Source organism: Argopecten irradians, chromosome 12, assembly GCF_041381155.1.
Source record: "Argopecten irradians isolate NY chromosome 12, Ai_NY, whole genome shotgun sequence".
Classification (NCBI taxonomy): domain Eukaryota; kingdom Metazoa; phylum Mollusca; class Bivalvia; order Pectinida; family Pectinidae; genus Argopecten; species Argopecten irradians.
Window position 1 is genome coordinate 15,143,735 of NC_091145.1, and position 126,158 is coordinate 15,269,892.

Below are 126,158 nucleotides of genomic sequence, written 5' to 3' on the forward strand. Positions count from 1 at the left end.
ATGATTTACAATATGAATTAGAATAATCAAACAGTGTTTCTATATTATTGAAAACTTTTTAATACTAATACAAAAAACATTTTACCAGGAGCTTGCCCAGCTTGCTTGCAATGACATCATGAACAAGATTAATGAGCAGGACCCTGGATCAACACCTACAAGGATACTGGAGTTAGGATGTGGCAGTGGTGCAATATCTGTTTATCTGCTGAACAAATTACATCAGGTACAAAACATCAGAATACTGTATTTGACCCAAAAAGCACCCCATCCCAATAAGCACCCCTTCCTCTTTTTGAGCTTCAATTTCACTTACTTCGAATTAAATCCAGACTGAAAATATGAAGAGCTGTGTTAGTTTTCTTACTGATTTCTTTTGCAAATTGATTTATGGCTTACTTTGTAGAACAATTTTATGAAAAGTCCAAAATTTATTTCTATTAGTTGCCCCCTGATTTGCCTCAAATTTTTGAGAGCCCTTGGCGCTAATTGGGTCGAATACGGTAATTGGCAAAGGTGATGAGTTTTCTCTGGTCAGATATTAATTACTACACAGATGAAGTAAATCATAAGTTGCATTTTAATATATCTTAAACTACTACCACAAATCCATCATGTTCAAAATTTAAGGCCATTGTGCTATGAATTAAGCAGACTATTCATAGTAAAGGTAGAATAACTGAAGCGTAAATAAGATTTTTCCAAATATTCTTTTTTTGCTGATGTCTTTTGAACCCACTGTAGTGATAAAACTTATTTTTAGATTTTAGATGACATAATATAAACAGTCACCAATGATGTATCATAGTTTAGGAGAGAAGACAGTTCTATAGGCCATTTTATTCCCTATAGAAAATCTGTCCAATGTAACATGTAGCTTATTACATCTGTATGTATACACATGATCAGCATGAGATATGAGATCCCTTGTTTCAGACTGAAGTGGTAGCTGTAGATAGGAGTAAGGAAGCCTGTGAGTTAACTAAAGAGAATGCTGTAAATACTGGTGTACACACAAGACTCACCACACTCAACATGGACTACTCTCAACCGGGTAAGGTAGCTTGGTTTCATAGGATTGAACGATTTAGGGTTTTTCTAAGTGCTCGGTCAGATTTGGAGAGCAAATAACACTTTAATTTCGTTAAGTCTAGATACCATATTTGAACTAAAAAGGGCACCTCTCCTAATAAAGGATAAATAATACTATATAATTCTTTTATTTACAGATGGCTAAATTTCACATATTTGCCTGATTAATACATGTGAATTTTGCAGTGCAATGGACAGATTGACAAATATATATGCAATTGTACGTTGTACAGTATGTGTATTTTATATTTTTAGGTTATCTGACCCGAAGGGTTTGAATGACCTATAGTCATCATGCTTAGTCTGTCGTCATGCGCCATCCACTATGCATAAACTTTTCACATTTTGAACTTCTTCAGTTCTACCAATGCTGAAACTTGCATGAAATGATCCTGACATGGTCCAGATAAATGAGTTGTTATCTTTTGGCTTGATTTCGAAATCCAAGATTAGCTGCAACAGCCGCCATCTTGGAAAACACATTTTGAACTTCTTCTCAAGTTCTACCGGTGTGATTTGGCTGAAACTTGCTTGAAATAATCCTGATATGATCTTGACCAAAATGTTGTAATATCTCTGGTTGATCCCAGATCGAAGATGGCTACCATGACACCATATCTTATTAATTTCCTTTACGGCTATTGCCAAGGTATTCAGATGACCATTAAGGCCCTTGGGCCGCTTGTTCAACAAGGAGAGGGCTTTTTTAGCTGTTGTCTTATCATCAAACAGTAAAATATTCTGAAATGGAAAATGTTCCCATGTGTGATATTGCTATGTATGAATCTGTACTTCAAAATTCTTACAAATATACCAGTACTACTGGTGCTGTGCTAAGCTGTATTTTGTGTTTTAGACTCCTTGTCAACGTTGAAGTCACATGGTCTGTATAACCTTGTCATCGCCAATCCTCCATATGTACGCACTGAGGATATAAACAACATGGAAATCGAGTTGACTCGGTAAGTTTGCACAGATCAGGTTGGGAAAAACAAATCCATACTTCAATTTGGCTATGATAGGCTAGTTTGCATATAATATGCAAGTTGGTGGTTTTCCCCGACCTGTAGATACTTTAAAAGACAGACAGAACAAGTTCAAACCATGTATCACATTGAACATCTTTTTCAATTTCATATTTCTTGTATAAGTAATCTTATTGTAGCATTAAATTGCACTAAAAATTTTGCACAAAAATATAATTGTGCTAACGACATTTTCCGCAAGTATTTAATTAAAACATTGTTGTGCTAATTTGTTAAAAATCTTTGTTATTTGACACAAAAATTTGGTTGTGCCAAATTAAGTAACGGCAGTTAATTGAGAGTACATGTATGTAGTGTTATAACATCAAGTTAGATTTTACTATTTTTTGTGTTTTTGCTTTTTTTTCTAAGATATGAAGATCCACATGCCTTTGATGGTGGCAAAGATGGACTAGATTATGTTAGAATAATACTATCCATGTCAACACAATTACTTAAACCCAAAGGGTAAGTGTAGATGTACAAAGTACTGTAATTATTAATATAAACTTATTGCATTAAGTTTTAATCAACCAACTTGTATAGAATGTAGGATCTTTAAACTTATTGTTATGAAAGTTATCAATTAAGCATTAAAAAACTAATTTTTGTAGAGTTTGTTTCTGTTAAACATTTCTGAAATTAATTACCCTTTTATCATTGTCAGATCAAAAAGGTCATATTTTAAAATTCAATGAAAAACATACTGGGTAATATTCAAATTAAAAGTGATTCTTACAATTTATGGTCATACTATTAGATGAGCAAGTACAATCAAATTAAAGCCTTCAGTTTAATGCTAACTTTGTTTTAGTTCCCTGTGGCTGGAGGTAGGACTAGGTCATTGTGATATGATCAAGTCAGAGGTCAAAGGTCAATTACCGGGACTCCGTTTCTGTTCCGCAACTTTCAAGACTTCACAAACAGGTAGCAACAATATATTTGTTAGCACAACCTTCCAGATTTAACATTAGGTTCACAACCTTCCAGATTTAACATTATGTTCACAACCTTCCAGATTTAACATTAGATTCACAACCTTCCAGATTTATCAATAGGTTCACAACCTTCCAGATTTATCAATAGGTTCACAACCTTCCAGATTTATCATTAGATTCACAACCTTTCAGATTTATTAGCCCACTATCATCAGATGGTGGGCTATTCAAATCGCTCTGCATCCGTGGTCCGTCGTCCGCCATCCGGCGTCCGTCCGTAAACAATGCTTGTTATCACTATTTCTTAAAAACTGCTGCAGGGATTTTGTTCAAACTTCACATGGAGGGTCCCCTTGGTCCATATTTGTGCCATACAGATTTTGAGGCTGATAGGAAAAACAAGATGGCCGCCAGGCGACACATCATCTTGGATTTTGATAGTTTAAGGTTTGATATCCCTATTTATCAAAAAGTGCTGAAGGGATCTTTCTCAAATTTAATATGTAAGTTCCCCTAGGGCCCTTGTTGTGCATATTGCATTTTTGACCAATCGGTGAACAAGATGGCCGCCAGGCCGCCATCTTGGATTTTGATAGTTAAAGTTTGTTATGGCTATTTCTCAGATAGTACTGAAGGGATCTGTCTCAAATTTCATATGTAGGTTCCCCTAGGGACCTAGTTGTGCACATTGCATTTTGGGACCGATCGGTCAACAAGATGGCTGCCAGGCAGCCATCTTGGATTTTGTTATTCAAAGTTTGTTATGGCTATTTCTCAGATAGTACTGAAGGGATCTGTCTCAAAATTCATATGTAGGTTCCCCTAGGGCGCTAGTTGTGCATATTGTAATTTGGGACCGATCGGTCAACAAGATTGCTGCCAGGCAGCCATCTTGGATTTTTATATTCAAAGTTTGTTATCGCTATTTCTCAGAAAGTATTGAATGGATCTTTCTCAAATTTCACATGTAGGTTCCCCTAGGGCCCTAGTTGTGCATATTGTGATTTGGGACCGATTGATCAATAAGATGGCCGCCAAGGAGTCATCTTGGATTTTTAGGTCATCTGACCCGAAGGGTCAGGATGACCTATAGTCGTCATGTTTCGTCCGTCGTCGTCCACCGTGCGCCGTCGTCCGCCATGCGCCGTGCGTTAACTTTTCACATTTTGAACTTCTTCTCAAGTTCTACTGGTGCGATTAGGCTGAAACTTGCATGAAATGATCCTGACATGGTCCCGACAAAGTGTTGTTATTTTTCGGGTCGATCCGAAATCCAAGATGGCCGCCACAGCCGCCATCTTGAAAACACATTTTGAACTTCTTCTCAAGTTCTACCGGTGCGATTTGGCTGAAACTTGCATGAAATGATCCTGACATGGTCCCGACAAAGTGTTGTTATTTTTCGGGTCGATCCGAAATCCAAGATGGCCGCCACAGCCGCCATCTTGAAAACACATTTTGAACTTCTTCTCAAGTTCTACCAGTGAGATTTGGCTGAAACTTGCATGAAATGATCCTGACATGGTCCCGACAAAGTGTTAATATTTTTCGGGTCGATCCATAATCCAAGATGGCCGCCACAGCCGCCATCTTGAAAACACATTTTGAGTTTCTTCTCAAGTTCTACCGGTGCGATTTGGCTGAAACTTGCATGAAATGATCCTGACATGAACCCGACAAAGTGTTGTTATTTTTCGGGTCGATCTGAAATCCAATATGGCCGCCACACCAGCCGCCATCTTGAAAACCCATTTTGAACTTCTTCTCAAGTTCAACGGTGCGATTTGGCTGAAACTTGATGAAATGATCCTGACATGACCGACAAAGGTTGTTATTTTCGGTCGATCCGAAATCCAAGAATCTTGAAAACACATTTTGATTTCTGCTAAGTTCTACGTGCGATTTGGCTCTGCATGAAATGATCTGACATGAACCCACAAAGTGTTGTTATTTTTCGGTCTCGAAATCCAAGATGGCCGCCACAGCCGCCATCTTGAAAACACATTTTGAGTTTCTGCTCAAGTTCTACCGGTGCGATTTGGCTGAAACTTGCATGAAATGATCCTGACATGAACCCGACAAAGTGTTGTTATTTTTCGGGTCGATCTGAAATCCAATATGGCCGCACCAGCCGCCATCTTGAAAACCCATTTTGAACTTCTTCTCAAGTTCTACCTGTTGGATTTGGCTGAAACTTGTATGAAATGATCATGACATGATCCTGACAAAATGTTGTTATTTTTCGGGTCCATCAGAAATCCAAGATGACCGCCACAGGCGCCATCTTGAAAAACCATTTTGAACTTCTTCTTAAGTTCAACCAGTGCGATTTGGCTGAAACTTGCATGAAATAATCCTGACATGGTCCCGACAAAGTGTTGTTATTGTTCGGATCGATCCGAAATCCAAGATGGCCTTCCGAAATCCAAGATGGCTGCCACACCGCCATCTTAAAAACACATTTTGATCTTCTTCTCAAGTTCTACCAGTGCGATTTGGCTGAAACTTGCATGAAATGATCCTGACATGGTCCCGACAAAGTGTTGTTACATCTCTGGTTGATCCAAAATCGAAGATGGCTACCATGACACTATATCTAATTAATTTCCTACATGTAAAGGCCCTTTGTCCTCTTGTTTGAAATAAAATTTGTTGAAAGAAATTGAAAATGATCCTGACATGGTCCTGACAAAGTGACACCATATGAAAATTATTTTACTATTGCCAAGGTAGTCAGATGACCGTTAAGGCCCTTTGGGCCTCTTGTGATAATTGAAGTTTGTTACCGCTATTTCTCAAAAGGTACTGAAGCGATCTGTCTCAAATTTTATATGTACCGTAGTATGTTTGAAAAAGTTTAAAAAGTAGAGAAAAGATCCATCTTTCCTTTGTCAGATATAGATCATTCTTTGGTGGGCGCCAAGATCCCTCTGGGATCTCTTGTCATTAGGTTCACGACCTTCCAAATTTACCATTGGGTTCACAACCTTCCAGATTTATCAATAGGTTCACAACCTTCCTGATTTATCAATAGGTTCACAACCTTCCAGATTTATCAATAGGTTCACAACCTTCCAGATTTATCAATAGGTTCACAACCTTCCAGATTTATCAATAGGTTCACAACCTTCCAGATTTATCAATGGGTTCACAACCTTCCAGATTTATCAATAGGTTCACAACCTTCCAAATTTATCCAGATTCACAACTTTCCAGATTTATCAAATGTTCACAACCTTCCAGATTCATCAATAGGTTCTGAGTTCTGTCCCCTAGCCGAGACACACCAAAGTCTATAAAAGTGGTAGTTTCTGCTCCTGCTTTGTGCCCAGAAACGACTACGTTGCGGCACGCAAAACTCTTCAATTCAATTCTCCTGCTAAGCGCTCAGCATAACGGGACTGAAACCAACTGGTTCGCCCGTTGTCAGTATAATGTGGCCGGGTGGGTTGTATTGCTTGGTGTCTTCAGCAATAAGCTTCAGTGATACAGCACTATAAAAAGGGCAACAGTTCCACTATACAAGAAGACACGACATGAATATACCTGGTACCGAAGTCTCCCAAAACACGCACTTCCCACACATACACACAACACACTGCATACATAGGAGGCCGTCCTTACATGACCTTGGCTGTTAATAGGACGTTAATTAATCAAACAAACAAACAACCTTCCAGATTTATCCAGATTTATCTTATGTTCACAATCTTCCAGATTTTTTCATTTGTTACCAAATTATAGCCATGACAAAAGACAATCTGGTAAAAAATTTTACTTTGTTTTACCAAATTTTAACTTTCTTTTACCAAATTTTAACTGTTTTACCAGTACATGTAATAATGTATTGCAATACTTTATACCAATTAACTCTTTCTTGTTTAATAATAATTGCATTGCGCAACACAAATATTGTAGGAGTAACTAATACATGTCCATACACTTTTTAGGGGTAATCAACAAATTTTAATGAGTGTTTTACCTGTAAACACATCTTAACTGTAGCACTGTTTCGTGTTATTTCAGAGATCGCTTTTGTGTGCTGAGAACTTGACTTGCACAAAAGAACAGAACCTGATATGAAACCCTCCAGAGAACCATCAATGATGCGTCTATGTCACCATTACTCTGGTATTATGATGTCACTTCCTGGATCACAAAAATACCTCGGAGTCGAAAGTTCTGAGCAAGATCAGAAGAAAGTGTCAAGGTTTGGGCTTGTACAAGCCATTGTTGGTGCATATCTTCACAAGTCGATATTGTGAAGTGGAACCTCTCTGATTCTAGACTGATAAGTGTTGACTGTAGATAGGGAGTATAAATCTGAAATATGATGGAATGAACAGACGACATCTGCTTCTTCTGCATTTCCATTTTGGAACAAATACAAGCAGAACATGGCAGACAGTGACCATATTAAATTGACAATTGAAGCGTTTCTGCTAAGCAACTTGTACATTCAATATTTGAAAGGGAGAGGGAAAAGATGAGAAAATCAGAAAAAAGTTTTCTTTTTCCATTGTCAGACATAACGGTAGATCATTTTTTGGTCATGTTTGGTGGGTGTCAAGATCTCTGGGATCTCTTGTTGATGTACTGTAATATTGAGATTCTTCAGAATGTAGGTTGTTGTAGTAATGTGATAAAAAGTATTTTGAAATATGAAATTTTATTAAACTTGTCTTGAAGTTGTAATTTTGGCTCATCCAGACTCACAAAACTGAAAACTTTTCAAGACTCATTTCATAAAATCTCTTATAAAATGAACACTGATTAACATCCTATATATTTTCTCTCAATTATTGGCATCCCAAGTGGCATAAAAGTGTAATTCAAACATTTCAACAACTATGGCACTAATTAAAACAATACAACCTGTATCCTATTAACATTTTATTTTCTTTTGATCAATACAAAAGAGTTTCACTCACAGAATTTTCAATTAGAATATGAACGTGCAGTGCTGAATATTCAAGTGATGTATGTTGACCTTGAGAACTTTGTGTGTTATCAACAATATTTTACTCCAGCAACTCATTTTCTGGAGAACCTAGTGATGTAATAATGAACTACTCTAGCTTATTTAAAATTGAAGAAATTCACTTTCGTCTATAAATGTTAATGAGTTAGCCCTTTCTATGGTTGTTGCTGGCAATAAATAGTTTCTCCTCAGTTCTCATTTGTCAAAGTATTGAAACATTCGAATGTAGTAAAACTGTTACAGAACCTTTAGTTCCTACAGTAGAAACTAGTGTTCAGTATATAACAATAGCAAAGTCATGTTTCTCAAAACAGAAATGATGAAGTGTCGATGGACAGATGATGAGAAGTAGCACTATGATATGTAACACAGGAAGAGATCAGATATCTTTGATGACATCTTCAAGTTCCTCCTTGGTAAACATGTGGAATTTCTTCTGTGGCGTTATTGTTCCCATCTGCAAAATTAATGTAAAATATCTTAATCTTGTCCCCAGGATGGTTACAGGAGTAAATCAACCTATTGTTACAGCGACTATAATCACATTTTTATGTCTAACAAGCATATCAATGTGATTTAATTTTGCGATCTAGAGTCACATGATTGTAGCTTACCTGTGCTTAAAACATTTTTGTGGCAATTTGCAATTTCTTACGAAATACATGAAACTTAATGGTACACCAATTTAAGTTGGTTTACAGTTATACAATCAAACAGTTCATTTTAAAAGAAATCCTTACTGAGCTTTAATTTTCACACCAAAATGTGACATCTTCGAAAATCAGAACTACCAAGTACAAAGGACTATGTATGGTTGGGCCCCTTTTGGCTCCCAAATCCATGAAGTTTTCAAAACTGTTATCTAGCGATTCATTTGTAGTATTTCAAATATTTAGTTCATCCCTTATTCAACTATAATGACTGTTTTCTTATTTTGCAGATATAGTTGCCATGGTAACCATCCAAAATATGCATAAATTATGAAAATGTGGAAATTTGGACAATTTTGGCCATTTTTTTAAAAGTTTTTGTCTATGAAACTAGGCATTTAGAGTACATCCTTGAACAAACATAATAATTACTGAGAATATGTATGTATGTAATATATCTTTAAGAGAAGTTTGTTTAATGATGCGCTCTACGGTTTCTAAAACAAAACTTTCACAAAAAAGGACAAAATTGTCAAAATTTTCACATTTTCATAATTTATGCATATTCCCAGTGGTTACCATGGCAACTGAAGCTGCAAAATTAGAAAAAGATCATTACAGTTCATTTAGGGATGTACTAAATAACTCAAATCCAACAATTTAAATACTAAATATTTGTTTAGAAAATTTGACGGAATTGGGGGCCATTAAGGGCCCAAAGTCGTTTTGACAGCAAATAAGTAAAGTTTCATATAGAGACAATAGTGTCAGATCGAAAACAGTTCAAAGAAGAGACAATAGTGTCAGATCGAAAACAGTTCAAAGAAGATTAAATTGCAAACATGCAAAAACTCAAAGTTATCTAATTTATATTTCAATACAAAAAAATATGTCTATCGGTATTTATCAATCTAGATTGACCATCTTACTACGATGTTTCTTGTAGTTTGCTCTATGGTACTGACCTCAACATTGGAGGAGTTTAGTTTCTCCTCCATCACCTGTTTAAGAATGGTCAAGGCATTTTTACAAGCCTCCTTTAGAGTCATCGACTGAAACAAAAACACAAACTTTAGAGTTTAACTGAGAGGTGTAGCATTGTCGAAATACGTGTACTTCAAAAAGAATTCTGTATATCCAAAACAAGAGGCCCCCTAGGCCTTAACGGTCACCTGAGTTATGAAACAAAAGAAACACTAAGCTCATTGCATAAAAAAGGTAATAAAAATAATAATGGTTCTGTAATCCTCAGCAAAGGGACAGATATTTTGGCATGCCAGCAGACGAAAAGCTTCATGCAGACTAGCCAAAACCTTTCATTTAGGTCGAGTTATTCCTATCTCTTTGAAAGACACTGATATTAAGATTCTATCCATCTTTCATGAAACTGTTCTATAGACAGTAATATCAAAATCTCTGTTAAGTATGTAAGATTGATAAGTCCAATGTTATCACCAACATCTGTCGTGTTTTACCTTGTGGTATACATCCTGAAGAGCTTGCTGTGCTCCCTCAGACCCAGACCCTATGGCCTTGGCATCGTACTGGATAAACGTCCCGGATGGATCTATGTGGTATCTATAAGAAAGAATAAAATGTGAACATGCATTCATTAGATTTTCTTTAAGCGTGATGTGTATAAAATAACCTCGAATCTAGATTACAGTTACACACTGCCATGGAACTTGAAACCAGATACAACAAAGCATATTGTTATACAAAATTTCTGGGGACAAAATTTACTTTATAGCCACAGTTCGTTATATATGTACATTTAAGGTAATAGAAACCTAGACGAGGAATGAACAAAAATATATGTTACATGTGTAAATATCTTTTACTGTAGCTTCATCAGCAGAGTAGTACTCCTGAAGGGCTCAAGTTTCAATAATTTACTGAACTAAATTCATAAATATCACTCATTTAGGATTTTTTTTTTTAATATATATTGTTTTTGATATTACAAGTTCTTTATAAAATAAAAGTTGCAGATCAAAAGTGGATTAGAAATCTTACAGTTGTGGTCCTTTATGGTCGATTCCAGCAAACATTAAGGCAACTCCAAATGGTCGACTCTGCAATAGGAAGCACACAAACGAATAATAGCTATTATCATAGTAAGGCCAAAATAAATAATATGTCTGTTTAGGGTTACCCGATCGACCCTAATTTTTTACCCCCGGCCCTAATTTTTTCTCTCTCCACTTTTCAACAATTTTTTTTTTAAAAGTCGGGATTTCGATTTCGGACTCGGTTCCGGCCATTATTTTAGAGTGAAAGACACTAATAGAAACAAAAATCCTCCCGACCTACTGACCCTATTTTTTTTTGCCAATGTAACCCTCAACAGACATATTATTTTTTTTGGTCTAATAAGGAATTTATTACTACTATGGACTGACCATATTTTATCACCAGCATATATTTTTTTCATGTACTAGTATACACTGTATATGAAATACTATGGCACCACTGTTTTATAAATATACATGGTGAATTGTCAATACACGGCGTATATATACGGCGTATATATATTACTTGGCATGTTAAGTAAAGGGTCACAAATTTTGAGAGCTGTGCAATCTTAACCAAACCATTTGAGCATGATTTTTATAATGATTCATTATCAACAGTATCCCATTCATTGATACAAAATGATTCCTGACCAGAAAATGGGACATTTATCAAACTACAGACATGCAACAAGGCATACCCCTAATTTCAAAGTGAAAGCATGTATGGTGCTGAAAAGTCGATTTCATTTAAAAGTGATCATTTAATTATCAGAACAAGGACAAATAATGGTCGAATGGACATTTAAAAACTTAAATGGTATATATATACTATCTATATTTTCGCTTCATATATTTCTTTTTTTTCTTATGCCTCAAAGAAGTGACCTTTACTTATTTGGCTGTGTAGATATACCAGTATATGCAATACATGATAGAATGAAAATATCATGGTAATGATATCTTTAATACAATAAGCATTGTTATAATAAAGTATTTTATTTGCAAAATAAAGAGTGAAGGTATTCCATCTTCACATAATACAGAGTGAAGGTATTCCATCTTTGCATGATGTAACATCATGACGTAATAATTAATATATGTTTGTAAGAACAGATAAATCTGTCATATGCAATGTAGGAATAGTTACAGAATTACTAACCATGGCTCCAGGATCAGCGTCATCATCCCCAAACTGTAGGGCAAGATTGCTCACAGCTTGGGTGACACTTTCCACTGACATCTTCTCATTGTAGGTAAACCAGTGGTTCTGACAACGTAAAATGTAAATCATTATCAACTGCTGCTCAAAATTAGTAACATGGACAGTTGTTATCAGTAATTAGTTAACATAAACTAAAGGTTTAATTGAGGTTTCCATGTCTGCAATTTAATATTAAAAAAAACTTCAACAGACTATCAGTAGTTTAAACTCAGACATAAGTTTACAGCAAGATAGATCTTAAATCAGAAACAACAGATTAATATGTATTTCTGGCACATCTCTTCCACTTCAATCAAATTTCAATTAAAATTTGCTATAAGTATTTTAGGAAGTTATTATCTTGTAAAATCATAACAAAAAGTTCTGCCATGTTACCTGAGCTTCAACTCTGGCTTTATCAATCAATGTCCGAGAGTCTGCAATTAGTCCGCTCATAGCACAACCTTCAAACAGATTATCATATCTGCGATAAACACTTATAAATATAAACTTTATTTTACATTGATTGAGAAACAAGTTATACAACTTATGTAAATCACTCTCAATGGCCCAGATGTAAGCATGCAAGGGGTCTTAGTGTGGGAGGAAACCGGAGTGCCCGGAGAAAACCCACGTGATCAGGTAGGTAACCCATAACCTTTTCAAGTCCGTCCCAGGGATCGAACCCCAGCCGGCTAGGTAAAGCGAGCAGCTTAACCACTACACCACCCGCTAATTAACACTTGCTCTGGCATGAAACATCCTCTGTAAAGTCTATGTCCATTTCATCATGCTTTCTTTGTAAAATCAAACCCTTCCTTTATCATGTTCATAATATATGCCAGAGCTTTACAGACAATCTTCATAATGCGCACATTATGAGATGATTGTCTACAAAGCTCTGACATCTATATATAGATCATAGATTCCATAAGAAGATAGTTTAATGCTTATAATTATTAAGTCATGTTGGGGGCTTTTAACCAATGATGATATATTCCACAAGATCCATGGTTGTGATCAGTTGACATAACCATGTAGTGATGTCATAATGGAAATAATTCACGTACCACCTGATACCCGATAATGTTTGTGTGGGAGTATTGTTTCTATTGGTGATGGAATGACGTCAAGCGATGACTTCCCGTGCTAACGTAATTTCAACGGGAAGATCACAAATAGTTTCGTTCAATCACCACTGGAGATACTGGTCCTGCATAAACAATATCGGGTATCACTTGGTACATGAAATTGTCCCATTAGTCATTTTTGGGTGTCATTTATATCCACATAGACTTTATTTTGATGTGGTTAGTTTATATAATAGAAATGACCATTGAATGTAAATATAAAAGAATTCACATACCTATGTGATCATCTACTTCCATTACTTTTTCTATACTCGATGTTTCAATTAAAGGGGAGGTAACTCTTTTCTCAACTGCCAATACAACACCTTCGCTTGTTTGAATACCAATAGCAGTGGATCCCAACTGCAAATGAAAATCATTATTAATTATCAAAATTAATAAAATCCACATTATATTTTAAAAAATCTGTTTTAAAGTGAGTTGAATCATTCAAAACATTGCATATGTCTTCAAAAATTATTTAATTACTGTTTCAAGAAAAAAAAGACCTGCAATAGTGTCCTCATTTTTGCAAATTTATTCTCTCAAATAAACAATTAAAATGATTTCATTAAAACTTGTCAAAACATAGATACATTTCATTTGCAATACAGATTTTATAACAAAGACGCATACAGTAGTCATATTTTTGAGAACTTCAAATAGTACTTACTTATAATTACCAGCCGTATTTGACATATTAATTGTCCCATATATACCTTTTCGAGGTCTCAATTTCACTAACCTTGAATTACAGTGTAAAATATTAATGCAGACTGGAAATAATAAAACTATGTAGGTTTTTTTATTTAATTTTTCTGCAAATAATTTATTGCTTAATACATGTACTTTGTACAATAATGTGAAAGGATATAGTCGAGATTTGGTCCTTTTTAGTGTTTCCTTTTCTATAGATAAGTACCCTGGGCACTACCCCGAGATACTCTGGCCCTGAGCCCAAGGTACTCTGGCCCTGACACCAGACTTAGACATTATGACAGATAGATGTCTGGTGTAGCGGAAGGTACTCTGACCCTGACACCAGACTAAGACATAATGACAGATAGATGTCTGGTGCACGGCATGACTGGTCCAATACCAAACGGTGTCGATGAATTCCAGCTTTTGATATGGTAGTGCACTCTGGCCCTACACCAGACATCTATCTGTCATAATGTCAAAGTCTGGTTTCAGGGTCAGTGCACTCTGGACCTACACCCTAAACCAGACATCTATCTGTCATAATGTCAAAGTCTGGTTTCAGGGTCAGTGCACTCTGGACCTACACCCTAAACCAGACATCTATCTGTCATAATGTCAAAGTCTGGTTTCAGGGTCAGTGTACTCTGGACCTACACCCTACACCAGACATCTGTCTTTCATAATGTCAAAGTCTGGTTTCAGGGTCAGTGCACGCTGGACCTACACCAGACATCTAGCGTCTAAGCCTGGTGTCAGGTCCAGAGTATCTCGGGCTACACCAAACATCTAGTGTCTAAGTCTGGTGTCGGATCCAGAGTATCTCAAGCTATACCAGATATCTAGTGTCTAAGCCTGGTGTCAGGGTCATTGCACTCTTGCCCTTCACCAGACATCTAGTGTCGAAGTCTGTGTCAGGGTCATTGCACTCTTGCCCTTCACCAGACATCTAGTGTCTAAGTCTGGTGTCAGGGTCATTGCACTCTTGCCCTTCACCAGACATCTAGTGTCTAAGTTTGGTGTCAGGGTCAGTGCATTCTGGCCCTACACCAGACATTTAGTGTCTAAGTCTTGTGTCCGTGTCAGTGCATTCTGGCCCTACACCAGACATCTAGTGTCTAAGTCTTGTGTCCGTGTCAGTGCATTCTGGCCCTACACCAGATATCTAGTGTCTAAGTCTTTTTTCAGGGTCATTGCACTCTGGCCCTATACCAGACATCTAGTGTCTAAGTCTGGTGTCAGGGCCAGAGTATCTCGTGCTACCTGGGCACCAATTTGGTCATACCATATATACAGAAATCCTTATTTAGAAAAAGCATGTCTTAAATATTACAGTCTTATGCCTATGGTTTACCTTGATAGCTTCTATAGCATATTCAACCTGGAAGAGTCGTCCTTCTGGGGAAAAGGTGTTGACTCCCCTGTCATACTCGGAACGGGTCAGAAACATTTTGAATTCTGAAAAGTAAAAAGAATGGTTAAAATTTAATACTACTTTTGTATATTAAAAAATAAATACTTTTTTTCGTATTAAGCATTAATGTCACTTTTCAATATGGTACAGGTATGAAAAAATATAGTGAACCAGTTAGTGCAAAAGTTTACAAACAAATTTGCTTTGATGACCCTTGAGCAGGTGGCCATGGTGGAGAAGTCCAGGTTTGTCTATTAAAGAGTACCTGGAGAAATCACATCAGATCCAATGTAAGTAAAGATAACAAGACATTAGGCTTGTTACGTCGCAACATGTCATCTTGCTCCAAACAAGTAAAAGTACAAACATACTGTACCCTTGTAAGACCTATTATCGAGTATGCCTCTTCATGTTGGGACCCACACTCTACATTATGCTAGATATTATGCTGCTAGAGTAGAGTCTGTTCAATGATGGGCTCCTTAACAACTACAGGTCTAGGAGCCTGGCTGTGTAACATGTATTATTCAATCTCTGAACTGGGAGCCACTTTCACAACATAGTGCCAAAGCCAGGCTCACCATGTTATACAAAATTGTAAACAAACAGCTAGCAATTGACATGGTCAAGATGCACTGACATATTACCACATGCCCTCCACCCCTGGGTCGCGAGTTCCAATCCCATGTGGGGCAGTTGCCAGGTACTGACCACTGGTCGGTGGTTTTTATCCAGGTACTCCGGCTTTCCTCCACCAACAAACCTGGCCCGTCCTTAAATGACCCTGGCTGTTAAACTAATAAAGCTAGCAATTTGCAATAACACCAACAGAGTACCTTACTATGGCCGACGGGAGAACCAGGGGAGCACACAGGTTCCAACAAATCAATGCTGTTACGTCAGAATATAAACACTCCTTCTTTCCTCAAACTTTACATGGAATCTGTTACCTTCTGACACTGCTTGTTCCCACGATTTAAATGCATTTAAATTTAAAATCAGCTGTCTCAAGCTTCAACCCCTATCTCTACTGAACCCTCTTTTCATTCATTGTACTTTAACAATTTTATCATCTTACATCCAGGATAAATAAATAAACACTACCACCTCCACAAACATTTGAACCCTCTCCAACACAATGTCAATTGTATCCTACCTTTAGAGCTCTGAAACTTCAACAGAAGTATAGACGTACAGATAAGGCTAAAATAGCTAGCTCATAAGGCTAAAATTCTTAAAAATAGTAGCCATAATATAATGCTATAATGTATAATAGCAGCTGTATAAGGCTATAAGAGCTACAGTTATATAAATAGAAGCATTCCAAATTTAATTTTAGCAGAAAAGGTTTCTGTGTCTTGTGATGGACATGCAACAAACAGGTCCTTCTTCGAATTCTCTTCCTTGGTTTACGTGCGTGAGCGCCTTCAAAAATGACGATTACGCCACAGCAAGGACATATATGAGAAGGATAAGTTGAACTGGGTTTTGGGGAAGTACAAGACAGGAGCTTTTGTGTTTGTGCACTGACCGTGATGTTTGGCGACGACTGATTTTCCTTTGATAATCGGCGGCCGACACAGCCTTTAATGTATACGTACGCTTGTGGGTGCGAGGGGTTACTGTCTTACTTTCTGAAGCGAGCCATCATTTCATGAGCTGTCGTATTTTTTAAACAAAAATTTAAGATATAATCTCTAAATCTTCCGTCCTTAAAGCAAGTAATTAACGTTGTGAAATTTAATAAACTTTACATTGGTGTTTCGTTTGACTCGATAAGACAAGTATTTGTTGAGAAAAACAGTTTTTATTCCTGGTTCATAGGCGTCTCGCGTGGTGTTTAGTAATGTAAAGAGACAGTCACGAATCCTTCTCACTCATAAATCCTTTGTCACGGTGATCTGTAGGGGTGCAAGCGTGTGAAGGAATTAATTTGTGTTTTTTTTTTAATTTTTTTTTTCGGTCCGGTAGCACCACTTAATCAGATTTGGCTAAATAGTGCTACCGGACCTGACAAAGACATGGAGCATGTAAATATTCATTCATAACTCTCGCTTTTTGTCATAAACCTTTTCTGCTAAAATGATGTGAAACGCTACTGTTTATATAGCTATATCTAGCTCGTATATACTTAAACGTCTATAATATTTGTTTATTATATTAACAGCCAAATTTAGAATTATCCCGACCTGTTTAGATGAAACAAACTATCGTACTAACGTTACGCTTGCAACTACTTGTTCAAAGTCTAATTGTTAAGGGGTTTAAATAGAGACATTTTTGCTGAAGATGGAATATTCGATTATCAACTTTTCATATATGCGCATTGTGCCAAAGACCATATTCGAAAACTTTCAATAAAGCATCAAATCGAGCACAAACCTTACCTAAAACCTCCAAATAGTCACAAACATGCCAGTCACCGGCTACTCTGTTTCTTTTTGACGCTTGGAGTTACCCCACAAACTACCACTCACGTTAAGCGTTGGTAGTCCTAAATTATACGACACAATAATGTTAAAACCAACATATATAATTCCGGAAATAAATTGAAGTTGATTTCTTTACAGACAACCACAACATCAGAAATTTAAGATATTTCCGAAGATTGCAGGAAATTTTGAGTTAGGAATATTACAACAAGGATTACGTCCTTGATTACAGTTAGTAAATAATTCGAAATTATTTTTCCCGATCGCATGCAAATGAGGGTTCAGTAAAGCAGAAACACTGTAAGCTTATATGTTTCTGGGTACAGTACAGTACAAGTTGAACGAAATAATATTGATAACGAAATTTTTTCTCTGACTGCAGTCGAGTCTCTGCGAAGACTAAGCCCTTATTTGTACTGGGTCGAACTACTAAAAATCTAAACGTAACTAATACATGTTATATAATTCTGAAGGGAGAGGGCTTCATACAAGTGGGAAAGCTTAAAGATGCTCCACCGCCTGCCAAATGGTATTTTTTCACTATCACAAACAGGAGCAGACGATTTAGTATTTTTCTTCATTGACAAAAGTTACTTAATTGAAAAGTTTGAGCATCTAATTTTACTTCAAGTAAAAAATATGAAATATATGATTAATTGCATTCCGAAAAAATTACATTGCACTAGTCTACATCCTATAATATGGAATGAAGTACTAATTGCGCATGCATGCACCAATGGCAAAATAGATTATTTTATATTATTTTTTGTGCCAATTAGACATACATTTACACGATTAAACACCAATTATTGTTCAAATGATGAATATCATTTATGCCCTGTCGGCGATGGTCATCTTTAAGTGTTGGTTTGGAATGTTTTTAATATTCTCTTCCTTGGATTCGGTGACTGGGAATAACGTCATCCAAAATTGATACCAATACACGCAGATTTCTCTTATATGACATTAGTTGCTTTGTGTGCTTCACTTTTTTCTGTTTTGTTTTGAAAAAGAGCATACAAACTTTATTTTTAAGCTTTATTTTGTTATTACCGTGTTTTTTACTGTTGGAACGATTAATAACATGTGTCGAAATTTCTAGTTTTGTCACATGATGTGTAAAAATTGTAAAAGTGTTTTCACAACAGTGGTCTACGCTAATTGAGTACCTCCGTCAGACCACGTAATGACTTGTGTGATATTTAATTGATTTAAATTCAGTTTTCTGTAGCATTCACCTAAGCCTATATTGTTCCAATGTGGTGTATATGTCATAAGACCACAATCAATTATTTTTAATGATTGTAAAAAAATCAATGTATCAATCAAGTTACAAGATACTTGAATCTAGTAACAGTTTTAGTAAAAATCAAGATGTAAATAACGCTATACAAAAAGCAATTTGCACGTAATTAATTTTAAAAAAACCCACTGTTATAATACAAATAGTAATTGTCGCACGGCCACATTTCTAGGGATTGACACATTTCAGACAGAGTTATCGATTTCAAAGTTATGTTTCAGAGAAAATAACAGGAATAGTTGCGTAAATCTAAACGTAATTATCAATAAATGTTGCATCTTTGGTATCACCACTGAGAAATGAGGTAAACTTTATCAAAACAAATATTTTAGGTATCTTCTCAATTAGGGTATCAATTTGGATACAGTATGAATTTGGGTACAATGACAATGATGAAAAAGAAAGAAATTATGGCATCCAAACGCAATATCATTGCATGCGAACAAAATAATACACGTGTAATAGTGCGCGTGAACGCAATAAAATAACATATCAGATATTATTTTGTTTGCACGCCATATTATTTCGCTTACATCACGCACATTGGCATTGCGTTTTCGCACGCAATATTCGTTTTCTATGCAGCCATCGTGTAAAAACGTACCACGGCCAGATATATGCCTCTAGGGACTATTAGCCAATCGTAAAAACATATCGATAAAAATGAAGTAGGAAAAATTAAATGTTACGAAGAATTTGAAAATATCTATAATATTTATTTCTCTGTATAAAGATTGCTTATAAAATAAGTGTTGCGGTAAAAATGAGATACGCATACTCGTATATACAGCTCTATAACAAAATGTATAGCATGATATAATATTCAAATATTGATTTGTTGATAATAACCATATATATATATATATATACGGTAACAATCTATGTGTTTATCATTTAAAAACAGGTAACACAGAATGAAATGTTAATTGATTTGGAATTTTACATTTGGTCAATAAAGAGTTTCGCTGTTCAAATCGACTGTATATTTAGGATTGTAAATTCATGTAATCTGTAAGTTCTTTGGTAATCTTTGGAAGTTTCTTGATTCCGGATGGCAGCAGATCATTTTGATGGAGGATTTTTCTGATGGTAAACCTGGCTAAATGCTTGAGCATAGATGGGTCCTTGTAGCAGTTGTCAGGCATATATGAACACGCCTCTCTCTTCAAGAAATAGATATCCTTATCTTTTCTTCGCAGATCTGCCACCGTCTCGCCATCAAAACTGACATTTAGTCTTGGAATTGCCCTCAGACAATATTGCAAACATTCCTGTATAATATTTATGGGTGCAGATATCTTTAGAGGCCCTCCAAGAGCTCCGACTACTAGCTGGTGACTTCCAAGAATTTCTAGTAGTTTGTCCAGTGGTGGTCCCATTGGAGTCGCGCCATGTTGGAGCAGAACGAGTACCACTTTTGGTTTCAGATTTTCACAAGCCTGGTACATGCATGTCTGTCCTACAAAATTCTCAGGAGGGGGGTTGGCTGACATTGACATCGTAGGATGGCCCGTTGGAAGATCAAAATAGTGTACAGTATTTTTTCGTAGCAGCTCCTTGTAAACTACCCGCGATGGCCCTAAGAATATTTTATCGCCAAGATTTTCTCTTGTCAAGGTCACCTTGAACCCCGCACAATGACCTACAACATACATCGACTTGGCAATCGCTTCATTTTGCAGTGTTGGGTCTTCGTAATGCAATAGATCTCTCATAAAGAGACCCAAGTCTATTCCATGGCTAAATTTTAACATCTCCGTTAAGATGCTGCGGATTTGTACCCTATCCATCGACTGATACTGGTAACATAAGCCAAGGGCAAGATGAAGACCCAGCCATGATAATTGAATTTGGTCAGGTTTGTTGTTGTACTTCCGAGAATATGCAATGATATCTCGAATGGCCTTCTTCAGTGTAATCTCTTTTTTGTCGATCCTATCACAATACTTGTATCCAATCAGCTCACATCTTCCTTCGCTTGTGCTGAATCCTCCTTGAGTCTTTTCCAGCAACTCATCAAACGTGTTCTTCTCAGGCTTTAAACACGGACAGAAACTCATCGCTACAATTTTGAATGTTACTTGAACCCCGAAAGTAAAAAAGCTCCTCCCATAGATGCTACCCTCTGGGGCGAAAAGCGGAAGTTGACGACGTTGCTACACAACGAAATGTGTGACGTCACAAATGAATGACGTCGCAACAATTACATGTAGGGTGATTGTAGCATACATATTTACATAGTCTGTCGAAAGGTATCAATTAGCTAAATAGGTCACTGTACATGGATCTGTAAATTAGTTAGTTTATATATCTCGGTTGGTCTTTTAAACATCGGCATCGGCTCGCCAAAGTGTTTATTGCGTTCATCTTTATATAATCCCTTTTTCTTAGTCTTCTTGTTAAATTATTTATTATGCAACTGTGTGTCTCAAAAAAGGCCTTGAAAATTAATTCGACAAGATATTTTGTCTATATTAGTATTAAAACAAAACTGTCTATAAGAACACCCAATGGACCAAAAAGAAATGGCCTTTGTATTCAAGTGCTCTTTATACACATGGCAAATTGTGTTGACCATTTGGAACCACGAGTAATTGAATCTGACATTGTACACATTATACAAGTATCAGTTAGAAATTAATTATGCCTACCCAAACCGTTTATTATCCCCGGAACCCGGTTCACAATTGCAAGTTATCTTGAGTGTATATACTGCGCCATAGTCCAATAATCATAACTGTTGAAGACGCCTGATGGAGACAGAAACCTCGACTACCTACAGGTAATCCACAGGGGCATCCACAGGGGGCCATCCTCAGTACCTTAGGCCACCTAGCTAGGTTTTCTTAATTTGTACACGTACATTGTATCTTCAGGCGTTCTAATGGTGAGTTATGGCCAAGAACTTAAAGTGAGATCTACGTCCTGGGTCATGGTAAAGGCAAAGACTTAGATAAAATCATCGGTGACCAGGTAGCTCAGTCGGTAGAGCACTCAGCTAGTGTTCGGAGGGTCCCGGGTTCGAATCCCGGTCTGGCCTCTACATTTTCTCCTCTACTGTTATAGTATTGGCGCCCAACTAAATAATCCACGATGACTAAATAATTCACGATGATGGAACCCACGATGGTGGTGTTTGGAAGTGTCTCGCATGTCCTCGAGGGCGAAGACTTCGAGAAAGGAGAGAGGAGTGTAGCGGGATTGGTCTTAATCGATCATCGGTGACCAGGTAAGCTCAGTCGGTCGGTAGAGCACTCGGCTAGTGTTCGGAGGGTCCCGGGTTCGAATCCCGGTCTGGCCGCTACATTTTCTCCTGTCCTGCTACATAATATATATACATTATATCTAAGTCTGTGGTAAAGGTAATCATGCACCATCATAAAATGTATATTGTAAGTAGCAGAGATTTAAATAGTAAATCTCTGTAAGTAGTAAATTGTAAATTGTGAGACGGAGCTGACGGGATCTGATCATATGAAATACTATAAGACTAATATTGATCAAACATTGAAATTCGTTTTATTTCTCTTTTTCATAATATATGCATAGAGAAAACATGTTTACAATATTGGACGTCCAATGTTTATTGACGTTGGTCTGTCAACATGCAAGGATTATAAATCCTTGTCTGTCTCAAATTATAAATTTCCATTATGATACATGTATTATAGAGCTTTAGACAATTTAATCTGATATTATTGATAGAATGAATGAATGAGATTGAGTATTTATCATTGAATAATTATCCAACATTGCAGCAATAGGGGATGATACACTATCGTCCAGTTTCCCTGACCAGTTTAACTAGCACATCATGCACAGTAATGTAATGGCACATCTAGACAAGAGTAACATTCTCACAAATCTCCAACATGGCTTTCGACAAAAATTCTCCAATGAAACCCAACTCATTCTCACTATTGACGACCTCGCCAAAAACCTTGACAATAATAAACAAACTGATATCGCACTTCTAGATTTTTGTTAAACCTTCGATAAAGTTCCACACATTCGACTACTCTCTAAATTGAAATACTAAGGAATGAATGCATCAACTGTCAGCTGGTTTTCCTCCTTCCTACACAACAGGCATCAAAAAGTCCATGTTAGTGGTACCTGCTCTGACAGTGCCCCAGTCCTCTCTTGAGTCCCCAAGGGGACAGTGGTTGGCCCCTCCTGTTCTTTATAATATATTAACGACATTGTAAACTCTGTATCATGCAACATAAAACTCTTTGCTGATGACTGCCTACTGTACAATGATATAACATCCATAGATGATTGTCACAAGCTTCAAAATGACTTAAACCCACTCGAGTCGTGGGAGGAGAGATGGCAAATGAGATTCAATGTAAAAAAAAAGTTCAATTATAAACATCTCCAAGAAGAGAAACGCTAAACGTCAATACTCTATACATTACCAAGTCCTTGACAACTTAGATTCCAGTAATTACGTAGGGGTTACCTTCACATCAGATCTTAACTGGAACAATCACATACATGTACAAGCAATCACCAACAAAGCAAACAAAACACTAGATTTATAATGACCACAGATCAAGAGACCCTGCCTATGTCACAAACATTATATACAATCATTAGAATATAATGGGAGCCCCTAGTCCAAAGAAGAAAAATAGCCAGACTGGTAACATTCCATAAGATCATAAATAAAATTGTTGCCATAACTCCATCTCAACTTTTATCACAAGAAGACAGTCAACCCTTTGAGTCTGACTCTAAGTCATTTACGTCCTTTCTTCACGCGTATCGAACGCGAGCGGGAGATGTGTCCCGATCGGGAGCTCACGAATGACTGACCCTTGATCTCATACCGAAAACGAGGCTTCAAGCTGGAAACGTGTGGAAATTCCCTAATTTTCCCGTGTGTACAGTCAGGAAGATTTGTTTACAGTGTAGAAAATATACAGTTATTATAGTTTCAGCAAAAGAAAAGAACAGGCGGTACATCGTAACTTGTAAGTATAATTAGAACTCGTCGGTAAAGGTGTGTTTTATTATTCTTCATTCCTATATATTGATGTATGGCTTGATAAAGCTGCCGCATGGCGACGAGACAACGCGACAGGTCTAATATTAGGGTCACAAATCGTTACGGGTTTTATTTTGGTATTGTGCAGTAATCAGTAGGTCTACTTAGATATCAACAAAAGATACTTAAGATAGTGATTGAAAAATAGTGTTGGCATATCACCTAACATCACATTGTTTTCTGCAACGGGTTGCTGAAGTTGTAGTAGACTAACCGTTACAGTAGGCCTACCTACTGTCAGTAGGCCTATTCGTAACTTCATAACGTTATATTACACGTATACGTAGTCCACATTGAGTTGGATTTGTAGTGGAGATTGCCCTAAGTACTGTAACACTTAAAGAGATTGTTACAGATTGTTACGCAATCAATCAGAGTACACCCCCAATAGTCCATGAGGGTCCAGGTATTCCTCTGGCTCTTATCGGACTTAGGATGTTACCCCTGATATCCCCCTCTTCATATATATATATATATATATACGATATTATACAAATATTTCATGGGTTACTGTGCTCTAGTTCATAATATTTAACCCGAGGTGATGGTAATCAACAAATGTTATATTGCAGAGTGCGATATAACATTTGTTGATTACCATCACCGAGGGGTAAATATTATGAACTAGAGCACAGTAACCATGGAATATTTGTTTTATTACATAATCACCAGTTTTTCAGTTGAGTATTTTTTCATTAAACAAATACGACAATCACTTAACAAAATTATCAACACCGTACCGAAAAAAAACTTAATATCCTATTGAAGATTGACGTATAGCACTCGTACGTAACTCCGGTTTGGATGTCTTATTGTCCGTTTTCACATTATTAGACCTGCTTGCAGCCTTTTGATCTAATACATTCATCGTGTTCGTTTGCGTTGTTGATTCGTTTTGGCTTTCCGTTCTTTACTCGGTACAGTAAACGTCTACACGTGTTCTGGACAATGTTAGTAAACATACACAATATTCATTTAAAAAAAAATCATTTTGTAATCTAGACATTAATTACATTTGATTCGTGTGACGTGCTGTAACACCCGCGGGGTCGAATAATAAAGTGGACTGAAGGATTACAGACAGACAGTTTGAACTCACGCCACAGAGACTGACAAACGTACTTGACTGGGTCATAATATATATTATTAAAACTCACTGGTGCATACATTATAAAAACAATTATATCCGATCTCATCACTGTTAGGCATTGAATCACATTATTTTCTAGTGGTACACACTATTCTAATAATATAATAACAAAATTAATAAGATCTCAACCAATACAAACGAATACCTTTTTTTTTACATATTTTATGTGAAATTAAGAATGTGATATCAAAATCATAATGATTTATATATATATATAATTGTCCAACACGAACTACAGGTTTGATACATGTACATTCAACTGTATCTCTTTATCACGTATTCGCCATTGATATTTGATATATTTTATTGGTATGTTGAATGTAACAAAACACACGAGGAATAAAACACCATAGAGCTGGTTTTCTGTAATGACTAGAATAACACAACATTGTTGTTTTTGTGGTATGCTTTGGTACATGTACATGCACGGTGTCACGTACGCGTATTTATACATCGTAGTCTAAATAAACATGTGAGGGGCCGTGCGCGTCTGAGGCGAAATCAGTGAGCCATTGTTCATGGGTGACTGCACTTGACCACAAGTTGACCAAAATATGGGTGTGAATACAAGTATAAATGACAGCAGGTAAATCGAGAAGGGGAGTGGGGATGGAGAGGGGTAGAGTGTTGTGAACATGTGTCTTGTCTGGTTGAATTATAAACAAATTTATATAAGACCTCCAAATCGGGTAAATGCTACAGGTGAGTGTCCACATTGATATCTATATAACGGGTACGGGGACCTCCTCTGGAGTCATATATATTGTACATGTAATATATAACTACCTAACCGCTAGACCTAGGGTTTATACTTGCAGTAGTCAAAACGTACATGTTCACAATACCTACACTAAAATAAGAAGTTCTTCTGAAGTGTTTTCTTTTCTGAAAAACTGATAATTTCTATAAAAACAGTACTAGTAAGCGTTTGAAACAAATTTGTGACAAATTCAGAGCAGACTTAATCATTACTAGAATTGATTGAAGACTATTTGTACACATGCATGTTTATATAATTATTTTTAAAATCTCGCGTCTTATAAGTTTAAAAATAAAATGTATTACATGCTTGGATATAAATACTAATCACATACTTATTGGGAATATATCTTATAACAATTGCATATTTTTCTAAGACAAGCTATATGCTCTAATTTTTCATAATGATAAATCGTAACTAAATCAAAAAAGTTGCGAACAAAAATAGACATCGCTATTTCATGAGGTGGGGGGGGGGGGTAAGGGCGTTTCAGTTGGAGTGATCCGAACCACTAAGAAACCTGTGATACCCGATTGATCATTTATGATTGCATTCTGGTCCTTCCGGTCACGCTAGGGGGTCACTTCGATTACGTTTTTTTTTTCGTTTGCGTTTTGTCGTTTTAGGTGCGAATAGTATTAGCGCTTGACTAAACCCGAAACGCGTGTTTTCCAAATTTTACGCTATGTCGTTCTTTCGTTTGCGTTTTTCGTTTTTCACCCAGGTTATTGCGTTTTCTTTCGTTTTCGTTTATAATTTCGTTGTTTGCGTTTTCGCGTTTCGCGGCTTGTTTCGAGGGAATGTTAGACGGATTAAGTACTGTAACCAACATTGGACATGACTATTCACGCTTATCTTAGCTTAAAATTTCTAATCAAATTTAACAAATCAGTTTCTACAGCCTATCCGTAAACACAATGGTACAAACTGCCGAGTTCAGAAATTTGATGAAGATTTTCCTATATAAACTAAAGTGAAACTTGACCCCCTTATCCCAGAGGGGAATTCCTCGTACAGACCACAAAAAGGTCATATAATTCAATGTTATAAGAAATACCTAAACTAACCTGAGCGCAAATCGTGGTATAACCATTTCATTGATTAAAACTGCAATACCATTGTATACCGCAAGGTTTACCCACCGTATATTTTTGAAGTTCAATCCTGCGAGCCTATTTGACCTGGTATTTGAGTCCTGTTTCACCTTGAATCGTTCAGGGGTCCTCAAAGTCGGTACAATATGAAACATTAAAATGCTATCTCTGTACACGTAACAATTCTAAGTTGCCCAATTTGACTCATTTGTGCAGGCAAGTGAAAGTACATTAACTCCTGATAAGCAAAGCAATTATAAAAAAATGCGCAACATTAGAAATAGCATTTCTTCCCTACTCCCTATATAAACTATCGTGAAACTTGAATGTACCCCCCTCACACGATGCAGAGGAAGCAAATCCTGTCCCAGGGTTCAAAAAATATAAATTACACAATTGCATATAGTTGAATAAAACAAACATAGGATGATGCCTTATTTTATGGTATACCGATTTAATTGTTATGATGCATATACCATTTTCCATAACGCAAAAAGAAATATTTTTGAACTGCTTCAGCGCCCTCTACATTGCCTATCCCTTTACAAACTCCCCTGGTTTGGATGACTTCACCCTAGATGGTCAAGTCTTAGGGGGTCGGCATGTGAATCACCAGTAATGGATCGTTGTATTAAAAAAATATCTCAGTGCATAATGAGCTGCCTTTTTTAACCAAGTTTTTGTACAATTTCGTTCTTCAAATGAAAATTGAGATAATGAATTATGCAGTCAATAGACTCCAACTGCCTTATCGCACATGTTATGAAAATCATATTTGAGTCGAAATCGTTAATATTCAGTTAAACTATGAGGTACCCTAAAATTTTGATGTACGAAAATGAGTACTTGAATCAGTTTTCATTTTAGCATAATATCAAAAGTCGGCAATTTTGAAAGACCATTCTAGATGATAGGAAAATATCTTATATAATTACTCTAATCCCCCTATTTGGACAATGACCACCCACACCAAAAGACCATTTACAATCCATGGTTTCTGAGAGTACAGATTTTGGTGAACATATAAATCTAACGATTACTGTCAAAGCAAAAAGAAATATTCCCCCAATTGTCTTATCCTGCAATTGTCTGTATTTTCACGAATCCAAAATGGATACCTTGATCATTAAAAACTCGAATGTCTCTAAGGCGATCGAATTTTATAGCAAAAAAATTTTCAATTAAAAATGGGCCCCACCTCATTCTGTAGAGGCCCCAACAATTTATCGTTTACAATGCATCACCTGGTTCCCATTCCAAAGAATCATACATGTAATGTACGCAAATGGGTTAAATACAATGTCGACAATGTCAGTGAATTGCTCAACGTAATTAGACGAAATGAGGATTAACTCTAATCCCCTAGGCAATGAAAACCCCTAACTGCCCCCTGGGGGGATAAGGAGCCAAAATATTTATAAAGTGTTTTTGTCTGTACCCTTAGAACCAACTGCCCAATGTTCATATGGATTAAGGTCTAGGTTGCAATTACAATTCCTGTATGGCAAAACTACACAAATTAAAGCCAGGTGATTGGAATTAATCTATTTCCTCTATTGAACATCCTTCCAACCGTACATGTTGCCCCTTCTTGCCATTTTCTGGCTAGGGATAACAATTTTGAGGCCAAAAATTTATCACAGTTCAAATGTGACTTCTTCCACAAAGGATGTTTGTAATGTAAATCTGGCCAAATTTGTTAAATATAATATGTAGACACTTATGGACTTAGTAGCAATATTTAAAATCCATTAAAATGGTGTGTCTATGGTACTTAGTAAATGACCATCGGGTAACATGATTAGTGGCCGACCCCTGTCCTGTGGACTTATTCAAACCATAACATTTATACAATGGTACTATTTAAAATAGGACTTGTGTTGTTCCAGAGGGCTCTGTATCGTGAGCGAATATCAAGTTTGCTTTGGAAACCAATCTTTGAAAAACATGATCATTAGTTTCATTTTCTATGAACGGACTTAATAAAATAGTTATCATTCAACAAACCCCAGATGTTGGGCCCCACCCCTTTTTAGGAGACAGGGTGGGGGACAGAAGCCAATAATGTATACAGAGGTCATACGCTTAAGATGATTATCTGTGGCAGACACTGTAATTTGGAATGAACTGTCAGCTTTCTTTGCAGAACGTTTCTAGGACAAAGTAAGCTTTGAGGTTACGCAATTAAAGGATACCTCTATGTTAAGACAACTTTTGGGAGGGGTTTGGGGATTTCACATGATAGGTCGGAAGTGGGTTAGAGCCGACAGAATTTATATTGGAACGTTCTGTTCCCCAGTATTCCAAGGATGCATGACAATGTGGCGTTAAAATTACTCACACGGTTAAGGAATCCATGCATGAAACGTTATGGGAAGTATACAAAATAATTATGAGGAAAAGTGGATGGGTGATATGATTGCTTTACCGCCTTTAATTTGTCCCCACCCCTCCTGCGCCCATTTTTTCCGCTTTCAGATGCCAAAGAGATTTATATAAGGTCTTATAAAACATTTCCTGCTTCTACCATTGGTTGTTTTGTGAAATCCGAAAATTTTGGGTTACATATCCAATTTTCAAATATAACTCGTCAATATGTCACCAGGTATCCGATTTAAAGGGCAAAAATTGTTGTTGAATATCGTCTTTACCGTAAGAAGGCATGGAAATTAGACTGAACTCTGTAGACATATGTTATAGTATTACCGGTCCTTCATTCAAGGTCATCGAGTCAAAAAATTAATCTACCCATGGAAATACTGTTGTCCATAACCTAAGAAGGAACTATACCAGGAAATAAGTCCTGTAATTATCTACATGTACCTACCAGGTGGGGAAGACTGTAATCGATGTCATGATATGGTAGTCATATGTGTTTTCAAATAATAATAAACGAGTTATATGTAATATACCTAGGGGGTTATTGAATCTGTTATATTTTGTGTATTTGCTAGCATGAAGGACCTGGATTCAAAATTGTTCAAATGACTATTGAAACCTCAAGTCTGTGGATGTCAGAAGTGGAAATATTTGGAAACAAGTTTGCACCGTAGGTTTGACCCCTTGAATATTACCAGGACATAGGAGAGTAAACTATGTCATTATAGTCATAGTAGCAATTTGGGTCCTAGGGCAAATGTTGTTTAAGTACTATGTACATATACTACCCAGTTCATATGATAAATAACTATTTAAAATACATGTCTAAATTACACAAATAAGACTAATTGTTATTTATAGATGCCAAGAGGTTATTAGAAAACAAATTGTTAGCATACCTAAAGTATTTTAGTTAAATGCTACCAATACCCTACCATTATATGGGGTATAATGATGACATATTAGTGGCAAATAACCACAAGGCCACAGGGTGGTAAAGTAAACATACTTTTTTCTTTGAATAGTATTTAAAACGTACCGTTAACATCTGTCAGTATTGAATGAAGATTTCAGAACTAAATACGCAATTTTACTAACACTTTAATAAATAGGTGTACCTCACATCGCCAATAAACTACTTCGAAATAGTGGGACCATGTACACATTCCCATAATTTGTATTACCCGTATCTTATAAAGTTTTAGTAAAAGAAAATGGATTTCAGACACCAAGTGATTACTTCCACATATTGAATGAGCTCGTAGATATGCGTGCAACCGTCAATCGAATTGTCTAAGGCTACATGTTACCTCCCAAAATGTGTTTTCGCAGTCATTCCACATCGGATGAAGTCATTTTCATTACAAGGTTAGCAATTTTTAGACATTGACGTCACTTTGAGAAATCGCTGAATTTGGGGTCATGGACGGGGCTGTAAGAATGGAAGTCATAGTTTTAATCGAATGTTGATTATTATATCAAAATTTAATAGTAGATTCTTAAAGTAAGAAATATAAGGTTTAGTTAACATATTATAATTTTCGTAAAAGATAAATATTATACGTTTTAGTATTAATGATAATATCGTACTTATCAAAATTTCGGAAATAAACCCGACAACGTAAAAGTGAACCCCTGATTGAAAGGTTTCGAAATGAATCTTAGTGGTCATATTTTGAGTGAAAAGACGAAATCAGTATGTCCGATTAATTATACCGATTGAGCGGAGTGTTTTATGATTGTCAAGGAAATCTGGCTCGCACAATATATTATCCGTCACAAATAACTTCGTCATGAAATCAGTATTATTGAGATTCTTGGTATATGTATTACGCACAACTGGTCGATAATCAATAAAATTCGCAACCTTCGACCTTTTGGGCGAATCTGAAAAACTTACAATAATGCTTTGATACATTCTTTCATCAGACTATCAAGGAATATTCAAAAGAGACGATTAAGGTGGACAAAATTAATCACATTAAATCACATGTAATTTCGTTTCAGGCAGCCACCGTTTATAAATACATCAGTGTTAAATACTATGCAAGAATAGAAATTCATTGGATTAACTATGAAAATCTCAAAACTGTATTCCTCAGTGATATTCGTTGTCACAACATTTTCAAAATGTTTGAACATCGAACAATGACCACCAGCCCTTGATAAGATTGACAAGATTATTTTAATCGATTGCTAAAGTCCATAGTGATTTAGATTATGCTTTGGTTGATCTTTTGTGCGTTAGTTCAGTACCTTTACAATATAGCTTGTCCATCAGATTATTGAAAGGTTGCACTTTGCTTTCGAATAATATATTGTCTGTTCCAAATACAATTTCATTGATCTGATTCATGCTAGTATATCAACTGTGGATGGTCGTATTTTTTGCAACAATTATGAGAAAACCATGATGGAACCTTTAAATTTGCTAAAAATGTTCAGTACGAAATTGGCACTCATAAATCTGTCAAATCTATGCAATGCAGTAGTAACAACGGACAATAGCCATACCGAGGATAATGTCCCAGTGACAATATCTTTTGACAGGCATATAAATGAACTAATTCCAATACATAAGAATATCTTTATTTGGTAAAAATAACAACCTATGTTCAATGAATGATGCAAGATTTAGACATCTTTAATTTAGACATGACAAAAGTCTCACTGCCTGTTTATGACCTTCAACCAGGATGAGCTTTAAAAAACAGTTAATATCTTATATACATTATTCAAAGCAGTGGTAGAATTCAATTGGAACTCCGTTTTCACACCTTAATTCCACATCGTAATTGTAAAAGTTTCTAATCCAGTAAATCGTTGATCAATAAGATTTATGGTAGTTGACTATTATTTACATGAAGGTTGCTATTTTGTCCAATTAGTATCTTATCCATCGACATTCTACCTCTCCTTCACGGTAAGTTCAACATGTTGTATCAATTTTAAAATTGTGTTCTTCTTTGGTTCCGAATACATTAATTGTATAGTTTGACTTTGCAGTATTAAAAGAGTTTCACACTTGTACAAAGACGTAAACCTGCATTAAGTCTACAGTAAACTATTTTTGGCCTGGAAATGATATCATACCTTCAAATTGTGGTGACGGATGCTAGTTAGACCAGTATAGTAATGTGGAATATTACTCACATGACAATAGTGAATATACGCTATTTAAAGGGTTATATAAATTTGCCACTTCAAATTGATAAAGTATCTGTCCCCTTAATGAGAGATCACTTTAGGATTATGTGTCAAACGATGTTACATGAAGGGTAATCATTTTTCCAGGGATATCTTCCAACTGGTGTTAGTTCTGAAACATACCATTTAGCCTTTGTGTTCTAACTGCATTTTTGTAATACTTCGGGTATGATGCTTTAAATAACTCATGTTCCTGCACTTGTACAGCTGCACAAAGAAGCACTTGTCTTTACTGGGTAAAATGATTGTGAAATTCGTATTAATTGCAGACTTTGAAAGTGCTACCGCCTACAATGGACTATCACAGTATATGGAAATAGTCTTTGTCCTTTAATACCTTCTGAGCACCTGTATCCTCTCAAATCCATTGACTGTGCATAAGTAGTCATTTTCAGGGTTCATACAGCCAAATAAATGGTAAACGATGATCAGCATGTTTAACCTATAGTTGACAATCACAGAAAATTGTGTTTGTAAAACCCTTATTTCTATTGACTTGTGCAAATCACATTTGTTTCATTAGCTTAGCAATGAAAATTTGCTTCAACGCCTTTCTATAGTGAGGAACAAACGTGTCTTATGTTTTTGTTGGCACATTTTACTTCTACAAAATTATGCAAAATTTTTTATGTTGATTCAAAGCTTATCTATATCATAATTTCCATTGAAACAGATCATCCTCATTTGCATATCGTTCTTTGCATTCACCTGATGTTTTCTTTTCCAATTTGACAACAGCAATTTGTGGTTCATCGGCACAATGTCAACAACTGCCATGCCAAGACCTCTGTGATCCTAAAACAAATGATAATCATTTAAAAATGGAACCAAATTTATTTAAGCAAAGATATCATAACAAAATAGTTAATGGTGTTCCACTACTTAGAGGTTTGTTGCCGTTTGGATTGGATATATGGTGTTTGTTTCACTCTATAAAAAAAAAAATAGTTAGTTACTTGTCAAATTTACATACAAATGATGCGCGTTAAAATGAACCTTACAAATGTTAATATTTCCTGGACACAAAGTTCTCTAGCATCAAGGCACGTTTATAATGTCATGTTTAAACCATATAGGCAATGGATCAGGCACAATAGTTTTGTTCCTAAAATAAGGTAAATACATAATAAATATAATTAACGAATTCGCATGCATCGTGACCATGTAAGTATTACAATTATGCTTACGCCTAGGATATTCATAAGATGTTCTAAATTTGACAGCTAACCATAATTGATTGATCCCATAAAAGTGATACACGTCTAATGTTAACAAGCTTGGTTATAAGCGTATATTCATTGAACATATCGTTCATTCTCCCTAATTTGCAAGTTTTCAGAAATGAAAACATAAAATATGAAAATTGAAAACAAAGTACTATGTATTTTGTCATTTGTTAGGCAAATATCCTCAACTTTTTTAATCCAAAAGGGCTGGCTCCTTATCATTTACTTCATAGAAAAGTTATTAATTGTCACAGTTCAACATCAAAATTTGGTAAAGAAACAGATTACGTGAACTTGTTAAAAATGAACTAAATTGATGTTTTGTCCATTTAGAAATGCCACAAAAATAATACACTCTAACTTATTTTTTTGCCTTTGGTTGTGGGACATTTCTTTCCATTCAAAGCATTTGTGTCCGTCTCGAAAGCAACTTGTCTTTTATCAATTGCAGTTATGAAAAGTATCAATTGGTGAATATTGAGTTTTGTAAGAATCATAAGTTGTGTTCGAATAGTTTCATATAAAAAATAGGTAACAAAATAGTTTGTTTTTTACATATATTTTTTCCTTATTATCAAACTGTAACTTAAATCTGCATAAGTTTACATGTCAGTAATTTTTTATTTGTATACATCACAAATTACTGTATGGAGGACAATAAAATCCTTCTTTAGAAAAGTAACGTATATTTTACAACATACTTAATATTTGGACTGATAGAAATTCCAGACCAGGATTTAATTATGTTTTTTCTGTTTCATAAATTCGTCAAAATGCATCAAAGAAAAATGTACTTTATTCAGCGTTTTCACTTCCCTGCAATACTTTAGAATGATATTTGCACTTAAATAGCAGCTGGTAACGTATCTTGTTTCTCTTGGTAAGAAATGTCTTTATGAATAATTAGAAAATCAACGAATTTCAATAACACGAATCAGCCTTCAAAACTTTCTTGTTTTCAAACACTACAACATCGAAATTATCAAAACTTAGATCATAGACTATTGTAAGACGTCGTTGATGAAGGTGCATGGAATTAAGTTTGTATTACCATATTGGTAAACATAATCAGAGTCTACACTGATTCCCATTTACCTGCGGATGGTTTCCCGGCGTTCATTGACATTATAACTTGGAAAAAAACTACCCGCAACGGCTGACAGGTAGATGTGATTTAACTCAGGATAAAAACAGTTCGTCTGATATTAATATGGCCAACGAAAACCTCACTATGTCATTTGTTGATGTTTTTTGACATGAAGAAAAGGAATAATTCATTCTCAGTGTCCCGCGCCTTTCCTTCACCTGGAGAACGTATCAGGGTCTCCGTCATACCTTGATTGCCACAAACAACCCTTAACTTACATTTTCTGACCATATCTAGTCTGAAACAAATTGCTACAAATGAAACCAAGTTCACTCAAATTGGAGTTTGGACGTACAAAAGTACAGATACAGTTTACCAAATATGACAGGTACGGTACCTAATAAACATATACGTTTATCTTCATGTTTATATATCACATTAACTCGTATCACTAGTATAATAAACATTCTAACAATATCTGGCTATAAAATGTATTTGAATTAGTCGATGTATCACTAGTTTTATTAGTTTTACACTAAAAAAAAAAAAAAAACAAAATATTAGAGTTAACGGTACATCTTTCATCAAAACAGATACGTGATCTTTTTATACCAGATCCGATACTATTTTGATAATGTGATTTTAGACATTTAACCCATTAATTATATACCTAATAGCATAATCAATCCAGTTAAATAGTGTTTGACATCACGGTGATTATTAACAGACTATATATATATATATATAGTATTTTATCTATGTACTTGTATTATAATAAAGGAAAGTTAAAGGTTTTTCTTATTTCAAGTTTCCCAACACTGTCAATACTACTAACGACTTTCCTCCCGCTTGAAAGCTATTGACCAACTCTCGGACACGTTGGTGGTTAAGGCTGAATTACGAATGTTATATTACAAGACTTGAGAATATTCTGTTAGATATGGGACTTTTTCCCTAACGTATCTGTCGGTAAAGCGGTACCTGACCGACACTCTAAACCCTTATCCTCTTTTTAAATGACACCTAGAGTGTACTAGTCAGACCAATCCACAAACATTGTAACACTTAGGTATTCTAGTACTATTCAAACCTTAGTGATAGTGACTTTTATCTCTGTGAGAAAGTTGGTGCATCTTATGTAATCAAGTACATAGTAGTAACGTATCTGTTGAGTTGTCGTTGCGTAACAAGTATATTTTCAAGATTAGATCGCACCTGTTCATTTTAAATTTGTTATATGAATGTGGTCCACGTCTTAAAGGTAAAAGTTAGTATACATATTAAAGTTCATTATCACGAAAAAGAAAAACGTGGACGTTTGATAATATATCAACTGTGTTACCACGATTGTTATTTGTTGGTAACGTATCTGCCAGCATAGTTTGTGACAATGTATAAAATGAGTTAGATCGATAGTAAAAAAAAATCTAACGTCATGTACCAAATTGATACTGTACCCAAAATTGATACCCTAATGAAAAAATACCTAAAAAAATTTGTGTTGTTAACGTTTATCCTCATTTCTCCGTGGCTGATAACCAAAGATGCAATGCATTTATTTGATAATTATACTTAGTTTTATGTCACTATTTCCGTTATTTTACTCTGTAAAGATAACTTTGAAAATGATAACTCTGTCTGAAAACGTGTTAATCCTAGAAATGTGGCCGTGCGACGAATTACTATTTGTACTATAATAGTGTTTTTTTTTTCTAAGCGTGTAAGCCCTCCTCAAAGAAAATTTTTCTCAAATAATGAAATTTAAGATATAAACACTTAACAGTAAATAGAATTCAAATATAGTTGCCACTACAATATTTTTTATTATTGTCACGTGCAAATTGCTCTTTGTAAAAGCGTTATTTCTCCATCCTAATTTTTACTAAAACTGTTTACTAGATTCACAATATTTTGTAACTTTGATTGATTCATAAATTATGTTTGTAGTTTTTTTACATTGAAATTTTTTACAATCATTAAAAATAGTTAATAGTGGTCTTTTGACATATACACCACTTTGGGACTGATATAAGCCTAAGGTGCATGCACAGAGAAACTGATTTTAAATCATTTGAATATCACACAAGTCATTACGTGGTTGTTACGGGATAAGGTACAAATTAGCAACAGGTACCTGTTGTGAAAACACTTGTACAAATTTTACAGTAAAATGTTATAAACGTAGTATTCAGTATAACTCTTGTTATATAATAAACGCAACTACATCCCCTTTATAAAGTAAAATAAAAAAAGTATATATAAATTGATTTTTCTTAATTTTATACATTTTTTCTTGCTTGGGTAATCAATTTGGGTACACATCATGTGACAAAACTAGAAATCGGCCCGTTCGGAGACATGTATATTAATCGTTCTAACAATAAAAATAAGCATATGTTAATAAGAAAAAACAAAGGCATCAAGAATAAAGTTTGTATGCTCTTTTTGAAAACAAAACAGAAAAAAAAGGTTGAAGCATACCAAACAACAAATGTCATATAAGAGAAATCTCGTGTAAATTTAAGCATTTTGTGTGCCAATACTTGTCTATTCTCATTGCGTATGCTAATATATATGATATGATAGAAAAAAATGTAACATTTACCCATTTACTAAGTCAGAGATGATTTATGAAATACATTATAGCTTAGGAGGACAGTCGAAATTTGTCACGAGAGCCATATTTAATGTGATGGTGAGAAAAATCTTAATTGGTCCGAGGAACCACACTTGATTATTTTCGAAGATCAATCAACACATTTCACGTGTGAAACAAACATGATATACAAACATGATTTTTAAGTCCCGATATTGATAGAGGACACTTAATAATGGAATTTGTACATTTAGTGGAGAATGAACGAACAATAAGTTCGACATTCCTATGTACATAGTAGGCCTAACTTACCTCAATACTACACCAGACCGTCTGTATATTGAAAGCATCACAAACAAGAGTGACACAAACATCCATATAAACATTTTAAGCACAATCTCCTTGATCATCTGTGCATTCTTGCTGAGATAATCACTGAAAAGTTATGCCGATAAATTGGTTGTAGAGTGAGAATTGGTCTGTGGGTCCGAACACCTCCATTTGTTTATAATCACAGTCTAGAAAACGCTTGAATTGCTACGTTTGACTTTCGCCGCGTCATCAACTTTCAAACTGGCGTAGGGGAAGCAACTCGTATTTAAAAAAAATGAAGTATTAAAACGATTAAAATTATTTTTACACAAAAATTAACAAGTAATATATAGTTTTACGGTAATGAAGTGGTATATTTAGTTGTAGAGAATGTGCTTAAATTTTGAAGCGAGGGCGACAGCCGCCATATTGCACCATAGTAAAATTTATAGACTGGTTCCCGCCTCAGTTACCTCCCTTGCGTACGCTTCACTGAGGACCGGTAGCGAGTAGCCATCTTGAGTGAGAATTCCAACTCTAGAGTAGTGCACATCATTTCTGCGCATGATATGTCATCATGGAGACGGGTCCTTCCGTTAAGAGAAAATAACGTCATTAACGTCGTTCCTAAGAACACACTAAACTCTGTTAGCACGAAATGATTTCAAAACTTAAGATCTTATTTAATTTTGTTTATATATCGTTCAAATAAATTATTTATTCTTTACGTTAAGATCCGTCGCTTCGTGCGTAAAGGGGTTTCCCACGTCTAAAAAAATGATACCAGCGAACCGGATATGTGGATTGACTAATAAAAAAAATCATCATGGTTACCCGCTACCGGTCCCTAGTGAGCGGAGCGCAGCCTGGCGGAGAGTAGAGAACTAAGGGGAGGGAACCAGTCTATAAAATTTACTGACCCCCTATAAAGTGTTAGGGGGGTCACCACGTGACGACTCTCCGCCAATCATTTGGGGACATTTCTGTCCGAGGTGCGATAAATAGGAATATCAGGGTCTTTTAGATAAGCATTTAACAAACAGCTTTTGACAAATTGTTGTATTTTATAATTAATCTGTGAAGGAACCTTCGCGGCGTGTGTTTGGCAAGTATTCTAAAGAGAGATTTATGAGCTTTCTTTTTCATGTTTGTAGAATTTTGAAAGATATCCAAAGGCTAGCTATACAAATATCGTCATGGTTTCAGGTGGAAATTGTGATTTATCAACTCGAGGCAGTGAATTCGCACGAGACCGAAGAGTTGATAAACCACATTATCCACATTGAAAGTGGTTGATTATGAAATCTGTTTTATCATATGGTATTTACATGATGTACATTGTAAACCACTCGACATTCAAATTATCTGAGAAGGACGATGTTTTCTTAGAATCGACGATAATTATGAAAACTGGACCACAAACGACAGTACTTAATCGTGGTCACAACAAGCCATGCGAAACCAGATTTACATATACCTGTAAATACTCTTAGCCAGGAGTGTGCTTTATAATTTGTATTCGTTGCGACAGGTATGATTACAGTTCTAACTAGGGGAAGATAACTTTTTAAGATGAACTTGGTTTAACGTACCAGTGCTGTTGTCGGAAAGTACGTACATGGGCCCCGTGCTCTGTAGGGCTCCTACAAAGTCCTTACAGCCTAGGGAGTCCACCAGGTCATAGATGTCCCACTGAGCTCCCTGGGCACTCGGCCCCAGGACCAGGAAGATGACCAATAAGGGCAGCATTACATGGGAGAGCGAGGATAGCAACATACGGACCAAACAGAAGGCAGAGTCACTGGGGTCAGAGGTTACTCGGGGTAAAGGCACGATAAGACATGTGCCAGATAATGGTCACATTGATCTGGGGAGTTAATATTATAGTCTATGTGTACCGGGATTACATTGTTTACAAATTTATTTAGAAATCATTATAAATATTCTTTGATATAGCTTAACTTTAACTACATCTACAAATACTAACAATATCGGGATTGAATATAACTTGAATTTTTCTTGCTAGTTACGTATAGTGTGACTTAAAATTAAATAAATGAAATAAAATTTTAATTTTCATAACGCGGGTCGTCTTATGTTTCCCGCCGTAGTCCTATTTATGCGCGTTAGTTGACTAGCCAAATTAATCTTCAATTTCAAACATGGGTTATGCAGGGAAACTTGCATTTGTTTGGTGTTGTAATCCAATCTTAGGCCATCGATATCAATTTTATTGTTTTAAGAAACTTTAATTTTTTGTTTCGGAAAGTTAGTCGGTCTTTTGTAAACTACTCCTACACAAAGACAATGCTATTATGTAACCTTATAACACATTGGTTTGTAAATACCTTTGAATGCTTGAAAACATGACTCTATGCACTTTTGAGCTATGATCTACAGGTCAAAAGCAAATTTACAAATGACCATCAGATGTCATGAAGTTTTGTTTTATTTCTCGGTGCATGCTTAATTTTAAAAATCGGTAAAAATCCTATTCTATAATGTACTTTACGTGTATAGTACAATGTAGAATAGGATTTTTACCGATATTTTTTCGCCAATCTTCATCAGATGGTGGTCTTTCGTCCGTGGTCCGTGGTCCGTCGAAAAGTGTTCTATGGTCTCTGGAAGTGTCATGCTGATTTTGAGACTGATGGGAAAAACAATATGGCCGCCAGGCAGCCATCTTGAATTTTTGCAGTTGATGTTTGTTATCGCTATTTCTCAAGAAGTACTACACGAGTATAATTCTCAGCCTTTACATGCATGGTTTCCTTGGTTCCTAGGGTTCAGTGGCTCCAAGTATTTGCTGCTAAGTCATAGGCTGTTCCATCGACTGATATTTTTCTCTATGCAGACGTAGTAGTTTTATTTTCATGTTTTAGTTTTTTATTTGTTTTCTTTTTTAAATGACTACTTTAAATGTAAATATAAGCATTGGTTGTCACATTTTTGATATGCATTGGTCTGTAACATTGGGTGATCTAGCATACAAATGTATCTGTTATGGTGCGCTAACGCGCACCACTGGATAAGCTAGAACACCCAATGTATGATAATTACACACCATTGAATGTCAAAAATATGACAACCAAGGCTTAATTGGAGACTAATCGGGAAAACAATATGGCCACCAGGCAGCCATCTTGGATTTTGGTAGTTGAAGTTTGTTACCACTATTTCTCAGAAAGTGCTGAAGGGATTTGTCTCAAATTTTATTTGTAGGGTGGCCCTAGTTGTGCATATTTTATTTTGGGACCGATCTGCCAACAAGATGGCCGCCAAGGCGATGTTTAAATGATGAGTATCGTTATGATGCTCTGTCTGCGATGGACTATCTTTAAACTTATTAAACGGAGAGTAGAGGAGTTTTTAGGCACTGAGTTTTCGAGCTATTGCGGTCTTGTATTAGAAGTTATGAGTTCTAAATAAAAAAAAAATGCACGTGTTACGAATCTGATTTTAAAATACATATTATCATTAATACACTTTATATACCAATATAATTACTACATACATAACGTAGTGTATTAATTCATAATGGTGATTTGTATTTTAATTTTAGATTGCACGTGTTTCATGATGCAGATTTTGGTTATGAAAGCACATAACAAAATCAAAATTTGCAATTTTCACTTTACATGCATTCCTTGCTGTGCATGTACATGTAGCTGCTGGTCATCACGTGTACGTGCTCCGTCACTTTTACAATAATGTAAAATTATTTGTGAAATAATGTGTGAATTATTGTCAATGTGCTCTATGCACACATATATATGTATGTGTATACCACATCAGACATATTACATTAAAATATGTAAGTGTGTACAGTACATGTATATATATACACACGTATATATGTACATGTATATGTAAATGTATGGAAGGTCAAGATGTGGAATGGCGAGATACCAGTCACATGATATTATTTATGATTTTGAAAAATAAAGACAATATAATGATGATCAAAATCAGAGATAAATTCCCGTGTATCAATATTTCCCGTTCCAGTTTTCGTGTTGTATTTCTTTATCTAAAAACACTCTAGTTTGGAAATTTACTATCACAGTCTATTAATAACTCCATGTCATTTACCTTAAATAGGCCCCACCATCAGATTAATTATTCACCTAAAAACCTGAAGTGAAAACATTAATAACTCTGAAAAAAAATGTTTACATATAAACTACTAAAGACATAAAAAAAACATTAAAAGACGTAATAACGTATAAAAAATATTATAAATCTGTATACACCCCGTCAGGAACCTCATTGGTTTTTCCAGTTTACGAGTTACTTCCCTTATATCGTTAAAACGTAGTATGACAAGATCATGGCGACAAAAACAATGACAACTCATCAAATGGGAAGATATTGAGAGACAAGATGATGGACCGTACCTACGGGGTGGAGGGAATGAAGGAGACGGACAGTCATGTGTACTGTACCCAGGATCTACTGGGGAGGGGTGCCACGGGAGATGTATATAAAGGAATCAACAAGGTATAATATTAGAGGAAGTTCTACTTTCGTTTTGATCATTTAATTCATTGATGAACACAGAAACATATATACATAGAGATTGGCAACTCCTCCAATTTTACTATCGACAGATGTACCTCTGTATGTGCTTAGGGTTTTTTAGATAAACTCTTTAATAGTTGAATCTAAAAGAATAACTTTGATATGTTGTAAAAGTTGAGTAATTTGCAAATGGTTTGAGTTCGATTTTTGCAAGGATTTATAAGTGAGAAGGATTCGTGACTGTCTCTTTACAAGTTCTAAACACCACACGAGACGCCTATGAACCGGGAATAAAAACCGGTTTTCTCAACAAATACTCGTCTTATCAAGTCAAACGAAACACCAATGTAAAGTTTATTAAATTTTACAACGTTTATTACTTGCATTAAGGACGGAAGATTTAGAAAATATATCTTAAATTTTCGTTAAAAAGTACGACAGCTCATGAAATGACGGCACCGCTTCAGAAAGTAAGACGGTAACCCTCGCACCCGCAAGCTACATCAAAGGCTGCGCCGGCAGATATCAAAGGAAAACGGTCGTCGCCCAACGTCACGGTCAGTGCACAAACACAAAAGCTCCTATGTTGTACTCCCCCAAAACCCAGTGTGTCTTATCCTTCTCATACAGTGCACAAACACAAAAGCTCCTATGTTGTACTCCCCCAAAACCCAGTGTGTCTTATCCTTCTCATATACGTCCTTGGATTTTTGATAGAAAAAAATAACATTTTAACTTATTTATTTATAAAACAAAACGCACTTCCGGTTTTGAATGCCTGTTTTTCGAAAAACCAGGTAAAATTGCTTATTTTCGTGCTTTAAAAAATCATATTAAATAACATCAATCTGGAAAACTGATCACATCAAACCATGATATAATGTTTAAACTTTGTTTCGATCCAAAAATATTATGTTTAAAAGAATACAATTAAAAGTAGTTAACCAAGGCAAAATGCCTATAAACCGGGAGGTCCCTCTGCCTGTCAACAAAGACAAAGAAGGAGTTTCCAATCTCTATGTATATATGTTTCTGATGAACACAATGGTATATACCTTCTTGATAAATTAGTCTTGACAAAATCAAGGATTTATAAGTGAGAAGGATTCGTGTCTGTCTCTTTACACTACTAAACACCACGCAAGACGTTTATGAACCGGGAACAAAAACCGTTTTTCTCAACAAATACTTGTCTTATCGAGTCAAACGAAACACCAATGTAAAGTAAATTAAATTTCACAACGTTTATAACTTGCTTTAAAGACGGAAGATTTAGAAGAAATGTCTTAAACTATCGTTAGAAAAATACGACCGCTCATGAAATGGCAGCACGCTTCAGAAAGTAAAACGGTAACCCTCGCACCCCCATGCTACATCAAAGGCTGCGGCGGCGGATATCAAAGGAAATCAGTCGTCGCCCAACGTCACGGTCAGTGCACAAACACAAAAGCGCACAAAACTCAGTGTGACTTATCCTTCTCATATACGTCCTTGACAAAATATTAAATTATCAATTGATATAATCAAATTAGAAGTATATAGTACTATTAGATACTAAAATGTACTTTCTGTTTTATCATATTATTGAAATATATTGATATATAGGTGCTACAATTTTACAGAGTTTTATGGAATCATATTTTATAAAAAATGCTTATATCCTGTTCGTATAAATTTAGACCGACAAATATTTAATTCTTTGCCATATAGGTACAATGTATTTATATGATAGTGTCAGGTGATGTATGATTACATGTATATTGAAATCCTCATAATTCAGGGAAATTAGCTAGGAATACATAGTATGAAGCCGACATACAATATAATTATCCATACATTTAGAAATTATTACATGATTATTTTAAGTGATATTACACTAATAATGTATGCACCGTATCAGCTGCAGGGTATAGATATCAGCCAGAGGGATGAAGACCCGAGGGCTGATTAGGGGACGTGTGATATCAATATGGTCATTGTCATAAACTTTTTATTATATGTTTTTTGTCTGAAAGAAATGAATTTACATCATTATATTGTCAATGTAACACATTTAGATAAAATCATAACAAGTCATATCTCATTGACTACATGATATTCATAAAATGTTACTATAATTTTTTTAGAAAACCATACATTTATAAACTACAAAAATGTAATGTAGAGACATTATACAGAAAGGTCTAAAACAGAAAGAGAGAAAAAAATGATCTAAATTGATTTTTATATAGAGTTTTGAAGATTTTCTCACTTTTAAGAAGAAATAAATTGTCAGGGTTTCACAGTACAGAATGAATAAAGATAATAAATTCAACAAAACAAAACAAAACAAAATTGCTGTGGATAATATGACATTTGAAATGTTAATTTATCACAATTTTAATTGTCACTCCTATTACTGTTGTTTTTTGTACAGGCTAAACAGCATTACTGTTATCTAACCAATTTATAAAATTCAACTACATGAACTGTAAAATGTCTGTACTGGGGTAGTAGGGTGAGGTGATACTCAGACTAATGGTAGGTCGGGATCACCAGGTACTGGCACTCAAATATTAATTGTCATTTTTTTTGCTGATTTTGGAATGGTAAGGTGGTCTATATGATATGCTTGTGTTTTAGAATTGAAAATATTCGATGATTTTAAAATGAATGTAAATGTCTTTGTATTGTTTTAGCACACAGGTGAAGTGGTGGCATTGAAGATGTTTGAGACAAAGTTCACATCACATGTCCAGAGAGAGGTTGAGGCCCTTGTGAAACTCCAACACCCAAACATTGTCAGATTCATGCACTGTGAAAAAGATGTAAGTATTAGCAGAAGATAAGTTTTTAAAAAAAAATCTCTGCAGACTGAACTTTTAGGGTGATAAAGCATATAATATTGTGTTTTTCTGATAAACAATATCTGTTATATAAAGCTTATAATATTGTGTTTTCTGATAAAAAATATCTGTTATATTTAGCTAAATAATCATCCACAATATAACATTTTATATTTGTACAAATAATAGATGTTGCAGCTTGCCATGTACATATAAAAGTTGTGCATGTGCACAATATGAATTAAATTTAACAAAAATTCTGATATACCTGTCAATACCTATTTTATTTTCACCTGTGCTTCAGTGCATGACAAGACGCAATGTATTGGTGATGGAACTCTGTGAGAAGGGAAGTCTACTAGACCTTCTTAAAGAACCTGAGAATGGATTTGGAATGGAGGAAGATGAATTTCTCAGAGTCTTTACACATTTAGGTAAATCTACATCCTAAAACAATTAAAACTGTTTATAGAATCAAGAAAATATGTCATTGCTTTAAGTTCATTTTAGATGATAATTAAATAACATTCATTTTACACTGACAACTTGTGTAATTGCACAAATTTTCTGTGCTAAAATAACATTTGTAGTTGCAGTTGCATATGACATTGATATAGACAGTTTTAAAATTGTACTTACAAAAATGTATGTTTGATTCTTAAATATTTCTCTTAATGTAATACTGAACTGAGTTAAGCCATGGATTTTTAAATAAGTTTGATATATGATAAATGTTTTTGAAAAAAAACCATGTTTTTATTTCAGTAAATGGTACAAAACATTTGAGATGTCAAGGATTTTCACACCGAGATATCAAGCCTGGTAATGTGTTAATCTTCACAGACGATGACGGCAGGTAAATCTTACATTATCACATATTACATAATTTTAGATATGCTCTGATTTTTCACTAGCTAATACATGGTCAAGTAACATTCAATATATATATATAGCATATTGACTCGGTGATTCCATTTTTAGAAACTTTGAGTCAATATTCCTTTGCAAACTTCATTGCCAAAAATGCAGCGTTCTTCAGGGTGGCATTCTTGGACCAATGCTTTTCTTGTAATTGATAAACACATTAGAGATTGTTTTTGACATTTGTTAGAGAAACAGCCATCTAATATAAAAATTAAGAACCTTTGTTTCGGTCCATATGGTGTTATATCGCCCGTGTAGAATTTAAAATAATGACCTTGGGCTTTATATGCATTTGTTTTACGAATAAGTTGAAAATAACAAAGATGCGAAATATTGGTTACACAAAATTGAATTGTTAACAGTAAAGTAGTGTAAGAAGTGAAGACATATATTAAAGAAATACTCTAACCTTTTATAGATGTAAAATGCTCTTAAAATAGTAACTACCATATTCGACCCAATAAGTGCTCAGGGCGTTTTAAAAAAATGAAAAAATGAAAAGGGGCATTAAGACGAAATTATTGCAAACCCATACAGTTTTGATAGTTTTGGTCTTATGTCTGTGCATTGAAATGAGGCCTCAGTCAGGGGAGGGGCGCTTACAGGGACATGGGGGCTTATTGGGTCGAATACGGTAATATTGATTTAAATACATGTATTGATAAATATAACGAGGTTATCATAATCAATTAAAGAATATCAATCACAACAGCTTTAGAGTATGTTAGTGTAATTTATTATAAATGTAATAACCTAGGTTAACGTTATTCTTAGATACATGTTTGTGTATTATTACTTACCAGCAATGTGTACAAGCTGTCAGACTTTGGTACAGCTAAGCCCCTAGGGGACCAAGACTGTTTCATGTCCCTGGTCGGCACGGAGGAATATCTGGTGAGTCATCACTTATATATGACTACTTCACAGAAACTTAACACTCTAAATTAGGATCCATATTTATCTGTATTGTTGAATTTCTGTTTATTAGTTTCTCCCGTCTCGCTATCCTCTTTACTGTTACACTATGGAACTCAGTCTGTAATCCCAATACTTATGAGCATATCCTCGCATCCCTCTCACAGCCTGTTTACAAAGCCTTACTCAGTACTTTTACTTTCTCTCTTTCTCTACCGTCCATGTTTCATGTCGCAGTCAAAAATAAGCTGATATTAAATTGTTTCTGAGTGCAAAAAAAATAAAATGATTGTATTCTATGCCATTTAGGTTGTTGTTAATGTGACCTTACAACTTACCCTACATCTCTAGGTAGCGAAACCTACCTGGGACAGTTGCCAGGTACCAACCGAAGGTTGGTGGTCTTTCTCTAAGTACTTTGGACCTCATCTAAACCAGACATTTCTTTTTATAAATCTATCTGTAAATAGGACATTTAATGGAATCAAGCTGAGCTGTGATATAAGTACTGTTTAAGTGTAACTTAGTATCATCAGTTTTCCTAACCCCTCTTATTTCAAAATTATCAATTAATAATCTTTTTGAAATTATTTCATTTTCAGCATCCAGACATCTATAAGGCGGCATTCATAGACAACCGTAACTGCCAGGGATTTGACATCTCAGCAGACATGTGGAGTCTAGGGGTGACACTTTTCCATGCTGCTACGGGAAACGTTCCATTCCATGCTTATGGTGGACGCTTTGATAAAGCAAAAATGTGAGTGTCAGTTATCGATTACTTTCCACAAATACATCATACAGTTACCTGTTACCTTTCATCATTTAGCTTCTAGATCTGTGTCCACTCATTTCACTAGTGTGAATTTGATGTCATACCATTTTCAGAAATTATTTAGTCAACTTGTGAGATTCTGACCTGTAGTTTTGGTAGAGTTAGTTCCCCTATGTTGATAAAAATCACTACTTTCTATGCACTACCTGTAACCCATGTTATTTGATTAACTTAAAACTTTAGGTACACATTATAAAAATCAGGTTTAATTTCAGGTACGAGATTTTGTCAAACAAAGCCAGAGGTGTGATATCTGGCCAGCAACTCGTTAGTGGGGGCCCCATACAGTGGAGCAGTGAGTTACCCACTACCTGTAAGCTCTCCAGGTAAGCTTTAGTCAACATTACCTGACATGTTTATCAGGTAAAAACACCTTTGAACTGTCCATGTATAAGTCAACTTCTTTGAAAAAAAAGGGGCGCTAGTGGCTGTGTTGATAAGATGTCTCGACATATGACCACAAGCCAGTTACCTGTGGGTCGCGAGTTCAAATCCCATGTTGGGCAGTTGCCAGGTACTGACCAATGGTTAGTGTTTTTGCTCCGGGTACTCCGGCTTTCCTCCACCAACAAAACCTGGCACGTCCATACAAGACCCTGACTTTTAGTTGGACGTTAAACTAATAAAACCCAAACCCACTCTTTGAAACACATGTAGGTATGATACATTTAAAACTCTCCAAGCATCAATACGTCAACTTGATCAATATATACCTGTTTATTAGTAAAAAGTACTTGTTAATTAGTAATAAATACCTGTTAATTAGTAATAAATACCTGTTAATTAGTAATAAATCCTTTTTAATTATAGTAAATACCTTTCAATTAGCTCATCTAGTCTATATTAGTTTACTTATACAATCAATAAGATATCTACATATCTATATTTATTTGGTTGGGCAAAACCTACCTTTAAGATTAAAAAAAAATCTTCAAACCTTTTATTACGATATGTTTATTTGGCCTTTGTTTATTGATAACATAATAATTTTTCATAAATCATCGGTTCATAATGTTATAATGCATCTCTGTCAATGGCAATATATGAAATTACAACACTAGACAAATGTAAGGTTCCCTGTATAAATCTTATGTTAAAATAGAAGGTTCGTTTCTCTGTTATGCAGCATGAAATAGTGATAGTAATTAGGATGATGCCACAAAATACAAGACAACCCACGTGATGGAAATAAATTTATTATACCGCAGTCTCCCAAAACATGCACGTCGCACAACATACACGCAACACACCGCATACATGGGAGGCCGTCCTTACATGACCATAGCTGTTAATAGGACGTTAATTAATCAAACAAATAAAAAAAAAAAAGATCATTTATATTTTTTGAAGTATTATTAGTTAGCTTTTAATGCTCTACAAAAATATTTTTTGTTTTTTCACATTTTGAAAATTAAAAGCCATTTAGGCATGTACCTAGCTAGCTGTAACAAAAATCTGATGATAACACACTGATGATTTCTCTGTTTAAGGCCTTTAAGAGACCGTGTTAGGGACATCCTTACCCGAATGTTCGACAGTGCAAAGGATACATCCTGGGGATTTGATCAATTCTTTGACTGTGCTGATGCACTGGTTGACGCCAGTATTCAACAGCTGCATGTTTTCTCCACTCTCAACGGCCAGCACTATCTCATGTTTCTGAACAAGGACTCAAGGTAATCATTTAAGGATTGCAGACAAATAAAGCATAACCTCGCTAACGCACGTTATTCAATTTGTCAGGAATCCTGGGATAATTATAGGACAATAAATCCATCAAGAAGGCAGTTTATTTTTGTTTCATTTTATCTTAATTTTCTAACCAATCTGTAATGCACACTGTAACCAAATCAACATACAATGTGTGAATATGGATGCATATATATGATGATTGAGATCCATAAAAGCACCGAAAAACTTTCGGGTAATATCGTAAATGTAGAGCACTTTAAATGTTTTTTTCTATGACAAAAGATAGCAAGTCATAGACCATACAACTTTAACAGTAATTGCTTTAACATTATAAAATCATATGAATTATTCGTTTTTTTTTGTAAAATCAGATACAAAGCCATATCAGAGGAGGTTAAACAACTTCAGAAACTGGCTACAGATGACCAGGTGATGCTTTGTGAGAATGGGGACATACTTGGCACAGTAACACAGAACACACCTATCTCTCGCTACCCACACACCTCCAGGGCAGATCCTCTAGTCCTCATGCCTGCTAAGGCTGATGAGAGCATCTCACATGTGTTTAAACTGGAAGGTTTTGGGAAGGTCATTGAGAGTAAGTCTATTTTTAACATACCATGGAACTTTTAACTTCTGTAGTTTTCTCTTTGTGGCATTGTTTACTAACTTATAATTGATTTCAAAATACCTGAAGCATTTTAACATATGATAAACTATCATTTAGGTTTGATGCAGTGTAAATATGCTGAAATTAAAATATATGTTTATCATTTGATTATTTAAGTATAAAATAACTGCTTTCGAATTACTCTTTATACGTTACCTGAGACAAAGTCATTCACCGTTCGTAAACCTTTCATTCAAATGACTTCTTCTCAATAACAGAAAGGCCCAGGGTAATCATATTGGCAATGTAACATGGTTGGATGAAGTGTTACCCAGTTTGGTCAATGAATGACCTTGGCCTTCATTCAAGGTCACAGTGGGTACAAAAGGATATTGAAATAACATCATGTGTTTAATTAAGAGCCCTAGAAAATTCATATTAAAGCTGTATCATGCTGGGATAAAGAACTATTATCTTTCTTCAAATGACATTAACCTTCAATTAAAGATACAGGCTAAAATCCTTAAACAATTTCTTGTCTAGTAAGTAACAGTCCTAAAGACCTGATATTGGGTCTGTATCAAACTGGGATGAAATGCATTAGTTTGTTGAAATAATTGACATTGAGTATCATTCAAGGTCAGTGGGGTGAAATAGACTAAAATCTTTAAACAACTTCTTGTCAATGACTCAGAGCCTATATTGGGCCTGTAGAATGTTGAGATAATACCACGTTTGTTCAAATGAATGACCTTGACCTGCATTCAAGAGATTCACTATGTTTTTTATGGTAATAAGCTATGATTTTTTCTAGTGTGTATTAATTAAGGTTCACATACTTTGTATTTACTGTCAGCTCCCTGCCCTGCCTTCCCGCTCACTGTTAACACAGACCAAGACTACAGACTGGCCAAAAGGATGTGTGAGGTCATCCATCTGTCCAGGAAGATGGTTCATTCAGCCGTCCTCTCACAGAAACTTTTCACTCGCACCATCGTGAGACATGGGTAAGTTTATTCAAATGAGGCATACTTCAAAACCATGACTCAGCTGTCATCCCTCAGAAAGCTATCTCCTACACATTATTGGATACGAGTATGCTGTTTCAAAGAATAATTCTTCAAATCTACGACTCAGCCATCATCTCTCAAGGTGTTCTTCTACATATCGCATGACAGTGGTCAGTTTGTTCAACTGAAGCATTCTTCTCTCCTGAAACTTTAAACTTTCACGTGTATCTTGGTCAGACATGAGATACTGAAATGGTTTGCTCAACTGAAACTTTCTTCAAAACCATTTATCCAAGCATTCATTCCCAAAAACATTGCCACCCACAATATTGCTAGCTATATGTAAGTTCTTTCAAGGGAAGCATTCTTCAAAACCATCACTGGCGAAATAATCATTACTCGACACGGGTTATTGCACTTACCTGAGTAATGTTGTAGAGTCATGGTGCCACTCTTTATTACACCCAATCCTCTTGATTTCAGTTCAATGTTTGACGAGAAGCTTCGCCAGCACAGCAGAGATTTTGACTTCATCTGGGAGAGATTTGATGACGTATCCAGTTTCACTACAGATGAGATGAAGAAGCATGCACAAGGATTTGCATGTGTATCAAAAGATGGAGAGGTTATTGATGACAATTTTGACAATGTGAGTGTAATTTATTTGTTGTTTTAAACACTGTTACACATCTACTAGTGTTTTCCACTTGTTTTGACACATTCAAAAGACCTGCCATAGATATTAATTTGAAAAAGTACCTTGTCTTTACCTCAACTTACTTGCATTCTTTCTGACTACATTAAATATCTACATTCTCTCTGATTAAATTTTATTGTTTGCCCTGACTTTAATTACCGAACTTCCTCATTTCAGATTCGTGATAAACTCCAGACATGTGGAAAGCGTCTGAAGAACGTCCATGATGAATATGAGGCTGCTAAGGAGGCATGGAGTATATCTGATAGTACTGTCATACAGAACCAGCGATGGTAAGTACTCTTCTCATACTTTATAATCTAATTTATCTACAACAGTAATTATCATAAACAAAACATATGTCCTATATAGCGATGTCAGATGTGGACACAAATAAGAATGAACCAGATACAGACTGACTAAAATTCCCTGCATGACAGATAATATCCATGAAACTTATTGAGAGTAGCAGTCAAATAAAACCAATGATAAACGTATTTATCATTGGCCTTCGTCGAATGAAACTGATGAAAAACATATTCAGTTTTGTTCTCTGTCAACATAAATAGAACAAACGCCAGAGTTAAGAAAAGATTGATCGAGAGTTTTTTTTTATGAAAACTTATGAAAGATTGGTATATAAACATACGTAGACGATTGTTGATGAAATTTCTAGAGTTCAATGTTTATTGAGATGTGTTGCTTGTCTTCTAATACAAATAAAAGGTGGATTCAGAGTTGAGGAAGGGTTTATCAAAAGTTACTGTATAAAATATTACTTGATGCTTATAGAAGAGGTATTTGAGGTGGCTTAGAGACTGGTGACTAACCAACGAAAGTTTTTCATTGGTAATATTAAATATATATTGAAAGATGTGACCTTTAATCTAAAATGGAGAAAGTGTGGTTGCAGGGATGGCAATGATTAAATGAATATTATTCCGTGAGAGTTTGGAATTGGAGAATGAAGGCCAACCAATGAAGACATATGTAATAGTTGTTGCTTTACAAATGAAGCCCATGGAATATGTAGAACAATGTGTGCCCGGTGGTATTCAACTGAAAAAGAGTGCTTGTACAGATATGATTGGTTGAATGTCGTTGCCTTACGACTGAAAAGAGCTATGAAAGAGCTATTTGAGAAGTTGTTCCTGGTGACTTGAGAGGTATAAGCCTGTCAAAGAAACCCAGTTAAGGGATATTTAGAATTGAGTATTGCAGAGTTGATCGAGAGCTTTCGCCTGTTTTAGATTTGAGAAGGGTGGCGGGAAAGTATATATTGATACTTGATAACTAAAACCCTTGAAAATTCAGAGTTATTACTTCAACAACACTAAACAAGACTGTTTCAAAGTTGAGATGAATATTGAGTGTAGTTGTTTGATGGCTAGAGCCACTAGAGCTATTTGAGATGGCTTATTGACTTAAACTGATGAACAGATTATTACGATTTGCAGTTTGTCGATCGAAACCAATAAACGGTAGTCTATAGAATTGAAAAGTTGTTTTAGAGAGTTCACGTATAGCAACTTGTACCCATGAAATCGATGTTTGCAACTTCTGGCTTAGAGAAATGAAAGACTTGTTGCGTAGCGACGTAAACTCCACTGGAGCCTGGTTTAAATATCTGGCCGATTGAGTGTTGTTCCTTGTTGACCATTATAACCATTGAAAGGCTTATTGGTATTAATGAAGGACTGTATGAGAGTTAACATGGGCTGTGGTCTATAAGCTCATCTGGCCCAAAGTATAAATCTTAACTCTGATAGTCCTGGGCTAGGAGGGTCGGGGTCCAAATAGAGTTAAATCATTTAAATAGCTATTAGTCATAGAGTTTTGTATTAGATTGTAACCAAATTTGGACAGAAACGTCTTTGGACAAAGGGGATAGGGTTTGTATCAATTGACTCTAGCACCCATGGGGCAATAGAGTCGGGGCTTACAGGGAATTTAAAAAGGAATTTTTAAAGGAATCTTTGCCATGTAAGTAATACAGGTCCGCTGGGCCTCTTGTTGATTTGTGAGAGCTAGAAGATTTACAAGGTCTGGATATCAATGCTGCTAAAACCATTAAAGCTTTTTTTAGATTTGAGGTTCAGAGAGACTGAAGCTCAACCAATGAAGAGCTGTGTGAAAGTTCTTGTCGAATATTTGGGTCCCATTAAATCAGTTTAAAGAGTTGTGACCTATCTATTTAAAATAGCTTGTTCAAAAGTGTTGAAAGTTATTGGCGACCCCAAGCTGTGAGAGAGTTATGGGCTATCGACTAAACCCAACGCTAAGAGAACCCGAGTTATAGTTTAGAAGGGTTAATAACATGTTTTGAATTTAAAATCAATAAATATCTATTATAAGAGTTGTTACGTGGTAACAATCAATGAATAAAAGTGTTGTTACGTCGCGACTGAAATCAAAGACATGCTGATGGAGAGATCTATAAAGACTGATTAATATTTGTTGCTCTCAAATAAACTCATATATTGCTATTTGTGAGTTGGATGTATTTGTGTCGCTATGTGAAAATGTAATTAAATGGTGTAAATTTAAGCTTAACAGTGCTTAACTAAATTACTTGATTATACAGTCCTATCCAGTAACCGTATAACATTTTCTATCAGGGAGGGAAAATCAGACAGAATAGTTGATCTGAGCATTGCACGTCTTCAGAAGTTCAGAGACTACAGAAGTAAACACCGTCTAACGTATCACGAACAGAAAATGTTCGCATTTGACAGGTAAGATGCTCGGGTTTCATCAATGAGAACATTTTCACATGACAGATCAAATTTGAGCCTTTTTTTATTTAAATAAAATAATAAGAGATAAGTGCTACATGTAAACATGTAATGAAATAAATGGTACCAGTTAAGCTCTGTTTGATAGAACTGTTAATGTTGGCTATATATCTAGTATTGACTGTTGCAATGATAAATCAATTGACCTTCATATTTGTCCTTGGGTTTTAGAAAGGCAATGGAAGATCTCCACAAGAAAGCACTGAATGGCTTTGAGGACAGCCGGAGAAGTTTGGAAGAAACACACCTCAAGTTCATCGTATGGCACAGGTTGTGATTTTAATCTTGCTGAATCTCAAGTAATTTCCAAAGAAATTCAAGCAAGCTTGAACCTTTGATAATTTCAGTCTATCATCTTGAAATAGTTGGTGTTCATTTTATTACGTGGCTGTCCTTCCATCCATAAACAAGTCTGGTGAAATACTGAAAGGATCTTTCCCGAATTCCATATTTAAGTTTCTATTGGTCCCTAACTGAACATTGTGATTGTGTACCCACTAGAGAAGAACGATGACATAGCAATTTATGTTGCTACGCCACTAATCAATGTGCACATGTGATTATATATATATAAGTAGCTTACTTGTACCGAATGCAGTTTTCAGACTGGAAAATAACATGTCTTACAGTCATGATCAATTTTGACCATTGCGTTTGTTTTTGCCATTTCTTAAATTTAACAAATTATTGACTCTCACCATAAGCTTGTTAGCGATGGTTCACATTGTATTTCTTGGCTAATCATCACTTTATAATACTTGAATTAATTTTTCAAAATATTCTAGCTTCAAATAAGCAAATAAACCTTTGATAATTCATTTTGCAGACATTACACAGGATTTTCACAGAGCATCAAGGGACTTAGCGCACAGCTAGAAGACCTGCGCTCATCCATTGGAGATCTTGTGAAAATTCTCAAGGTATTGTAACTGAAAATAATTTGTGGAATAAAAAATACCAGTGATCAGAATTGACAAATCCATTGATAATATTTTAAAAAACACTTTATTGTTTGATTATTGATTCGTTGTCATGTTGTACAGGGCGTGCCCGAGACTCTGCCCCCACCGCAGAAGCCTATATCAATGATCAGGAAAACATTGGCACATGACATGAAAACTGGGTGAGTGGGAGTTAAACATTATATCTAAATTGTTCTTAAATTTATTCCTGCTAGTTTTTATAGCAGTTTGACATACTTTTTGGATGTTATCCAAAGTGTGTTAAACATTGGCGTACTTCATGCTGCAGTGTCCATATGCCATTTACAGTTGGAAAGTAATTGAAGAACCCTAGTATAAATAAAAGGATTGAATTTTAAAAATGTGCACTGACAAAATATTAGTCTGGTGAGAATACCATTGAGGATTAAAGATAAAATTTGAAAAACGCACACTTGATGTTTTCGTGATTTTTATTACAGAAAGTTTGTTTTGTTTTGTAGTGTTGATGGTTTTGGAAAAGAATTGACTGAGAACCAATCTTTGGTAGAGGAAACCCGTGAACAAATAAAAAGGTAAACCTAATTCATGTTTCTCTATTTGAATGTAAAGTTGACATATGATTGTTACCTTGGAAAGTAAACTGTATGGTATAGGTTGACTTTTGCGTGTTACGTTTGTGTCGTTGTAGTATGAATCGTTATCGCCTCAACGATTGTCGTCAATTCAAAAGAATTTTCAAATTTATCAAGTAAAGTTGGTTTCATATCTGTAATCGAAACTAAGACGCTGCGAAAACACGTGTATTTACAGTATAAACATTTAATACTGTTTAGAAGTTGTAATTGATATATGGAATTTATCAGTTTTTGAAAAGATCGAGATATTAGTAGCGTAAAACTGAAAGCAAACGATTTGGTCGTATTCAACAAAATGGCTGGATTGTGACTCTTAGTGATAAGTAAACACCAGTACAAAAGTTGTTCAAAATTGTTTTATCTTATTCGTTTAATTAGCCAAAATAAGATCAGTTTCTTTACTTTATATTAAGATTATGCATGTTAATAAGGTGTTTTGGAAATTGTTTAGAATTAACAATTGTGTTTATCCTTAACCCTCCATTTTGTTCAGCTCATTTGCCGAATTGTCGTTTTTGACTCCAAATATAGTTTAACAGCTTTGATGTGAAAATGTTCAAAACCACGACGCCATTTTAACTGTTAAACATGATATCACGTTTCTAACGTTTTGTTGAACTGTTTCAGTATGTCCGATCTTCTAAAGAACATGAATGATGAACTACCAGCTGTGATCGACCCCGGCCTGACTAACACGTGATTGATCATGACATTAACTGTTCAAAGTGAGGCACAACCAGAGGAATAATACAAGGCAAACGGAAACTCCACAAAACTTCTCAGGAGAACTAAAAACAAACAATATTGATGCGTGAAAAATAAGGCTTTAGCCAATCAAACAAGGATGTGTTTCGTATTGTAAACATTACAAGGGCCTGTGTTTAGTTGTTATTCAGGAAATGGTATATTTCCTTTACTAGCTCTACTTTCTTACATATCAAATAATATACGGATCTAAATGGTAATCACTGAATCGTTACCTTGCTTTCCTACTATCATTCCATACTATTTGTCAAATTATATCTATGAAATTGTTGTAATGATTAATTCATTAACTACTAGTACTGTATAGTTACTTTTATTTGTGCTAGGTTAAATTTCATTATTTTCTCGACCAAGTCATTTTCCTCGAACATATAAGATGCAAATGATGACAAGTATATTAAGTTTAAAATACATCAAAGAGAAGTCTGCGAACCCGCAGAATTCAATTTCAATAACTGTGTCTAATGCTCGTCAAAACTGATGATATAACAATTAGTTTTAACTTGCATCAGACTGCCTTGATGATATGGTTTTGTTAGCAGCACCTTTGTGCGTGCTTTGTACCCTGGCATAAAATGTCATTTATTTGTATATGTAGTAGCTAGAACACACAACATAGTTTATAAATAGTTTAAGTATATTATCTCTTACAAGTATTGTAAGTGGGAAACAAAAGAAATACAAATAAAAAAAGAAAATATGAATGTGTATAAAATGTTACCGGAATGCCTATTTTGTTGAATAAAGTAGTTAATTAGACATGTCAACAGCGTATGAACGCACATACGTAAACGTAAAAAGCTTGTGAATAGTGTTAGTGAATTATGTTAATAAGAGGAGTTGATAATGTTAACGTGAATAGTCGGGCAAAGAAAACCAGACTAAATGCGTTCATTGGCCTTCCAAACGTCTTTACATACCAAAACGACGGTCAGGTCCTGCTTTTACCATTAGAATTATGGAAAAGCCCCCTGTCTAAAAGCACAGTTCTAAAAATAAATTCGTTCAACTCTTTGAAAACGAGGTTGTGTGGAGTTGTCATCATGTACATAGGACGTTTTAGGATTCCTGTAATATGAAAAAAAATCGCATGTAAAGCGAAATTGATGGGAAATGTTATTTTTTCTATTTCATAAGAAATTATACCGGATATCTTAACATCGTCTTACCGACTTTAGCCTTCCTTTGCCCGACTATTCACTGTAAACGTATTATATACAATGTATTGATAAGTTTTCTGTTTTCCCAAATTTTGTTGTTTAACATAATAATAACAAGCGTGAACATAAAATCTGCTGTAAAGAATCTAATAGGACTAAATCAATAAGCATGATAGACAATTTCAGTTGCCATAGCAACAACCACTGGAATAAAAGAACAACAATGTGTATGTTTACAACATTTGGACATGAATATACTTTACGGAAGGTATCGATTAATGATACATATGTATACAGTCCAAATGTTTCTTATTAATGTAATGCCCAGTTTTTGCGGCGATGTGTGTCATTATTATGGGTATGTTTCCATACTTTGATTATCTTTTATGAAGTATTGTAAACGTAGATTTTTAAAATTATGAAACTATTGCTGAAGAAAATTAATTACATCTGATATTTGTGATTAAGCCATTTTATTGTCTCGTTTGGGACCACATTATTGCAATGTCCGTTATGATTTTGTGACTTTTATTGTTAAATAAATAAATTACTACTACTAATATTTTCGTGTTATTACCAGATCCTGTGTTATAATGGATTGAAAACAATGAATCCCTTCTAAATAACCGAACCCAAATAAGCTTCACACTTTTTTTCTCTGCATTACATGAATACATGAATTATATTGACGTCAATTATCAATAAGAGAATGTTTCACAATAGGTTTTGACTCCATGCAACCTGAAATTGACATTTTATGCAATCATCGTCATTCTCAGTCTGAATAATTTCACTCGTTCTATATTACTAGACTATTTACCAGAATCTGTATATATATCAAAACTTTTAATGCGCATGCGTGCAAGCATTAAAGACACCTGCTATCCCTATACCTTGGCATGTATTAATATATATATCACTAGTGCTATTGCTGATTCACTAGGAATATTCGATACCAGAGGCATCACCATGGGCCTAGTGGAACATATACACCCGTATCTAGCAGAGGTTGACTATAAAGACCCTACCAATAAGATGTTATGTATTGGAATATCCATAGTTATCTTCTGTATCTTATATATATTATCTGCTGTCGCTTTCTGGCTCTTGTCGCGGACTTACCGATGTCTTTCACCGATGAAAAAAGTACACTGGAACATGTATATTGTTCGGTCATTCTTTGGATTTCATTGTACTGTGTTCGGAGCTTGGGCATTGTTCGGTGACCACGACCTTTGGAAATTTCTGGCGATTTCCACCAACCCAACCAGTTCGTATGCTATATTAACCGGAACGGGATTTTTCTTCTTTGAATGTGGATCATTGGTAGTGTCTGGAATGTACAAGAACATTGATGTCATGCTTAATGTGCATCATTGGTATGCCCTGTTCGGTTTTTGTCTACTGGCAGCTTACGATGTGGTACATTATATTGGCTTACTCTTTCTTCTTCTGGAGATGAGCGCGCCATTTTCTGGAATTTGTTGGATCCTCATGAAAGCCGGTAAAGGGCACACGTTACTTTGGAAAGCAAACCAGTATCTGTTGGTGCACGTTTTCCATATCAGGTCCATGATCGACTATTATATATTTTACTTGGTGTGCTTTAGAGCTGAAGAAATTCTGTCTGCTGTGTCTGTCTTTACATTTAGTGTGTTAGTAGTGGGGACAATACTCTTTACATTTGTAATGACACCCTATTGGGTATACAAACGAACGCAGCAACTGACCACCGTAGCCGACTGGAGTTTCACCGAGGTATCTAATAAACAAACGGAAATGAACGGAAATCGTGAAAAAAAATCATAACGCCATTTTTTCCATTGTTGAGTCGAACGTCAAAAAAACTTAAAAGAAAGAAACAAAAATGTGTTAAGAGTATTCGTTAAGGAGTCCTTACTAAAACAATGTTCTCCTCCGTCGACTTTTATTTTAAAAACAAAGTCACATACACAAGGCGATTGCCCTATTCAGCAATATTATGTAAATTTTATATAAGCAGTGAGTTTAGAAGGGTGTTCTGCGACACTGTTCAACATGAACTATTCGTGGTTAGCGGAGGATGAATGAACTATTCGTGGATACTTTTTTCGTGGTTAGCGGAGGATGAATGAACTATTCGTGGATACTTTTTTAATGGTTAGCGGAGGATGAATGAACTATTCGTGGATACTTTTTTTTCTTGGTTAGCGGATGATTAATGAACTCTTCATGGATACTATTTTTTCGTTGTTAGCTGATGATTAATGAACTATTCATGGATACTTTTTTCGTTGTTAGCGGATGATTAATGAACTATTCATGGATACCTTTTTTCGTGGTTATTTCGTGTTATACAGTATTATTCCAATGCAAAATGTAAACAGATTGGTTACTTTGTTTTAATTAACAATTGGGAATGGTGTGTCTAAAACGACTGATTTACGATTCTCTATCAGAACATGTATCACTACAGACTCAATGTACATATCACTTGGAAGGGAAAAGGGTATTAACGAACATTGATGGAAAACTCTCTAACTATCATGCATATTCAAGCATAGAAGGACCTGGCATGGGTGGCTTAGGTTTCCGCCCCAGTCACTCCTTGACCTCCGCTGGGTGCATGTCATCCTCGATACTCCAGGGGTTCCGATCACTTACGATCAGTACACCCCTGGATTATCTCATAGTAAAACTGGAGGCAGAAGAGGTAATTTAGTCGTTTGATGTACATCAAAAGAGCCGTATAACGGTACACTGTGGTTGACTGTATGGCTTTGAAGTTGGGCGTCGCTCTCTCCGTAGTCTTCAAAGGAAATATTTGCTGGTCTGTGTTTGGTCAAATGTTTTCCGCTGAGCTGCCTACAATTTTACTATGAGGGGTGTTTTACCAGGGGTGTATAGATCATAAGTGATCGAAACCCCTGGAGAATCGAGGATGGGTGCATGTACACCGGCACCACTTTACAGGGCTCAGTTTGCATAAATTTTCATATAACAATAAAATCATTTTACAATTTCGATACAATTCTTTATGAATCTTTAAATTATCTCCGTAATAGATATCAGCAGGTACTAATTATGTTCGAGATAAAAATATCACTTTGAATTGCTAATACATTCTCATTTATGATTAATTGTCTCGAGACATCTGTTCATACATTGTAATTACCGTTCTAAATACGGGATGAGGCGGGAATGGAACGTCATAGCTGTCTCGTATGGTTTAAATATACTATATGGATGTGTGTTTTCATTGTATTATATGGTTTTTAGCTCACCTGGCCCTAAGGGCCGGTGATCTTATGTCATGGCGCGGCGTCCGTCCTTCCGTCCGTCCGCCCGTCCATTTCCTTTAAATCGCTTCTAGTCATAGAGTTCTTGGATTGTAACCAAATTTGGCCACAAACATTCTTGGGTGAAGGGGAACAGAACTTGTATAAATTTTGGCTCTGACCCCCCGGGGGCAGGAGGGGCGGGGCCCAATAGGGGAAATAGAGGTAAATCCTATAAATCGCTACTTGTCCTAGAGTTCTGCATGGATTGTGACCAAATTTGGCCACAAACATCCTTGGGAGAAGGGGAACAGAACTTGTATAAATTTTGGCTCTGACCCCCGGGGGCAGGAGGGGCGGGGCCCAATAGGGGAAATAGAGGTAAATCCTATAAATCGCTACTTGTCCTAGAGTTCTGCATGGGCTGTGACCAAATTTGGCCACAAATATCCTTGGGAGAAGGGGAACAGAATTTGTATAAATTTTGGCTCTGATCCCCTTGGGTAGGAGGGGCGGGGCCCAACTTGGGAATTTGAGGTAAATCCCATATATCGCTACTTATCCTAGAGATCTGCATGGGTTGTGACCAAATTTAGCCACAAAAATCCTTGGGAGAAGGGAAACAGAACTTGCGTAAATTTTGGCTCTGAACACCCCACTCCACCTCCCACCCACCCTCTGGGGGGCAGGAGGGGCGGGGCCCAATAGGGAATTAGAGGTAAATATTCAAATTCCTTCAGAAAAGAAACAATGAAGCTGTATTCAGAACATTTCTTGGCATTACAGACCAGGTGAGCGATACAGGCCCTCTAGGCCTCTTGTTCATTAATTGATTGGATCTTATCAATATTTGGTATCATATATCATTTACTTCTATTTTTATTTATTTTCATTTGTCATCATATCAATCGATTTTATCATTATTTGATTAGGTGATACATTGTATATATTTTAATTACATCTATCATTGCTCTATTTGGAGTTTTCATTATATCATTTCTATTTATCGTTATATTATTTTATTTCATATGATTATATCGTTATTTTATTTCCTTTTACCAATATATGATTCTACTTCACAAGCGTCATAATTTTATTGTAAAGATACTTTATAATATTATGGTAGTACTTTTCTATATATTATGATTGTATGATATAGTTGTACTGTTCCACTGTATGCATGAGTGATGTAAGCGTCTCTGCGACTCCGATTTTTTTCAGGGGTTATTTGCTGTCGGTTTCAATGCAAGTTACACGAGAGAAAATCATCAAACCTGCATGGGTAGCCATGTAATACAGCTTCGGGTGATTTGATTGTATTGTCCAATACCAGACAGTGTTATTTCTTTTCGTTCAGTCATGTGTTTTCTATATTTGTTCGAGTAATTATTCATAAAATTTCTGTTGTAATTATCTGAAGAAGTCGGTGCAGAGATTGAGTTTCCATATAATGTATTATAGATTAGTTCTGCAATGCGATCATACATTATCTAGACCAAGCATGCGTATTACCCAAGCCCAGCTAAAGGGCGTGTCTGTTAGATATCTATTAGGGAGGCTCGTCACATCTATGTATATCCCTCCATCCGGTGACGAGACGGTATAGGGCACTTGTTGTTCGTAACCCAGTAAGAACATGAACGCCTGTGACGTGTCTTTGACCACTGGGGAGCCAAGGTATAGACGGGTGACGTTTTTAATCAGAGACATCGGGACTATGGCGTAGACAGCAGTCGTGGTACTGATAGTAAGTGTAGTATACCTGTAGGTAAAAAGTTCTGGTCAGCTGGTAACAAGGCATCCTGGATACTCCAGGGGTTACTATCACTGACGTTATATCCACCCCTGGACTATCTCATAGTGAAACTGAAATCAGTTTAGGAGAACATTATGAGCAATCACAGGCCTGCAAAAGTTTCCTTTGAGGACTACAGAGAGAGCGACGCCCAACTACAAAGTCACAGTCAACCATAGTGTACGTTATACGATTCATTTGATGTACATCAAAGGACTAAATTATACCAGTCCAAAGCTGAATATAACGCCAGTGTTAGTAACCCCTGGAGTATCGAGGATGGTAACAAGGGAGATCAGCATCATCATAATACCAGAGATTTGATTCAAGAAAAATACAGGTGAGATCACCAACTTGGCATACACAATTCGAAGTTTGAAATAGACCTGCGTTCTATGAATCAAGTCAAATGTCAGAGTTTTACTAATCATATTACACGGCACATTAGTGTGAAATCAAAGTTATCCATTACAGTGTTTTTTGTGAATCCTCGTCCTGACAACAATTTAAAAATCATACAATACAACATCCGAGTGCATATTTAAATAATTAAGAATTGATGTCTCTTTTTTATTTGACAGGGTATGAAAATACAAAATAAAAAACAACTTAAGAACCGCGGTTTTTTTTAAAAGTGACGCCATTATGAGGGTGGAATATATGATGTTAACCGTCATAAGAAGAAAATCACGCAATGACATAAGATTTAAAGCAATAATACGGTTCCTACATCATACACTTTTTGGTGTGATAACACTATATATAAACTTCTGAATGAGAAGGTGTTCACTCCTATCTATAACTTTATCGAAGAAACGTCATTAGCACCCTGATTTATAATTATTCAAAATTTGATGTTGAAACCTACCAGACGCCGGCTGTTGTTGAATCGTTTTGGTAACGCCAAGGTTTGGATCCATATATACTCTCAGAGTTCACTTTCATCCACAACCCCATCTGGCGAAGTCGCTCCTCGAATATGGGAGGGATGATTCCGTCCTGTGTAGGACCGATATTTACAAGCAGGTTCCCACCACAACTGTCAACAAGTAATGAAACAAGTTATAAACTAGAGTCAGTGGCCATAATACAGTACATTAGTGAAAATTTTGCTATTTTTTATTAGTAATTTGAAATATTTTAAATGTTGTTCCTAACATCATTTTGCATTCAATCATAAAAAGACTTAATGTGCTGTCAACAAACTATTTTCAGATTGTACCAAATAAATTATCTCAAATATTTTTCGTACTATTTATCGAGAAATCTATCTTAATTGTAAACATACATGTATGAATTTTGGTGACGCCATTTTACAAAGAAGGAAATTGTGACGTCATCAATCGTTGTTTGGATATCATCGTTGCAACTGATTGCAGGGGAGATGTTTTTAAAAAATGTAAAATAACTTAGAATATATAGTTAAAAATCATTTGCGTACTATATTCTGCTGACTGTATATCTATTCATTTCCTCCATTTTGCAATGGTTAAAACTGGTAGGAGATCAGAGGTGACAGGTTTACATGATGACACGGTGATGATTGCAATGACGATGTTTTTCATTGCTCAAATAAAAAACTTGTGTCAGTAGGATCTTGCCCGTTGTTCATTACGACATATTTAACGCTATTTCTGATGGCAGTCATACCTTACTGTTTCGGCTAGTGTTGCTATGAGCTCCTGTATGGTAACGATATCCGACAGTTCCATATTTCGTCTGTATCCCCAGGATTTTCGGTCGAGTGACATAGCGTTCTCCCATTTATATTTCTGTAGAGTTCCTGCGTACAATAGGTAAACAATATAATACTACATATCTATTTGATATAATCTAATCTATGTTACGTCTTAACACTTAACTGTATCAATGTACTTATGGCAACAACGGATGCTTATGATTGGTCAAAAAGTATTGTTAAATAAGCTGAAAATTGCTATAAGGTCTTTTAAATTATTTCAAATACAATGGTTATTGTTTTCAAGACATCATATGTCATTTTGTTGCCACGGTTAAAAATCCGAACATCAAACTGAACATTAATAAAATTTCTGTATGGAACCAAGGATTTATAAGTGAGACTTATAAATCCTTGATGGAACATTGATGAACATATTTTTTTCTTTTAACTTCTGAAATGCTTTCCTATCAATAATTTTACGTAAAGAAGTTATGAGATGTTGGCGGAACTGAGTCCAAAAATATTAAATTCAACTACTGTTCAGAGGACGTGATTGCTTACTTACCTGGATTATATCGATCAGAACAGGTAAAATATCCGCCATGATGACACAAGTCTCCCGATCCCCATCGGTCATTGGTTATAACGGTTTCCTTCACAGGGCTAAACAACAATTAAAAAGTAATAAAATACTTACTTAATATATCATTTCATGAAATTAATTGTAAAAGGAATGTAAAAGCAATACTCAACCAGAATATCCTATTTAAACACCTTGTTTTATCATTCTATTTTTATCAACAGTTATCCTTCTACAGTTGTTTCATAGAACTATCAGTCAGCATCACCGACCTCCCTATTTAATACCTATGATCTGTAGTATCGGTGTTGTCTGATCTATCGCAATTCTGGCTTTATTCGCCGCCAATGTTTAATAACACGAATAATACTAGTAACCCATGTTATAATTTCTGTTTTAAGGCCCGCTACGTTTTTAAAGCAAAAGTTGATCTATCAAAATTGTAACGTCAGTATATCTATATTGATAGCTAAAGATGAAGTTGAAACCCCCAATAAAAATAAGATATGTTCCTTGTGTAAATGTTTGTTAAGGTTCATGTCGCTGTTTTGCCATGTAACGTATTGACAGTCAACTACTGCGCGTTATTTAGAATGACGACGGGAAGATAAAACGACCCACGTTATAAAATTTAACATTTAGACTAATATATCTGTTTATTAAAACTCTACAAGCTTTTAAGTTAAAAACTTTCTTCCGTTTTGGAAACGTATTGGGATTTTTACAATACTTACGGCGAGACATAGTTGTTACCGCTAATACACATGCAGCAAATCATAGTTACAAGGATGTATAGTAGAACTTATCTTTGTACACCTAACCGCGGTGGGGAATTAAGAAAAAGGGGTTGTAGGGATCAATCAACTAAATAAAAAAAGACCTTCGAAATGGCCCCTGTGTATACAAGATTGAGCCCAGGATAGAATTTTAACCCGGCCGCTGATTGGCTGGCTAATTATGAATTTCAAAAGTAAAAATGTTTTCTGACAGGTAATTATTCCTAGATAACCATAATATCAATTTGGAAATTCATATTGAGATTTAGGTTCAAAATATCAATTTTGATAATGAATAGGTAAAAACATTAGAATTTCCGGATATTTTAGTGCAAAATGCGCCTGATTTCAATAAAGCTACCCTGGTTGGAGTTTGAGCAGAAGGACCCAAACTTTTTTTTCTATCTAGTGTTATATGAGAACCTAGACTTAATTATAGAACACAATACCTAACTAATATTTCTTTGTTTTAATAATACAGTACAAATCTTTAACAAAGTTTAACACTGTGGTCTATGTAAAATCATTTAGTTGGTTGCTCTCTTGTAAGACAGTGTGGCATGTTCTGTTGTAGTTCTGAGGATGAGCAATAGAGCCTGTCGTTTTACAAGCAGTCCAAAAATCGGATAGAGAGAGAGAGAGAGAGAGAGAGAGAGAGTGTGTGTGTGTGTGTGTGTGTGAGAGAGAGAGAGAGTGTGTGTGTGTGTGTGTGTGTGTTAGGATATGACATGCTGCAGTGTAATACCTATCATTGTATAGCCAGGCCAGGAATTCGGTAGAGTTCCAGTAATGGTCGTGGGCCTCCCAATCTCCATCAGACCAGATTAGGTCGGGTTGGTATTTGTTCACAATCTCATAAAGTTCGGGAAGGGTTTTCTCCTGATAAAGATTACGATAAACCAACATTAAAACAATGATTTACATGAAATAATGAGTTAAAGTGATAAATAGAGGTTCCCCAACGCGTGACTGTTGTTTATCATGTTTATCTAAACTCTCGTTAGTTAATTTTCAAATTTTGAAAAGACACGAGCTTTAGCGATAAACAACAGTCACGCGTCGGGGAACTTATTTATCCCATAACTTTAGCTCTGTAGTTAAAATGTATACCGTGGTGACCATTTTCTCGTCTTCATTCAGGGAAACTTACCACCATACATTGTGTAGTGATATCTTTCTATAAAATATAGTGCCGAAATAGAGAGCCAATATTCTATTGTTTTATACTTTGAATAAGCAACTTCCTGCTAAACAGTAAATACAAAGCTATTTAGAGGCGCCGTAGGTGTTTACACACTGGGGTGTGTAAACATAAACGATAATCAACTGCTATGAAATTTATCACATCGGTTTCCCATTGTGAAACATGCATAGTAATGGGATAATTGAAAATAACAAATGCCTATATACCAATTATAGTAAAATCCTTATAATAACGAACCGAAATTATTTGAACACTTATGCAAAGGAGTAGTATTTTAATGCAGTCCTATTTGTGACACTAATGCGTAATACCAATTTAGGTAAAATCCAGTACAAATCGCAAATAAAAACAATCTGATGGTGGAAACAAAACAGAAGAAATACTGGTATGCATTTGACAAACAAAAAATGCTATTGTGCTGGAGTGTTTCCATGTGCTCTCAAACACGAACATATTAACCTTGGTTTTTTTTTTTTTTTTTTTTTTTTTTTGACATTTGATGATATCTAGCGTTATTAGATATTCTTAAGACATTATACATGATATATCTTTCTAAGATATAACAATTTAAATGTGTAAAATCGCACAAATCTGATTGGTAATTATTGTCTTGCGGCAAAGGTTACCCTGACAAAATCCTGGGTACTGAAGTTGTTGGCCTTATCAGCGAGGTACAAGGGATTGAACCATTCGAACAGGGAGTGGTACAGTCCCAAACTCATAAAGCTATATGTCTTGTTGTTTCGTATGGCATCGACAAATTCACCTAGAAAATAAAAAACAAAACCTCATCATGTAACCATAGCAGTGCCTTTGTCTGAACGTCAAAATAAATTTCATAAGATATTTCACATTTTGTTACCTGCTTATAAATGGAATTATCACTTTTGTGATCTCCTTTCTTTTCAACTAAATATAACCTGTAACATTGTAACCTGATATCCACCTAAGGCAAGAATTAAAAAAAAGCTTTGCCTGTTATTTAATCCTTTTGAGTGCAACATCATGTCAATTTTATTGAAAAGAAAAATGAAGGTAAAGAAGAATAAATAGTGTCATAACATCAAACTCTTCTATGAGTACGTGACGAGAGTCCATAAAATAGCACGCTAATGCTGTTGACAACATTATACATTTTAGTTAATGTTTGCGATTTTCACCTCGACAACATACAATATCTTTTGTGTCATAACATTTTCCTTTCCCCCCCTTTTTCGGACATGAAAAAGTAAACCAAACTTGCCGACAATATCCCGATGTGGTCCAACGTCCATGGAATTCCAGTTCCAGGACCGCTTCGATGGCCACATGGTGTAGCCCTCGTGATGTTTACTTGTCAGGACCACGTACCTATTGAAATTAGACTATTTTATTACTAACAGAAAATTGATCTATTCTGGATCATAGTAAAGATGTCTTACTGTAAACTAACTTTCTTTCGCGGACATTTAATTTCGCGATTTCAACAATACAAGTTGGTGGATATCAACTGTTAACATTCGTGGATCTGGTTTAATGGAAACGATTGACATAAGTAATGTTTATACTAGTTATTGGAGATAAACATTCTTGCATCGCGAAATTCGCAGGAGTAAATCGCACGAGAAACAAAATTAGTTAAGATTTAATTCTATTTTTGTAGTATAAATGTATATTCTGATGCCCCCTTTGAGGTTATTGTTTGTTGAACTGTTTACATTTATTTCTAGTTTTTTTAATATAAATGTATATTCTGGTGCCCCCATTGAAGTTAGTGTTTGTTGAATCGCTTACATTGATTTCAATTTTTGTAATATAAATGTTTACTCTGATGCCCCCATAAAGGTTATTGTTTGTTGAATTGATAACATTGATTTCTATTTTTGTAATATAAATGTATATTCTGGTGCCCCCATTGAAGTTATTGTTTGTTGAATTGTCTACATTGATTTCTATTTTTGCAATATAAATGTATATTCTGATGCCCCCATTGAGTTAAGTGCTTGTTGAATTGTTAACATTGATTTCTCTTTTTTGTAATATAAATGTATATGCTGATGCCCTCGTTGAGGTTAGTGATTGTTGAATTATGTATCCCTCCTTGCACAGAAGGCTTTATGTTCTGCCAAAGTCGAGATAAAAATATTTATGCCTTGGTGATGATAGTAGGAATATCATCCTCGAATAGACATTAACATAGTTTATTATAGCATCTGCTTCTGAGTTTAACATCACCTTGTCAATAAACCCAGCAGTGATAAAAAACTGCTTAACAGATTTCAGCATATCAATCCTTAAACTAGAGATATATTGTATACCTTTATTATCACGTATTACTGACAACTGTCAGTTGCATGACAGTTTCAAAACGGACTTGATGTCTATGATTTTGTAAAGTCGAATCCAGTCGAACAAACCCTCCTTGTATCGGCTATAGACACAAGTAACATAATGGCATGGTTATAACAATTTACGAGTGAACAGTGATACCAAATGGTAGCCCCTATCTACACTTAGTTAAATCCAATCACACAAAAAAGTTAAATGTAGTTATGCAAAATACTAATAACAGGGTCTAATACCTTAACCTTGCTTTTAAATACTAGCCATGTTCTTGTTCTTAATCCTGCTCTAGAACTCTGAACTCTAACCCTGCTCCTAAGAACAAACCCTACTACTGAACACTACGCCTTCTTTCGAACACTGACCCTACTCTTCCAACACAAAACCTGTTCTTGAACACTAACCTTGCTCTTGAACACTACGCCTTCTCTTTAATACTTATACTACTCTTGAACACAAAACCTGCTCTTGAACACTAACCTTGCTCTTGAACACTACGCCTTCCTTTGAACACTAACCCTGCTTTTGAACACTAACCCTGCTCCTGAATAACCGATAACCTCCATCCATTTATTGGCGTCAAACTGTGATGCTGTGAATCTTGGTCCGAAGTCTGGGTAAGTAAAACCTGGAGGGTAGTTTGTCTTCATAAACTCGATACAGTCATTGTACTTAGCGCCTTGCCAATCCCACCAAAACCATTCGGACCGGAACGCCGGTACGGAAAATACCCCCCAATGGATAAACACTCCGAGTTTGAGTCGGTCGAACCATTCTGGTAAGGGCCGTGTTTCTAGGGATGCCCAGTCTGGAGTGTAACGCATCCCATCTCCACCTCCAATAAACAGCAAAACCACCAGTATGTATTTAACGGCATTAGCCATTAAGAATGTTGGCATTTAATTTTGTATGTCAGAAGACTTACATTACAGGCGTAAACATAAAGGAAGATAAGGAGCAGTAATATGTCTGGGTTAATGTCAAGGTTGTGTGGTCGTCAAGATAAGATTTAAGACAATGCACTCAAAATATCTAATTAATATCAGTAACCATGTTTTGTATGGTTTTTGATGTTTTGCAACACTATGCATAGTTTGGAAAGTAATCTGCAACATAGGACTTGAATGGCCATTAAGGTCTTTCATTTGTATAATTTGTTCCTACAGATGTTCCACGACAAATATGTTTGTAACCCATTCAAGGATCCAGGAGGAGTCAGATTTTAAAGTCAATTACCAGCAAAGTTCCATTGGTCGTACCAAGGTCCTTTAGATAAAATATATTTGTCCTCCCCAATTCATATCTTACAACGTAGTTTTAAATAGAATGAAACAAATATGGTTGCGTTATAATGGTCAATTTATTTACGAATATTGCTCATAATATCACAAAATGATACATTCATGACTATACGTATGACAAAGCATTCGAAAGGGAGACAACTGTACTGAACGACATGACATTCAATTCGCAAAGAAGTCATGTTTGCCAAGTTACAAAAAGATTTTTTTAAATAAAAACACCATATTTAATTATTGAGTGATGTTGCCCTTTCTACAGGACAAAGAATATATTCTGGTAGATGAATCATTTCCCTTTTGAATGATACCTAATGATTTAAAATGATTGACGGTATCTTAAAAGTTTTAGCTACATGGATTCATAAACTATAAACAAAATCAGTATGAAGCAAACGACAATATAAGGAAGAACAATTCGGAAGAATATGCAAATTACAAGTTTAAAACTTGAACTGCAACAGTATGCATACTTTGGAAAGTAATCTGCAACATACGGACTCAAATAGCATCACTTTAACTAAAACGTTAGACACTTTCGATAACAATATAAATTGTAAAAATGCACTTTGATAACAATATGAATAGTAAAATATGGTATTTGATAAGATAAACAATTTTATTCGATATCACAGCCGGCAGCTTTTTTCGCTTATCATATTAGATTATTCATATAGAATGCATAAATTTTCATAAATCACATTACAGGAAACTAGTTTGACCTTCTCACAACATTACATGATAAAGACTTTATAAATAAATAGTGTACATTAAGTATATTGATTCAAATAACAATACCAGATTACATCAATAAAATAAGAAATACTGATTTGCCAGTCAAATGGTGAAATAGCCTTGCCAGCACTCACGAAGAAGAATAAATTCACAATAACAATACGATTTGATATATGACAATATCACACATATATATAATCCTGCCATAGTGAACACATCTAGTCTGGCCACCAGTCTCTAGAATACTGAAAACAATCACTAAAGTTTGGCTTGATTATTTTGTCTCTACTACATGTCTGATTCTAAGTTACAAACTAAGAGGAGATAATCTAGTAAAGAACTCTTATCAACAACGTAGGGTCTGGTGGCCAGTCTAACAAAACCTGTGTAAAGACTGTCCACTTAATTTAAGACCATTTCATTAGGGCCCTAAATGACCACACAATATGACCTGTGTACAACGACCACCTGGCTTTAAAGACTAATTTTCCCTTTGTCCCGTGGGTGGTCTTTATAGACAGGTTTAATTATATTTCCCTTTGTCCCGTGGGTGGTCTTTATAGTTACAGGTTTAATTATATTTCCCTTTGTCCCGTGGGTGGTCTTTATAGACAGGTTTAATTATATTTTCCCTTTGTCCCGTGGGTGGTCTTTATAGACAGGTTTAATTATATTTTCCCTTTGTCCCGTGGGTGGTCTTTATAGACAGGTTTAATTATATTTTCCCTTGTCCCGTGGGTGGTCTTTATAGACAGGTTTAATTATATTTTCCCTTTGTCCCGTGGGTGGTCTTTATAGACAGGTTTAATTATATTTTCCCCTTTGTCCCGTGGGTGGTCTTTATAGACAGGTTTAATTATATTTTTCCCTCTGTCCCGTGGGTGGTCTTTATAGACAGGTTTAATTATAATTTTCCCTTTGTCCCGTGGGTGGTCTTTATAGACAGGTTTAATTATATGTTTCCCTCTGTCCCGTGGGTGGTCTTTATAGACAGGTTAAATTACATTATGTATGTAAAATATGAAAACATTACTTATACATACAGATGCCAAGATGAAGGAAATTGTATTGCTTGGAATGTTCAAGAAATAATATAGAAATATCTAAATAAATAAAATAGTTTTAAAGGATGTGACTAGAAATGAATTACAAAATAGTTTTCTTATGAACTAAAATGAAATGCGTAAACGTGCATACAAACAAGAGAGGCATGCCTTCCTCAATAACTTCACAGACTTGGTCAGATTACAATAAATCACTTTCAATTTGGAATATCTTTGTGATACATTTACAAATCTATATTATCAAAAAATTAATAGTAACAGCCGGATGTAAACATCGATCCGGATCACCGTCAAATATTTGTCCACCAGTATTTTACATAACAACACAAGCATGGTATGATACAAGAGCAGCCCCCTATACATACTCCGTCATAGAATAATACAGCTCTTTGATTTTTTTTCTGGTTCATTCCATTTTTCAGCTATTTTTGCATATTTATCTATTAATTCAACAATTTTTGTGTAGCCGTTTTCCTCTGCGATGTCCCTGGCTGTCTTTCCATCCTGTAATATGAAAGGTTTGTAGAGTGTAAACATTTAAACACAATGACGAGTTTTGCAACAAGATAAGATGGATGGTATCAGCTGACTCTCATTAAAATTACCAAATACTTTATGAACTAATTAAAATAAAGAAAATGGATGGGAAAACAAACACAGACGAAATGCCTATGGTCCGTCATCCTCGGTATTCCAGGTGGTCCGATCACTTCCGGTCTCTACACCCCTGGACTATCTCATAGTGAAACTGGAGGCAACATAACAGAACAGGTAATTTAGTCCCTTGATGTACATCAAAAGAGCGGTACACTGTGATTGACTATGTTGCTTTGAAGTAGGGCGTTGCTCTCTCTGTAGTCTTCAAAGAATTTTTGGAGGCCTATGATTGGTTCAGATTAGTTACCCTGAGCTGCCTTCAGTTTAACAATGAGATAGTCCAGGGGTGTAGAGATCGTAAGTGATCGGAACCCCTGGAGTATCAAGGATGGTGTTCCGTGAGCTTCAATTCATTATACCACGGCAAAGCAATAAAATAGACATTAATGTCCTTCTATAGTAATATAAACAATTTCTCTCTGAGATACAGAAAACGAATTTGACTTACGTTGTCTTCCTTTTGGTACTCGGGTTTATAGGACAGAATCTGTTTGACGGTCACTAGATGATTCCTCCAAGCGGCGATGTGCAGGGGTGTGTTTCCTCCCTATCAGAGACACAATATTAAATGTGTTAAGAAAATCAACTTGTATGACTCAATGATCCAGTCTGTACCACGTGTATTGTAAAATATCTATACTTCTGCTTGGGCCGTTTTGGTCACTTAGTGACAAACAAAATATTTTGTGTGAATGAACATAACGGCAAGCTGCATATTGTATGATATTCATAACATCCGAATTTTGTTCAAGCAATTTCAGAGGTCAAAGAGTAAAAATTGACATTTTCTTCTTTTCTTGAATTCCAAAGTATAGTAGGAATTATGTTTTTGGCAGCTTTTGCCTACAAATCATAGGTTTGCAGTTCCATTTTAGAGCACAGAAGAAAAAATAGAAGAAAACATTTGTTCTATTTCAGCATTAGAAAACTTTTATAATTTTGTGTAAACTTTCATCATTAAAGGCGACTATTATTGTTTTAAAATTCAACAACATATCACTGAGTTAAGGTAATCACATTAGATATAAATGAGTTTGGTATGACTCCAGGTGGACAGAGAGGCGGGCCTCAAATCCTATTCCTCCTTAAGCGCGCTTCAATCATATGACATAAAAGTATATAGCATTTCTATTGTTCTTTAAATAAAATTGGTCATGTACTCATAAATAATTGTAATGACGTTGCTTAGGACATAATAAAAAAAAACAAAAAAATAACCAAAAAACTGCTACATGAAAAACACATTAAACATTGAAAAATAATCTTTATCTTATACTGTTCATGTTTTGTGTTTATAATTTTCTAGAACAAACTTTTTCATATCTTAGTTATATAGTATTTGGTGTTTAGGACATACATAGAGTATCTGGGTTTATTTTGAACATAAATCAAACACATCAAAAATTGACACGGTGTTGTTACCATGGAAACCAGACAATATGGGGTGCGTCATCACTTTTCAAAACGTGTGTACACAGCAATTACATAGCATTAATATATCCATCACAAACTTGTCATTTTGACAAGCTATTGTCATGAAGTGTAGTTGCAATAGGAGATTTCAGAAAAGATGGCGATGACGTCACACAAAGGTACATCCGGGCGCTCAAAGGTACAACTCCGTATAACCACACATAAACATAGAGGGAAAACAGCCGCTTGCGATGATTGTTTACATTTTATTGTAATAAATAGTACGACAATCCGAGAACTATTGCGTTATTTTAATTATAAAAAGGGTAAATAAATATATTTAACAATAATATTTAGATATAAACATCTGGTATTTATATATTTTACTCCGTTTATACTCCATTTTCTACCGCCACGAGAAAAAAACACGGTCGCCATTAGACCTACGTATAAACATTGACAGAAGTTACAAAATTGACAACTGCAAATTAAATTCCAAGTTTCCCCAAATATTATACTGATATTTCAATAAGCAATTACTGTTTTCTAAGTCTTACTTGGTAAAACACCTTACGATGTGTGATTATGACCAAATTAAAATTTGCCTTCGTAGATACCCCAAGCGCACTGCAGCCATTACATACAGTACTGCCGAGATCCCGAATTTCGTCATTTTTCATAGTCACAAAATTATGTATTCTGGTTAACTTTTTCGTAAGAAATTTTGGAATTTAGTTTATAACATTCAAATGAGTCATTTTATAGTTACTTTTTATCATATTTTTAAACAAAACTTCGAGTATTTTAGGATTCTCGAAGCCGTGCGCAATGTGTCCTGGTCGGCATTTATAGTAATTACGATCTACATTGTAGCTATATTCATAAATCTAAATGTAGTCTATCTAACATGTATTCAAATTATTTAAAAGTAATATCACCTCAATTTGGGACTTCACATAACGGTACATGGAATAAAAGTGATTAAAAATAAAAAAAAAAAAATAAACTCATGAAATTGAACGATTTCACTATTTTATTTTTCGAGATATCGGCAGCCATACTGTACGTCTACGTACACATACATGTATATCTTCATTTATGTGTAACGGTGGTTTATACCATTCAATTAAAATAATATATACATGGGAAATAACGAAATATATATATTTTACAAGTACTTATTGAGATATGTGTTGGTAATTACGTATAAATATTATTAATTTCCCAACTATCGGCTGTTGCCCGAGGTGATCTACCAGCGAAGCCATGCACGAGCGGCCGTGGTCTGGCCAGGTGGTTCACATTTCGTTATATTTATATTAAATAGTGTTATGAACAGATTTTTCGTGTATAACAAAAATATGATACATTGAAATCATTTATCTATTCATAACTTTTTCACAACATGGATTTCTACGTGTGAACAAAAAGCGGGTACGTGTGACGGCCCGGCACCGCTTCGCAAGCTAGCTTCAACACTAAATCTAAACAAATATATTTAGCAATAAACAATTGTAAATATAAATGTCTGTAACATCTGAAACAATAAGAAACTATTTTGAAATCAAAATTTGCAAGTATGAAAGTGTATACTTTTGTCAAAGTATCGATTGTGTAGCAGGGATGTACGTATCTGTTATTGTTTTTGTTAGTCGCCATACCGTGTTTGTACCTTTGAGGACCCGGATGTAAACTTTCTGTGACGTCACGCCATCTTTTCTGAAATCTCCTATAATGCTGCATTTGTTTCATACAATGTACTTACAATTTTGTGAATATATATCAGATATTGTACTCTCGCTCTGTATATCTTTTTTACATGGTAATTTTGCATTCCCAGTTTTAGTTTTAACACTTAATTTGATGGCTACAGCAGATTATCATCATGTTGGTGATTTCATGTCTTTAAAAGTCTATTGTCTAAAAATTTTTTCTGTAATTGGATATTACAGAGTCACCTGTCCTTTTGGGTACATATTTAGGTATTAATTATGATATCATGTATTTGCGAGCATAACGTCATTTTTTAAGGGAAAATGACGTTAATTGCGCCCACTAAAGATACCTACCGGCTAGGAAACTAACTCTCTAATATGCAAAGACGGAATAAATGTACTTGAACATACAACAATCGATGAATAAGTTAAAACAACGACACATCTGTGTACAAACGTTTGCAGTGTTGTTTACTACAGAGACATGAAACAATGGTGTGACGTCACGTCAGAGTGTAACTCCACCTCATTCAACCCACCATGTCTGAAAGCGTCTTCAACGTTAACTACATCAAAGACTTGAATTTCATATCAATATTCAGACTCTGGTTTGGATGGGATAGAAACATGTGATCCATGCTTACCCAAAATGGCCGTTTGTAAAATGGGTGTGACTCAGGGATAGGCGAGGCGATATCCTGGCAATATGGTCAAGTGGGTATAGATTATACCATCAATGGTCAACGTATACTGTATAGCCGGCAGTGTACGCAGGTGAAAATTATTATAAGCTCTTTTTAACGTTATTAAAAACCAGAAAATAGAATTTTTGCTGCTTAATCGTTTCGCTATATGACTCTAAAAGTATAATATGACTCAACAACATGTAATTCATCATCAGTCATTTTTCCTTGTAACGGGCATTGGCTTAAAAAATACTTTATCTTATCAGCCCATCAATGGAAATGACGTCGTCGTTTGTGACATCGCTTCTGATTGGTTGACACAACAACGTAATGATTTCAGGGGAAGAAAAGAGTCTCTGAAGAGACTATCTGTCTCTGAAGAGACTATCTGAAGTAAATTGAATTAAAAAGATCAAATTTGATTTAAGTTATGGATTAAAATAAAACACAAAGTTCACAATAAATATATTCTTATTATAAACCACTGCTTCGTGCTTTATTTAGAGTATACTCAGATTTTTTTTTATAACTCCATACCACAAACAAAAATCCGTTCAAATCAATCCTTCATTATTTCGAGGATCAAATTTTCGTGACCATATGAATTAATCGCGACAATATCATCCCCGGGAAAATAGTCGGCTACGCAGTAAACCAGTTCGTGTGGATACTAACCTTAATATATGTTAAACATCTTAAATATCCTATCAAAATTAAAATTAAAAATGTAATATCAAAACATACGTCTAAAAGCATTAGTTTATTACATATGTGATATTAGCATTTAATGTAACTTCATATCAAAGTATCAAAAGACAAAATAAATTAAGATTTTAATAATAACAATAACAGACGTGATTATAGATTACAGATACAGAATGTATATAAATTAATATATCTATTTCTAATGGTATATGATTAATTTAAAATATAATGGTAAATGTGTTATGTATGTTAAATATTTCAATCAAGCAGGTGAAAATAGAAGTTGGCTTTTGAGAAAGGTAGTTAATTTGAACGACACAAGATAGTGCTAGTACCAACCAGCCATGCATACAGGCGATAATCGACAGGAAACAGACAAGATAGTGCTAGTACCATGCATGTATACAAGGTTCCATGCATACAAGCGATAATTGACAGGGAAAATACACCATCCATGGGGATGGGGGATCACCATCACTCGTACAATAACTACATATACATTATATAAGATAGAAAGCTATGTATGTACTTCAAAATTATTAGTGTGTATTAGTGTTGTTATGATTATCTTGTCAAGCAAAGATATGATAAGGCATTCATAAATAAAGTCTTGAACCTTGAGTTAATTTGAATTAGATAAAGTTACATAAAATATGCTTAAATGATAACAAACATGCTTAACGATTCTTGAATGACATAGATTGTACTGCAGCGCAGCGTGTTTGCTAATGAATCATGAAAACAAGACAAAAAATTTGGTATTTATATATTTCTAAGAGTACTGTGTTATCAGATATCAGAAAAAGTACCAGCAAAAATTTCATTTTATACAGTAACTTTACTAATCTTCGTTCAAATTACAAGTGCAACTGTGAATTTATAAAATCATAATTTAAATAAAGAAGCCACATATGAATAGTCCTGCTTTGAGATCATGAAGCGGAAGAGTGAAGATTTGGTGGTGGAAATGGTCGTCACTTCATAAACCTCAACAATAATTGGCTCGTTAGGGTAAAATGTAATTGTAATATTCCAATTACCAAAGATGCACACCAAAGTCTATTACGGGGGAGGGACGACTGGTTCGCCCGTTTTTAGTATAATGTGAACGGGTGGGGTGTATTGCTTGGTGTCTTCGGCGGCATGCTTCAGTGATATAGCACTATAAAAAGGGCAACGGTTCCACTATACAAGAAGACACAACATGAATATACCGCAGTCTCCCAAAACACGCATCCCGCACTACATACACGCAACACACCGCTTACATGGGAGGCCGTCCTTACATGACCATAGCTGTTAATAGGACGTTAATTAATTAATCAAATAAAATCAAACCAAAGGTGCATTAATAGCTAACGGAATTGTTATTACAACAAGAAGACTATTGAGAAGACATTGAATGAATAAAGACAATTTAATAAAGACAGATGAATAAAGACAGATAAAATAAGCATCACATTAGTGTATAATAGGTATTGTTTACCTGGTCGTGTTCATCATCCTGAATAATGGTTTAATGGTCATTAGCGATCATATACAATTTCAAAACCTACATAATAAATGATTATAATACAATATCATACCAATCTAAAAGATATATGGAAGCAAACACCAATACACTTAACATACATAAATTCCATGCCGTCTTTCATAAGGTAGAATTCCATGCCGTCTTTTATAAGGTATACATCGATAATTAAATTCCATGCTGCCTTTTATAAGGTACATTTGTATACACCAATCATTAAATTCCATGTCATCTTTTATAAGGTATATATCAATCATTACATTCCATGCAGTCTTTTATAAGGTATACGTCAATCATTACATTCCATGCAGTCTTTTATAAGGTATACATCAATCATTAAATCCATTCCATCTTTTCTAACATATACAGGGTGTCCTATAATTCATGTTAAACTTTCAGAATGTTATATTGTTTGACATACGTGAGTAACAATTTTTTTATTGTATATAGATAAATAAATAAATGAATAAATGAAGTTATAAATAAAGTTTTGTTGTATGAATAATATACTTTTATTCTGCTAAAAAGTATTGAGGTCATAATGACGTCACCACTTTTAAGACATTGGCACATCAAGTGTACATTATACGAGTATTGGGAAATGTTCCTTACTTTGTAAGCTATAGTGATTTTGGTTCTCTAATGCCTCATTTCTCAACAAATCAAATCATTTCTGTTCGACTATTACCAGAATCACAGAAAGTAAACACCAACACCAGAAAACGTTGTCCAATTCATCAACTAGGCAAATAAGAATAAATCTTCGATAGCAGTGTTCTCAAGTTACTCAAATGTCAGGGATAACGTCGTTTTTACCGCATTTTTCAAAAACGTGTCATTTAACACAATTATTGCTAAGATTACAAATTTATTTTGTTAAACTCATTTATTTATAAAGAAAACAAAATTGATGATTGCATGCTTTTTGCAAATGGAATCTTGGTGCTTTACGTCATGTATTTAACAGATTATTATTTAACTTTGAAAGTGTAACATAATTTAGGGGACACTCTGTATGTGCTGTGCTAAATAGAAGCGAACATCTGCGTGGAACATGCACGGTCGGGCACGTGATTCCAGTAAAGTTTTCAATGATATGTTGTATACGTACCTCCTCGGCCTGAACGTTAATGTCTGCTCCTTTATCCATAAGAAGTTTAATTATGGTCTTCCTCTTATTGGCGTCCGAGTTCATTACCGCCAAGTGAATTGGGTACAAACCAATCTATAAATAAATTGCCAAATCCCTTTACATTATTTTAAATATATAAAAAAAGAGGCCAAGAGGGCCTGTATTGCTCACTGGTTTGCAATGTCAAATTATGTTCTGAATACAGGTCCACTGTTTCTTTTCTAAAGGAATTTAATAAGATGGTCTGTGGTACCCATTTGACTAGCATATGGTCGGGGAATCAAAATAATTTGGTTGATTGGCACTCGACAAGATTTGTGCTGAGCACTGACCACGAAAACACTTATATTCGGGCTTTGATATTCCTCTCAAAGACATAAAGCAATGTAAAAATTAATATTCTTTCCTTACCTAGAGGGTATGACAACGAAATCACAACCCGAGGGGTAATTCTTAAACGTCCAACCCAAGGCTTGTCGAGGGTTGAACATTCAGGAATTCTATCGAGGGTTGTAGTTTTGTTGTCACATCCTTATTTGTAGGGAATGATTCTTTTTCTCCCAAATGCAAAAGAAAAGATGATATAATAGCCTAAAAAGAAGCATTTTCACCGCGACATGTACATGGTTCCGTCGTCTGCACGTCGATATTGAAGACATGATAATCAATGCACGCCACGTTTACACCGCATGAAACATGATATCACGTAATTGTCTTCAGGTTCAAAAGGTTAGCGCGCGCAGAAAACTCCAACGGTTAAAACTGGTGACAAATCAGTGAATGGTGGGAGAAATCACTCTTCCTTGATAAGCAAATGACATTATGTATTTCTTACTTCGTTGGGTTTGTTGACGTCAGCGTTTGGATCATTGAGGATAGCCATAAACTCGTCATCCCCTTCTGCTAACTCCTCCAATGCGTCCTCGTCAAGTGACTACAAAAGGTCAAGGTCATTTATAAAAAAAATGTTCTTTTCAATGATGAAGAAGTTTATATTTTTGAAACCAAACATTGGCGATGACGTCATTACTACTTGACTATTTTATGTCATCATCGCAAAAACTAATGATGATAATAGAATAATTAATGTAATAAATAGTACATTTTCTTAATAGCAAATAACTTGGCATGATAAAATGGCGGAATTAAACATACACCATTCCTTATAAGGCAATCTTCTGTAAACGTTAATTGGTTATACAAGTTTTAATTTTCAATGTAGTTGACAGGTCAGAAAAGGTTTTGTCTTGTGAATCAAATTGATCTTTATATTTGAAATATCTCTCTAAACGAAATTGCTAGTAATAATCCTAAAATATTCTTTAAAGTTTAGAAACGGTGTACAGCAAACAAAACAGACAAAATCTTTACAGTGATTTCCAGGCAATACTTACCTTGTATAATAAGTAATTTTTATCATAGTTATATCAAACATTCCATGTATAGACAGTTTTAGTACAGCTGTTTCAATTTATTGAGTTAATTACATGCATTTAGCTTTTATTGTTTACATGTACAAATGTTTCATCTCCTTTTTTATTATTTTATTTCATTCATATAACGCAGTATTCAACATCAGTTAGTCAACGTTGCTAAAAGTAAATTATAAGAAACAATATTTTGTTTAAATGTGATTGAATCGGAAGACAAATGCATTGTTTTACATAAATAAGATTCTGTCTCCAGCTACATCATGTAGACCCATCTAACCTGATTTTTTTTCAAGTCACACTACACTACATTTCTCAAAACACACAACACACTTAGATGTGAATAGAGGGGGAAACAAAGCCACTGGGCATGGTGTAGGTTTTATAAAATTAACTACATGTCGTACTGAATGTGCTAAAATACTCTTCGAACAAAAAAGAAAGAGATATTGGTTATAATATCAGGTTTGTCAAAATGAAATTAAAATTCTTACTTTAAGATATTTAAGTTACAATATCCAAAATATCTTTAGTATGGGTCAGAACATTAGGGACGTGATAGCTAGGGTTTGAAGGTGAAGGAAAAACCGGAGACTCCAAAGAAAATCCTTATAAATGGCAAATCCTTGGCATCTGTCCTTCCATAGACTCCAAAGAAAATCCTTACTTGAGGATTATATTTTGAATGTTAAACAGGAAATGGCTTTTCGACCACATTGACCCCAAAAGGATTGATGAATGAAATTACCCCTTTAATAATATCAGTTTTAGCTTGTAAATAGTCGTGCTTGCATAACTTATTTTGGTATGTGTGAATTGTCGCGTGATCCGTAGCCTGTATCGTCACGTGTTTCAATTTACCAGTAACCATGGCATCAATCTACCACAACCGTCATACAATCATTTTGACTTGAGAAAACCATAACCAAATTACCTCATCATCCTCGAAAAAATTCTGAACGAAGAAGCAATGTACATTATTTCATTAATGTGTAAATGTAATCCACTTCGCATCGTTTTCTGTGTTAAAAACAACAAATGTTTCCTGCTTTAGACAATATCGGATAAAGACTTGGAGATTCGACAATAAATAAGAGAACACGAATGGAATTTCCATACAGTTGTAAACAACACAGTGCATGCGATTATTTCAATTGACAAACTGACGATTTCATATTATTTAGAGGAGGATCTTACTTCTATTTCATCCATCTGTAATAAAATATTGTCAAAAATTACAATTTTTATGAAATATTTTCTCGTTATATATATGATTCCTTCCTTTAAATTAGTTAGTAACCATGATGTTTATATCATTACATCAATGTTAAATGTGTATTTTGGCGTATAATGTAATTATATTTAAAACATCTGAAATATAAATAAAGCTTTTTATTCAAAACAAAAACAAGAACCTGGTATTAGTTATTTTTCCTTTTCTGAATTCGAAAAAAGAGATTTAAATGAAATGTATATTTATGATGTAAGAAAATGAAAGCACACTGGCTCTGTGTGCGTGTCTCCTTTGTATAGAAAATATATAATATGCTTTACTTTTTCAGGTCATTCCAGCATTAGAAAGAGAACTATAAAATAAATTTATGATATATATTGGAATGACCATCTTTACCATTTTTTTTATAATTATGCACAGAGAAGTTTTTATTGTTTCCCTGATCAATTACTCTAACACTTATTGATATCAGCAAATGTTACAGCTGAACAGGTTAACTGATAATTCACTCAGGCTAATTCTTTTACATAACCAAGAAGCAAAATATGGCATAAATGTATTGTTCTACATTTCTTATGAAACATATCACATAAAAAAATTGACAAATTCCACGTCATTGTTTATCATTTTAATTAATATCGTTGAAATATCAAATCGTTGATCAATACGATTAAGCAGGTACAATATGGACGCTGTAGCCATACCCGAGCCAATTTAGGCAAGACAATTAACCTAATTAGGTAAACACACTACTGTCAGAGCGATTTGAGCAGTTCTAGACAAAAGTTGCATTACTCTACGAGCAAGGGACAGGGTTCGGCTTACAAGAAGTTCGACCACAATGTGTAATGGCGGACAGCGAGCGAGTTTGAACATCTACACACATGTCACCACCATGGGCTTTTCAGGCATATCACATTAAAACCGACTGATCTAATTTCCATTAGAACTGGTTTTTATCGATATAAGTACAAATTTTAATGTTCTCTTAGACTGAATTGTCCCTTTAATGTTATACTGATAATATAAAATAAAAACCACCTGACCAACAGTTTTAGAATTATTGAAGAAGAAAAAAGAACTATTGTACATAATTAAATACCAGCTGAAAATGAAAATAATAGAATACAGTGATTTCAATGTTAGTAAAAGTCCCGTCACCATAGCAATGCTTCATTATTGTAAGCGCAATATCAAATACTGTGCATGTATTTCAGTTCCAACAAACGTTCATATTTTATATCTAATACGTGAACAACAACATAAGAACAAATTGAACCAGGGCGATACTTTTATCAATATGTTTTGTAATGCAAAATGTGGTTTAATCAAAGTTGTTTCAATATTTATGATATCAACATGACATAGTTGCTATCAGCAAATTATATCATAATATGTGCAAAAACTCAACAGTGGACGGTGAAACACACACCCCTACACCGTTAATTACCTGGTCATCATCCTGTAAAACAAACATATCTCCATAGTAAGCATATTGAAACAAATCGCCTTTGGTATAATGTTGAAAACATTAACAAGCACATGCACATACTAAATCCACATAATTGAAGTTTTTTCATAGAGAGTTATCTGCTCTTTAAACAGGTATTGGTCATTACGTCATTAGTTTTGCGCGAAGAAAATATTTAAGAAATATATCATAATTTCCGCAAAGTCTAATACTAGTACATGTAGTATATCTACTCTATTATATATATATTATATTATCTTACTGATATATATCTTACTAATATATATCTTTCAAGTATATATCTTATTAGTAAGATATATTAGTAAGATGTATTCCTATAGTATATATCTTACTAGTATTTATCTTACTATTTATCTTAGTATAGTATACTATCTTACATTATATATCTTACTATTATTTATATTACAAGCTAACCGATACTTACATTATATATATCATTGGCTTCTTATGTAAAATATATGTTTTCGTTAAATATCACATACAGTGTATATAACAATAATGACAATAAAAAAGCTAACCTAGTTTTATAATTTCCGTGCCCCTGTGTTTTGGCTGAGGTTACCAAGATTGCATTTTACGGTCTCGGAATAGCAGTTCAGCAGTTCAGACTGCTTGTTTTACACGTGTTCATAGAAATTTAAACTGTTGAAAACAGATAAATCTAGATTTAATATCCCATGAAAAGTTACATAAGACCACGATCGAGAGCATCGTGGGTAGCGATAGGCCAAGGACATCTCCTTGCAGGCGATGTATGGGATTTGCAAATTATTTAGTCTAGATGAAATAAATGTTTATTCTAATTACTGGTTTATGTAAATAATGAATGTTCTTGCAATATTTCCATCGCTGGACATTTTTATTTTGCTATAATTAATATCGATGCTGCTTTCGTTTATGCGAGGACATGAAATGAAGAGGTTTTGCCGAGTCATCTCGGTTTTCCCTGTCGACACCAAAATAAAACTTGTACTGTAAGATAATGACCGTGTATTCTGTTTATCCTGCAACTTTTTCATTATATATACAGAAGATGGTATTCAAAACGAAAGCAAATTGCCTGTTATTTACACGATTTCACTCAAAGCGAAACGCTTCTTTGATGATCAAGAAAAGATGCATTCACTAAATAGAATGAGTGTGTACTCCTTTTGACTAAAGTGGGGAAATATGTAATCGACGTCATTCCTGTGATTGTGACGTCACTGTTTGGCGAGACTGACTGCCGTTTCATTCACTCCTACTAAAAGTGACGTCACTGGAATGTTCGGGATCAAGTCATCAAATTAGAAATTTAATCAAACGAAAAAAATTAAACATTTATTTTCTGACATCGTAATATTTTCCTATTGCAACTATTACAGGAAATTCTTATTATCCGGTGTCGAGTTCTGTGCCCGACTAATGTCGATATAAGTGCTGAAAATGCATTGTTTCTTGATATTGTTCCGCTTCTTTTAATGAACTTAACCCGCGAAGAACGTCAGAACGCTTGTTTTCAACGGGAATAAACACCGTAGTAATAAAGACCTTCCAAGTATGGCAAAAGTGAATATCTGCATCAGGGAAATAGGGACACAAAAAGTCAATTTTCTCCAAAAGTAAGTAAGTTACACTACATTAATTTTGCTGGAACACTTAAAAAATCGTTCTGATTTCAGAACAATTGGAATTATGAAGAAACCTCTTACAGTATTTTTATTATTATTATTATATATAATGTAAGTTTATATAACTAGTATATATTTAATTCTTACCACGTCATGACGTAATACCATACCCACTTATAAGAGCAAGAAAACTCAATATATAGATAGGACGAAATAAAAAGCAGAAGCAATACATTTTAGATAAAGGAAAGGCATGCAATATTTCCATATTTATAACATGTGCTATAAAGATCTTCTCATATATTTTATCGAGGTTATCTCGAACTATCATTAAGTCTAGTTAAGATATTTGATAAATGTTCTAATATTACAAAGAAGCAGATATATTAATTATGTTATAAAGTTAGTATTGTTGGTTGACAGACAGACACATACGCGTGCGCAGTAACGTATTTAGAGTGAAGTGAAAAGACATTATTGTACTAACATTAAGAAGTTCCGTTCGATATGGTGAGTATATAGAATAAAGTAATACATGTAGGGTGAGATTTCAATACCTCCTCAGGTGGTGGGTTCGGTGGTGGGTTTGGTGGTGGGTGATAAACGACTTCCGGTTCCTCTTCCTGTTCGGGTTCCTATGGTGACCATATTCAATGTTTGTTTATCATACATTGTGTTAACAGCTCAATGAACTACACTAATGACGTTAGTACGTTGGTGCATTGGTAATACATGTATAACAATGTGTGTTTAATGATATTTGTAAACGATGTACCCTGGTTGATTCAATTTAACACATAAAATATCTTAATAAACACATATAACGAACATTACTGATACATCATGAAAATCAAACAGTGCAATGAGAAAAAATACCACTACAGGCAATCATGATAAGTTCCTGGTACGATTCATTTTATTGTATTACATGAGTGGTTAGGTGTAACGAGAATGGGATGTTTAATTAAGGTCGGTAATGGGGCACACACATAAATAGGTGAAACACGCCATACACTAAGGTGATGTAGTTATGGAATGTGTTAGCCATCGTGGAAAGGTAACGGTATATGAGGCATAAAGTCATCGTTATAACAACACATAAGGAGGGTGGCCACACTGTAAATGAATAAAGATTTAAGAGTGTGATCAGTAAAATGAAAATGCAGTTAATGAGATGTTGTTTAATTCTGTATTTGCATATTACAGAGTTATCTGCCCTTGCGGGTAGGTATTGATCGTAACGTGATGTGTTTGCGAGCGTAACGTCATATCTTTCGGCAAAAAACGACGTGAATTGCGATCAGAAAATAATGTCGTAACAATTGATACCTACCCCCAACCGAGCTAACTCTATAATATGCAAAAACGGAATAGGAGATTATGAATCAGATATTGTTCGGCATGCTGTGTTGTTCACTGAAAAAGTGAAAAGTATGTGATAGTAAAATCACAGAACGATGTCCAGTTCGGTTATGACTATGATCATGAGCAGCATGCAGTCTCGATTGATAACACAATACCTCAAATTCCTCTGGTGTTGGTGATAGCGGTGTTGGTGTAACCGTCTTTTGCTTCTCCAAGTCGTTCTCCGCAGATTGTTCCTAAATAATTATTTGTAGCATACAGTTTTATCAAGACAGATCAGGATCAGCGGATTATGATAGAACACGAAATACTGATGTCCAAGAAAATTTGAAGCAATAGTTAAATCACATATGTTACTTATAAGAGTACATATGTAGATACATGCGATAAGAGACGAAACATAAAACACCTATACACGCTTATTCTGAATGTATCTGTGATCAGAGGCTGTCAAGAAATCAAACAAGGGATGCACACTCCAAGAAATGGCTCATACAGAATTAAGAACACATGCAAAATCTAGATGAGAGAACACCTATAGCTGAGTTTGAAAAATAGAGGCAGATGATTTTAGAAATAACAGAAAAAAACATCCAAAGGAAATGGTCCAAGAAGAAAGACTTCATGCAAAAGATTGTTTTAGAGGTGAGCATGGTGAAGAGATATTAATGAAGACTGTGTGAAGGAGAATATTTCTGTGTCGTTATTTTGGGTAACGTCGTATGAACAACAGTTGCTCCTCGCAGACAGGAAGGCCGTCACCAATCTACCAAGGGCATGGCATGCATAGAGTAGACTTTTAATACCTCCATAGGTATCGTGTCTATTTGTAACACCGCTGTCTCTGAATCTTTGATTACTTCTGATTCGGAGTCATTGTTTTCTGATCCCTTTTCCACTGGCCAGTCAATATCTGGATCGTTGTTTTCATTCTGTGATTCGGACATTGCTACCGTCCCGCTATCCCTTAACGTCTTTGTGGATGGGGAACGAGCAGAACCGACATCAACTTTCGATTCTTCCTCCGATGTTTGTGTCTGTGAGGACACAGATTTGAACAGCGGTTTTGAAACTTCCATATCTTCTTTCTGTATGTACATTGGTGAAACAAAAGTTTATACGGTTTATCATTCGCCAATCATCTAACAATGATACATGATAAGTATGGAAAAAAGAATAATGAGAATGATGCAAATAAAGACAACGTAAAAAACAAATTACGAAAGTGTATTGGGTAATCGTTGAACAACTATATGTAGAACAATATGACAAGGCAATCCAAATATATGTGAAGCGGTTTATGAAGAAAGTACACTTAGGTTTGTGTAATATCTCCATTACAAAAAACATCTATTCAAACTATTCCTTATAATTCAATTTAATCAAGATAATCTATTAGTAATTTTGAATTCAATTTCGGACCCTTTTTATATGAAATCACTACGCTATTATATCAGCAAGTCAGAAGCGACGTTACAAACGGTAACGACACCTTTTCCTTTATGGACAGATCAAGTACATTTTTAAGCCAATGAAAATGCTTTTTACAAGCAAAATTGAATTACACTCATATAAATTCCAATACTTTATAGTACTGTAAACCAACTTATTTTCCCGTGTAATAAAATTTCTTGGGTTGATAAGAAAATTTTCGTTAAAATAAATTTTAACGAAAATGTTTCAAATACATCTAAAGTAGAGCTAAAGAAATCTCGAGCGCAAATTAGATAGGATGGAAAAATTCGCTTAATTATAAAAATGCTTAAATAAAATGACGCCCGAATTCAAAAGCAAAAGATATAACAAAAGATAATAAAAATTCTACACAACATATATGAAAAAATAAAAGTAGTAGTGTTATAATAAAAAAAAACATACGGAGTAAAAATAATTACTTTTTTTTTAATAACTTCTAGGATAGAGAGAATAGGTACATACTCATGCATTTAACGCGTGGATTATTCTTTAGAAAATAAATGATAAAAATAAATGCAAATATATTCCGGCAACTGAAAAAAAAAATGTTAGAAAAATTACTAACACTACTGTGCCTTATCTTACCAAAGGGCCATTGTCACTATCGAAAACATCCGCTTCCTTGCCATCCTCCTCCTAAAACACCCGAGTACATAAAGTTCGGGCTAGTAAAGACCTTTATAAATCCAGGTTCACGAGAAGAGAAATTAGCTTGAATTCTGTTAATTGCTTTATGTACGACTCTCATGAAAGGTACATGTAGCAATTTCCCAGGAAACATTTGTTTCATTCGTGTTTCAATACCCCACATGGACACACAGCGTGGCCAATGCGCAACATGTAGTAATCTGAATTACTAGTAACTAGAGACTTGCCGAGAAAACAATTCGACTAACGCCGGCATATGTCTGTATATGCCAATATGTCTATGTAGGACTAGCTCTATTGTAAAGGAAATCTAAATATGTATGCCTATAAATCTAAACGGATGTGATTTAAGCTAAAACCTAGCTAGAAAAAAGGAAATATCCATACTGATAGAAAGTCCGTACCCACTGCAATATAAGTCAATGTTAAGGATGATAGTCATTTATCAATAACTTCTGAATCAGTCTATGTTTGCAGTTCGCGCGCAGAACACAACACCTCTCAAAAAACTCCATGATATTAGTCATACAACATCACCAATGTAGACAAACAACATATACTCATTGGTATATAACGAAATACATAATGAACACAGACGAAATTGATCAAACGACATAGGTTAAGTTTTGACAACTTGACATTATGACATGAACACACGGGCTTGTTAAGTGTGGTAAATTATTGGTGTTACAAAGTCATGGCAAAGGTCACGGCAAAGGTCACGGCAAAGGTCACAGGTTCCTCGCCTCACCTCGAACGCCAGACTAACACTCGAGGCACCATCGTCCTCCTCATCCTCGTGGTCCATCAACCCTGCTTGCAGCTTATCTTTTTCCTCCATCTCTTCCATGTCCTTTAGTGAAAACTTTCTTATGTAATTCTAATTCAATGGACACCTTCACATGGTGTTTGTTTACGTCAACCGTCGTTACTATTCATTGATGTGTATCTCAATGTTCTCACTGAAAACTGTCTTGTGTAGTGAGAGGTATCTAGTTTTAAGTCAACGAAAACCTTTAGAAGAAATTCTGATGCCAACCGCATCACACGAATCACATTCTTACACGTTTATCGTCCTAAGTTTCGTATGTAATCAGATGAAGTTACCCAGATCTAACTCACAACAGAGAGCTTGTCTTTCGTCAACTGTCATTGCCAAATTATTACACGTTATGTACTGTTCGTACGAGTGAGGTGTACCTTGTTCGACGTCAACATCCTTCATAGATTCTGTCTCACGTCAACGATAATTTTCATAGATTCTGTCACATGTTAATCAACAAAATCAACATTTTTTGTTGACCTGAAGCTGAATTCTATACTACAGATTTATCCAGTATAAAAGTGCTCACGAGCGCATTATATAGTCAATCAGTCATTCAATCAATTTACCCAGGTAGGAATTTTGATAGCAGTTCACTTCAATATCCGCTGACCAACGCTATAGTACGACTCTCTAATAATCTTATCTATATGTTAAAATGTCGATGTTATATACAATATATTAGGGGGTACAGTGTATGTTCGACTCTTCCCGAAAATCAAAACGAATTTAAACATCAAAATCAAAGAAACAGAATTTTTGAAAAACATTATTTAGTAACTGTTGGACCATAGGGAGGAGCCGGTGTTGTTGACTTTAGATCATAAATAAGAAATGATGTAATTTACCAATATATGTTGCGCCCTGTCCTTTTTGAGAAGTCTCACGATGTCGTTGTAGTTGCGATCTGTTGCCAGAGCGAGGGCGTCCTTTCCATCCTGGCCAGAACATCAAACATTATAAATGCTATGATACCAAACAATAAACTACTGGTTGGTTTTTCAAATTTTTTCTTTGAATTTCATAGACTTACAGATTTTGTCACTAGAAGTATTTTTAACATAAATTGAAAATATGTAACCAGAAAAAAATGCAATGGTTTGAATTTATTGATTCAAAGTGCATCAACAATCATTTCATGAGAATTTACTGGACAGCCGATGTATCATTTCGGCTTGTTTCTCTTTGATATTGAGCCCAATATCCAATGAAGGCGGACGGAAATGCGATAATGTCAATACTTATAGGACTAACCAAGATAAACCCTCAATATGTACTTGCAGTTTAAGCATTAATCATTCATCAGTGAAACCAGGACTCCAAGCCTAATAAAAAGTAGTTTAGCGAATTACAATTATCATTTCAGTAACATTTTGACCTAGTTTTAAATATGGCGGCATGGTTAAGGTTGTATAAACAGAACAAACGTTTTAATGACGATGCAATTCGTTTTGTTAACCAGATTGCAATATTTGTTTTAAATGCATTTCAAGGCTAATTTTTTATGTTTTATTATTGGTACATTTGTATTAATAATTAAAGCTATGAAGACTGTACTAACCAGATCCTTGTATGTTGATAGAGCCCCCCATCTGATGAGAGCCGCCACCATGTTGTTCATTTGGCCACTCAGCCTCATCGGCCTGCTCTTTATACACAGGTTTAAGGCAGTGTCGCCCTCCTGGTTATAAGGAATAATAGAAATTTAACACAGCTGTTGATTACATGAAGACAAAGTAGTACTTTACGTAACGAAAACACATAATTGCTGTTAAACATTTTCATTTATATGTATCTCGTATGTTATCAGCTAGCAAGGTAGCTGCGATATTGTAGCTCAAAAGACTTTTTGACAGAAAATGGCATCGTCTTTAGAGCTACAATTGGTGCCTATTACTGCTAATGGAGCAAAGTAATGATTATGCAAACCATTATAAAACGTTTGTTTGCATTTTTATCGTACTTGTTTGATATCGCTTACCTACTAGGCAATAAAATTGAACCACATAAAATATCAAATTCTCATCGAGGCATTATTTTTTTACATAATACATATGAAGTTCTTTCTGAAAGGAATTTATACGGCAAGTCCACAAATTGTGAATTTGACGTCTTGTGAGCGGTACGGTAGATATTAAGAATGGTAGTTATGTTTGTTTTGGACAAAAATAATATGTAAATGCATGTATACGCATAAAATAATTGGAAACTTACAAAAAAGTATAGAAAACTATGCCCGAGTGATTTTCGGAGGCAGTGCTCCATTACGACACATAGGGACCAATTCGTACCCGGCCGAAAGGTATAGTAGGCCGGGTACGTATATTCGTTCTACTAGCAAGGGAGCTTGTCAATTTAGAAATTATATCTCATGAATACTTCGCCTTTTTTGATAAAATCGAAAAACAAACAAGCGAACAAAAACAAATACTGCATGATGCATAATTAGAAAAAATATGGAATTGGCTTTGTATCAAAATCATAATTTTAAACACAAGTTGTTATTGAACATTTTACTTACATTATCCGTGATGTTGAGGTCGGCGTTCATTTCGTGCATGGCGGTCACTAGCGGCATGGGAGGATGTTCATACACCGTAAACACATAATGGATAGCGGCACAGCCATGCTGGAACAATATAGTACAACACATTCAAGGTACATTTCCAAAAAAAAATGCGATTTGACTAAGCAAAGCAATCTACCTGATCAAACAAATCATTTTGTTCTAATAGATTTTGTTGCTGATTCACAACTTCCATTTTTGTGTTGAAAAACATCAATAGATGGAATTACTGCTTCAATCACGCACCAATATATGCCCCTGAAGGTGACTATATCCCAGGGTATTTATCTGTATATACTTACATCATTCAGTATGTTACAATTAGCTCCTTTTCTCACACTAAGAATGGCATCATCTTCGTCGTTGTTCATAATCGCTTTCATTAATCGTTTCTGCAAAGGTAATGTTTTATCTATAGAGGCTGTATACTACTTTTTGGACCATAATTGAATTTATTAATGCTTTAACTCGCAATTATGATAGAGTATGAGAAATGAGTAAGAACTAGTTTTCACGTTGCCTGATGTTAAGAAGTTAAGTTTAAATGATATCATATTGATTACAATTACATGTACATGTCATTTATTTGTACTGGTAAAATAGCATTTCCACTTTGCTAAACATGCTGATGGCCACGAAAAACATCAATCCGTACTTACTCCGTAAATGACTCCCACCGACTTTTCGTACAGTGCGCGTGCGTCGGCTGGCATCATAGTACCGTCTACGCATGTTGCAATATCGAAATATTCCCTCGCCACGGCAATGTCATAGGCTGTTCGCAAGTGCTGCAGGATAAAAGTTTGTCAACTTAAGGTCTTTTCCTCCACAGAAAAACGGTAACAAACTAGATATTTTCCTTAACTTTTGTAGCTGTTATACTACTCTCTTATGGGAAAAGTTAAGGCATTTTCTTAAATGTGAAGTAATGTTTGTGAAACTGAGTCCACGTCTTTTTAGCTTGTGATAATGCACCTTGTGAACTTTTGATCAGATCTGTTCTATTGAAGTTGTAATAAGGGCTCATTGTACATGTGGCAAAGTTTTATAGTCAATATTTCAACAATTATTGATCTGACTATTCTTTTTTTATTCATTTGTAATTTTGGGCACATAAATAAGATTTTCCATCGCCATTATATCTAATGTCAATTTCCTGAACTGCTAGTGATATTACAATATGATTAACTGACAGATTTTGTTCTTGTTTGTGTTTTCGATTCACAAAGTTCTTCCAAAGTTTCCCTTCCTGGCCAAGATACGCCATAGTCTATAAAATGGTTTCAAAAGTGGATTAAATTGTCTTGTTCAGTTGTTGTCCTCTTTAGTACAGTGAGAGTAATAATGTTGTTGTCCTCTTTAGTACAGTGAGAGTAATAATGTCCTTCTCTATGTTTCGAACACAGCCTTGGAGCCAAGAACTCCAGTGATCACATATAGATAGTCGCCTATGCCATTCCACAGCTGCCACCAATATTATTTAGGCCTCTTTATTAAAAAGTCCTTAGAACTGAGGAAAGCTAGCTTGATAAATGTCTAAGCAGTTGTTTTAGTGCTATATGAATTTGGGGCGTGTTCGATTCCTACCTTGTTTCATCTGTGGACGTTGGTGTGTTCGATACCTACCCTGTTTCTCCTGTGGACGTCGGCGTGTTCGATATCTACCCTGTTTCTCCTGTGGACGTCGACGTGTTCGATACCTACCCTGTTTCTCCAATAAATGTCGGCGTGTTCGATACGTACCTACCCTGTTTCTCCAGTGGACGTTGGCGAGTTCGATACCTACCCTGTTTCTCCACCCTGTTTCTCCTGTGGACGTCGGCGTGTTCGATACCTACCCTGTTTTTCCAGTGGACGTCGGCGTGTTCGATACCTACTCTGTTTCTCCTGTGGATGTCGGCGTGTTCGATACCTACCCTGTTTCTCCAGTTGACGTCGGCGTGTTCGATACCTACCCTGTTTCTCCTGTGGACGTTGGCGTGTTCGATACCTACCCTGTTTCTCCAGTAGACGTCGGCGTGTTTGATACCTACCCTGTTTCTCCTGTGGAAGTCGGCGTGTTCGATACCTACCCTGTTTCTCCAGTGGACGTCGGGGTAGTACTCCAATGCTACTACTACCCCTGGGAACGCCACACTGATGTGGTTGTGTTTGATCAGAAGGTGAAGGACGGTGTTATGGTCAGCCGCTGTCGTTGCGTTTACGTCAGCACCGCCTTTTAAAAGGATGGCTAGAATATTCTCCATTTCATCGTCTCGACCGCTCATCGACGCCACGTGTATCGGCGACAGGCCATTCTGATGGACAATTATAAAAGTTACACGAGATATAAACTTTCATTTTAACAAATTTCAATTCAAAAATATTTGAAAAAGGATCGAACAACAGACATAGCGTATATGAGTTTTCTCCATAATACCACGAGATATAAACACATTTGGTAATAATAACTTACAGATATCTTACCGTCCATCACTCGAGAGTTTGGCCAGAAGGGTCACATATCGAAAAGAAGCTACTAAACCAAAGGCTCAAATTGTGAGGAACGAAATGACTTTTGAATATTTTTCATAAAACTCTCTTCAGGGGGAGCTACATACAACACATAGGTAAAAGCAAACTCTTCAATGAAGTGTCGATTTTGCAAGGAGCCCCTGGAAATTGTTGTATTTTACCAGTGGGTTCGTGTAGTGCCCCTATCTGATGCGGTATGGGAAACTATTTGATCTTTACTAAGTAGGCCTATTTTGTATCGAAGATGAAGAGTTCGTAACCTTTGGATTGGGTCGCGGTTATTCGCTATACTCCATCTTACCTTGAAGCGGACGTTGTACCAGTCATCCTTGTTCCATTCTTTGATTTCCTCTACCGTTCCCTGGAGTATGCAGTCATAAAACTTCTTCTACAAGAAAACAAAACACGTAATATTTAGCCCAAGAGTATTGAATAATATCAAATATGGATCGCCTGCAATAACGGTAAACGGATAGGGGAGGGGTAAGTATAGTCAGTATGACACATAAATTTGTGTATGTCTTTAGGATTGGTATACGGCATGTAACGTCCCAATAAGAGCAAAGATCATTTAATTAAGACCACCTTTTATGTAAGCAATATGTTGGTTATGTGCATGTCCTTGTTATGGGCACAAGGATTTGAGTTACAGATTATATCAATAAGGACACACCTTCGAGCTAATAAACCATTTAGACGTTTTAGGGGTCTAGATAAAAAAATCGGTAAAACTTCTCCAAATCTAGCAACACCTTCATCTGAATCTGTTTGACTGAACCATGGTATATCGGTATATAACGTTACTCTGCCCAGATGTTACGTTCCACAGGGCGGTATCCTCAGACCGGCGTTATTTTTAGTTTATCGATGATTTAACTCGATCTTTCCCAATAGCTTATCTGTAATACAGATGAAAAATGATGAAATGTAATTTAATTGATAAGTGTTTGACCCCATGCCTCATCCTCAATTAATTATTATATTATACAAACCGATTTAAGTCATTATCGAGAAATTAGTCATAACTTTACATTTCCAAGAATTTTTTTTTACTAATCTCAGTTGGATAATTACATTTTAACACAAAATTACTTAGAAATTTAACTTCTTGAACTTTATAAACGATCTAATATAAAAACAAACATAGTTTATATATAGCACAGTTAAGTTAAGTAGAAGTCGTTTCTGATATCCGATCCGTCAATGTAAGTGGTAGTTAAAGCATGTTTACTAGATACGGTAATAACAGTACTGGTAGTGCTGTCTGTCGCTGAGAATATCTTAAATTCTGGACAACAAATTTTCAGAATATTTCACTTAACGTACCGAATACAATCATCCATAACTTTGTTCGTGGGTAGATCTAGAAATACATTTTACATTGATTTTAAATGAAAATTCCTATACGTACATTTGTAGATATAAATGTATTACGCGACAATTCTTATACCTATATATATTCGTGTAAGCTACAGGTAAAATTTTCAGTGTTTGTGAATGTAAACACTTAAAACATGAATTTTAAATCCAATAACAACGTCTATCAATCATCATATTTGTCTCCAAATACACGTTTGCCTGTCATGAGCGTTTCTCTGCGACAGCTCTGCCAAAATGAGTTGTCCCACACAACACCGTAATATCAAATCGAGACTATTTGCCCGCCATCACCTCAGTATTTTCTTTCTAATAAAACCTACACACTGAAAAATACTTCGCAGTATTTACACGAGTTTTCGTTCTCGTTAAACCGTGGATTTCATCCTCGTTTCTAGATACTTATTTTCCCACCAAAGGATAGCAACACAGGCGCCCGCTTCATTTATCCCCATAACTTATAATTACATCACAAGCACATTGGATATTGATCAAAAGCCGAACGCCTGTGATATAAACAAGTATTTATAGATGTTAAACATGCTAATAATCTACGGTAAACTTCATCATTCAGAACGGGAGTTTGGAAGGTAAATGCACAGGGACCTGGAACGAATTTCGAACAAAAAGAATATATATGTATATATTATAGTATCATTGATATTATATGAATACATAAATACTGTTTGTTAGAAATTCGTGCCAGATCCCTGTGGGTAAATTAAAAAAACATACCGTAGCCTGTCGATATTTATCAAATAAAAAAAACTATTTCATAATATCAGTATTCCTAAAGCACTTATACCTATATACTAGAGACAGAAATAGCAGGGAAGGGCAGTATGTATGAACAGAAGTCCGTGACAATAGTTTCAGGACTGACAAGACTAATGCCTTCTCGATAAGTGGATAGGCCTATACCAAAGTGTTTAAAGACACTGATAAAACCAGTGGAATGTTCGATACATCTATAACATTTTAAATCAGCTGGGCTCGGGACACGTAGGGTCATGTTGTGTAAGTAGGTATATCCAGGTGAGCTGGGTATTGAACAATAGCTTAATTAACAGTCTGGACTTTACACATTTATCAATATAAGTAATCCATTTGAATGATGTTTTCTAGCACGGATTAACCCACGTGTGCACACCCGACATATCCCGATACATATATATATATATATATCTAGGCTTTTACCTACCCAACCAGTCACCTACATGTACATGTATAGTGTATATATACAAATGTACATGTATGCAAGACTTATTTTTCCCCGTCTACGTGTACCTTCTTGACTTCAATATATTTTTTATCATCCAATACAAATATACGAAGTTTATGGAGTTTGAGGTTGTGATAATATGTGTGATGAGGCGGGGGTTAGGATGAGGCATGAGTACATATGGTGATGGACACACTCGATATTCCATGGGTTACTATCACTGTCATAACACTTGGAATATCGAGGATGAGGTGGTGATACATAATTATGAATAAATTTACAGAGTAGTTAGAGTAGGGATGAATTAACAGAATTGGTGCGAAGTGTAGGGGATAGGGCATTACAGATCGCTTTGACGGGATGGGTGTGTGGGTGTGTGGGTGGCGGAGGGGAGCTCGTTAATGTTTATATTGGGTATTGGGTAGGTGCATGATGTCTAGGGATAGTTTTACGGAGTAGAGGGTTCACAGAGAGGTACAATGTAGGTTATGTTACAAAATAGAGTACTAATTCCATATAAGATCATGGCGTACGAGTTGTGAAGGGCTATAAAGGGTAAATAAAAACATTTTTAGTGTGACATTATCAGGATAGCTGTTGACCAACAGTTGGGTGAGAAGTAAAAGAAGCGAAAGTGGAGACAAGTGTTACAAATAGTCGGTAGATATAATGATTTTGGGGATATATGGAGCTTTATACTTGGGGTATATATAATCATTCAAATGGGTAATAAATCTGATGTACTCACGTGTTCTATAGATTCATGCTCCTCTACCCTGATAGGCTCAAGGCGCTCCTCGTCATCCTCATACCGTGACATGGTGTCCTTACATCACAATACCGTCCTAATGTTTTAATGAAATTATCCACACATCCCAGACATTCCTTCTAAGTACCCATATATACTAACTTATAATGCATTTCTACCTATTGAACACACATATGTATACACACGTACAATGTATGTACTGTACGTTAGCTACCGCTTCTCCTCTAAAACAAAAAAGTTATCGATGAATATTCAATGAACCAGGTGCCTGCAGGGTCTGTACGATCACAATTACATGCGGTCAGACTTGCATTTCCGTGTATCGATCCAGGTTTAATGTCCCGTATAGCACAAGGAACGGTAATTAACCCACGGTAGCCACCCGTCGTTACTTGGTATATGTGTACATAAATTGACGTAGGTCCTAACAAACAATATCCGTTTTAAAAGCCCGTTTCTCCAAGTAGGGGAAATATTAACTTCCTAAATATAACATTTTTCTTACGAATTAGAGGTTTAAAGGTATGACATATAGGTATTGGACCGAGGTCAAAGGTTACGTTTGACAGGTAGATACACAGGTAAGTTTAAATATTTGTTTGGTAACTGCTAACAAACGGACTATAATGCTGTGACTATGTGCCTGTCAGATATTCTATAAAGCGGAGAGATAAATCTGTAAAGGTATTCATTAAATGGATAAATTGAGTCGTGCAGGTATTTATTAAACTGTTAAATTGAGTTGTACAAGGCATTCACGGAGTTAACACGTATTCAAGAAATATGGATACAAATAAATTGATTTGTGTGTGGAGTTATTACATCGTTTTTGAGGTAAATGATTAATTATATATACACTGTACTTATAAAATGATGTATACTAACTTAATTGAGTTTCTTAAGATTTAATATGAATATAAAAGCAAAAGTGCAAGTTTGGGTTAGGTTCATCAATACCACACACGAACGCTGTAAAGATATATTTCACAAAAAGATGGAGAGAAAATTAAAAGCTATAAAGCTGTGTGGGATCCTAAAATACATGTATACAACTCACGAATAAGGCGTATACGGATAAGCGTAGTATAGGATTTCTAACTATTAAAGACCCACTACCTTTCCGAAAAGGCTTTTGATTTTAAAAATTGGAATGTAGAACGAGATGGATAATTTTGTTGCAAATTGTATCATTTTACCGTTAATACTACAGGTATAATCATCTTTTAAACAATTTAATTAAGATAAATCATATGCCAAGTTTCATAACGCGGGACGTTTTATGTTTCCCGCCGCCGTTCTAATCACTGACCGTTAATTTGTTGTATCACAAAGTATACAGGTATAATAGAAAGAAATCAGATTGCCTTCACAAAAAAAAAAAAAAAAAAAAAAAAAAAAAAAAAAAAAAAAACAATATAAAAAGAAAACAAAATCTTAACTCTACTTTGTAAGAGATGATATAAATCCAAGTTAATTTATGAATGTTCTAAATTTAAGTCAATGTGTTCTGTTACCTAAATACAGCTGTTTGTGTTGCTGCTCAACCGTCGTCGTCATCAGCCAGATCCATCCATCTTGGAAGGTTTCAACCCTTATCTTGGAACTTTCTCCGGATGGTGGGTCAGTAGGGGTGATCAGTCACTACTCTTCGACGGTTGGCTCCAAGCTACTGTCGCCTCTGCGTATCCACAGCCAGCGGGATGCTCTCTCTGCCTCCTTCCCCAATTCTTTAATGGCAGTCTTTCTCGACTTCCCCGCGATGCCGAGGGCACCTTACATCTTTCAGTATGACTGACTGGAGAATCCTCGACAGCCTACCTCCACTGGGAAGTTCCATGCCTGCCAGCCTTTTCTTCCGCACTCGTCGGCCAACTCTGCATACTTAGTCCTTTTCCGCTCGTGCGCCGATTCGCATCTTGTCTCCCAGGACACAGTCAGTTTCACCATTACCAGTTTCTTCTTGCTAGAAGATACAAACACTGTGTCTGGTCTTAGTGCCGTCTCCACCACCTCTGGGAAGACAACTTCTTTCCCAGGTCCACACGCATCTCCCAGTCTCCTGCACATCCTAGGATGCCTAGGCTGGTCTTTCTAGTTGATTTCGTTGATGTTTGCCACTCTTTTTGAAACTGAATTAATGTTGGTCCTTTCTGTATTCCCTTTGCCTTTTTCCTCTCTCTTTCCAAGGCGTCCACAAGCTTCCTTAGCACCTGGTCATGCCTCCATGTGTATCGCTCTTGAGCCAGTGCCACTTCACACACACGAAGAGAGAATGTGCTTTAGGCTTCCAGCCCTGTCACACTACTGACATGTTGAATCTTCCACCAGTCCCCATCTGTGAAGATTGGTAGGTGTTGGAAGTACATCGTATACTGCTCTCAAGATGAACTGGAGCTGCCATGGCGTGTATTTCCAAATTTCTGCCCAGCACAATTTCCTCTCTTCTGTTTCCAACCTGGTCCATGCAACCTGACTTCCCATTTCTACTGCTTTCACTCTCCTTGCCTCTTCTTCTTGTTGCCTGATCTCTCTCTGTACTTGCTGTCTTCTCTCAGTTACATTGGCTTCTTTCCATTTAGTTGTCTGACCTCTTCCCAACCCCTGTCTTCCTATGCAGACTGTCCTAACAATATCCTTGTGGCGAAGTCTGCTCACCTGACCACCTCCTTCCTGTTCTCAACGCTACTGCTGCGTGTCTTACTTTCTCGTCCCTGGAGTCTTTGAACGTCATGACAAGTCTTGCTTTCCCGGTCTTAAACCCCTCCACTAATGATGTTAATGGGAGCTGAAGTTTTGATGTCCGGCTGTATGGTCCTGTTGATGAGAAGCACTGAGGAACCCCTAACCATCTCCGGAGATGTTTACTTATTCTCCTCTCAAGTCACTCGACTGTTGATACGGAGATCTCGTATAGCATCAATGGCCAGGAGGGTCGTAGCAGTAATCCTTGTTGGAATATCCATGCCTTGAAATTTCCTGGTAGACCTGTCTTGTCGATATTCCTCAGTCCTTCACATACCTGCTGCTCTACTTTGCTGTTGTTGTTGGAATATTTCAAACTGTCGTCATACCATTTCCCAATCCCAAGACATTTGATAGGATTACCTGCTATAAATGGAATTTCCTCTCCCTAAATAAAAAGGCGAAATTGTCCAGTCACTCGGCCTTTCTTAAGGATCAGACATCTGGATTTGACTGGCTTAAATTTCATCCTGGCCCAGGATACTGTATCCTCCAATGCAGTTAGGATCCACCTTGCTTGGACATGCGTTGTTGCGGTGATTGTTAGATTATCCATGAATCCCCTGCTCGTTGTTTGTCTGATGTTGGTCCTAGACAGCGGGCCTCTTGTCTCTCTTTTCCCTGCTTCGATGATCGCGTTCTTAGCCATATGAACGACACTACAGAAATCACGCAGCCTGTCACTATTCCCTTCTCCAATTTCTGCAATGATCTTACATAGTCCTTGGCCGCAAATCGCAGATGGATTCCTTAGAAATAGCTTTGGATGATTCCCTTCACCTTCTCTGGGATGTGGTACTGTTCCAGAGCTCTCTCTATCAGTTTGTGTGGGACGGTGCCATACGCATTCGCAAGGTCAAGCCATACTACTGTCAGGTTTCCACGGTTCACCTTTGCTTCCAAAATCAGTTGACTTAAAACACTTGTATGTTCCACACATCCAGAAAAACCGGGTACCCCACCTTTCTGTGCTGATGTATCCACATACTCGTTAGAAGTCATTATGTTGTCATTCGCCTGGCCAATATAGAGAAGAAGATCTTTCCTTCCACATTCACCAATGAGATATTTCTGAACTGTCCTAACCCTTTAGAGTTTTCCTCTTTTGGGACAAAGCAGCCCTCGGCAGCTTGCCAGCATAATGGTATCCTGCCTTTCCTTCAGACCACTTTCATCAACTTCCAAAGTCTGTGTAGGAGCTTGGGACATTTCTTATACACCTTGTATGGAATGCCATTTGGTCCTGGTGCTGATGCTGCCCTTGCCTTCTTCACAACTTCTGAAACTCCCTTCATGGTTGGTTCCCTTATATCTGGAAGGTTTACAGGATCTATTCTCTCATTTGGCCCAAAGGTTCCTCTCTTCTCTCATCCCCATGCGTTGAGTTAAGATGTTCTTCTACTTCATCCTTCTGGCTCTGCAGTCTACATGATCTTTTCCTTTCTAGCACTGCTGCCGTGAACTTGTACGGGTTTGCTATGAATGCTGCTCTTTTCTTGGTCTTATCTCGTCTTGCCTTTCGAATTCGTTCTGCTTTCCTCAGCTCCTTAAGTCGATCTCTTAGATGGTCCCTGAGTTGCCTGAGCCCTTCTTTCTCTTTCTCAAAAGATCTTCTGCATCTTCTTGTTAAAGCTCTTAGTTCGCCTCGTATCTGTTGTATTTCTTTCTTTCTTCTGTTGGATGTAACCACCGAGTCATTCGCAGGCGCTCTCTTGTTGGCGCTTACTCCGAATCTTTGTACTCCTATGGTATACACTAGCCTTGCCATTGTCTCTAGCTTCCTCTCCACACTACCAGTCAGTGATGTTTCCAGTATATGATCTAGATCCTCATCTAGTGAGTTCTTTTTCGTGCTGCCCATGCCTGGCCATTTCACCTTGTTCAGTCTTTTTTTAAGATCTTGCTGTGTTGGCGTTGCTTCGTCCACCGCTGAATACGTTGTGTCACCTGGTCGCTCCTCTGGGGCTGAGGTCCTCGGTACTATGGTGTGTCTCCTGACCAAGATCCCCCCGCGTCTCATCAGTTTCTGCTGTGCGCTGCCTCTGAGTTTCTACCTTCTTACACTTCGCCTTTGCTTGGTGGATTCGCAGTCCTTTTATATTCTTGCAAGTCTTCCCACAATGGCTTTTCACTTCCCCTTCTTTCTCTCATGTCAATGTCGTTTGGACAAGCCTGGTCGTTTCCGTTATATCAGTCCTGTTGGTTCTTTCATCCCCACTCCTCGGAAGACCCAGAGGGTATTTCTCTGTATTCCTTGTTGTACTAGGTAGTTTGCTTGAGGTGTCTTTTCACAACGACGTCATCTTTGGGCTGCCAACCCTTAATGCCTCGCTCCGGTCTTTCTCGGATGTCACCTATCTTTCCAGAAGTCACCGCCCTATTCGCGGTTGTCATCTAGTCTTTCCTAGTAGCCACTGAATTCCTCCAGATGTAGAATATTACCTAAATACAGCTGTTTGTGTTGCTGCTCAACCGTCGTCGTCATCAGCCAGGTCCATCCATCTTCGAGGGTTTCAACCCTTATCCTGGAACTCCCTATCCGGATGGTGGGTCAGTAGGGGTGATCAGTCCCTACTCTACGACGGTTGGCTTCCAGCTACTATCGCCTCTAAATCAATTAATTTTGGACAGAGATGAAAAGATATACGTATTAAAAATATTATATTTAGAAAGATCAATTTTAGTTGCTATATATAACGAAGTTCAATTCTGATGGTATGTTTCTTTCTTCTTTCAAACACAGGTACATAATGTACCAAGGTGTAATCAAAGCTCCCCTAAACCCTGATTGGCCTTCCCATTTATTTGCCCTGATGAAAATTTAGAGTGTGACAGTGTACTAATACTACACTTTCTATCGATATTGTCTGTCTAATTCGTTAGTGGGTTGATCGGAGTTCCCTTATATGGTATGGCTATAGGTGACTTCTCATATGATATACCTACCACTGGTTGTTAAGTAAGTGAGCTGTTGTCCGAAAACTCACACCTAACAATTGAAACCAAATTTTTCATCATTAGAAAAATAATTGAAACAGTACAACTGTATAGGATTTTTGGTTGTTCAGTCTGTGACTCCGAATAACTTTGGGCATTTGTGGTCAAGAAGGGTCCTATGTGTGTAGTGGGAGATTTAGTCTGGGAAATCTGTGGAGACGTCGTATACATTTGTAGACTAAAAATCTTTGTCAAAACCACCTTTTGGATATTTGTAGTCGCGGGAAGTCTTCGTTTGTATTATCTAAGCTACATTGTACATAGTTTGACGATATCAAATAATTCATAGTCTTTTTGACCTCTTTGACCTTGAATAAAGTCAAAGTTAGTAAATTGAACAAACTAATGACAGCCCTTCATCCGAGCATGATACAGATCCAATATGAGTACCCTTGGCCTTTCGGTTATTGAGAAGAAGACGTTTGAATGAAAAATTTACAGACAAGGATAATGACGACGAAGCACGATGACTGTAGGTCATCCTGACACTTTGTGAGCTATTTCATTATGACTCAGTTTCACCTCTAATTAGTACAGAGTTTTAAAGGCCAAATGATATGAACAACAACATAATCTTTTTCACCATTTATTTTTCCCAGTTGTGATAAAAGGCATATAATAGGACATAAATGTAAATATAAAAAGTAAACCTCTTTATCTAACAAGGACATTTTACAGACGTAAACTTCAACATCATTGTTTCAGGAGTACATGTACCTCGAAAATTACATAGACATGTATATACAGGTATATAGAACTGTAAATAGCATGGTCATCTTTCTATATTGGAGTATCCATTTGGTTTGGGGTAAATCCGTAGCATCAGCAGCACTACTCCGACATGATTTATAGATTCTGTATAATCTGTCAACTCCTTCTCAAAGTTTCAACAGATTCATGTGAAGCCTTTAGTTATCAAATTGTTCCAGTCAAAAGTGCTTAATAGCGTGAAGGCTGATTGCACTCAGTTTAAGATATAGCAAGACTTCAATATAAACAACTGTAAAACATAAAAGCATTCAAGTTTTACAATATTATACAGCAAATCAAGTATCTGATGTACACAAAACACCAAAATAGACAGCAGTTATCATAATCAGAGTCAGAATTGGTGAAAAACTCTCCAAACAGTTTAGCGAACAGCTCTTTAAACAATTGTATTTGATAATATCTAAATACAAGTAAAATGAGTCGATAAGGAGTTTCATATTGGGGAGAAATGTAACAGATGTCAATAAACAGTCTATCATGTCTTTCTAAATGCAAATCAACATTGAATAAAACCTTAGGTCACCCTAACCATTAGTCCATAAACATATAGCTAAATTTATCACTAAGGTCGTGGGATATGAACTTGTGACCAATAAGTGGAAGGTTTGTGGTAAATGGTATTATGTTTCTCATATAGGTAACATGCATTAATAAGATACATGAATAGACGTCGGAGTCAATTTACACAAGTATACTTCATATCAATAATTCTTTGATGAATCATTATATGGATGTTCACAAACAAAAATAAACCACTTTTAAGGTGAGCTCAAAAAAACAAAGATTGATTTAATATGTATATGACTGTCAAAAATATAGTTGGATTACCACGTAACAACTCTTATAATAGATATTTATTGATTTTAAATTCAAAACATGTAATTAACCCTTCTAAACTATAACTCGGGTTCTCTTAGCGTTGGGTTTAGTCGATAGCCCATAACTCTCTCACAGCTTGGGGTCGCCAATAACTTTCAACACTTTTGAACAAGCTATTTTAAATAGATAGGTCACAACTCTTTAAACTGATTTAATGGGACCCAAATATTCGACAAGAACTTTCACACAGCTCTTCATTGGTTGAGCTTCAGTCTCTCTGAACCTCAAATCTAAAAAAAGCTTTAATGGTTTTAGCAGCATTGATATCCAGACCTTGTAAATCTTCTAGCTCTCACAAATCAACAAGAGGCCCAGCGGACCTGTATTACTTACATGGCAAAGATTCCTTTAAAAATTCCTTTTTAAATTCCCTGTAAGCCCCGACTCTATTGCCCCATGGGTGCTAGAGTCAATTGATACAAACCCTATCCCCTTTGTCCAAAGACGTTTCTGTCCAAATTTGGTTACAATCTAATACAAAACTCTATGACTAATAGCTATTTAAATGATTTAACTCTATTTGGACCCCGACCCTCCTAGCCCAGGACTATCAGAGTTAAGATTTATACTTTGGGCCAGATAAGCTTATAGACCACAGCCCATGTTAACTCTCATACAGTCCTTCATTAATACCAATAAGCCTTTCAATAGTTATAATGGTCAACAAGGAACAACACTCAATCGGCCAGATATTTAAACCAGGCTCCAGTGGAGTTTACGTCGCTACGCAACAAGTCGTTCATTTCTCTAAGCCAGAAGTTGCAAACATCCATTTCATGGGTACAAGTTGCTATACGTGAACTCTCTAAAACAACTTTTCAATTCTATAGACTACCGTTTATTGGTTTCGATCGACAAACTGCAAATCGTAATAATCTGTTCATCAGTTTAAGTCAATAAGCCATCTCAAATAGCTCTAGTGGCTCTAGCCATCAAACAACTACACTCAATATTCATCTCAAATTTGAAACAGTCTTGTTTAGTGTTGTTGAAGTAATAACTCTGAATTTTCAAGGGTTTTAGTTATCAAGTGTCAATATATACTTTCCCGCCACCCTTCTCAAATCTAAAACAGGCGAAAGCTCTCGATCAACTCTGCAATACTCAATTCTAAATATCCCTTAACTGGGTTTCTTTGACAGGCTTATACCTCTCAAGTCACCAGGAACAACTTCTCAAATAGCTCTTTCATAGCTCTTTTCAGTCGTAAGGCAACGACATTCAACCAATCATATCTGTACAAGCACTCTTTTTCAGTTGAATACCACCGGGCACACATTGTACTACATATTCCATGGGCTTCATTTGTAAAGCAGCAACTATTACATATGTCTTCATTGGTTGGCCTTCATTCTCCAATTCCAAACTCTCACGGAATAACATTCATTTAATCATTGCCATCCCTGCAACCACACTTTCTCCATTTTAGATTGAAGGTCACATCTTTCAATATATATTTGATATTACCAATGAAAAACTTTCGTTGGTTAGTCACCAGTCTCTAAGCCACCTCAAATACCTCTTCTATAAGCATCAAGCAATATTTTATACAGTTACTTTTGATAAACCCTTCCTCAACTCTGAATCCACCTTTTATTTGTATTAGAAGACAAGCAACACATCTCAATAAACATTGAACTCTAGAAATTTCATCAACAATCGTCTACGTATGTTTATATACCAACCTTTCATAAGTTTTAAAGACTCTCGATCAATCTTTTCTTAACTCTGGCGTTTGTTCTATTTATGTTGACAGAGAACAAAACTGAATATGTTTTTCATCAGTTTCATTCGACGAAGGCCAATGATAAATACGTTTATCATTGGTTTTATTTGACTGCTACTCTCAATAAGTTTCATGGATATTATCTGTCATGCAGGGAATTTTAGTCAGTCTGTATCTGGTTCATTCTTATTTGTGTCCACATCTGACATCGCTATATAGGACACATGCTTTGTTTATGATAATTACTGTTGTAGATAAATCAGATTATAAAGTATGAGAAGAGTACTAACCATCGCTGGTTCTGTAAGACAGTACTGTCAGATATACTCCATGCCTCCTTAGCAGCCTCATATTCATCATGGACGTTCTTCAGACGCTTTCCACATGTCTGGAGTTTATCACGAATCTGAAATGAGGAAGTTCGGTAATTAAAGTCAGGGCAAACAATAAAATATAAATCAGAGAGAATGTAGATATTTAATGTAGTCAGAAAGAATGCAAGTAAGTTGAGGTAATGACAAGGTACTTTTCAAATTAATATCTATGGCAGGTCTTTTGAATGTGTCAAAACAAGTGGAAAACACTAGTAGATGTGTAACAGTGTTTAAAACAACAAATTAATTACACTCACATTGTCAAAATTATCGTCAATAACCTCTCCATCTTTTGATACACATGCAAATCCTTGTGCATGCTTCTTCATCTCATCTGTAGTGAAACTGGATACGTCATCAAATCTCTCCCAGATGAAGTCAAAATCACGGCTGTGCTGGCGAAGCTTCTCGTCAAACATTGAACTGAAATCAAGAGGAATGGGTGTAATTAACAGTGGCACCATGGCTCTACAACATCATTCGGGTTAAGTACAATAACCTGTGTCTAGTAATGATTATTTGGCCGGTGATGGTTTTGAAGAATGCTTCCCTTGAAAGAACTTACACATAGCTAGCAATATTGTGGGTGGCAATGTTTTTGGGAATGAATGCTTGGATAATGGTTTTGAAGAAAGTTTCAGTTGAGCAAACCATTTCAGTATCTCATGTCTGGCCAAGATACATGTGAAAAGTTTCGGTTAAAGTTGGGCTACGTAATTGCTTCAAAGATGTCTTCAGTTGAACAAGCTTACTTATGTCTAGGAATTATGCAAGTTTAAAGTTTCAGGAGAGAAGAATGCTTCAGTTGAACAAGCTGACCACTGTCAGCCAACATGTAGAAGTACACTTTGGGAGATGATGGCCGAGTTGTAGATTTGAAGAATTTTTCTTTGAAACAACATATTCGTATCCAATAATGTGTAGGAGAAAGCTTTCTGAGGGATGACAGCTGAGTCATGGTTTTGAAGGATGCTTCATTTGAACAAACTTACCCATGTCTCACGATGGTGCGAGTAAAAAGTTTCTGTGAGAGGACAGCTGAGTGAACCATCTTCCTGGACAGATGGATGACCTCACACATCCTTTTGGCCAGTCTGTAGTCTTGGTCTGTGTTAACAGTGAGCGGGAAGGCAGGGCAGGGAGCTGACAGTAAATACAAAGTATGTGAACCTTCATTAATACACACTAGAAAAAATCATAGCTTATTACCATAAAAAACATAGTGAATCTCTTGAATGCAGGTCAAGGTCATTCATTTGAACAAACGTGGTATTATCTCAACATTCTACAGGCCCAATATAGGCTCTGAGTCATTGACAAGAAGTTGTTTAAAGATTTTAGTCTATTTCACCCCACTGACCTTGAATGATACTCAATGTCAATTATTTCAACAAACTAATGCATTTCATCCCAGTTTGATACAGACCCAATATCAGGTCTTTAGGACTGTTACTTACTAGACAAGAAATTGTTTAAGGATTTTAGCCTGTACTTTAATTGAAGGTTAATGTCATTTGAAGAAAGATAATAGTTCTTTATCCCAGCATGATACAGCTTTAATATGAATTTTCTAGGGCTCTTAATTAAACACATGACGTTATTTCAATATCCTTTTGGACCCTCTGTGACCTTGAATGAAGGCCAAGGTCATTCATTGACCAAACTGGGTAACACTTCATCCAACCATGTTACATTGCCAATATGATTACCCTGGGCCTTTCTGTTATTGAGAAGAAGTCATTTGAATGAAAGGTTTACGAACGGTGAATGACTTTGTCTCAGGTAACCTATAAAGAGTAATTCGAAAGCAGTTATTTTATACTTAAAGGATTTGTGCAGCCAAAAATTTTTTTTTGATAATACGTCAGGATATTGCTTTTGATGAATGAAAAATTAAGTCCCACCCAACGAATCGCCTAGCTTTTAGCGCTATCGGTTGGTTTTGGTCGTGATTTACGGGTAGTGTCGTCTACGGTTCAGAGATAATGAGCTTGGTGGTCACGTGGTCTTGTGATGTCAGAGTAGTCCGCGGCTACACAAGGTAAACCTAGTACTATACATGTATACAGCATATATACGTATACGTTAGATCTACAATTTGAGTTTTTCGAGTAAATGGTTATTCTGAGATTTAGATAGCATATGATGTAAATTTCAGTGTAATAAAAAAGTATAATGTAAAACTCTCTTTTTACGAGTAAAATCCCAAAATTTAGCATGAATATATCTAGAATCCGTGTTTTTATTTCATTCAAACTTTTGCTATAACGATGCAAACACGGCACAGTTTTTGATTAAAAATAAAATGTGGACGGTTATCAGTTATGTGATATTGGAGTTACAGTACCGAACTTATACCGAAAATAATATGTATATCTATATTGTTGCATTTGAAACTTTATCCATAACGTTTACTTAAAAGCAGAAATACATCAATGGTTTTTCTGATATATGTTCCCTATATTACAGTTTAAGTGTAGATTTAAATTCATTATTTCAAAATTATACTAAATCCTTAAAATAGTTATATTCATTGTCGACCGTTTTGTATATCATACCGTGATTTGATAGTATGATATATGACCATTTATCGTATAATCCAAAAAGTAACCATATATAGTGTTCAAATGAAAATTGAAATTACTCGTATACAGGCATTAAAAATAGATATAATATCTTGTACCTTTTTAAAAATATACTAAGTGATATTTAGATAAGTTATATTTAGTGTGATAATGTTGTAACCCTTCTTGTATGACTATACATGTACATTAAGATTCGAAACGGTGAAAATACATGCTTAGAATTTGTACTAATACCTTAGAAATTACTGGAGATTGCTATATGCCACGATTCCGTAATTACAGTCTAGACTGGGACTGGAATAATTTTTAAGGTTAAACCTTTAGTTGAACTAGTTCTTAGAACCATTTTTGTTTCTGAATAAGTCACCGTCCATTTTTGTTTTACCTGCGTACGACATATACATATGTGTATGTAATATGTATTCCTAGGTATGATCAGGTATATTTTATTTCCATTTGCTTTTACATCTTCATTTTAAAAATGGAGGTGACAATAAAAAAAACCTAGACCATAGATGTACGGGGTTTCCATAATTCAAATCACAATCCAATTAACGGATGTCCTAACCTGATTGACAGTAAGACAATAGCGAATACCCGATATAGTCCACCGAATAGCAAATTGCCCGCGGCCAGGTAATTACAGGTGAGTTCGATGAATGGCGTTGTGTATAGGTAAATAACATCCTGGTCAAGGTATTACATAACAATCAAACCAAAGGCATGGCTAATTATATATCTATAATGTCGGTGTATCTACTCGTATATCGATTAAAAATTGAAAGCGACCGCACGGTCTGAAAAATAGTTTGTTTTGCTTAATATCTCAATAATTAGATCTTTTATAATATCAAAAGTAAATTCTTTCTACCACATGTTTAAACGTTTTACGGTATTGTAATAAATGAATCTCGATTTATTCGGTTAGCAACACACAACACAATGTTTTGTAATGATAAATCATCGGTGTGTACGTATGTCAAGCATCATATCCTTGATGCTTTAATCAAGGATTTCTTCAATTGTTACGTAAAATTTCATTCTAAAGTCACAAACTTTACAATTCACAATGTATCAAAGATATAGACTACAGGAAAATATTATGTAATTAAAGCGTATTCGTTGCTGAACTCCTCGACAAAAAATCGGAAACTTTTATTTCTGTGTGGATTTTCTTTCATAATTACACGAAGATACCTGCTATTAGAGAATGAATTAGAGTATTTGAAACATCGAATTTCACTCTGTTAGTTATTTATATTCGAGACAAAGTTATTGTACGATTAACTTCACTCAAAAGTAATCATAAAAAAAAAATCTTTGATCGGCTTTTCCTGTGACCGTCGATGTGAGTGATAGCACATCAGTTATAGTACAGCTATAAGCCACGGACTATTGTGACGTCACACGGTTTAGGGCTAGAAAATATGCATAATCGGGCGGTCAGAAAATTTGACCTCGATATCGGCGGGTTTACAGGTTATTTCGGTCGAGCGCGGACACGGAGAGGTTTCTACACGGTCTAATAAAGCCATTTCCAGCATAAACTGAAATTATCATTTTTGACTGCACAAATCCTTTAAATAATCAAATGATAAACATATATTTTAATTTCAGCATATTTACACTGCATCAAACCTAAATGATAGTTTATCATATGTTAAAATGCTTCAGGTATATTGAAATCAATTATAAGTTAGTAAACAATGCCACAAAGAGAAAACTACCGAAGTTAAAAGCTCCATGGTATGTTAAAAATAGACTTACTCTCAATGACCTTCTCAAAACCTTCCAGTTTAAACACATGGGAGATGCTCTCATCAGCCTTAGCAGGCATGAGGACTAGAGGATCTGCCCTGGAGGTGTGTGGGTAGCGAGAGATAGGTGTGTCCTGTGTTACTGTGCCAAGTATGTCCCCATTCTCACAAAGCATCACCTGGTCATCTGTAGCTAGTTTCTGAAGTTGTTTAACCTCCTCTGATATGGCTTTGTATCTGATTTTACAAAAAAAAAAAAAACCGAATAATTCATATGATTTTATAATGTTAAAGCAATTACTGTTAAAGTTGTATGGTCTATGACTTGCTATCTTTTGTCATAGAAAAAAACATTTAAAGTGCTCTACATTTACGATATTACCCGAAAGTTTTTCGGTGCTTTTATGGATCTCAATCATCATATATATGTATCCATATTCACACATTGTATGTTGATTTGGTTACAGTGTGCATTACAGATTGGTTAGAAAATTAAGATAAAATGAAACAAAAATAAACTGCCTTCTTGATGGATTTATTGTCCTATAATTATCCCAGGATTCCTGACAAATTGAATAACGTGCATTAGCGAGGTTATGCTTTATTTGTCTGCAATCCTTAAATGATTACCTTGAGTCCTTGTTCAGAAACATGCGATAGTGCTGGCCGTTGAGAGTGGAGAAAACATGCAGCTGTTGAATGCTGGCGTCAACCAGTGCATCAGCACAGTCAAAGAATTGATCAAATCCCAGGATGTATCCTTTGCACTGTCAAACATTCGGGTAAGGATGTCCCTAACACGGTCTCTTAAAGGCCTTAAATAGAGAAATCATCAGTGTGTTATCATCAGATTGTTATTACAGCTAGCTAGGTACATACCTAAACGGCTTTTAATTTTCAAAATGTTAACAAACAAAAAATATTTTTGTAGAGCATTAAAAGTTATTAGCTAACTAATAATACTTCAAAAAATATAAATGATTTTTTTTTTTTTTTATTTGTTTGATTAATTAACGTCCTATTAACAGCTATGGTCATGTAAGGATGGCCTCCCATGTATGCAGTGTGTTGGGTGTATGTTGTGCGAGGTGCATGTTTTGGGAGACTGCGGTATAATAAGTTAATTTCCATCACGTGGGTTGTCTTGTATTTTGTGGCATCATCCTAATTACTATCACTATTTCATGCTGCATAACAGAGAAACGAACCTTCTTTTTTAACATAAGATTTATACAGGGAACCTTACATTTGTCTAGCGTTGTAATTTCATATATTGCCATTGACAGAGATGCATTATAACATTGTGAACCGATGATTTATGAAAAATTATTATGTTATCAATAAACAAAGGCCGAATAAACATATCGTAATAAAAGGTTTGAAGATTTTTTTTTAATCTTAAAGGTAGGTTTTGCCCAACCAAATAAATATAGATATGTAGATATCTTATTGATTGTATAAGTAAACTAATATAGACTAGATGAGCTAATTGAAAGGTATTTACTATAATTAAAAAGGATTTATTACTAATTAACAGGTATTTATTACTAATTAACAGGTATTTATTAATAATTAACAAGTACTTTTTACTAATAAACAGGTATATATTGATCAAGTTGACGTATTGATGCTTGGAGAGTTTTAAATGTATCATACCTACATGTGTTTCAAAGAGTGGGTTTGGGTTTTTATTAGTTTAACGTCCCACTAAAAGTCAGGGTCTTGTATGGACGTGCCAGGTTTTGTTGGTGGAGGAAAGCCGGAGTACCCGGAGCAAAAACACTTACCATTGGACAGTACCTGGCAACTGCCCAACATGGGATTTGAACTCGCGACCCACAGGTAACTGGCTTGTGGTCATATGTCGAGACATCTTATCCACACAGCCACTAGCGCCCCTTTTTTTTTCAAAGAAGTTGACTTATACATGGACAGTTCAAAGGTGTTTTTACCTGATAAATATGTCAGGTAATGTTGACTAAAGCTTACCTGGAGAGCTTACAGGTAGTGGGTAACTCACTGCTCCACTGTATGGGGCCCCCACTAACGAGTTGCTGGCCAGATATCACACCTCTGGCTTTGTTTGACAAAATCTCGTACCTGAAATTAAACCTGATTTTTATAATGTGTACCTAAAGTTTCAAGTTAATCAAATAACATTGGTTACAGGTAGTGCATAGAAAGTAGTGATTTTTATCGACATAGGGGAACTAACTCTACCAAAACTACAGGTCAGAATCTCACAAGTTGACTAAATAATTTCTGAAAATGGTATGACAATCAAATTCACACTAGTGAAATGAGTGGACACAGATCTAGAAGCTAAATGATGAAAGGTAACAGGTAACTGTATGATGTATTTGTGGAAACTGACACTCACATTTTTGCTTTATCAAAGCGTCCACCATAAGCATGGAATGGAACGTTTCCCGTAGCAGCATGGAAAAGTGTCACCCCTAGACTCCACATGTCTGCTGAGATGTCAAATCCCTGGCAGTTACGGTTGTCTATGAATGCCGCCTTATAGATGTCTGGATGCTGAAAATGAAATAATTTCAAAAAGGTTATTGTTTGATAATTTTGAAATAAGAGGGGTTAGGAAAACTGATGATACTAAGTTACACTCAAACAGTACTTATATCACAGCTCAGCTTGATTCCATTAAATGTCCTATTTACAAATAGATTTATAAAAAGAAATGTCTGGTTTAGATGGAGATAATCCAAAGTACTTAGAGAAAGACCACCAACCTTCGGTTGGTACCTGGCAACTGTCCCAGGTAGGTTTCGCTATCTAGAGATGTAGGGCAAGTTGTAAGGTCACATTAACAACAACCCAAATGGCATAGAAACAACTCAGAAACAATTTAATATCAGCTTAGTTTTGACTGCGACATGAAACATGGGCGGTATAGAGAAAGAGAGAAAGTAAAAGTACTGAGTAAGGCTTTGTAAATAGGCTGTGAGAGGGATGCGAGGATATGCTAATAAGTATTGGGATTACAGATTGAGTTCCATAGTGTAACAGTAAAGAGGACAGCGAGACGGGAGAAACTAATAAACAGAATACAACAATACAGATAAATATGGATCCTAATTTAGAGTGTTAAGTTTCTGTGAAGTAGTCATATATAAGTGATGACTCACCAGATATTCCTCCGTGCCGACCAGGGACATGAAACAGTCTTGGTCCCCTAGGGGCTTAGCTGTACCAAAGTCTGACAGCTTGTACACATTGCTGGTAAGTAATAATACACAAACATCTTATATTAACCTCGGTTATCACATTTATAATAAATTACACTAACATACTCTAAAGCTGTTGTGATTGATATTCTTTAATTGATTATGATAACCTTGTTATATTTATCAATACATGTATTTAAATCAATATTACCGTATTCGACCCAATAAGCCCCAATGTCCCTGTAAGTGCCCCTTCCCTGACTGAGGCCTCATTTCAATGCACAGGCATAAGACCAAAACTATCAAAACTGTATGGGTTTGCAACAATTTCATCTTATTAAGCACGTTTTCATTTTTTTAGTTTTTTAAAACGCCCTGAGCACTTATTGGGTCGAATATGGTAGTTACTATTTTAAGAGCATTTTACATCTATAAAAGGTTAGAGTATTTCTTTAATATATGTCTTTACTTCTTACACTACTTTACTGTTAACAATTTAATTTTGTGTATACAATATTTCGCATCTTTGTTATTTTCAACATATTCGTAAAACAAATGCATATAGAGCCCGAGGCCATTATTTCATATTCTACACGGGCAATATAACACTATATGGACCGAAACAAAGGTTCTTAATTTTTATATTAGATTGCTGTTTCTTTAAAAAATGTCAAAAACAATCTCTAATGTATATATTAATTACAAGAAAAGCATTGGTCCAAGAATGCCACCCTGAAGAACGCAGCATTTTGGGCAATGAAGTTTGCAAAGGAATATTGACTCAAAGTTTCTAAAAATGGAATCAGCGAGTCAATATGCTATATATTGAATGTCACTTGACCATGTATTAGCTAGTGAAAATAGTGAAAAATCAGAGCACATCTAAAATTATTTAATATATGATAATGTAAGATTTACCTGCCGTCATCGTCTGTGAAGATTAACACATTACCAGGCTTGATATCTCGGTGTGAAAATCCTTGACATCTCAAATGTTTTGTACCATTTACTGAAATAAAAACAATTTTTTTTTTAAACATTTATCAGATATAAAACTTGTTTAAAGTTCATGGCTTAACTCAGTTCAGTATTACATTAAGAGAAATATTTAAGAATCAAACATACATTTTTGTAAGTACAATTTTAAAACTGTCTATATCAATGTCATATGCATCTGCAACTACAAATGTTATTTTAGCACAGAAAAAGTGTGCAATTACACAAGTTGTCAGTGTAAAATGAATGTTACTTAATTATCATCTAACATGAATTTAAAGCAATGATATATTTTCTTGATTCTATAAACAGCTTTTATTGTTTTAGGACATAGATCTACCTAAATGCGTAAAGACTCTGAGAAATTCATCTTCCTCCATTCCAAATCCATTCTCAGGTTCTTTGAGAAGGTCTAGTAGACTTCCTTTCTCACAGAGTTCCATCACCAATACATTGCGTCTTGTCAAACACTGAAGCACAGATAAAAATAAAACAGGTATTAACAGGTATCACTGAAATTTTGTTAAAAAATATTCATATTGTGCACATGCACAAATTTGATATATACCAGGTACATGACAAGCTGCAACATCTATTATTTGTACAAATATAAAATGTTATATTATGGATGATTACCTAGCTAAATGTAACAGATATATTTTCTATCAGAAAAACACAATATTATAAGCTTTATCACCTTAAAGTTCAGTCTGCAGAGATTTTTTTTAATCTATCTTCTGCTAATACTTACATCTTTTTCACAGTGCATGAATCTGACAATATTTGGGTGTTGGAGTTTCACAAGGGCCTCAACCTCTCTCTGGACATGTGATGTGAACTTTGTCTCAAACATCTTCAATGCCACCACTTCACCTGTGTGCTAAAACAATACAAAGACGTTTACATTCATTTTAAAATCATTGAATATTTTCAATTCTAAAACACAAACATATATATAGTCCACCTTACCATTCCAAAATCAGTAACATACTTGCCACGTCATGGACGAAATGAAACAATTAATATTTGAGTCCCAGTACCTGGTGATCCCACCCAACCAATAGTCTGAGTATCACCTCACCCTACTACCCCACTATAGACATTTTACAGTACATGTAGCTGCATTTTTATAAATTGGTTAGATAACAGTAATGCTGTTTAGCCTGTACAAAAAAACAACAGTAACAGGAATGACAATTAAAATTGGGATAAATTAATATTTCAAATGCCATATTATCAACAGCAATTTTTGTTTTTGTTTTGCTGAATTTCTGCATTAAGAAAGTATCTTTATTCATTCTGCATCTGTGAAACCCTGACAATTTATTTCTTCTTAAAAGTGAGAAAATCTTCAAAACTATATATAAAAATCAATTCAGATCATTTTTTTTCTCTCTTTTTGTTTTTAGACCTTTCTGTATAATGTCTCTACATTACCTTTTTTGTAGTTTATAAATGTATGGTTTTCTAAAAAAAATTATAGTTACATTTTATGAATATCATGTAGTCAATGACATATGACTTGTTATAATTTTTTTTTAAATGTGTTATATTGACAATATAATGATGTAAATTTTCATTTCTTTCAGATGAAAAACATATAATAAAAAGTTTATGACAATGACCATATTGATATCACACGTCCCCTAATCAGCCCTCGGGTCTTCATCCCTCTGGCTGATATCTATACCCTGCAGCTGATACGGTGCATACATTATTAGTGTAATATCACTTAAAATAATCATGTAATAATTTCTAAATGTATGGATAATTATATTGTATGTCGGCTTCATACTATGTATTCCTAGCTAATTTCCCTGAATTATGAGGATTTCAATATACATGTAATCATACATCACCTGACACTATCATATAAATACATTGTACCTATATGGCAAAGAATTAAATATTTGTCGGTCTAAATTTATACGAACAGGATATAAGCATTTTTTATAAAATATGATTCCATAAAACTCTGTAAAATTGTAGCACCTATATATCAATATATTTCAATAATATGATAAAACAGAAAGTACATTTTAGTATCTAATAGTACTATATACTTCTAATTTGATTATATCAATTGATAATTTAATATTTTGTCAAGGACGTATATGAGAAGGATAAGTCACACTGAGTTTTGGGAAAAGACAGCGCAGGCGCTTTTGTGTTTGTGCACTGACCGTGACGTTGGGCGACGACTGATTTCCTTTGATATCCGCCACCGCAGCCTTTGATGTAGCATGGGGGTGCGAGGGTTACCGTTTTACTTTCTGAAGCGTGCTGCCATTTCATGAGCGGTCGTATTTTTCTAACGATAGTTTAAGACATTTCTTCTAAATCTTCTGTCTTTAAAGCAAGTTTATAAACGTTGTGAAATTTAATTTACTTTACATTGGTGTTTCATTTGACTCGATAAGACAAGTATTTGTTGAGAAAAACGGTTTTTATTCCCGGTTCATAAGCGTCTTTAGTAGTTGTAAAGAGACAGACACGAATCCTTCTCACTTATAAATCCTTGATTTTGTCAAGACTAATTTATCAAGTAGGTATATACCATTGTGTTCATCAGAAACATATATACATAGAGATTGGAAACTCCTTCTTTGTCTCTGTTGACAGGTAGAGGGACCTCCCGGTTTATAGGCATTTTGCCTTGGTTAACTACTTTTAATTGTATTCTTTTTAAAAAACATAATATTTTTGGATCGACACAAAGTTTAAACATTATATCATGGTTTGATGTGATCAGTTTTCCAGATTGATGTTATTTAATATGATTTTTTAAAGCACGAAAATAAGCAATTTTACCTGGTTTTTCGAAAAACAGGCATTCAAAACCGGAAGTGCGTTTTGTTTTATAAATAAATAAGTTAAAATGTTATTTTTTTTCTATCAAAAATCCAAGGACGTATATGAGAAGGATAAGACACACTGGGTTTTGGGGGAGTACAACGTAGGAGCTTTTGTGTTTGTGCACTGACCGTGACGTTGGGCGACGACCGTTTTCCTTTGATATCTGCCGGCGCAGCCTTTGATGTAGCTTGCAGGTGCGAGGGTTACCGTCTTACTTTCTGAAGCGGTGACGTCATTTCATGAGCTGTCGTACTTTTTAACGAAAATTTAAGATATATTTTCTAAATCTTCCGTCCTTAATGCAAGTAATAAACGTTGTAAAATTTAATAAACTTTACATTGGTGTTTCGTTTGACTTGATAAGACGAGTATTTCTTGAGAAAAACGGTTTTTATTCCCGGTCCATAGGCATCTCGTGTGGTGTTTAAGTAGTGTAAAGATGACAGTCACGAATCCTTCTCACTTATAAATCCTTGCAAAAATCGAACTCAAATCATTTGCAAATTACTCAACTTTTACAACATATCAAAGTTATTCTTTTATATTCAACTATTGAAGAGTTTATCTAAAAACCCCTATGCACATACAGAGGTACATCTGTCGATAGTAAAATTGGAGGAGTTGCCAATCTCTATGTATATATGTTTCTGTGTTCATCAATGAATTAAATGATCAAAACGAAAGTAGAACTTCCTCTAATATTATACCTTGTTGATTCCTTTATATACATCTCCCGTGGCACCCCTCCCCAGTAGATCCTGTGTACAGTACACATGACTGTCCGTCTCCTTCATTCCCTCCACCCCGTAGGTACGGTCCATCATCTTGTCTCTCAATATCTTCCCATTTGATGAGTTGTCATTGTTTTTGTCGCCATGATGTTATCATACTACGTTTTAACGATATAAGGGAAGTAACTCGTAAACTGGAAAAACCAATGAGGTTCCCGACGGGGTGAATACAGATTTATAATATTTTTTATACGTTATTACGTCTTTTAATGTTTTTTTTATGTCTTTAGTAGTTTATATGTAAACATTTTTTTTCAGAGTTATTAATGTTTTCACTTCAGGTTTTTAGGTGAATAATTAATCTGATGGTGGGGCCTATTTAAGGTAAATGACACGGAGTTATTAATAGACTGTGATAGTAAATTTCCAAACAAGAGTGTTTTTAGATAAAGAAATACAACACGAAAACTGGAACGGGAAATATTGATACACGTGAATTTATCTCTGATTTTTATCATCAATATGTTGTCTTTATTTTTCAAAATCATTAATAATCATGTGACTGTATCTCGCCATTCCACATCTTGACCTTCCATACATTTACATATACATATACGTGTGTATATATATACATGTACTGTACACACATACATATTTTAATGTAATATGTCTGATGTGGTATACACATACATATATGTGTGTGCATAGAGCACATTGACAATAATCACATTATTTCACAAATAATTTTACATTGTTGTAAAAGTGACGGAGCACGTACACGTGATGACCAGCAGCTACATGTACATGCACAGCAAGGAATGCGCATGTAAAGTGAAAATTGCAAATTCTGATTTTGTTATGTGCTTTCATAACCAAAATCTGCATCATGAAACACGTGCAATCTAAAATTAAAATACAAATCACCATTATGAATTAATACACTACGTTATGTATGTAGTAATTATATTGGTATATAAAGTGTATTAATGATAATATGTATTTTAAAATCAGATTCGTAACACGTGCATTTTTTTTTTATTTAGAACTCATAACTTCTAATACAAGACCGCAATAGCTCGAAAACTCAGTGCCTAAAAACTCCTCTACTCTCCGTTTAATAAGTTTAAAGATAGTCCATCGCAGACAGAGCATCATAACGATACTCATCATTTAAACATCGCCTTGGCGGCCATCTTGTTGGCAGATCGGTCCCAAAATAAAATATGCACAACTAGGACCACCCTACAAATAAAAATTGAGACAAATTCCTTCAGTACTTTCTGAGAAATAGTGGTAACAAACTTCAACTACCAAAATCCAAGATGGCTGCCTGGTGGCCATATTGTTTTCCCGATTAGTCTCCAATTAAGCCTTGGTTGTCATATTTTTGACATTCAATGGTGTGTAATTAACATACATTGGGTGTTCTAGCTTATCCAGTGGTGCGCGTGAGCGCACCATAACAATACTATGCCAAATCACCCAATGTATGTTACACACCAATGCATATAAAAATATGACAACCAATGCTTATATTTACATTTAAGTAGTCATTTAAAAAAGAAAACAAATAAAAAACTAAAACATGAAAATAAAACTAATACGTCTGCATAGAGAAAAATATCAGTCGATGGAACAGCCTATGATTTAGCAGCAAATACTTGGAGCCACTGAACCCTAGGAACCAAGGAAATCATGCATGTAAAGGCTGAGTATTATACTCGTGTAGTACTTCTTGAGAAATAGCGATAACAAACATCAACTGCAAAAATTCAAGATGGCTGCCTGGCGGCCACATTGTTTTTTTCCCATCAGTTTCAAAATCAGCATGACACTTCTAGAGACCAAGGGAACACTTTTCGACGGACCACGGACCACGGACGAAAGGCCACCATCTGATGATGATCATCCTCGATACTCCAGGGCTTCCGATCACTTACGATCTCTACACCCCTGGACTATCTCATAGTGAAATTGAAGGCAGCTCAGCGGAAAACATTTGACCAATCACAGGCTAGCAAAGATTTCCTTTAAAGACTACAGAGAGAGCGACGCCTAACATCTAAGCCACACAGTCAACCACAGTGTACCGTTATACGGCTCTTTTGATGTACATCAAATGACTAAATTACCTGTTCTATTCTGTTGCCTCCAGTTTTACTATGAGATAGTCCAGGGGCATCCTCGATACCCCAGGGGTTCCGATCACTTACGATCTCTACACTGTGGTTGACTGTGTGGCTTTGATGTTAGGCGTCGCTCTCTGTGTAATCTTCAAAGGAAATGTTTGCTAGCCAGTGATTGGTCAAACATTTTCAGCTGAGCTGACTTCAATTTCACTATGAGATAGTCCAGGGGTGTAGAGATCGTAAGTGATCGAAACCCCTGGAATATCGAGGATGGTCCAGGGGTGTAGAGATCGAAAGTGATCGGAACCCCTGGAGTATCGAGGATGGATAATGATTGGCTAAAAAAATATCGGTAAAAATCCTATTCTACATTGTACTATACACGTAAAGTACATTATAGAATAGGATTTTTACCGATTTTTAACATTAAGCATGCACCGAGAAATAAAACAAAACTTCATGACATCTGATGGTCATTTGTAAATGCACTTTTGATCTGTATACATAGCTCAAAAGTGCATAGAGTCATGTTTTCAAGCATTTAAAGGTATTTACAAACCAATGTGTTATAAGGTTACATAATAGCATTGTATTTGTGTAGGAGTAGTTTACAAAAGGCCGACTACCTTTCCGAAACAAAAAATTAAAGTTTCTTACAACACTAAAATTGATATCGATGGCATAAGATTGGATTACAACACCAAACAAATGCAATTTCCCTGCATAATCCATGTTTTGACATTGAAGATTCATTTGTCTAGTCAACTAACGTGGGATAAATAGAGCGACGGCGGGAAACGTAAGATGACCCGCGTAATGAAAATCAAAATTTCATTTATTTTATTTAAAGTTACACTATACGCATTCTCGGTACTCCATTGAAGGCAGCTCAGCGGAAAACATTTGACCAATCACAGATTAGCAAAGATTTCCTTTGAAGACTACAGAGAGAGCGACGCCTAACATCAAAGCCACACGTACAGCCAACTACTGTGCACCGTTATTCGGCTCTTTTGATGTTCGTTAAATAACTGAATTACCTGTATTGTTCTGTTGCCTCCAGTTTTACAATGAGATAGTCCAGGGGTGTAGAGATCGTAAGTGATCGGAACCCCTAGAATATCGAGGATGTGCTAGCCTGTGATTGGTCAAATGTTTTCGTCTGAGCTGCCTTCAATTTCACTATGAGATAGTCCAGGGGTTTAGAGATCGTAATCAAGTGATCGGAACCCCTGGAATATCGAGGATGCACTATGCGTAACTAGCAGCAAAAAGTCAAGTTATATTCGACCTCGATATTGTTAGTATTTGTAGATTTAGTTAAAATTAAGCTATATTAAAGAATATTTATAATGATTTCTAAATAGATTTGTAAATGATGTAATCCCGGTACACATAGACTATAATATTAACTCCCCAGATCAATGTGACCATTATCTGGCACATGTCTTATCGTGCCTTTACCCCGAGTAACCTCTGACCCCAGTGACTCTGCCTTCTGTTTGGTCCGTATGTTACTTTCTTCTGACTCCCATGTAATGCTGTCCTTATTGGCCCTCCTCCTGGTCCTGGAGCCGAGTGCTCAGGGAGCTCAGTGGGACATCTATGACCTGGTGGACTCCCTAGGCTGTAAGGACTTTGTAGGAGCCCTACAGAGCACGGGGCCCATGTACGTACTTTCCGACAACAGCACCGGTACGTTAAACTAAGTTCATCATAAAAAGTTATCTTCCCCTAGTTAAACTAAATCATACCTGTCGCAACGAATACAAATTATAAAGCACACTCTTGGCTAAGAGTATTTACAGGTATATGTAAATCTGGTTTCGCATGGCTTGTTGTGACCACGATGAAGTACTGTCGTTTGTGGTCCAGTTTTCATAATTATCGTCGATTTTAAGAAAATATCGTCCTTCTCAGATAATTTGAATGTCGAATGGTTTACATCATGTAAATACCATATAATAAAACAGATTTCATAATCAACCAGTTTTCAGGTGGATAATGTGGTTTATCAACTCTTCGGTCTCGGGTGAATTCACTGCCTCGAGTTGATAAATCACATTGTCCACCTGAAACCAGGACGATATTTGTATAACTACCTTTTGGATATCTTTAAAAAGTCCACAAACTTGAAAAAGACAGCTCATAAATCTCTGTAGTCGAATACTTGCAAAACACACGCCGCGAAGGTTCCTTCACAGATTAATTATAAAATACAACAATTTGTCAAAAGTTGTTTGTTAAATGCCTATCTAAAAGACCCTGATATTCCTATCTGAAAGCTTTGCCATATGACGCCATATATTTTTCTGATTTTACTCTCCTTTTTTCGAACGAATAAAGGATTTTAGTTAAACGCTTTTTCAAAAGATAGGATATTTAGACTCTTTCCTATACATATTGGTTTCTCCTTCCAAAAGACATCCTTGATAAACGTTTGGCTAAATGATGCCATAACAATTTCTTGTTGAAAGCCAGTTAAAACAACGCCAATGTGGCATCTAGTTGAACGCTTGTCCAAATTACGTCATGAAAGCTTTTAGTTGAACGCTAAAACGAATATGCGTACCCGACCTACTATACCTTTCGGTCTAAAGACGACACCATTGTCTGTCTAAAAGTCTTTTGAGCTACAATATTGCAGCTAGTTGAACAATTGTCCAAAAGACGTCACGAAGGCTTCTAGTTGAACGCTTGTCCAAATTACTTCCTCAAAGCTTCTAGTTGAATGTTTGTCCAAAAGACGTTATAAAAGCTTCTAGTTGAATTTTTGTCCAAAATACGCCACGAAAGCTTCTACATGTAATTGAACACTTGTCCAAAAGACGTCATGGAGGCTTCTTGTTGAACGCTTGTCCAATGGATGTTATGGAGGATTTTAGTTGAACGCTTGTCAAAAAAACGTCACGAAAGCTTCTAGTTGAACGCTTGTCCAAAATACGTCACGAAAGCTTCTAGTTGAACGCTTGTGCAAAATACGTCACTAAAGCTTCTAGTTGAACGCTTGTCCAAAAGACGACATGGAGGCTTCTTGTTGAACGCTTGTGCAAATGACGTCACGAAAGCTTTTATTTGGACGCTTGTCCAAAAGATGTTATGAAGGCTTCTAGTTGAACGCTTGTCCAAAAGACGTCAGGAAAGCTTCTAGTTGAACGCTTGTCCAAAAGACGTCATGGAGGCTTCTTGTTGAACTCTTGTACAAATGACGTCACGAAAGCTTCTATTTGAACGCTTGTCCAAAAGATGTTATGAAGGCTTCTAGTTGAACGCTTGTC

The 126,158-nt window shown here is 35.5% G+C and overlaps 5 protein-coding genes and 2 pseudogenes across 11 annotated transcripts in view; 3 read left to right on the plus strand and 4 right to left on the minus strand.

Moving 5' to 3' along the window:
• Nucleotides 1-7,935, plus strand: part of LOC138336004 (MTRF1L release factor glutamine methyltransferase-like) — a 10,883-nt gene extending 2,948 nt beyond the window's left edge. The window contains 7 exon segments of the mRNA XM_069285261.1: nt 89-226; nt 937-1,054; nt 1,949-2,054; nt 2,490-2,585; nt 2,932-3,025; nt 3,028-3,044; nt 7,082-7,935. Of these exon segments, the coding sequence (XP_069141362.1) occupies nt 89-226; nt 937-1,054; nt 1,949-2,054; nt 2,490-2,585; nt 2,932-3,025; nt 3,028-3,044; nt 7,082-7,109 (597 nt within the window). The 3' untranslated portion in view covers nt 7,110-7,935.
• On the minus strand, nt 7,936-17,680 carry LOC138336005 (proteasome subunit alpha type-5-like). The gene is made up of 9 exons (XM_069285262.1): nt 17,533-17,680; nt 15,086-15,189; nt 13,269-13,395; nt 12,299-12,366; nt 11,861-11,968; nt 10,703-10,761; nt 10,162-10,264; nt 9,652-9,738; nt 7,936-8,493 (listed from the first exon to the last, which is right to left on the minus strand). The coding sequence occupies exons 2-9, from the start codon at nt 15,179-15,181 to the stop codon at nt 8,416-8,418; spliced, it is 726 nt and encodes a 241-aa protein (XP_069141363.1). The 5' UTR covers nt 15,182-15,189; nt 17,533-17,680; the 3' UTR covers nt 7,936-8,415.
• Nucleotides 17,681-42,033: 24,353 nt separating this feature from the next.
• LOC138304714 (inhibitor of nuclear factor kappa-B kinase subunit epsilon-like) lies at nt 42,034-58,631 on the plus strand. The gene is made up of 18 exons (XM_069244953.1): nt 42,034-42,247; nt 44,947-45,075; nt 45,398-45,527; nt 45,859-45,949; nt 46,821-46,911; nt 47,535-47,692; nt 47,983-48,093; nt 49,258-49,443; nt 49,831-50,057; nt 50,926-51,076; nt 51,563-51,728; nt 51,954-52,069; nt 54,395-54,511; nt 54,743-54,841; nt 55,398-55,491; nt 55,615-55,694; nt 56,016-56,087; nt 56,778-58,631. The coding sequence occupies exons 1-18, from the start codon at nt 42,131-42,133 to the stop codon at nt 56,848-56,850; spliced, it is 2,208 nt and encodes a 735-aa protein (XP_069101054.1). The 5' UTR covers nt 42,034-42,130; the 3' UTR covers nt 56,851-58,631.
• Nucleotides 58,632-62,439: 3,808 nt separating this feature from the next.
• LOC138336359 (alpha-L-fucosidase-like) lies at nt 62,440-70,616 on the minus strand (annotated as a pseudogene).
• A 1,687-nt stretch (nt 70,617-72,303) lies between these two features.
• Nucleotides 72,304-99,664, minus strand: LOC138305150 (ankyrin-1-like). 7 transcript variants are annotated; one of them, XM_069245563.1, is made up of 16 exons: nt 99,132-99,664; nt 96,086-96,172; nt 95,343-95,567; nt 93,930-94,058; nt 93,573-93,662; nt 93,226-93,333; nt 92,266-92,385; nt 91,553-91,642; nt 89,819-89,869; nt 88,564-88,845; nt 86,950-87,027; nt 81,462-81,560; nt 80,606-80,719; nt 79,450-79,467; nt 73,893-73,991; nt 72,304-73,291 (listed from the first exon to the last, which is right to left on the minus strand). In XM_069245563.1, exons 1-16 carry the CDS (start codon nt 99,201-99,203, stop codon nt 73,157-73,159), a joined length of 1,797 nt encoding a protein of 598 aa, XP_069101664.1. In that variant the 5' UTR covers nt 99,204-99,664; the 3' UTR covers nt 72,304-73,156. The 7 variants fall into 7 exon arrangements, with proteins under 7 accessions (XP_069101664.1, XP_069101657.1, XP_069101660.1 ...); XM_069245556.1 differs by lacking the exons at nt 88,564-88,845; nt 89,819-89,869 and adding an exon at nt 87,913-87,993 and having other exon boundaries at nt 99,132-99,660; XM_069245559.1 differs by lacking the exon at nt 88,564-88,845 and having other exon boundaries at nt 99,132-99,659.
• Nucleotides 99,665-108,511: 8,847 nt separating this feature from the next.
• LOC138336341 (inhibitor of nuclear factor kappa-B kinase subunit epsilon-like) lies at nt 108,512-120,939 on the minus strand (annotated as a pseudogene).
• Nucleotides 120,940-124,362: 3,423 nt separating this feature from the next.
• Nucleotides 124,363-126,158, plus strand: part of LOC138304617 (transforming growth factor-beta-induced protein ig-h3-like) — a 17,814-nt gene continuing 16,018 nt past the window's right edge. The window contains exon 1 of the mRNA XM_069244785.1: nt 124,363-124,575. Within this exon, the coding sequence (XP_069100886.1) occupies nt 124,392-124,575 (184 nt within the window). The 5' untranslated portion in view covers nt 124,363-124,391. The remainder of the gene's footprint in view (nt 124,576-126,158) is intronic.

What these genes read in the sequence shown, in the direction of transcription:
- LOC138336005 (XM_069285262.1), bottom strand. Translation starts at nt 15,181, where the DNA reads ATGTTTCTGACCCGTTCCGAGTATGACAGGGGAGTCAACACCTTTTCC. An exon ending in ATGCTATAGAAGCTATCAAG is followed by an intron (nt 13,396 to 15,085) that starts GTAAACCATAGG and finishes TTTCATTTGCAG; the next exon opens with TTGGGATCCACTGCTATTGG. An exon ending in ACGCTGATCCTGGAGCCATG is followed by an intron (nt 10,762 to 11,860) that starts GTTAGTAATTCT and finishes TTCCTATTGCAG; the next exon opens with AGTCGACCATTTGGAGTTGC.
- LOC138304714 (XM_069244953.1), top strand. Translation starts at nt 42,131, where the DNA reads ATGATGGACCGTACCTACGGGGTGGAGGGAATGAAGGAGACGGACAGT. An exon ending in TTCACAGACGATGACGGCAG is followed by an intron (nt 45,950 to 46,820) that starts GTAAATCTTACA and finishes ATTACTTACCAG; the next exon opens with CAATGTGTACAAGCTGTCAG. An exon ending in TTTCTGAACAAGGACTCAAG is followed by an intron (nt 49,444 to 49,830) that starts GTAATCATTTAA and finishes TTGTAAAATCAG; the next exon opens with ATACAAAGCCATATCAGAGG.
- LOC138305150 (XM_069245563.1), bottom strand. Translation starts at nt 99,203, where the DNA reads ATGTCACGGTATGAGGATGACGAGGAGCGCCTTGAGCCTATCAGGGTA. An exon ending in GGTACAACGTCCGCTTCAAG is followed by an intron (nt 95,568 to 96,085) that starts GTAAGATGGAGT and finishes ATTGTCCATCAG; the next exon opens with AATGGCCTGTCGCCGATACA. An exon ending in CGAACCCACCACCTGAGGAG is followed by an intron (nt 81,561 to 86,949) that starts GTATTGAAATCT and finishes GACCTTTTGTAG; the next exon opens with TCACTTGACGAGGACGCATT.